At 36.8% G+C, this 144,179-nt stretch overlaps 3 protein-coding genes and 1 pseudogene across 3 annotated transcripts; 2 read left to right on the forward strand and 2 right to left on the reverse strand.

Annotated features, from left to right (window-relative positions):
- Nucleotides 1-16,463: 16,463 nt before the first annotated feature.
- Nucleotides 16,464-47,917, reverse strand: LOC130866887 (zinc finger protein 431-like). Its single transcript, XM_057758479.1, has 5 exons — nt 47,837-47,917; nt 21,941-22,064; nt 21,690-21,750; nt 19,510-19,559; nt 16,464-16,522 (listed from the first exon to the last, which is right to left on the reverse strand). Exons 1-5 carry the CDS (start codon nt 47,915-47,917, stop codon nt 16,464-16,466), a joined length of 375 nt encoding a protein of 124 aa, XP_057614462.1.
- Nucleotides 47,918-54,915: 6,998 nt separating this feature from the next.
- LOC130867085 (protein L-Myc-like) lies at nt 54,916-56,110 on the reverse strand (annotated as a pseudogene).
- A 618-nt stretch (nt 56,111-56,728) lies between these two features.
- Nucleotides 56,729-61,665, forward strand: LOC130866888 (zinc finger protein 120-like). The gene is made up of 4 exons (XM_057758480.1): nt 56,729-56,836; nt 58,830-58,956; nt 59,160-59,220; nt 60,858-61,665. Exons 1-4 carry the CDS (start codon nt 56,729-56,731, stop codon nt 61,663-61,665), a joined length of 1,104 nt encoding a protein of 367 aa, XP_057614463.1.
- Nucleotides 61,666-98,396: 36,731 nt separating this feature from the next.
- LOC130866889 (igE-binding protein-like) lies at nt 98,397-100,341 on the forward strand. The gene has a single exon (XM_057758481.1). It carries the CDS (start codon nt 98,397-98,399, stop codon nt 100,212-100,214), a length of 1,818 nt encoding a protein of 605 aa, XP_057614464.1. The 3' UTR covers nt 100,215-100,341.
- The last annotated feature ends 43,838 nt before the right edge of the window (nt 100,342-144,179 follow it).

A 144,179-nucleotide genomic window follows, 5' to 3' on the forward strand; every position in this document is an offset into this window, starting at 1 on the left:
AAGGGGAAGCCCAACCAATCACCTTGTTTGTAGGGCATGTTCCCCTTAGGCTAATATTTACTTATAAATCTTGGGGGTGTGCTCCTCGCTTCCTCTATGTTTTCCTGCGCTTTGCTGGAACTCTGGCTTTGTAAGATCCCCCACTTTTCCCTTATTAAAGCTGAATATTTTATAGTAAAGCTAGTTTGGTTAATTCTATAGACCACCCGCCAACAGTTTGGCACTGATCATGAGGCTTTTTGAGGCTTTTTGGCTCCCTGGTCGCTGTGCGGCCTGCTGGAGTAGGCGACCTCTCTCAGCAGGGCCTTACCCCTCCTGGCTGGAGGCCTCTCCCCTACACACAGATTGCACCCTCTCAGCGCAGCTCCCTCCCCTGCCAGTCTTTTGTTGTTGTTGTTGTTGTTTTTTGTTTTTGTTTGTTTTTGTTTTTGGAGACAGGGTTTCTCTGTGGTTTTGGAGCCTGTCCTGGAACTAGCTCTTGTAGACCAGGCTGGTCTCGAACTCACAGAGATCCGCCTGCCTCTGCCTCCCAAGTTCTTGGATTAAAGGCGTGTGCCACCACCGCCCAGCTTCTGATCCACGCTGCCCCACTACAGTGGCAGAAGAAGCAGTGAGGCCCATGCTCACAGTGCCATTGTTCCTAGGGTCACTGAGCACCTGCAGCAACTCTTGATCTTTCAGCAAGTCAGCAAATGGAGCTCAGGAAGCGGGACTTGGCCCTGCCTGACCCTACTGCAGGCCATACTCGCCGGCCTAGCCTGCCTGCTAGCACCACACCCCGCCCTGGCCTGCTAGCCCCCCTCAGCTTTCACAGCACACACCCGGCTTGCTTCCCCCTCCCGTACAGGTGCCAGCACCACAGAGCACCCAGTGCGATTTACAGGCATGAGCAAACAGAGCTCAGGCCCCTGCACCATGCGTGCTCTTACACAGGCGGCTGCCCTTGAGGCCCCTTGTGACTCTGGTGGCGTCAGGGTGCCCCCTTTTCTCCGGCATTCCTGCCACCGCCCCCGCGGTCGCTGCAGCAGACTTGGCCTGTCGCTTCTTCTGTCAAAGGCTGAGCAGCCTGCGCACAGCACCGTGGCTTAGAGCGGTTACTGCCACCACCGCAATCCTGGAAGTAAGGCATAAGCGAGCTAGCGAATGGACTGCAGGGCACGTGACTCCACCTGAGCGCGACCCAGTGGTCACTCTATCCCCTCAGCACTGTGAGCTTATATTTTTCAGGATTCTTTTTTGGCTCTGACTTCCTAACCACGTGAAATCAGGTGCACCCCAACACCTAGTGGCAGGCAACGGTCATTACAGGTGAACTTTCTTTTAAGCAATCAATCAATCAATCAATCAGGATAAATAGAAATAAATACAGATTTGACTGAAAATATCTGACAGTATCACTGTTGAAGGCTTCTACAGCCTATTTAATTACACCATGGATGAGAAATTGCAGGATATATATAAGGTTTCCCTTATTGGATATCTATAGGGCTTGCCATCTTTATCCTTTTATATATATATAATATGGTTAGACATTAAAACAATGATAAAGTCTTTACAGGATGAATCCAGGATTCTTAGGGCAGAGGTTGAATTCTTAAAAACAATTCAAACTGACAACAACCTCCTCAAGAAAGAGTTTAAATTTCTCAAGGAAGAGAATAGATCGTTGTCTAATACGACTCTGTCAACTGAGCAAAATTTAGAAAAGGTACATTCTGCCGGGTGGTGGTGGTGCATGCCTTTAATCCCAGCACTTGGGAGGCAGAGACAGGTGGATCTCTGTGAGTTCGAGACCAGCCTGGTCTACAAGAGCTAGTTCCAGGACAGGCCCCCAAACCACAGAGAAACCCTGTCTCAAAAAACGAAAAAAGAAAAGAAAAGAAAATGTACAGTCTGATATTAAGGAGAGATTCACTACTTCTCGAATTTTGCGTGCAAATGGATGGAAATAGAAAACACTATCCTGAGTGAGGTATCCCAGACCCAAAAAGAGGAACATGGGATGTACTCACTCATAATCGGTTTCTAGCCATAAATAAAGGACATTGAGCATATAATTTGTGATCCTAGAGAAGCTAAATAAGAAAGTGAATCCAAGGAAAATCGTCTGCCTGGAGAGGGGAAGTAGACAAAATTGCAGGGCAAAAACTGGGAACTTGTGGGTGAGGTGGCATGGGGCTAAGGGGAAATGGGATGAGAAATGTGAGAAGGGGAGGATGGGAGGAGCTTGGGGGATTGGGATGGTTGGGATATAGGAAGGGTGTATACGGGAGCAGCAAAGTATATATCCTAACTAAGGGAGCCATCTTAGGGTTGGCAAGAGACTTGACTCTAGAGGGGTTCGCAGGTGTCCAGGGAGATGTTCCCAGCTGGTACCTTGGGCAACTGAGGAGAGGGAACCTGATACATGAACTGGCTTTGTGGGAGCTTAGCCTGTTTAGACGCTCACCTTCTTGGACTTAGATAGAAGACCTTCGTCTTCCCGCAGGGCAGGGAATTTGGACTGCTCTTCAGTATCGAGAGGGAGGGGAAATGGTGTGGGGGGAGGAGAAGAGGAGTGGGGATAGGGGGAGGGGAGTGGGGGAGGGGGCAATATTTGGGAGGAGGGGAGGGAAATGGGAAACGGGGAGCAGGTGGAAATTTTAATAAAAAAAGAAAAAAAGGGAAAAAATGAAAAAAAAACCACAGAGAAACCCTGTCTCAAAAAATGAAAAAAGAAAAGAATATGTACAGTCTGATATTAAGGAGAGATTCACTATTGTTGAGGAGGGAACAGCTGATTTGGATCATAAACTTTAGTCCCTGTCTGTAGGAACTGAAACATTATCTGAGAGAATTAAAAGTGCTGAATGTGACAATCGGATTTTGTCTAAAGGATATGACAGATTGCTGACAGATTGTCAATACGAGAAGGCACAATCCATGCCATGAAAATTATATCCAAGTGATGTGGGAGTGTCATATATCAATCTGTTGATTTCATTGGTTAAGTAATAAAGAAAGTGCTTGGTCCTCATAGGTTAAAACATAGGTGGGTGGAGTAAACAGAATAGAATGCTGGGAGGAAGAGGAAGTGAGCTCAGATGCAGGGAAGCTCCTCTGAGAGACAGATGCCATGCTCTCCTCTCCAGAGCAGACGCAATGAAGCTCCGACCCAGGATGGACATAGGCTAGAATCTTCCTGGTAAGTGCACCTTGGGGTGCTACACAAATGAATAGAAATGGGCCAAGCAGTGTTTAAAAGAATAGAGTTTGTGTGTTGTTATTTTGGGGCATAAGCTAGCCAGGCAACCATGAGCCGGGCTATGGGAAGAGGCCCGCAGCTCCTACTACAGAGGCAGTGTTTAAAAGAATACAGTTTGTGTGTCATTATTTTGGGGAATAAGCTAGCCTGGCAGCCATGAGCCGGGCTGTGGGAAGAGGCCCGCAGCTCCTACTACAGATGGCCCCCAACGTGTGGACAACTGAATCCACCAAAAGCCTGAGAAATCTTGGGAAAGAATAGAGTAAAGCATGTTTTCTTGGTAGCAGCAATTTCTTGGGTCTGCTCTTTGCTAGAGGCAAGCAAGTGCTCTCATCTAAGAGAGGCTTCCTGACTCAGCTTCAGCTATGAAACCTTGCAGCTCATTTAAGAGGTCCTGCCACGAAATACTTAAAATGGTGTTGGTGAAAAGCTGAAGGCATGCTTTTCTGTTTTCAGCCGTAGCATGAAAAAAGTTGTGCTGTTTTAAAATGCCAGCTCTCTGGGCTGTCCTGCCAGGGCAAACTCTGACTCTTTGAGGCAGGAGGTCAGCTACAGAGAGAGCATTTGAGTGTTGTAGCTTGTTTGCTGGCAAGGACCTTGAAAAGCCACAGAATTGTGGTGATAAACATGGCTACAGCTGGTACCTCAGCCATGAGGCTGGAAAGCTAAGGAATGGGCTGAATCCAGCCATCAAAGCCACGGCTTTCGTCCTACTGATATTGCTTGGTAAATTAAAGACTCATGTGGTCAGAAAAAGAGAGATATACAGTAAAGAGAGATTCAAAGACAAAGAAAACTTTAAATGATTTACAGTGTGTTTAAAAATATATGCAGGCTGAAAGATAAAGTTCTTAAAAGTAAAAAAAAAAACAAAAATGAGAAAGTAGTTGGGTGTGGTAGTACACACCTTTAATCCCAACACTTGGGAGGCAGAGGGAGATTGACCTCTGAGACTTCAAGGTGTGGTAGCACACACCTTTAATCCCACTGCCTGGGAGGCAGAGACAGACAGATCTCTGTGAGTTCAAGGACAGCCTGGTCTAAAGAGTTATTCCAGGATGAAGATATACAGAAAATATAAAATAAAAGTAAAAGTAAACGAAGTAGAGGTTAAAATAAAGCTGCACAAAGATGGAAAATACACAGATAATCTTGATACTGTATGCTATTATGATCTCTTTGAATTGTTTTAATGCTGAGGAAGGAGCAACAGATGCTATAAGATATTTGTTTATAAATGCTGCTGAACTAATCCAAGATAGATATTTTCAAAATACCTTGACTTCAGAATTTGGATCTAAGGATATGATACTTTGGAAAAGAGTTTCTTCTTTTGTTTTCACAGAGGATGAGACTCTTTGGATTGCTTCTATTTCAATATGGTATGATAGACCACGCCCTCCTGAAGGGCTGCTGTGAACACCTTCAAAAAATTACTTTGCTCAACTGCCGACTGAGAGGAACCTAGCACAAAGGTTATACCATGAAAGACCTGATTAACAGCACCCTCATTCAGCAGGAAGCAGTTTGGATAGAAAAAACTGTGCCCATGTTCCCATATATTGTTTATAAATGTTCTTTTACATTTAAAGGGGGAGATGGTATAGATGTGAGTAATTTGCATTGATATGAATCTTGGTTTACTGATATTAATTTAAGGTCAATTTTATTATATGTATATGTATTTCTGATATTGATTAAGGTATTGTGATTGTGTAGTTCACTGAAAAATGTAATGTATATAGGTTGTTAAGGGATAATTATCAATAATAGTGAAGCTTGTAGTCATGTTAGTTAGATTTCCTAGATGTACATAGATATATTTTAGATAGGCATTCTTCATATCTTTCAAAGATTATAAAATATGGCATTTTAAGTGTTTTAATAACTTAGGGTTTTTCATAACAATGAGACCCGTCTGCTCCTGGCAGCACCAATCTACTTCAAGAAGAAGATGGGCATCGAAGAGGCACCTTATGGAGTTTGATAGCCATTTGGGCAAGAAACTGCTCTTGCCTGGACTGTTGCATCAACTGGACACAGAGAACCCAGAGAGAGAGGACTACTGAACTTGCCTAAGATGAGATGATCTTTCGGGGTTCCTGATTCATGAAAGAGTCTGCAAGACATTCTGCAGGATACAGCAGATAGTGACTGAACTGCCTTTGAAATGTCCTGCTTCATGGAAATGTCTGTTGGACACTATGGACCTGTAAGCCGAAGATGAATGCCCCAACAGTACAGAGGAACTTTGGGTGGCTGTCCAGGCAGCAAGATGTCTCTGTCATTTCTAGAGTTTAGAAGTTGCTTACTTTTTGTTTGCTTAGGTAATATTGTATCTTTCTGGAGTCTTTGATGGAGTTGAAGAATAGTTAGTTATAGTTTTCCTTTGTTATAAAAGATAAAATAGATGTAAATATTGTAACTGTAATTCTTACTTGATAACTGTTTTGTTATATATAATTTTGCTATGTTAAAGTTAAAGCCTTCCTTTTTTTGTTTAAACAGAAAAAGGGGAAGTGATGTGGGAGTGTCATATATCAATCTGTTGATTTCATTGGTTAAGTAATAAAGAAACTGCTTGGCCCTCATAGGTTAAAACATAGGTGGGTGGAGTAAACAGAATAGAATGCTGGGAGGAAGAGGAAGTGAGCTCAGATGCAGGGCATCTCCTCTGAGAGACAGACGCCATGCTCTCCTCTCCAGAGCAGACACAATGAAGCTCCGACCCAGGATGGACATAGGCTAGAATCTTCCTGGTAAGCGCACCTTGGGGTGCTACACACATGAATAGAAATGGGCCAGGCAGTGTTTAAAAGAATACAGTTTGTGTGTCATTATTTTGGGGCATAAGCTAGCCAGGCAGCCATGAGCCAGGCTGTGAGAAGAGGCCCGCAGCTCCTACTACATCCAAGGATGAGATATTATCTCTAATGGACAAACTTCATACCTTAGAATCCTCACTGAAGGCTTTGGAGCATAATTCTGGACAAGAGATTCAGGCCTTGCAGAAGGCAATGGTAAACGATTTGAAAAGATTGAGGAAATTCTAAATTCTGATGAACAGGAGCAAATGGTAGAAAGGCAAATTTTAACTCTATCAGGGAGTAAAACTTTCCAGGATAATTTGCATAAAGCCCTTTCCAGTAATAACAGCAGAGAAGGTGACTGGTTCCAGAAACCCTAGGGTCATCAAGAAACATACATGAGAGTGCATACGTATGAATGATCTGAAAGAAATAAAACAAGCTGTTATAAATTTTGGGCTACATTCCTCCTTTTTAAAAACCTGGTCTATCAGTAACAAGGCCATGCCCTATGATTGGATACAATTGATATAGCAGTTATAGAGAGCAGACCGAAATTGCATCGGAAATGCTTGTTCAGGCAAGAGACTAGACTTTTAGAACAGCAGGAAAGAGCCAAGGGAATTGAGATTTCCTTAGATCAAATTTTAGGTGAAGGACATTTTCCCAATCCTCTCGAACAAGCTAATTATGATGAACACACCTTATCCATATGTACTTCAGCAGCCTTAAAGGCTAGGGACAGGGTTCGAGACCCAGGACAGAGAATGGAATCATATATCAGAGATAAACAGGGTCAGAGAGAACCCTTTAGTGATTTTTTACAAAGACTAACTAAAGCTGTACAAATAGGGATATCTGACCCAGAAGCAAAGCGTATAATAATTGAGTCTTTGGCTTATGAGAGTGCCAATGTGGAGTGCAAAAGGATCCTGGGGCCTTTAAAGATCAGATCAGCGCCCTTGGACAAATGGGTCTTGCATACAATTGAATGTTGATAAATTTGACTATGGCACTGAAGCATGAGTAGAAGAAGCAATTTCCAATGGTAAAAGAAGGCATCAAGATACCAAATGTTTTAATTGTGGCAAAATGTGACATATGAAAAGGACTTGCAAAAAAGTATTTCCAGAAATAATAATAATGTCTCTTCTAGAAATAACAGAAATAGAAAAACTCAGCCTTCAGGTTTATGTAGGAGATATGGGAAAGGCAGACATTGGACGAATGAATGTAGGTCAACAAGAGATAGAAAAGGCAACCTGTTACAATCAGGAAACACAATGGGGGGGCCTCTCACAGGCCCCCATGGCAAATGTGGTTCAGTCATTTCAGGTAACTGCAGAGAATGTACCTCGTCAGGAAAATTAGAAAGCCTTATGCCTGCTGTTAAAAGCAATAATGGCCTGAAGGATGAGTTACGTGTATTTTGGCAGACTTGTATAAGTAAACAAAGACCAAAGCTAAGAGTATGTGTAAATGGCATTTTTATTACTGGTCTACTGGACTCCAGAATTTCGGCATCCGTATTGGCCTCTTCAGGAGGTAGATGTTCAGTTCCTGGGAATTGAAACCCTTTCTTGAATAAGACAAAGCATGAGATGGAAGGACAAATAGGAAAGGTAAGGCCATATGTAGCAAATATTGCAGTGAATTTATGGGGCTGTGACCATTACAGCAATGGAATACCCAAATTAACATTCCTGCTGCTTCTAGAGCCTATATTTCTGAGGAAAATATTAAAAGATATTACAGACAGCGGAAACTGGCCATTCAAACTGTACAAGAACACAAAGCAATTGATGCCCCTTCAGAGATACTAAGAGCCCTGCCCCTAAAATGGTTGACTGAGAAACCAATGTGGAGCAAGCAATGGCCTTTAGCTGGGGAAAAGTTGCAGGCTTTAGAACAGCTGGTACAAGAGCAATTAGATGCTCAACATATAGAAGAATCTACCAGCCCTTGGAATTCTCCCATCTTTGTTGTTAAGAAAAATCCTGGTAAATTGAGAATGGTGACAGATCTCAGAGCTGTCAACAAGGTTATTCAACCTATGGGTCCTCTGAAATCTGGAATTCCTCTGCCCTCTTTATTACCAAAAGGATGGCCTCTCATAGTTATTGATTTAAAGGATTGTTTCTTCACTATACCTGTACAAGAAAATGATAGAGAAAAGTCTGCCTTCACAGTGCCTACTTATAATAACTCTCAACCTACAAGGAGATCCTAATTGACCGTCCTACCACAGGACATGTTGAACAGTCCCACCCTGTGCCAATATTTTGCAAATCAACCATTGGAAATAATACACAAGCAATTTTCCAAGTCTATAATTTATCATTACATGGATGATATTCTGTTATCTGATTCAAACATGAATCCTTGGAAAGACTGAAGAAATGAAGATAGTTTTACCTAAATGGGGATTGCAGATTGCTCCTGAAAAAATTCAGAGAGGAGATTCTGTTATTTATCTAGGTTTTAAAATAGGTTTGCAAAAAATTAAGACACAAAAGGCACAAATTAGGAGAGATCGGCTACAGACACTTAATGACTTTCAAAGACTGTTAGGAGACATTTCCAGCCTATGACCAGCTGTTGGGATAACACCTGGTCTACAATTTCATTTAAACAAAACCTTGGATGGTGATAAAGACTTGAACAGTCCCAGAGAATTAACAGCTGAAGCAGAAAAGGAACTAACAATGATTGAGGAAAAATTACAAGAAGCACATGTGGACAGGGTGAATCCAGAGCTCAGTTGTATTCTCATCATATTACCTTCCAAAATTTCTCCTACAAGTATTTTAATGCAGAGAGATGTATCTTCTTTACCATATAAATCAAGTAAGAAATTAAAAACTTATGTGGAAAAAACTAAGAATTAATTATAAAAGGCAAATTGAGACTTCATCAACTAGCAAGCATAGACCCAGCAGAAATTATACTGCCTTTCACTGCTGATGAACTAAAGAAGTTATGGGAAGATAATGAACCATGGCAAAGAGCTTGTGCTAATTCTTTGGGAGAAATTAATAACAACTATCCAAAATCAAGAGGCTTAACTTTATAAGGAGAATTTCTTTGATTCTTCCTCAAATCATCCATGATGCTCCAATAAGTGGAGCCCATACATTTTATACTGATGTTAATAAATCAGGGAAGGCAGGTTATAAATCAGAAGATTTGAGTAAGGTGGAACAAAGTTCTTATAATTCTATACAGAAGGCAGAATTATATGCCATTCTTATGGTGCTAAGGGATTTTAAAGAACCTCCTAATATAGTTACTGACTCACACTATGCAGAAAGAGTTTTCTTACATATTGAAACTGCTGAATTTATACCTGATGATACAGAATTAACCTCATTGTTTTTCCAGGTACAAGATATGATCAGGAACAGGTTTTGCCCTATGTATATAACACACATTCAATCCCATATGGCTCTGCCAGGTCCTCTAGCACATGGTAATGCAGAAAGTGATCAATTATTGATTGGTAGTGTACTGCAGGCTTCTGAATTTCATAAAAAACATCATGTCAATAGCAAAGGCTTGAAGAAAGAGTTTTCTATTACATGGCAACAAGCTAAGGAGATTGTTAAGAAATGCCCTACTTGCTCTTTCTATAACCAAACACCACTGCCTACAGGGGCTAATCCAAAGGGCACTCAAAGGAATGAAATCTGGCAGATGGATGTGTTCCACTTTGCAGAATTTGGCAAATTAAAATATGTACACCACACCATTGACACTTATTCAGGTTTTCAATGAGCAACTGCTTTAAGCTCAGATAAAGCTGATTCAGTGATTACTCATTTATTAGAAGTTATGGCCATCATGGGTATACCTACACAAATAAAGATGAATAATGGTCCAGCTTATGTCTCTAGGAAAATGAAATGGTTTTTTGCTTATTACAATATCAAGCATGTTACAGGTATACCATACAATCCTACAGGTCAAGCAGTCATAGAAAGATCAAATCGAACTATAAAGGATATGTTAAACAAACAGAAAGGGGTGGAAAATACCCCCAGAAATAGGTTACATAATGCTTTATTAACCTTGAATTTTCTCAATGCTAATGAGAAGGGGACAATGGCTGCAGAAAGACATTGCATAATGGAAAAGTCTGCTGAATTAAATCAACCAGTTTATTTGAAGGATGTGCTGACCTCACAATGGAAGCCAGGAGATGTGCTGTGTTGGGGAAGAGGTATTGCTCTTGTCTCCACAGGAGAGGGGAAATTGTGGATACCATCAAAATTAATAAAGGTTTGGTTTGAAGAGGAGAAGCCCCTTGGAAAAGAAAAATAATAATTCATTCACAAGGATGACAATCATATTGATGGTAAGAAAAAAATACAGGTTGTGGGCAGGGTTCTTTTCTTTCTCCACAGGAAAACACTCATCTTCAAAGAATTTAAGGGACCCTGTATATTTAAATACTGATGGATGGACACTAGTTACAACCCAATATGGATCAACATGAAACCTGAATAGGTTTAGTAATATAAACATTATATATATACATAAATGTACACGTATATATATATACATATACATATATATGTATTACTGTGCTTTAATTTATAAATATGTAGACCTGGTTTTGGAGTTGGACTATGACTCAGTTACTCTTCAATTCCAAGCCTGTTGATAAGAGATATCTCAGAGTTTCTGTCTCAGGTCAGGAGCCATATATATATATGAATATGTCTTTGTAATTAATGTTTAACTTTCTCGTAACAAACAACAAATTTTCCTACAGTAATCTTTGAAGTTTCCAGGATGAAGATGGGGCCCCACAACATCAACTCCACCTGGTTACTATGATGTCATGATTTTGATAGCACTAAAATTAGACCTGTTTTGTCGTACCAACTGCACAAGACAGTTTTGAATGGTGCACATTTTTGATAACACTCTGGACAGACCTCCTCAAAACACTTAGAGGCTAGTTACAATTTTCTCAGACCAAATGTTAATCTTGGAATTTTACCATCATTTGCTTTCTTAGGACCCCCTAAGAAGAACATGGCCCCCATGTCAGCTGGAAGCAATCTTAGAGGACAACATCCTCTTTCCCAACAGAGTTTGTCCTCAGGTTTAGGGACATTATTTAGTGGTTGTTATAGGGTTGAGGGGATTGGGGAGGTATTTTATGGGATTAGGGATGTTTATTAAAAAAAAAAAGAAAAGAAAAAGGGGGGGTTAACTGGTTTGATGGGATGATTGGTATTTGTGAATTATTGTTTTTGGAAAATTGAATTGGTGTTGATTCTTGAATATTGAATACTGTATATGAGTATGCTTCTACCCCTATTTATTATCCACCTCTCTTTAAAACAAGTGTTATATATATATATATATATATATATATATATATATATATATATATATTATTGATATATTTACCATATTGCTATGTACATTTCTACATCTGATATTATTTATGCAATGACTTTGTTTACATTTGGAGATCATTGTCCTCATATATTGCACAGTTGTTTATTCTCTTAGTCCTCAAGTTAGATAGGTATCGAGAATTATAAATCAACAGTCATATGTTTGTCATCTTTATATTTAGGATAATCAGGTTTTTTAGATACATAGAGATTATATTTAGTATAGATAGTATAATCTTCAACCTCTTCAAAGAGCTGCAGAAAATGGCCTTTAATTTAACCTAGAATTCCATTTTAATGAGACGATCACTGCTGCCAACACTGCTCTACATCCGAGAGAAGGTTGAGCACCAAAGACACTCCACTCGGAGCTTGTCTTCTTGGCAGAATTGGCCTTTGGGTAAAGAAAAGCCCATACTTCGACTACTGACAAAGATAGAGAATATCCATGAGTGGATAAAACAGGATTGTCTTATCTTGCCAAGACAGGGTAGGATAGTTCTTTAAAAAGTTCCTTGCCTTTGATAATGGTATGTCAGTTATGTTAGGCCTTAGCCAAAGTTGGTTGACTCAACATTGCAAACAATCTTTGGGTGATTGCCCAGGTAGTCAGCTGTCTCTGTCATTTGTTGCACAGTTTGGAAGTTTCTCATTTGTACTTCCTGGTTGCGTAAGTAATATAACTTCCTTTCTCAGATCTTTGATGGAGTTGAAGATTAGATAATTATAGTTACTCTCTACATTATTTAGACTCTTTGAAATAGAATGTTTAGTAAAACTTTTGTTATGTTTCTGGCTTAATATTATTTGTTATTTGTAATTTTATATTTATTATTTGTTCCTATTGTATATAATTGTATTTGGTTTGGTTATGTCTTATTTTGACAAAAGGGAGAGATGAAGGGGAAGGCCAGCCAATCACCTTGTTTGTAGGGTGTGATCACCTTAGGCTAATATTTACTTATAAAACTTACAGGTGTGCTCCCCACCTCCTCTGGTTTCCTGCATTTTGCTGGAACTCTGGCTTTATAAGCTCCCCCTTTTCCCCTTATTAAAGCGGAATATTTTATATTAAAGCTAGTCTGATTAATTCTATAGACCATCCACCAACACTATGGCATTTGATCCTCGTGCTATCAGTTCACTCAAATTCCACAGCTCTTTGTCGATGCCTGATCACCTTAACCCTATAGTGACTTCAGTTTTATGTCTCTGGAAGTCCTCAGAAACTGGATGTCATCTTGAGTCATTATCGCTTAGAGCTCCTAACTGAATGTTTTTCAGTCACCTGGGAAAGAGAATATGATACCAATCCTACAAGGCAGGCTTCATGCCTACAAGTTATGATTCTCTCTTTTCAAGAGGAATGAACTCCAGCACAGTAACCCCTGGTATGTGAGCTTCTAGGCACCAACTCTAACCAATTGCTTTGATTAAATAGTTAATCACCTTTTTTATTTTGTTTTTATTCTTTTTTAATTAAAATTTCCACCTGCTCCCCGTTTCCCATTTACCTCCCCTCCTCCCAAATATTGCCCCCTCTCCCCACTCCCCTCCCCCTATCCCCACTCCTCTTCTCCTCCCCCCACACCATTCCCCTTCCCTCTCAATACTGAAGAGCAGTCCAAATTCTCTGCCCTGTGGGAAGACGAAGGTCTTCTATCTACGTCCAGGAAGGTGAGAGTCTAAACAGGCTAAGCTCCCACAAAGCCAGTTCATGTATTAGGATCAAAACCTAGTGCCATTGTCCTTGGCTTCTCATCAGCCTTCATTGTCCGCCACGCTCAGAGAGTCCAGTATCAACCCATGCTTATTCAGTCCCAGATCAGCTGGCCTTGGTGGGCTCACAATAAATCAGTTCCACTGTCACAGTGGGTGGGTGCATCCCTCGTGGTCCGGATTTCCTTGCTCATGTTCTCCCTCCTTCTGGTCCTCATTTGGACCTTAAGAGCTCAGACCGATGCTTAAAATTGAGTCTCTGTCTCTACCTCGATCCATCGCCAGATGAAGGTTCTGAACAGAGAATTCTCAACAGAAGAAATTCAAATGGCCAAAAGACACTTAAGATCATGCTCAACCTCCTTAGCGATAAGGGAAATGCAAATTAAAACAACTTTGAGATACCATCTTACACCTGTCAGAATGGCTAAAATCAAAAACACCAATGATAGCCTTTGCTGGAGAGGTTGTGGAGAAAGGGGCACACTCATTCATTGCTGGTGGGAATGCAAACTTGTGCAACCACTTTGGAAATCAGTGTGGCAATTTCTCAGGAAATTTGGGATCAACCTACCCCAAGATCCAGAAATACCACTATTGGGAATATACCCAAGAGATGCCCCATCAAATGACAACAGTATCTGTTCAACTATGTTCATAGCAGCATTGTTTGTAATAGCCAAAACCTGGAAACAACCTAGATGCCCTTCAATGGAGGAATGGATGAAGAAAGTGTGGAATATATATATATATATATATATATATATATATATATATATATATATTAGAGTACTACTCAGTGGTAAAAAACAATGACTTCTCGAATTTTGCGTGCAAATGGATGGAAATAGAAAACACTATCCTGAGTGAGGTATCCCAGACCCAAAAAGAGGAACATGGGATGTACTCACTCATAATCGGTTTCTAGCCATAAATAAAGGACATTGAGCATATAATTTGTGATCCTAGAAAAGCTAAATAAGAAAGTGAATCCAAAGAAAATCGTATAGTCATCTGCCTGGAGAGGGGAAGTAGACAAGATTGCAGAGCAAAAACTGGGAACTTGCGGGTGAGGTGGCATGGGGAAAAGGGGAAATGGGATGAGAAACATGAGAAGGGGAGGATGGGAGGAGCTCGGGGGACTGGGATGGTTGGGATATAGGAAGGCTGTATTCGGGAGCAGCGAAGTATATATCCTAACTAAGGGAGCCATCTTAGGGTTGGCAAGAGACTTGACTCTAGAGGGGTTCGCAGGTGTCCAGGGAGATGTCCCCAGCTGGTACCTTGGGCAACTGAGGAGAGGGAACCTGAAATGACCCTATCCTATACTGATGAATATCTTACATATCACGTTAATCACCTTTAAAGACTTTTACTCTTAGTTTGTATCCTGATTACTTTTTGTACTTTCCCTCATTTGGGGGATACTTGGGTTCTGAAATTCTTTAAGAAGAAAGCCAGTTCAGGCAGCCTCTCCTTCACTGTCAAAGTACCTAGCTGGGGACATCCCCATGGACACCTGGAATCCTCTCCATAACCAAGTCTTCTGCGAATCCCAAAACTGATCCCAAATCAAGATATCTTCTTCCCTGCTCCCATACCCACCCCTCCTCCTTCTCCACCCTCCCACTCCCTCAAGCTATCCCCAATTCTCCCATTCTCCCCTCTCTCTCCCCCTCTTCCCCTCTTTCCAGCCCCATGCTCCCAACACCTGTCCGACAGTCTTGTCTGCTTCCAATTTCCAGGAGGTTTTATATGTCTTTCTTTGGGTTCACCTCATTATCCGGCCTCTCCAGGCTCCTGAACAATAGGCGCAATGTCCTCTGTTTATGGCTTGAATCCACCAATGTGTGAGTACATACTATATTCATCTCTCTTGGTCTGGGTTATCTCACTCAGGACAGTGTCCTCCATTTCAATCCACACACACAAAATTCAAGGTGTTACCATTTTTACCACTGAGCAGCACTCCAAAGTGTACATGTTCCACAACGTTTCTTTTATTTTTTCCATTCAAAAATTTACACTTCCTCCTCTCCTCCCATTCCCCTCCAGCTTCCCCACACACCCTCCTCTCTCCCGCTCCCTCCTTAAGAGAGGGCAAGGAACCCTGATCTGTGGGATGTCCAAGGCCCTCCCCACTACATCCAGGACTAGGAAGCTTTGCATCCAAATAGACTAGGGGCCTAAATAGTCAGTACATGCAGTAGGAACAAGTCCCAGTGCCTTTATCAATGGCTTCTCAGTCAGCCCCCAGTGTCAGCCACATTCAGAGAGTATGGTTTGACTGCATGTTCATTCAGTCCCTGTCCAGCTAGATTTGGTGAGTTCCCATTAGAACAGGCACACTGTCTTGGTGGTGGACTAACCCCTCATGGTCCAGACTTCCTTGCTCATTTTCTCCCTCCTTCTGCTCTTCAATGGGACCTGGGGAGCTCAGTCTGTTGCTCTGATGAGGATCTCTGTCTCTATCTCCATCCATCACTGGACGAAGATTGTATGGTGATATTCGAGATAACCATCAGTGTAGTAGTGGGGCAAGGCCAGTTAAGGCACCCTCTCCTCTGCTGTCCAAGGAGCTAGCTGGGGACATCCCCATAAACACCTGGGATCCTCTCAAGAGCCAAATCTCTTGTCTACCCTAAAATGGCTCCCTTAATATAGATATCTTCTTCCCAGCTCCTATATCTGCCCTTCCTCCATCTCTAACTCCCCACTCCCACAAGCTCTCTCCAGTCTTTCCTTTCTTCCTTCTCTCTTTCCCTTTCCCCTTTCCAGACCCCCACCCCCATGCTCACAACTTTTGCCTGGCAATATTGTTTCCTTCCAATTTCCAGGAGGATCTATTTATGGTTTTCTTTGGGTTCACCTTGTTATTAGGCTTCTCTAGGCTTGCAAACTATAGGCTTAATGTCCTTTGTTTATGGCAAGAATCTACTAATGAGTGAGTATATACCATATTCATCTTTTTGGGTCTGGGTTATCTCACTCAGGATGATGTTTTCTATTTCTATCCATTTGCATGCAAAATTCAAGATGTCATTGTTTTTTACCACTGAGTAGTACTCAAGTGTGTATACATTCCACACCTTCTTTATACTTCCTTCCATTAAAGGGCATCTAGGTGGTTTCAAGGTTCTGCCCATCACAAACAATGCTACTACAATCATTGTTGAACAAATGCCTCTGTAATATGACTGGGCAACTCCTGGGTACATTCCCAAGAGTGGTATTGCTGGACCCTGAGGCAGGCCCGACCCCCAATCCCCTGAGAAACTGCCACTAATTTCCAAAGTGGCTGCACATGCCTGCACTTCCACCAACAATGGCCGAGTGCTCTCCTTTCTCCACATCTTCCTCTGCCTTGGCCCATGGTCACACTGATGAGTATCTCGAGTATCTCCATGGTTCCTTCATCTGGGGATGGAGACAGGGACCCACATCGGAGCACTGGAGTGAGTTCCCAGGGTCCAGTTGAGGGGTGGGGAGAAGGAGAGGATGAGCAAGAAGGTCAAGGCAGAGAGGGGATGGACCACTCACTGAGACAAGGTTTCTGATCTAATGGGAGCTCACCAAATCCATCTGGACTGGGACTGTGTAGTAGGAGCTGTGGGCCTCTTCCCACAGCCCGGCTCATGGCTGCCTGGCTAGCTTATGCCCCAAAATAACGACACACAAACTGTATTCTTTTTAACACTGCTTGGCCCATTAGCTCCAGCCCTTATTGGCTAATTCTCATATCCCGATCAACCCATCTCTAATAATCTGTGTAGCATCAGTCTTACCAGGAAAGATTCAGCATGTCTGACCTGGCGGCTTGCTTCATCGCTTCTGGCTCTGAGAGGAGCTGCCCTGCATCTGAGCTCACTTCCTCTTCCTCCCAGCATTCTATTCTGTTTACTCCACCCACCTAAAGGCTGGCCAATCAAACGGGACAAGGCAGTTTCTTTATTAGCCAATGACCTTCCTCCATCAGGACTGAGCAAGCCTGTGGTCAGGCTGGACTCTCTGGGCATGGCTGATGGAGTGGGCTGGCTGAGAAGCCATTGATACTGTCACTGGGACTTGTTCCTGCTGGATGTACTCGCTTTTTGGGATTCTGGTCTGTTTGGATGCTTGCCTTTTTGGTCCTGAATGGAGGGGGGAGGGCATTGGACTTCCAACATGGCAGGGTATCCTGGGACTGGAGGGGGGAGAAGGATAGCTCAGATAGTAGGGGGAGGGTGGAGGTGGAAATTTTTGAATGGAAAATTTTTTAAAAATAATTAAAAAATATAATAAAAATTTCATAACAGAAAAAAAAGGAAAGTCTATGTTAGTTTCCAATTGTACCACTCTTTTATTTCTGTGGTAAAGAACTTAGATTAGGCATTCATACCACACTGGTACTGACATGTTCATGAAACTCAGCACTTAGAACATTGGTGACTCATCCACAGGGATCAACATTGATACCCAGCACCCACAACTGTGTGTACTTCCAGTCACAGGGAATTAGACATTGTCTTCTTGTCTACATCTAAATTAAACTTCATTCTTTTTGAAAATAACAGGCACATGATGAAAACCGATTATAAATATAAGATCACATACAGACATTTCTGTTCAGCATTTGCATGTCTTGTGCCAAAAGAGGCCAGAACAAAGGACCCGATCTTCAGGATATACAATTACAGGGAGTTCTGACCAATCTGAAGTGTGGGCTAGGAACCAAACTTGGGTACCCAAGAGGACCAGTACTCCTGAGACCACTCTCCAGTTCGCATATATGTCATGATAATGCTGAAGATGAAGGTGTCCCAGTTTCCTTCCATCTCTCATCACTTGAAAGATAGTCACCTCTTGATGATTGTGAAAAGATCTAATGGATAGTCCTTTCACTTCTTTAGTTGGTAATTCCATAATATTTTATATTATTTGCAGCTCCTGTTAAGGGTGATGTTTCCATCATTTATTACTTCAAGCCATCTTTCTTTTTCAGAAAATATTCCTTCTATGTACCTTCCTGATGATCACTCCCAATCTTCTGATAACCATAATTATACCCGCAAGTTCTAAGGATACTTTTTTTTTGTTTGTTTTTTGTTTTCTGTTTTTTCGAGACAGGGTTTCTCTGTAGCTTTGGAGCCTGTCCTGGAACTCCCTTTGTAGGCCAGGAAGGCCTCAAACTTACAGAAATCGGCCTGCCTCTGCCTCCGGAGTGCTGGGTTTAAAGGCGTGTGCCACCAACGCACGGCCTAAGGATATTTTTATACAAAACATACAAGTAAACGTATGAGAGATTTGACTCTTAATGCCTCTCATATTTCAGTTAATTGTATCCTTTGAGCTTAAAAACATTGTTGAAACTTTTAGGATTTCATGGTTCTGGTTTGAGAGCCAAATTGTGTTTCTTTCACTGGGCCTTTAATGTTTTGGCTGTTTTCAGGAAGATGTTGTTTTGTTATCTAGTTCTAGATTCAGAGACAAAGTTCTTTTCTTTGGCTCTGGTTTGAAGACCAAAGTTGGAATACCCTTCCTGTAACCAATAAGGTTTTATCCATTACTTTGCTGGTTCAAACTAAACTAAAGAGAGCTATAATGATGCATAAACAAATTGATAACATTATCAAATATTTTCTACACAATAACTGATTTTGGTTAACTGACTGTAGGTGGTTTAACATCTGAAAGAACAATTTAAAATAAGCCCCCAAAAGATTATAATATGCACAAGCTTTCTCAGATGACTACACACAAAGTCTTACTCTTCTGAGAAGCACAAAACATTATGACACTGAATTAATTTATAGAGTTTCACTACAGTATGATTTTTTTTCTCATGTTTTTGAAAAATACACAAATTAACTTCAGGGTTTCTCTACAGAAGGGCTCATATTATATATTTGGAGATTATTGTGAAAAAGAATTTACAACATTTCTTTCACAGGTATCTCTAGAGTATGTTATATTTTAAGCCTTTTAAGAGTACAGGGGTCGGCAAAGGCCTTATCACACTGATATCATTCATAGGGTTTTTCTCCAGTATGTGTCCTTCTATGCATTTGAAGAGCACCACATTGAGCAAAGGCCTTGCCACACTGATTACATTCATAGGATTTCTCCCCAGTATGTGTTCTTTTATGCCTTTGAAGATTCCTATGGTCTGCAAAGTCCTTACCACACTGAATACATTCATAGGGTTTCTCTCCAGGATGTGTTCTTTTATGTATTTGAAGAGCACCATGTTGAGCAAAGGCCTTACCACACTGATTACATTCATAGGGTTTCTCTCCAGTATGTGTTCTTTTATGCAATTGAAGATGACTGTAACGTGCAAACGCCTTACCACATTGATTACATTCATAGGGTTTCTTTCCGGTATGTGTTCTTTTATGCCTTTGAAGATCACTGAGATATGAAAAGGCCTTACCACACTGATTACATTCATAGGGTTTCTCTCCAGTATGTGTTCTTTTATGCGATTGAAGACAATGGTGTCGTGCAAAGGCTTTACAACACTGATTACATTCATATGGTTATTCTCCAGTATATTTCTTTCATGTATTTGAAGAGTACCCTGTTGAGCAAAGGCTTTACCACAGTGATTACATTCATAGGGTTTCTCTCCACTATGTGTTCTTTTATGCAATTGAAGATTACTGTGGTGTGCAAAGGCTTACCACACTGATTACATTCATATGGTTTCTCTCCAGTATGTGTTCTTTTATGGCTATGAAGATTACTCTGAGCTGCAAAGGCCTTACCACACTGATTACATTCATAGGGTTTCTCTCCAATATGTGTTCTTTTATGATTTTGAAGATTACTCTGAGCTGCAAAGGCCTTACCACATTGATTACATTTATAAGGTTTCTCTCCAGTATGTGTTCTTTTATGGTACTGAAGAGCAATGATCTGTGTAAAGGCCTTACCACACTCATTACATTCATAGGGTTTCTCTCCAGTATGTGTTCTTTTATGCAATTGAAGATGACTGAGATGTGCAAAGGCCTTACCACACTGATTACATTCATGAGGTTTCTCTCCAGTATGTGTTTGTTTATGACTTTGATGAGTTTCATAAAGAAGAAAGTCTTTATCATCTTGACCATATTCATAGGGTTTCTCGCCAGTGTATGTTCTTTTATGCATTTCAAAATGATTGTGATAATAAAAGACTTCATCACGTTGCTTAATTTCACAGCATTTTCCTCCGCTATGTGTTTTTTCATTCCTTAGGAGATAAGAGTTATAAGACCAGACTTTACCACAATGAGAATATACTGAAAACTTTTTTCCACTTTGATTTCTTTCAATCCTGCAAGGATAATTTACACATGTAAAAGCTTTACCACATTCAATGTAGTTGAACCTCAAAGCTTTATGAATTAATTTCACATTTTTTCAAATTGTAAAAAGGAATCAAATATTAAGGTTTTATACCTTTGTTTAAAATTATGTTTTATTCTCTCATTAGGGGTCATTTTACATCTAGAAAAATATTTGTGATGATAAATTCCATTGTGTAATGGTTTATCTTTTCATCTATAGTTATACCTATATTTTTCTAGGATATTTTTCACATTTTTGAAGAGAATTGCACATACTGAGTGCTTTACCAACTTTACTCCATTCATAATTTTACTGTATTGTGAATCATTATATATTTGGTAAGTGAACTAAGACACCCAGAAGTATTTGCATAGACCTAGAGCTCATGTTTGTTTGTTTGTTTTTGTTGTAATGGGAGTTTGTATTTATGTATTAACAATGATGATAGAAAATAAATTAACTTTGTATTTTTGTATCAAATTAAACATGTACATTCTACATAGGAACTACTGTTTATCTTCTTAATTGTTCTTAAGGAGAGGTATGCTAAATTTTTCCATATTCCTATGCTCATACACTTGTGCCAAGAGTGACATATCATATATATGTATATATATATATATATATATATATATATATATATATATATATATATATAAAGAATAGTGTATAAAAGATTTCCAAAATGAATCTACAAGGTTCGACTTTCACAGACTTGTGGTATAGAAATTAAGGTTTCTCCACAACAACTGCCCCGTGACCCTTGACTAATCTGATTTCACTAAACTTAGCACAGTCACAAAAAGTATATGAGTGATACAAGGCTTACCATGGGCTATTGAATTAGTAGAAAGTTTTGCAGCTATACTCATCATCACTGAAATAGGTATACATTTTCTGTCATGAATAGCAAGAAGCAAATGAAGCAGCAGTTCTACAACATAGCTCTCATGGTGCTATGAATCAAATGGTGATATCTGTTTAGGCATTGCTACCTAGACTTTTTCTTAAATGAATGCTTTGCAGATGTAATTCACATACATGAAATTGAGGTATATGGATCTGTGAGAACTTAATAAGCATCAATACATTTAAAGCTGTGCTTATTTACTCTGTTGTTTTTGTTTTAAAGTTCCAGAACACATTACAAACTCATCAGAGGCACATTGTTATGAACTTGCACAAGAAAATTACCTTGCATGTCTTCTAGAACATTGACAATGCTCTTCGGTGTTAAGGTCTTCCCAAATGTATCCTAAAATACAGAACCAGAATATATTATTTAAGAATGTGCAACAATTAGCTTATTATCTTAAGTGCACCTAAGAACTATGACTGTGTTATTCACCTCATTCTTCTTTCTCTAAAACAAATTATAGAACAAAATCATAAACCAAGGAAAAGTTGTTTCCATCTTTTGAAACATGAAAGAAATTCATTTTCACCTATAGTAGTTAGGGTCCTGTAGGTCTCCAGCATCACATCTTTGTAGAGATTCTTCTGGGAAGGATTCAGTAAGTCCCACTCTTCCTTAGTGAAGTTGATGTGCACATCATCATATGTCACTGCCTTCAAAAATATACCATACATGAGTACAATGTAAGTATGACAGGGAAATGCATACTTCTTTGAAAGTATAGTTTTATGATTCTGGTGTTCCCCATTCTTGTTCCATGACAGACAGTCACTTTAGAAGGAAATTGAAAAGGAGAATCAATTCTGTTATTTCTGTGTCCTTTGTATAGGATACCACCTTATAAGAGAAGTATCTACTCACAGGAAGAGAAAAAGAGAAAAGATCAATAGTACGTTGTATGCATGAGAAAATTAATGACTACAGAAAGGAAAAAAAAAGATGGACAAACTGGGAATATTGGTGTATTTTGTCTTTACCACAACACTCAGCAAACAGAGGTGGGTATATTTGTCTCTGAGATGAATGCCAGTCAAGACTTAACAGAACTGCTTGTCCATTTTTAGATACCATGTATTTTGTCAGAGGTTGAGGCATGAGCATGTCTTTGCCCAAAGGCCAGTTTTGACAACAAGAAAGCAAGCTTTGAGTGTCTTTGGAGTTCAACATTCTCTGGAAAATAGATCAATGCTACCAGTAGTAATCGTGTCTCACTTTAACAGTACCCTAGGTTATTTAAATTCCATATTTTACAGCTCTTTGAAGTGGCTGAAGATTACATATCTATGCAAAATATATTGTTTATGTGTGTGAAAAATCTGATTATTCTAACTATAAGTATGACAAACATAGATGACTATTGATCTATAATTCTAATACCTATATAACTTAAAGACTAAGACTTCATATTAGAATATTGTACAATAAACAACTGTACAACAAATGAGGACAATGGGCTCAAAATGTAACCAATGAATAAGTATCTTGATCAGTGGAAGAAATGTACATTGCAATTTGATAAATATATTTATCAATATATCAAATGTTTTAAGCAGAGGTAGAAGCATGAATGCATACAATATTCAATATTGAACAATAGATCAACATACAAAATCTATATCAAAGCAAGTGCCTATAAATTATAACTCACAAGCATTCACTCTATTACTCACTATGATTATTGATGTATGTAAACTCACACTAATCTATTATTCCATCCAATTTTCCCATTTTTTCAAAGAAATCCCTGAGCCCATAAAATTTCCCTTCTATCCTGCAACCCTATACTAATTATAATCAACCCCTAATGATATCCCTAACCCTAGGACAAACTTTGTTGGAAGAGGGGATGTAGTCTTTTAGAATTACTTCCAGCTGTCATGGGGGCAATGTTCTTTCTATGGCATCCTGTGAAATTAAAATGATGGTTAAATTACAAGATTACTGTCTGGTATAATTGCAAATAGTCTCTGAGTATTTTGTAAAGTTTTTCTGAGCTTCCTCTTATAAGGTCTGTCCAGAACGTTGTAAAAAGTGGACCATTTCAGCTAACGAAGTTTGAACCATCTTGAGCAGCTGGTATGCAAAGCAGGTCTGGTAGTAGCACTATCATCATCATGCCATTATATCAACCAGGTTGAGTTGTTGTTGTGGGGCCCCAACTTCTTCCTGGAAACTTCAAAAATTACTGCAGGAAAATTCATTCTTTATTGTGCAAAACTTAAACATTATTTATATATATATTCAAGAACATGTACAACAGAGACAAAAATATAAATGGAGAAAAGTGAAAATTTTTCTAAATTCTTTTTTCTTTCTGTCCCATGCTCCTGTCATGAGAGAGAAACTCTGAATTTTTATTTTAATGACATGGTTGGATTTATAGAAGGACAGAGCCAGTGTCCATCTCCAAAACCAGATCTATATATATATATATATATATACATAAATATACATCCACTTACAAAAGGCACCCAATGAAATGATAGGATAAAAGTCTAGATTACTGAATCTATAAAGAATAAAGGCGCATATATGTGTATGATGTAAAAGTGTAGATCATTAATATTAATTTTAAAAAGTAACTACTTATTTATATATTTTACATTGATATAGATATATATGCTCCCTTTTGATATAAACTTGACAATTTTATTAAAACATACTGTCTATTATTTTTAAAATCTTACTCAAACTATTTTATCTACTTCAACTCACCTAAACATGTAATTGAAATTGTTGCAAGACATTGACCATCTATATCCCACTATTGTGATGGAGGAAGGTCATTGGTTAAATAATAAAGAAACTGCCTAGGTCCATTGGATAGGCCAACCCTTAGGTGGGTGGAGTAAACAGAACAGAATGTTGGGAGAAAGAAGCCGAGTAAGGAGTCGCCATGATTCTCCCACTCCAGACAGACGCAGGTTAAGATCTTTCCTGGTAAGCCAGCTCGTGGTACTACACAGAATATTAGAAATGGGTTAGATCAATATGTAAGAGCTAGCCAATAACAGACTGGAACTAATGGGCCAGGCAGTGATTAAAAGAATACAGTTGGTATGGATTTTAAAGTCAATTTTGTTATATGTATATGTATTTCTGATCTTGATTACTGTATTGTGATTGTATAGTTCATTTAAAATGTAATGTATAATTAAAAAATATAGGTTGCTAATGGATAATCATCAATAATAGTCAAATTTGTAGTCATGTTAGTTAGATTTTCTAGATATATAGAGATATATTTCAGTTAGATAGGCATTCTTCATATCTTTCAAAGACTACAGAATATGGCATTTAAATGTTTTAATAACTTAGGACTTTTCATGACAATGAGACACGTCTGCTCCTGGCAGCACCAATCTACTTCAAGAGGAAGATGGGCATCGAAGAGGCTCCTTATGGAGTTTGATAGCTATTTGGGTAAGAAACTGCTCTTGCCTGGACTGATGAATAAGCTGGACACAGAGAACCCGCAGAGAGAGGACTACTGAACTTGCCTGAAGGTGAAATGGTCTTTCGGGGTTCCTGACTCATGAAAGAGTCTGTGAGACATTCTGCAGGACACAGCAAAAAGTGACTAAACTGTCTTTGGAATTTCCTGCTTCATGGAAGAGTCTGCTGGATACTATGGGCCTGAAGGCCAAAGACGGATGCCCCAATGGTACAAAAGAACTTTGGGTGACTGTCCAGGCAGCGAGATGTCTCTGTCATTTCTAGAGTTTGAAGTATCTTACTTCTTGTTTGCTTAGGTAATATTATATCCTTCTGGAGTCTTTGATGGAGTTAAAGAATGGTTAGTTATAGTTTTCCTTACTTATGATAAAAGATAAAATAGATATAAATATTGTAACTGTAATTCTTGCTTGATAACTGTTTTGCTGTAATCTTACTATGTTAAAATGAAAGCCTTTCTTTTTTGTTTAAACAGAAAAAGGGGAAATGATGGAGGAAGGTCATTGGTTAAATAATAAAGAAACTGCCTAGGTCCATTGGATAGGCCAACCCTTAGGTGGGTGGAGTAAACAGAACAGAATGTTGGGAGAAAGAAGCCGAGTAAGGAGTCGCCATGATTCTCCCACTCCAGACAGACGCAGGTTAAGATCTTTCCTGGTAAGCCAGCTCGTGGTACTACACAGAATATTAGAAATGGGTTAGATCAATATGTAAGAGCTAGCCAATAACAGACTGGAACTAATGGGCCAGGCAGTGATTAAAAGAATACAGTTTCCGTGTAATTATTTCGGGGCATAAGCTAGCCATGCGGGCGGCTGGGTGCCGGGGACGCAGCCCTGCCGCTCGTATTACAACACTATTGGAGTAAAAAATTGAAAACAGTAATTAGAACCAAACCATAAAAGGGGACAAGGATTTAAATAGTCAAAGAGAATTATCATCTAAAGCAGAGAAAAAATGGTTTAGTGAAAATGAAATTATAGGAGGCACTTCTGCATTGTTTGGATGTGAAGTTTGGTTACATTCAGGACTTTTTTTTTGATACAGGTTTCTCTGTAGCTTTGTTATGTGTCCTGGAACTAGCTCTTCTAGACCATGCTGGCCTTGAACTCCACCTGCCTCTGCCTCCCAAGTGCTGGGATTAAAAGCTTGAGCCAGTACCTCCTGGCCTTTATTCTAGACATTTTACGCTCTATGCATTCCCTATAGGAATTTTACTGCAGAGGAAAGATATTATCTTATAATCGATATTTTAAACATATAAACATACTAAAAAACTAAAAAGTTATGTGGAAAAAAATCGGAGTTGTTTTTAAAAAGAAAACTGAAACCATCTATTAGCAAGAATTTACCAAGGTTAAATAGTAGCATGATTTACTAATGTTGATATTGAATCATTATGGACAGGAAGTGAACATTGACAAAGAGCTTACAGTAATTTCTTGGGAGGAATTAACAACAAATATCCCTTTAGCCATAATATTAATTATCATATAGGGAAGTAACTAATTCTAGGGAAAGGTTTCATCTAGTTTCCTGTATTTAATTATGGGTTTGAGTCTCTATCTGATATCTAGGCATACATAACAAATACTCATCCTTTAACCTCTTACAGATCTGCTGCATATGACAATTATAATGCTTACATTTTCTGCAATGAAATATGAGCATGCATTACAGTGACCTTTGAAGTCTCCAAAAGAAGTGTGAGTCACGCAAGGAAGATTTCAACTGTACAATGTAATTGTTTCACCATCTAAACATCAGGTTTGGACTACAAACTGCTCAGGACAATATCAAAATGGTACATTAAGATGATTGACACTGCTGGGAACATATGTTTTAATTAAGTAAGCAGTTCATTTTGGAGGGAAGAGATGATGGGCAAAAACACAGACAGGTTGAATGATAGAATTGAATCAAAGACCCAGATATTAATTGTCACACCTATGAACACCTGATTTTTGACAAATAAGCTAAAATTATACAATGAAAAAAGAAAGCATCTGCAACAAATGGTTATGGCATAACTGGATATCAACATGTAAAGGAATGCAAATAGATCCATATCTATCACCATGCACAATACTCAAGTCTAAAGGGGATAAAGACCTTAATATAAATCTGACCACACTGAAACTGATAGGAGAGAAAGTGAAAAATAGCCTTCCAAGCATGGAACAGAAGACCACTTCCTAAATATAACACCTGTAACACAGAGTCTGAGAGGAAAAATAAATAAATGGGACCTTCTGAATATGAGAAGCTTCTGCAAAGCAAAGGACACAGTCAATAACAGAATAAGGCAGCTTATTGAATGGGAAAATACATTTCCAATCCCATATAAGATAGAGGACTGATCTCCAAAATATATAAATAACTCAAGAAATTAAACATCAAAATTTCAAATAATTCAATTAAAAATGGGGTACAGAACTAAACAGAGAATTTTCTATAGAATAATCTCAAATGGCCAAAAGACACTTAAGGAAATGTTCAACATCCTTAGCCATCAGGGAAATGCAAATCAAAATGACTCTGCAATTGTCAGAATGGCTAAGAACAAAAACACCAATGACTGCTTATGCTGGAGAGGATGTGGGAGTAAGGGGAAGACTTTTGCATTGCTGGTGGAAATGCAAAGTGTACAACCTCTCTGGAAAGCAGTATTGCAGTTTCTCTGAAAATTAGGATTCAACCTACCTCAAGACCCAGCAATACAAATGACAATAGTGTGAACTCTCTTATACATTAATATTGGTTGAAAGTAGAGGATATTCATGCTACAATCCACAGACACAGAGTTAGTTAACAACAAAGGATCAAGGGAGGGATACATTAATCTCCTTGAAAGGGGCACTAGAATAGGTCTTCTGAATTGAATGGGGGTAGTTGGGTATGGGAACAGGAGAAAGCAAGATCAGGGTGCTTGGATATAGGGAGAATGAGGAAAGACTACAGGAATTGAGGAACATTTGGGAGTTGGTACGGTACCTAGTACAGTAAATACTCATTAGATTGTATGAAAATGCCACAAGCAAGGACTTTTAGGAAAGAAGGATAAGAAGCCTGTGGAGTCTTCTCTAACCAGGAAAAGTATTCAATGTTGGGACCGGGACACCATCCAGCAACAGTTACATCTACATCTAGTCCTGCTTGCAAGATATGTTGAGTTATTTGCTCCCCAGAGCTTATAGGAGTACACAACAAATAACTCGTGAAACTTCAGGCCTATTCCATTAGAAGGAGAAAATGTCCATCCTAATTAGATGTCTAAGACCTGAAGCTCACTATACTACAGGTCTATGATAGAACCAAACAAGATAGGAAAAAAGTCCATGAAATGATTTCTCATGATATTCTGTTATTCTCATAGAATGGTGCCTCGGCCAATTGTTATCAAACTGGCCTAATCCAGGAAATCAAAGCAGTAGGAGCAGACACAAGCAGTCAAGCAATAAGAGGAGCTAAGGAGACCCTGCTGGCAATGGGGAGGAAGTACCATAGCAAAAGCCTCCCAACTTGGTTGAGGACAGTAGGTTAACACAGCCCACAGAATCAACTAAGCAGGAGTTATTGATGCTCACAGAGACCCGTGATCCTATAGGGGCCGGTGCTAAATGCTTTGCATATATGTTATCAGTTCATACTTTGGTGTTTTGTGGGACGGCTAAGACTTGGTGCGTGTATATGTGGGTGTACTTTAACTCATTTGACAGCTTTTGAGACCACTTTTCCTCATACTGGGTTTCTATATCCAGGCTTTATATGGATTCTGTATAGTCTTACTTTAACTTGTTGTACCATGTATGTGGGCTGGTTTTACATGTCTACTTGACAATGACCTAGATCATTGATGATATAGACAATTGATGTCTAGATCATTGATGATCTAGACAATGACCTAGATCATCAGAGATTAGGGAGCCTCAGAAAAAAATGCTTCCATGGGATTCAGAAATGAGGCATTCTTTCAATGACTGATCAATGGCAGAGGGTAAAGCTCATTGAGAGTTATGCCATCCCTGGGCTGGTCCTGGGTTCTATAAAAAGAGAGGATGGGTAAGTCCTATGAAATAACAAAGTAAGAAGCACTCCCCCATCACATTTGCATCAATTCTTGACTCAAGGATCCTGCCCTCCTTAAGTTCCTTCCCTGATATTCTTTAATAGTGAACAACAATACAGAAGTATAAGCCAACTAAACCCTTTCCACCCAATTTTGCTTTTTGGTCATGGTGTTTCTTCACAACAGCAGAATCCCCAATTAAAACAAGACACCATGTTTTATTGAAATGTGTGAGATTCTAAAGGTAAACAAAGAAAAGAGACTCCCTGGTAAGGCACCAGCTTGCGGTGCTACACAGATTATTAGAAATGGGCTAATCAAGATGTGAGAATTAGCCAATAAGAGGCTGCAATTACTGGGCCAGGCAGTGTTTAAAAGAATACATTGTCCATGTAATTATTTTGGGTAAAGCTAGGCGGGTGGCGGGAAGTGGCCTGCCGCTTCTCATAATATATCAGCACTATTTGTATTAGCCTGGTAACAACCTAAACACTCCCTGATCAAAGAATGGATGAGGAAAATGTGCTGCATTTACACAATGGAGTACCACACAGCAGAAAAAAAAATGACATCTTGGAATTGCAGGCAAATTTAGGGATCAAGAACACATCATACTGAGTGAGGTAACCCAGACCCAGAAAGACAAATATACAATGTCCTCACTCATAAGTGCCTTTTAGACCTGAAGCAAAGAAAACCAGGCTACAATTCTCAACCCCAGAGAACCTAGATAACAAAGAGGAATCTAAGCGAAACACACATGGATCTAATCTACAAGGGAAGTAGAAAAAAACAGAATCTTCTCAAGTAATTGGCAGCAAGGGGATCATGGGAGAAAGTAGAAGAGGGGAGGTAGGGAGGAGAGCAGAATAAAATATATACCTCAATAAAAACAATTTAAAAAAAACAAGAAATGACATAAACTTCTGACTGCTTGGACAGTCACCCAAGATTCGACTGTACTGTTGGACTTTTAACTTTAGCCTATACACCTAGAAGATCTGACCAAGTTTCTGTGAAGCAGGAATTTTGAAGGATTGTCCTGCTTTGCCATGGCAATGCTCAGCTGTCACTTTCTTTTGTGTCCTGCCTATCTAACTTGGACAGTATACTGTCAGTAGTTAAGTTAAAGGGCAGTTTCTTGCCAGTGCCTAAGTCTTGCCAGCAAGAAAGTTATCTACATTTAGTCATTTCTATGATATCCATCATTTCTCTGAAGTAGATTGGTGTTGTCAGGAACAGACATGTCTTGCCATAAAAGCCTTATATAATCATAACATCTTAAATGCCATGTTTTGAATAGGAAATGTTTGATGACTTATTTAAAATGTATTTTTGGCCAGGGAGTGAGGGGGCATGTCTTTAATCTTAGTACTTGTTTGGCAAAAGCAGGTTGATCTCAGTGTGCTCAGGCCAGTGTACTCTACAAAGTGATTTCCAGGACAACCCGAGTAATACAAAGGAACCCTATCATGAAAAAAATGAAAATGAAATGTCTTTTTGTTTCACCTTGAAAGCCTAAATAACATGAATATAAGTATGAGTACAATATATAACTATTAACTTGTAATTTTATTAATTTAAATAGCTTGTAATAGTAATTTTCAGGACTAGAGATTTATTTTACATCGTAAAGTGACTTGTTGTGCAGAAAACCCTACATAAGAGTAAAAATGTATGTACAGCATGTTTTATCAAAAATAACCTTGAATTTCCAAGAATATACAAAAATATGTTAAATAAGATTAGAAACATCTACAATATAACAAAAATAATCTCAAATATATTAATATACACAAATCCAGACTAATGTAAAATATTTAATAAAAATAGATTTTTCTTTAAAGTCAAATTAGTAATCTATCATTTATCCTATAATTTCTATATCTTCCCTTTTTCTTTTCAGAACAAGATAACTAAATATTATCTCCTTTGTTTTTATTTTTTACCATTACCCATAGTAACTTCTTACCACCTCCACCTCAATGATAACATAAATCATGATCTAATGAATGACCAAACTGCTTACCCCAACTCTTGGGAATATGGGAACCATGCCTTTGAAATTATTTTTTGTTGTCTGTGGGCAATGGCATCTATAAGGGTCCCTGAAATAAAACTAGGATAATTTCAATTCATGGGAGAATTGGCTGTATTATCTCTTGTCCAGTCTTTGTGTAATGGGAAAGTGGAGGAATTATCTCAAGTTCTGGCTAGTGTAGTGCATGAGGATCATCTTAGATAGTAATCTTGGAATTGTCCTGAATAATTTATAGCCCAAAGTTGACCTTTGGAGGAGGGTAGTCAGTTTAGTGGCATTACCACACTCTACAAGGAATCAATGTTGTGGGGCCCTAAGCCCGTCTTTAAGATTTTAATGGTCACTGCTAAGAATGATCGTGGTTTACTGCAGAAAACCTTAAGTGCAATATGTAGTAAAGCTCAAATTGTTTAAAGGAGCACAGTTTTTTATTTATGTACAGAATTTAAAAACTTAATTTTAAGTTACTTGATATAGATTTAGACCCAAAATCATGAACAAGAATTAAAAAGAAGCCTTTAATTTAAATTAGATTTTAGATGTAGTGCAAACTGATCTTATTCATAAATCCTGTAGTAAGATAGTAGGGCTGAAAGCTGAAAGATCAGAGAAGCACAGCATCCAGCCACTAGATCTTAGCTCTATAAAGTTCCCAGTCCAATGTGGGAGCCCATGTGTGACTCAGTTTCCATCTGGAGTCATTTCAGACTTAAAGATTCTATTTGAGTCCACGCATACCTGCTGTTCTTCTTCTAGTAACCTTGAGGGCTGTGAATAACATCTGTGTTAGCCAACAGAAAAAGCATTTTGCCCAGCTCAAAGAGTCCATTTTTTCTATTAAGATTTGGGCTAGTGTAGGCCAGCCAGGGGCACTCCTTGTTAGTGATTAGAACCTGCTTAACTGAATCAGATAATGCACAGGTTAGAGCTGCCTCCAAGCACAGTGCAGGGAGGTGGGGAGCTGACTGTACTGCTTTTTGATCTGCCTTTTGACTGTGTTTAGTATATATGCTGGCTGAGAAATAATCTTGGGCTCTTTTCTATTGACCTTTCATCCTCTCAGTCTAACCTATGATTCTGTCTTCATTTCTCTTAATCTAACTTTTCCTTAGCCTCAGCATTCCCTCCAATGGAAGCCATAGATAAATGTTGGTAGACTCACCAAATGGGGTATCCTGTCTCTACAAGTCCTCAGACTGAATGCTGTTTCTACAAAACACTCAATCCTCAGCTCCTCTCTCCTACCACCTTATACTCATCTCTCTGCCCAAGCATGCCACTTCCTATCTGCAACTCCTTAGTGATAGGAGTAAAGATATGAGACACCAGCATTGACTCTACAACAAACTAGTGTGACTACTGGGATTAAAGGTGTGTGTCAGTATTGCCTGTGGTGTAAGGCAGGCCATGGCATCTATTTTACTTTATGATCTTCGGGAAAGCTTTATTATTAAAATATAAATGAAAAAATAAAATAAAATAATTAAAAGCAAGCATCTGAGATCAAGAAAAGTAAAACTGTTTATCACCAAAGAGTATAAAAAATATTCTGAGTACAAACTTGGGATGGTCCATCATTTTCACAAACAATGAATGATATAATTAAATTATGGTTCACAAAGTCAACAATATGGAAGACACCACAAACAAAACAAGGCAGAAACACAAATCTACACACACACACAACACACACACACACACACACACACATATATATATATACATATATATATATATATATTACTGTTTCTTAAAGAAGAACAACAAGGTTCTAATCAAAATCACTGAATCACTGGCCATCACGCATCCTGTACACTCCGGTTCTCTCCTTTACCAATAATAGAAAATGGGTTTGGTGAGAAGGGCTGTTTCACCAAAATTTACAATATTCGCTTGAAGTCTTCGATGTTTACTGAAAGTATTTGGTTCTCTTTTGATAAAGAAAATGGTGTCTGTTAGGATCACTTACCATGTTGTTACCTACAATTGGTGATGGAATCCAGGTCTGCATCACAGGGAGGAAATGAAATCTTTTTAAATGGAATTTCAAGAGAACAGATTTTTAGAGAATCAGTGTACATGTAAATAAACTTGATTTACTCCAACTACTTGGAGTTCCAAGCACTTTTGAAAGTAAAGTTACTGCTATTTTTTGTGTATGTTTGTGTATTTTTTGTGTATGATATTCTCTGTATGATTGCTAGAAGAGATCAAAGCTTCAGGGAGTCAGGGAGACAGAAGAAGAGGATGAGAATTCAAAGGAGCTACAAAATGAGATAGAGAAGCAGATAAATAAGAGTACAACCCCAGGCAATGCTGGCTCAGTGATCACATCTCTTGAGGGAAAGATGGAGGCTGAGGCCAGTTCCATCTATGTTGGCAATGTGGACCATGGTGCAATAGCAGTAGAGCTGGAAGCTCACTTTCATGGATGTAGTTTCATTCAACTGTGTTATTATAGTCTGTGACAAATTCAGTGGCCTTATCAAAGGGTTTGCATATATAGATTTCTTAGACAAAGAGTCAGTGAGGACTTTCCTGGCTTTAGAAGATTCCCCGTTTAGAGGGAGACAGATCAAGGTGATTCCCATCAGCACAACAGACTGGTTTCCCATGTGCCCAATACTGTGCCTGAACTACCAATTACAAAAGCTCCCAATCTTGATTCTACAGTGGTTTAAAGAGCTAGTCTTTGGATCAAAAAAAGAATTTAAAAAAAAAGAAAGAAAAGCAGAAGGTGGAAATTTATTATTTTCAAAAAGATATACTTGGAAGGGGGAGAATCCCATAACTAACTGAGGAGGGACCTGCTCTGGGCAGTAGGGCAGGTCCAGGGTGTGACATATTCCCTCTGGAGATTCAATATGGACACTTCTCAAATGTAAAACCTGCTTCCAGTTTCCCTGCTCCACTTCACTCTCTTTGGACCTGCTCAAGTGTAGGTGGGCTCAGATGGTAGGAGACCTTTTTTTACCTAGAGCTCTGGAAAAGTACCAATCTGTTCAGCTTGTTTCCTTCCCTCATTTTCTCTCTGCCTTTTGTAGTCCCTGCCTGCTCCTGATTTCCCAAGTCTAGGCACACCCTACCCTTCTTTCCTCAGGGCTCCTGCCTCTCCAGTTTGTCTGGTGAATTTTTTTTGATTCCTTTTTGTTTATTTTTCTGTCTTGAATGTCTTTCTTTGCAGATTTTTGTGGTGGAAAGAAATCACCCAAAGTGGATTCAGTTTAAATTCCACTTACCCCAGGGGAAATACACTACTTTGTTTTGGGAAGTTTTGCACTGTTTTTTTTTTTGTTGTTGTTGTTGTTGTTTATCAGGTGTTCTTTTTTGTTTTATATTTTCTGTATATTTTTCCCTTTTATTTGGAGGGAATGGGAAGAAGTGGGAATAAGGAGGTAGTAGCTGGATTTTGTTTATTTTTTAATCTCAATCAACAAGGGATGGGGTTTTTTAAAATAATGTGTCATGAGGAAACTTGTTTATGAAAAAAAGAAAAATGATTTAAAATTTATTTTCTCCTACATGGATTATGGCTCAAGATGTGGATTATGCTCTATCTACCTGCCTAACACAAGGCACACCTGAGAAATGTCTGCAGATCAGAAACTCATTGGTCCACTGGAACTAAGCTTCACTAGATCACATGATTGCAGCTACTGGCAGCATGACATTAAATGCATTCTAATCATGCATTGCTAGAAGATCAAGATCGTCATTTCCTACCAGTTCCTAAACTATTTGTAATCTTTATAACACAAATATGAAATTGGAATGCAATATTGAGAACTTCTGGAATCCAGACCTTCAGTTTTCTAATCTCTCTTTCCACTTCGCACTAAGAGCAGTGTCCATGTGTGTGCTCTGGAAATCAGCATCATATCCTCCAGTTCCAGAGTCTCTCCTGCCCCAGTAAATTCATACCTAGGGAGACTCAGAGGACAAGGGACACTGCCAATATGAACCACATGGACCAACGCAACTACAGTGTGGCTCATGATCAGTCCAAGTCACAGCAGAAATGACAGATATGAATACCCAACACTCACCAGCTTGTGATCTTTCTTACTTCACTTACAGCAGAGGCAGAATAGAATGATAGGAAGAACCCACAAACTGTCTGCTACTAGTACTCCCCGTGGCTAATCCTTCCCATAATTCCTCACTGGTTAGGGCCACCTAGCTGGGACTCACAATATTAGCAGCTCCTCTATAAGAGGATCAGAGGTCAAATGACTCAGACAGCACAGTCCTTCCAGTTCTGCCCTCCCAACCCAGCAAACAGAGCCATAGTTTAGATAGTTTGTATTTAGTACATATAATTTGACTCTCCTACACCACACCCTGTTTCTCATCCAAAACACAGGGTCCTTGTGTGCACATTGCATTGCACACTCACTTTCCAGTGGAGCCATCCTAATGCCTAAGAGATGGGAAATCCTGAAGACAAACTCAGGTCACATTCATAAAGAAATCACCATTCCTGTGTAACTGTGGTTACTTTGTAACTGTTGTTAAACAAAAACAGACCATGATTTAGAAAAGAATCAGGATCATGTTATGGCTCAGAGGGGGCAAAGACAATGTGATTATGATGTACTTTTAATCTCAAAAATTATTTTGAAAACTTGAAATAAACTTTATGGCCATGTGCTCCAGAGACTAAGGATTTGTATTAGAGCACAATAAATTATGTCATGTATTTTCCTAAAGATGAAGATCTTATTCCAGAAAAGTAACAGTCCTGTTAAGCCGGGACACAATATTTTACCCAGATCATCTATTTTGGATGAACTATTGTAATATCACAATTAGGTTTCAAGATAAGGTCAGTTCCATACCCAGATTGCCATTGTCTGTGGACTGCAAACAATGGTCAATCAGGATAATAATAACAAAACATCACAACTGATCAATCAGGGCTACCTAATTCCATGTAAGTAATCTCAGTTGAAGGAGGAAAGCTCTTACCCTCAGGCTAACCTTTCACTTCCTCCACTGTGTCTCCACCAGCTTCAAAGTTGGTCAATGAGTTCAATTCTAATACCAATCCCTCTTTATTTCTAAGTCCCCAATAAAAGCCAGAATGATTAGCAGACACTCATTAACTGTTCTATTTTTCTTTCTCCCTGACTAGTGAAGGACAAACTTGGAAGGAGTTGCAGGACTGTCTTCCCAGAACTGGGCAGCAGAGGCAGGATTAGGTGTTCAAAATAATTCTCAATTACATAGAGTGAGGCAAGTCTAAGTATAGGAGACATTGCTCTAAATAGCAATCAACATAACTTGAAAGAAATGAAATGAAACTATCAATGACTTAGAAACATTGGAGAACAGAAGCAAATAGAGATAAGTGTAGGGATAAGCCCCAACCATTGGGGGCGTGTCCGCCTCTGGCTAATGTTTACTGATAAATCTGCTGGGTGTGATCCCAGCAGCCCTTTTTTCTCTACTTTCCTGTTCTCTGCGGGAACCTTAGGTCCTGTAAGTCTATTTCTCCATTAAAGCTGTATATATTTTTATAATCTGTTTGCATTCATTTACGTCGTTACATTTTGGCGTCCAATGTCGGGCTATTTTGCCCCCGCCCCCACACAAGGGGGGCGCAAGCTCCATCTTTCCCAGTCTTTGCGAGCAAGTTAGTTACTGCAGCTCAGGAAGTGCGATTGGGTGATCAAGCCTGCTAGCTTTCACAGCACGCTCCCTGCTAGCTTTCCCTTCCCCCACTCCAGGCCACGATACAGTCGCAGAGTGGCGACCCCCACTCGGCCCCTTATACTTAGCCGCTTAGCCAGTGGGCCTGCCCCTTCTTTCAGACTTACTAAGGCCAGAGCAGTTAAAAGCTCCCTGCCTGGCTTGGCTAAGCCACACTGCCTGAATTAACTGAAGCACCTGTGGTTTTGAAGCAAAAGCCACCGCAGCAGCAAAGTGACCCCTTCCACAACCAATCTAACTTCTCAGGGAGTACAATAATTTTCATTTTGAGTTAATTGTTTCAGACCGGCTCTGGCTTAGACGACGTGGACTCAGGTGCATTTCTTTCACCACCACTGGCAGGAAAACGTCATTAGAGGTAAATAATTTTCTTTTATAAATAAGAAAAATGTCTGAAAACATTACCATTCAAGACTTTAACAGCCTTTTCAATTGTACCATGTGGCAGATTTTAAAAGAAGTGTCTGTCAGCCCACAGATATGGATCTTTCTGGGATTCGTAGTTTTCCTTGGTACTATATGGTTTGATAATAGGAATATGATAAAGTCTTTACGAGACGAGATTGAAAGCTTAAAAACAATTGAGAATGACAACAATCTTCTAAAAAATCAGTTTGAAGTTCTCCAAGCAGAGAACAGATCTTTGTTTAACACAACTCGACAACCTGAACAAAATTTAGAAGAGGTACAGGCTGATGATAAGGAGAAATTCATCACTATGAAGGAAGGAACAGCTGATTTGACTCATAAGATTCAGTCCCTTTCAGTAGGAACTGAAACATTAACTGAGAGAATCAAAACTGCTGAATGTGACAATCGGATTTTGTCTAAAGCTTATGACAGATTGACGGAAAGATTGTCAATACAAGAAGGCATGATTTATGCTATAAAAATTATGTCCAAAGATTAGATGTTATCTCTAATGGACAAACTTCATACTTTAGAATCCTCAATGAAGGCCTTAGAACATAATTCTGGACAGGAGATTCAGACATTGCAGAAGGCAATGGTGAATAGAATTGAAAAGATTGAGGAATTTCTAAATTCTGATGAAGAGCAAGAGGTAGAAAGGCAAATTTTAACTACATCTGTGGGTAAATCTCTCCAGGACAATTCCCACAAAGCTCTACCTACAGTTCTACCTGCCTTTCCAGTAGTAACAACAGAGAAAGTGGTTGGTTCCAGAAACCCTAGAGTCATCAAGGAAGATACATGGGAACCTGTCTGTATGAATGATCTCAAAGAAATTAAACAGGCTGTAATGACTTTTGGGATGAATGCCTCTTTTGTTAAAGAGATGCTAAGATCTTGGGCCACAACAAATAAAGTCACGCCCTCTGACTGGTTACAGCTGAGTTCTGCTGTACTTGAGAGTGGACCGCAATTGAAATGGAAATGCTTATTCAGGCAAGAGGTTAGACTTTTAGAACAGCAGGAAAGAGCAAAGGGAATTGAGATTTCCCTAGATCAAATTCTAGGAGAGGGGTTCTTTTCTGACCCTCAGGAACAAGCAAAATTGGATGAAAACATACTCTCCATTTGTATTACAACAGCCTTAAGGGCTTGGGACAGGGTGCAAGACCCAGGAAGAGAATGGAATCATTTGTCAGAGTTAAACAGGGTCAGTGAGAACCCTTTAGTGACGTTTTACAAAGACTAACTAAAGCTGTACAAATAGGGATATCTGACCCAAAGGAAGATGAATAATGATCAAGTCTTTGGCTTATGAAAATGCAAATGTGGAATGCAAAAGGATTTTGGGACCTTTAAAGCTCAGATCAGCACCATTCGAAGAATGGGTCTTGAATACACTGAATGTTGATACATTTGACTATGGCACTGAAGCATGGGTAGAAGAAGCAATTTCCAATGGTAAAAGGAGACATCAGAATAAAAAATGTTTTAATTGTGGCAAAATGGGACATATGAAAATGAATTGTAGACAACAGATTTTCAGAAATAATAATAATGCATCTTCTTTTTTTTGTTTTGTTTTATTTTGTTTTTCGAGACAGGGTTTCTCTGTGGTTTTGGAACCTGTCCTGGAACTAGCTCTTGTAGACCAGGCTGGTCTCGAACTCACAGAGATTCACCTGCCTCTAATAATGCATCTTCTAGAAATAACAGAAATTGGAGGACTCAGCCTTCAGGTTTATGTAGAAGATGTGGAAAAGGCAGACATTGGATGAATGAATGCAGGTCTACGAGAGATAGACAAGGCAATCTGATACAGATGGGAAACGTGAGAGGGGGGAACTCACAGGCCCCCATGGCAAACATGGTTCAGTCATTTCCAGTTACTGCAGAGAACGTGACTCGTGAGGACAATTAGGAAGCCCCATGCCTACTGTTATAAGCAATAATGATCAGAAAGATGAGTTCCGTGTGTTAAGGCAAACTTCTATAAATGATCAAAGAGCAAAGCTGAGAGTGTGTGTAAATGGCATTTTTATTACTGGCCTGCTGGACACAGGTGCGGATGTAAGTATCATTACCCCAGAATCTTGGCATCCGTATTGGCCTCTTTAGCTCCTGGGAATTGGAACCCTATCTCGAGTAAGGCAGAGCACGAGATGGGCTGAATGTATAGGACTAGAGGGACAAATAGGAAAATTAAGGCCATATGTAGCCAATATTGCAATGAATTTATGGGGTCGTGACCTATTACAAAAATGGAATACCCAAATTAACATTCCTGCTACTTCTAGAGCCTATATTTCTGAGAATAATATTAAAAGATATTACAAACAGAGAAAACCGGCCATTCGGGCTGTACAAGAACCAGCAATTGATGTCCCTTCAGAGATACCAACAGCCTTGCCTTTAAAATGGTTGACTGAGAAACCAATATGGACAAAGCAATGGCCTTTAGCTGAGGAAAAGTTACAGGCTTTAGAACAGTTGGTACAAGAGCAATTAGATGCTGGACATATAGAAGAATCTATCAGCCCTTGGAATTCTCCTGTATTTGTGGTTAAGCAAAAGTCAGGTAAATGGAGAATGGTGACAGATCTCAGGGCTATCAACAAGGTTATTCAACTTATGGGCCCTCTGCAATCTGGAATTCCTTTGTCCTCTTTATTGCCAAAAGGATGGCCTCTCATAGTTATTGATTTAAAGGATTGTTTTTTCACTATACCTTTACAAAAAGAAGATAGAGAAAAATTAGCCTTCACAGTGCCTACTTATAATAATTACTTACAATAATTCTCAACCTTCGAAGAGGTACCACTGAGTCGTCCTCCCCCAGGGTATGTTAAATAGCCCCTCCCTGTGCCAATATTTTGTGAATCAACAATTGCAAATAATATGCAAGAAATTTCCAAAATTGATAGTATATCATTATATGGACGACATTTTGTTATCCGATTCAAACATGGATACCTTGAACAGACTGTTTGAAGAAATAAAAATACTTTTACCTAAATGGGGATTACAAATTGTTCCTCAAAAGATTCAGAAGGGAGATTCTGTTAATTATTTAGGTTATAAAATAGGTTTGCAAAAAATTAAGACACAAAAAGCACAAATTCAGAGAGATCGCTTACGGACTCTTAATGACTTTCAAAGACTGTTAGGGGACATTTCCAGTTTACGGCCAGCCATTGGGATAACACCTGATCTAATGATTCATTTGAACAAACCCTTGGATGGTGACAAAGATTTCAACAGTCCCACAGAATTAAAAGCTCAAGCAGAAAAGGAACTGACAAGGGAAAATTACAACAGGCACATGTGGATAGGGTAAATCCAGAGCTCGATTGTATTCTCGTCATACTACCATCAAAAATTTCCCCTACAGGAATTTTAATGCAGAGACATGATATTATCTTGGAATGGATCTTTTTTACCACATAAACTAAGTAAGAAACTGAAAACTTATGTGGAAAAAAGTCTCTGAGTTAATTATAAAAGGCAAGTTGAGACTTCGTCAACTAGCAGGCATAGACCCAGCAGAAATTATAGTGCCTTTTACTGTTGATGAACTAAAGAAATTATGGGAAGATAATAAACCAAGGCAAAGAGGTTGTGCTAATTTTTTGGGAGACATTAATAACAACTATCCAAAAAGCAAGAGGCTTAACTTCATAAAGAGAACTTCTTGGATCCTTCCTCGAATCATCCGTGATACTCCAATAACGAGCCTGTACATTCTATACTGATGCCAATAAATCAGGGAAGGCAGGTTACAAATCAGAAGACTTGGGTAAGGTGGAACAAAGTCCTTATGATTCTGTCCAGAAGGCAGAATTATATGCCATTCTTATGGTGCTAAGGGATTTTAAAGAAACTATTAATATAGTTACTGATTCACAATATGCAGAAAGAGTTATTTTACATACTGAAACTGCTGAATTTATACCTGATGATACAGAACTAACCTCTTTGTTTATCCAGGTGCAAGATTTGATTAGAAACAGGCTTTGCCCTATGTACATAACACACATCCGATCCCATTCGGGTCTGCCAGGTCCTCTAGCACAAGGTAATGCAGAAATTGATCAATTATTGATTGGTAGTGTGCTACAAGCCTCTGAATTTCATAAAAAACATCATGTTAATAGCAAAGGTTTGAAGAAAGAGTTTTCTATTACATGGCAACAAGCTAAGGAGACAGTAAAGAAATGCCCCACTTGCTCTTTCTATAACCAAATACCACTGCCTGCAGGGGCTAATCCAGCGGGCACTCAAAGGAATGAAATCTGGCAGATGGATGTGTTCCACTTTGCAGAATTTGGCAAATTAAAATATGTTCATCACACCATTGACACGTATTCAGGCTTTCAGTGGGCAATGGCTTTAAGTTCAGAAAAAGCTGATTCAGTAATCACTCATTTATTAGAAGTCATGGCTATCATGGGTATAGCTACACAAATAAAGACAGATAATGGTCCTGCTTATGTCTCTAGGAAAATGAAATGGTTTTTTGATTATTACAATATCAAGCATGTTACAGGTATACCATACAATCATTCAGGTCAAGCAGTCATAGAAAGATCAAATCGAACTATAAAGGATATGTTGAACAAACATAAAGGGCTGGAAATCATCCCCAGAAATAGGTTACATAATGCTTTGTTAACCTTGAATTTTCTCAAGGCTAATGAGAAGGGAACATCGGCTGCAGAAAGACATTGGATAACGGAAAATGTGCTGACCTCACAATGGAAGCCAGGAGATGTGCTGCGTTGGGGAAGGGGATTTGCTCTTGTCCGCACAGGTGAGGAAAAATTGTGGATACCGTCAAAATTAAAAAAGGTTCATTTTGATGAAGAGAAGCCACTTGGGAAAGATAAATAACAATTCAATCACATGGAAGACGACCATACTGCTGGTAAGTAATACAGATAAGTTGGAGCCAGGGTTCTCTTCTTATCTCCACAGGAAAATACCCATCTTCAAAGAATTTAAAGGACCCTGAATATTTAATTACTGATGGAGGGACATTTTCTGTAAGTATTAATTATATATATATATATATATATATATATATATATATATATGTCTTAAACTTTCTTTGCCTTTCCTCATATCTGTGTCTTTCTTTATATGTCAGTATATGTCCTTGTTGTTAATGTTTAAATTTCCCATAACAAGCAACAAATTTTCCTACAGTAATCTTTGAAGTTTCCAGCATGAAGATGGGGCCCCACAACATCAAATCAATCTGGTTTTTATGATGTCATGAATTTTTTTTAAAGCGCTAACATTAAACCTGTTTTTTTGGTACCAACTACACGAGACAATTACAAATGGTGCACATTTTTGATAACACTCTGGCCGGACCTTCTCAAAGCGCTCAGAGAGTAGTTACAATTTTCTTAGGTCAAAGGTTAATTTGGGAATTTTACCATCATTTGCTTTCACAGGACCCCCTAAGAAGAACGTCGCCCCCATGTCAGCTAGAAGCAATCTTAGAGGACGACATCCCCTCTCACAACAGAGTTTGCCCTCAGGGTTAGGGACATCCTTTACTGGTTGGTTTAGGGTTGAGGGGATGGTGTGATATTTTTATGGACTTAGGGGTATTTAAAAAAAAAACAAAGAAGAAAAAGAAGAAGAAGAGGGATTAACTGGTTTTTTGGGATGATTGGTATTTGTGAATTACTGTTTATAGAAAGTTGTATTGGTACTGTTTCTTTTATATTGATATATTGAATATTGAATGTGAGTGTTCCTACCTTTATTTTTGTATAAAAGTATGCTTATAACTTTGTCTATATTGCATTGATACATCTACCATACTACAATGTACATTTCTGCCTCTGATACTATGACATTGTTTACAGTTGAAGATCATTGTCTTCATATATTGCACAATTGTTTATTCTTTTAGTCTTCAAGTTAGATAGGTATTGAGAATTATATGTTTGTCATATTTATTTTTAGGTTAATCAGGTCTTTTAGATACATAGAGATTATATTTAGTATAGATAGTATGATCTTCAGCCTCTTTGAAGAGCTGTAGAAAATGGCCTTTAATCTAACCTAAAATTTCTGTGCCAACAAGACACAATTACTCCTGGCAATGCCACTCTACTCCCGAGAGAATGTTGAGCACCAAAGACACTCCACTGGGAGCTTATCTTCTTGGCAGAACTGGCCTTTGGGTTAAGAAAAGCCCATACCTCAACTTCTGACAAAGATACAGAATATCCCTAAGTGGATGAAACAGGATTGTCTTATCCTGCCAAGACAGGGTAGGATAGTTCTAAGAATGGTATGTCAGTTATGTTAGGCCTTAGCCAAAGTTGGTTGACTCAACATTGCAAACGAGACTTTGCAGGATTGCCCAGGTAGTCAGTTGTCTCTGTCAATTGTTGCACATTTTGGATATCTCTCGTTTGTTAAGTAATATTTATTCCCTTCTCAGATCTTTGACGGAGTTGAAGATTATATAATTGTAGTTACTCTCTATGTTATTTAGACTCCTTGAGATAGAATGTTTAGCAAAACTTTTGTTCTCAACATTGTTTGTTATATTTATTATTTTTTATTATTGTATATGGTTGTATTTGGTTTAGTTCTGTCTTATTTAGACAAAAGGGGGAGATGTAGGGATAAGCCCCACCCATTGGGGGCGTGTTCGCCTCGGGCTAATATTTACTGATAAATCTGCCAGGCGTGATCCCAGCAGCCATTTTTTCTGCTTTCCTGTTCTCCCCGGGAACCTGTGGTCCTGTAAGTCTATTTCTCCATTAAAGCTGTATATATTTTTATAATCTGTCTGCATTCATTTACGTCATTACAGATAAGAGCAGCAATACACTTGAAGAAAGTTTTGAAACTAATACCAAAAAGTGATTTTTAAAGTGATGATAATAATGCACTTTTTGCTGGGCAGTGATGGTACATGCTTTTAATACCAGCACTCAGAGGCAGAAGCAGGAGGATCTTTGTGAGTTTGAGGCCGGCCTGGTCTACAAGAGCTAGTTCCAGGACAGGCTCCAAAGCTACAGAGAAACCCTGTTTGAATACACCAAAAATGCACTTTTAAGGTTAAATAAAATTTTCTATATTGACTTTAAAAAGAGTATGTCCTTCCCTACAAAAGGGGATGTCATTAACAAGAGATAGATTGATGGTGCCCATATACATATGTTGACTGCTGAGATCTGTAACTGAACACATAGAGTTATTCAATGGCCTGTTTTTCAAATTTCCGAGCCGACATAACTCTGTCAAGCAAGATTGATCATATTTCTTACCAAAAGCAATCTACAGATTGAAAACAATGCCCACTAAAATCCCAGCAAAATTCTTCAAAGACTTCAAAAGAACAGCACTCAAATTCATATGAAAAACAAGAAACCCAGACTAGCCAAAATAATCCTATAAAATAAAAGAACTTGGCCGGGCGGTGGTGGCGCATGCCTTTAATACCACCACTTGGGAGGCAGAGGCAGGTGGATCTCTGTGAGTTCGAGACCAGCCTGGTCTACAAGAGCTAGTTCCAGGACAGGCTCCAAAGCCACAGAGAAACCCTGTCTCGAAAAAACAAAACAAAAAAATAAATAAATAAAAAATAAAAGAACTTCTGGAAGCATCACAATCTATGACTTCAATCTTTACTACAGAGCTACAGTACTGAAAAAAGCCTGGTATTGTCATAAGAACAGACAGGAAGGGGCTGGAGAGATTGCTCAGGGGTTAAGAACATTGCCTGCTCTTCCAAAGGTCCTGAGTTCAATTCCCAGCAACTACATGGTGGCTCACAACCATCTGAATTGAGATCTGATGCCCTCTTCTGGCCTGTAGGCATACACACAAGACAGAATATTGTATACATAATAAATAAATAAATAAATAAATAAATAAATAAATAAATAAATATTTGAAAAAAAAAAAGAACAGACAGGAGGACCAATGGAGCTGATTAGGTCTGATCTTCAAAATATACAAAGAACTCAAGATATTGGACACCAGAAGAACTCATAATCCAATAAAGAAAATGGAGTAAAGACCTAAACAGAGAACTCTCAACAGAGGAATCTAAAATAGCTGAAAGACACTTAAGGAAATGTTCAATATCCTTAGTCATCAGAGAAATGCAAATCAAAACAACTCTGAGATTCCATCTAACACCTGAAAGAATGGCCAGGATTAAAAACACCAATGACAACTTATGCTGGAGAGGTTATGGGGAAATGGAAATACTTCTGCATTGCTGGTGGGAATGCAAGCTGATACAGTCCCTTTGGATGTCAGTGTGGCAATTTCTCAGAAAATTATGAAAAAACCTTTCTCAAGACCCAGTAATACCACTTTTGGTTATATAATCAAAAGATGCTTAATCGTGTCTCATGGACATGTGCTCAACTATGTTCACAGCAGCTTTGTTTGTCATAGCCAGAATGTGGAAACAACCTAAATGCCCCTCCATAGAAGAATGGATAAGAACAATGTGGTACATTTACACAATGGAGTGCTACACAGCAGAAAAAAATAACGACATTTTGAATTTTGCAGGGAAATAGATGGATCTAAAAAATATTATTTTGAGTGAGGTAACCCAGACATAGATAATTATCACATGTACTCACTCATAGGTGGTTTTCAAGCAGAAAGCAAAGAAAGCCAGCCTACAAACCACAATCTCAGATCTTAGACAAAAATGAGGATGCTAAGAGAGACTTACATACATCTAATCTACATGGGAAGTATAAAGTACAAAAAGACAAGATCTCCTGAGTAACTTGGGTACACGGGGACCTTGGGAGAGGATGAAAGGGGGGGAGTGGAGAGGCAGGGAGTGAAGCAAAGAAAATTGTAGCGCTCAGTAAATATCAATTTAAAAAAGATTGATCATATCTGCAGAGGATAGTTGTCTATTTGCAAATTCAATGTTCCTTGACTCAAGAAAACCTTCCTAATCTGGACACCCACACAATGTGGTCTGTGTTCATTCACATGACATTAATTTACACATGCTGGACAATTACAAACCTTGCCTGCTACCACAGTCAGGCCCTTTTTCATAGTGGTGGCTCCAACAGCTGATTTCCTATGCTGTGCCGCCTGCAGTGGTCTCATGGCAGAAGAAATGCTCCTTTTCCTGTGACTGCATTAGCAGTCAACTACATGGCTCAAATGCATTATTTTATTTTATTTTATTTTATTTTAATGTACTGATTTTGTTTGAGACAGGGTATCTCTGTAGTTTTGGTGCATGTCCAGGAACTAGTTCTTGTAGACTCTGTGTGCACCACCAGTCCCAGGTAAATCATAATTTTAAAACTGTGAATTGGTACAGTCACTTAAGAACTTTGAGGGTGTAATATCGAGGACACTCAAGGTTGCCCAGGAAAGCATCAGACAGGGACCAAAGCCACCTGAGTCAACATAACAGACGTTGTCTCAGAAACAATATTTCTATTGGGATGGAAATGCAGCTCACCTAGAATTAATATGCCTTTCTATTGAGAAATCACAATACACATTTAGAAGATTAATAAAGAAATGTCTCTTCAATGATGTTATGCATTGATCTCTGTCCAATGCTCAAGGGGAACTAGGTTAGACAGATTTTGCATTCAATATATCCTCTTACCCATAAGTATCCCTTAGGATAATGGCCCAGATTATACTTTGAACAATTGAAATAGAAACAGGCAACTTGCAAGTCTAAATATTTAGGCAAAAGTATTCTCAGAATATTCTCTTAAGTACCCCAGTGACCAGTTACAACAGGTCATTCTTTACTGACAGGGTTCTAAGGTGAAGATCACAAGGGAGGAGAAAGACTGGACAGGACATGTAAAAGATAAAAATGATAAGGTGATGAGGTGTTGCAGAAGATACATCCCATACCTAGTAAGATTCTGAAGAAAAATAGCATCTTAGATGGGCAGTGGTGGGCATGCCTGTAATCCCTGCACTGGGGGATTTTTTGAGACGGGGTTTCTCAGTAGCTTTGGAGCCTTTCTTGGAACTCTTGTAGATCAGACTGGCCTTGAACTCAAAGAACTTCACCCTCCTCTGCCTCCAGAGTGCTGGAATTAAAGGCATCCACCACCACCGCCTGGCAGTGACCTTTTATTTTTAAATTAGTGATGGCTTCTTTGAACTGGTTTGGAGTCAAATATCTGGACAATCCTGGTGAACAATGTATACCCAGGCATTCTAATCTCTTCCAGCCCTAATTATCAAATACCTAAAGTCTGGATGTTTTAGATGCAGTTCTCCCTCTGCTAAATTCTACTTTGTGAGACTTAAATATTTTTTAAGCATTGTTCAATCTATTGTATCACCAATTCTACTCTTCTACATTTTGGTACAGTAGTGGAAAGCTACACAACACATGAGATGCCTTTGATAACCTCCACAAATTTAAATATAAATTCAGATTATACTTAAAGCTTAAATGCAAAGTGCTTGATATCGAGAAGATATTGGAAAATCTAGGTTTCTCTGAGTTTGGCAACTTGTTCCACGAATGCATCAACCCTGTTGAAGTTGACTAGGAAAGTGTTTTTACACACAACTTCCTGCTCCCAATACTCTAAGGAGATGAAGCCACAGAGCAAAGTTATTCACAGGCATGCCCCTGGGTTCAGGAGTTATCATGAACCATGTGGAATTTCACATAGAGGGAATATGGTGACCAGACCCATGGAGGTAACACCGTAGTGTTTTCCGCACCTCACCCTCTGCTCCTCCCCATCAGGAGACAGAATTTCCTCACTCACCATGTTGTGCTTCTCCATTTTGCCAAAGTTCTCAGGCATCGTCTCCTTGCAACAGCAACTGAACCCAAGAATAGGAAACCACTGGCGACAGCTCCTCTTCAAAGCCAAGACTGAAGATGGCTGCCCGGAAGAGACCTGCACTGCTTCTCACTGGCAGGTTACCTGGAGTGCATGATTGGCTAGTGAGTCCTGAGTGACAAGAGCACCTCCCATCGGTATATAGTGCGGGTAATGAGACAGAATACCGGTTCCTGTGCAATCCATTCACCCTAATAGAGAACTTCTCCAGATCTGAGACTATATACATTTCAATAGCACTTGGCCCTGGCTACTAAAGCAATCAATGTCATCTTTTTGCACTCCTAGGAACTTTCCCTTTTTCTTCCAGCACACTACATGACTGGTATGGTGCACTGTGCTAGGTGGGTGGAGTAATTTCCTCTCCCACAGAGGTAAGGATGCCTAGAATACTAACAATTAAAGAGAGTTTTAGAGTTACAAAATGAAATATTTGTTCTGTGGCTTCATTCTGAGGTCAGATGAACTGAAGGTACTTTTTACATGGTTTTCACAGGGATTTTATACATCAGGAAAGAGAAAAGCAGGAACCAGATCTCAATCAAGATGATTGGTCTTTCCCCCATCAGAAAGCTGGATGATGACTCCATTACTTTATGTGTTTTATTCCTTAATTCAAAGCAAACTCCAGGCAAATGAATAATAATAAAAAGAGTAGTGTTCATGGAAATTTGAATACATAGAGAATAATGGAGCTAGAAAGAATGTCTTCATAAGCACAATTATTAGTTAGTACATCTCTTTCCATGGTCAGGTGAATAAAACATACAACTGCAGTATTTAAGATTCTCTACATCAACAGGACAGGTAGAATAAATCTCACCATTATGTAAAAAGCGAGCTTATTAAAATGTCTGATAAGTTGTTGTTCAGGTAACTTAAGAACAGCTGCTTACCAATGGAATTGAAGAATCCAATAGCTTGCTTCTCAGCCTTTTGTCTAAGATCAGGTGAAGAATCCAGTCATTGTTCTACCCACAAGGCTCTGTGACTCAGCTGGTTTTAAGTATTCACCAAAATTACAATGAAGTAAGCACTAATGCTAGTAAAGGAATGAGTTTGGTAACCAGAGCTAGAGCACAAAGGCAAAAAAGGACTTTTCTTATTTATTTATTTATTTATTTATTTATTTATTTATTTATTTATTTATTATACAATATTCTGTCTGTATGTCTGCAGGCCAGAAGAGGGCAACAGACATTATTACAGATGGTTGTGAGCCACCATATGGTTGCCGGGAATTGAACTCAGGACCTTTGGAAAAGCTGGCAATGCTCTTAACCACTGCACCATCTCTCCAGCCCAAAAAAGGACTTTTCTTCTTCAAAATACTTTATATGTGTCTGCTGCTACCAGAACGGGAGATGCTGATCAAAATTGGGTCATAGTCTTTGTTTGATTTAGTTTTTGTGTGTGTGTGTGTGATTTCAAGACAGGATTTTTCTGTGTATTTGTAGAACTCATTCTGTAGGCCAGACTGATCTCAAACGAGAAAGTCCCACTACCTCTGCTCATGAGTGATGGTGTTAAAAATGTGCACAGACACAGGCAGGAGAGATGGTTCACTGGTTATGTGTGCACAGACACAAAGCAGCTTAGGGTGGTTCTGATCATTTCAAATTATACAGATTAATGGAGGACTTTCCCATTTCAAGACCTTGAAGTAAAATCTCTCAGGTATAATTAATTCTTTACGTATAAGATGATCACAGGGGTAGTCGGTTTTGACTACCAAAAATAGCCATTTCAACAGCCAAGACAGAAGAAATGAGAAAAAAAATTCTTGCCTGCAGGAGGCACAAAGAGCTTGGGAGTTGTTTTCAAAACAGTGTTTTTCCTCAACAAATGAAGCATGGGGATTTTACATAGGGAGTCGGAACATGCTCATGCAATGTTCTCCCTTTCCTGAAGCATGCTCAGTTACCAAATCCATTTCTAACCATAATCACAATGTAAAAGCAGAGACATTTAAGGACATTATCCAACTTAACCAAAAAGCAGAGAGAGAACATCCAAATTAACAAAATCATAAATGAAAAGGTGGGCATAGCAACAGACACTGAGAAAATCCAGAGGATCATTTCATCATACCTCAAATCCTGTATTCCACAAAACTGGTAAATATAAGGTAAATGGATAATTTTCTGAATAGGTACCACATACCAAAATTAAATCAAAAGCCAGGCGGTGGTGGCACACATCTTTAATCCCAGCATTCGGGAGGCAGAGGCAAGGGAGATCTCTGTGAGTTCGAGGCCAATCTGGTCTACAAGAGCTAGTACCAGGACAGGAACCAAAAGCTACAAAGAAACCCTGTCTCAAAAATCCAAAAAAAAAAAATTAAATCAAGACCTGGTGAACAATTCAAACAGACCTATAACCTTCAAGTAAATAGAAACAGACATCAAAAGCCTCCCTTTACCTAAAAAAAAGCCAAGGACTGGATGGTTTCAGTGAAAAATTCTACTAGAACTTCAAAGAAGAGGTAACAACTATATTCCTCAAATAGTTACACAAAATAAAAACAGAGGAACATTTCCATATAAACATTGCCATTTTATGATGGTACAGTTACCCTGATACTAATTCCACACAAAGAATCAAAAAGGAGAATTATATGTCAATCACCCTCATGATCACTAATGCAAAAATACTCAATAAAATACTGACAAACTGAATCAAAGAACACACCAAAAAAATTATTCACTATGATGAAATTAGTTTCATCCTAGGGATGCAGAATGGCTTAACATATGAAGAATATATGGTCTGTCAATGTAATCCACCATATAAATAAATTGAAAGAAAAATCATAATCCTCTCATTAGATGCTGAAAAAACATTTGACAAAATCCAACACCCCTTCACGATAAAGGTCTTGGAGACATCAGGGATACAAGGAAGATATCTTAACATAATAAAAGAAATATACAGAAAACATAGAGCAAATTAAATGGAGAGAAACTCAAAATGATCCCACTAAAATTAGAAACAATTCAAGGCTGTCCTCTCTCACCATATCTAGTAAACATAGTTCTTGAAATTCTAGCTAGAGAAAAAAGAAAACAAAAGAAGATCATGGGGATCCAAACTGGAAAGGAAGAAGTTAAGCTTTTGCTACTCACAGATGATATGATAGTATAAATAAGTGAGCCCACAAACTCTATCAGGGAACTCCTACAGCCCCCAAAACCTTCAGTAATTTGTCAGGAAACAAGATCAGCTCAAAAAAATCAGTAGCCCTCCTATATAGAAATAAAAAAGAAGCTAAGAAAGAAATCAGAGGAGCATTACCACTTATAATAGCCACAAATAATTTAAAATATCTTCAGGTAACAATAACCAAAGAAGTGAAAAACCTGTTATTTCATAACTTTAAGTCTTTAAAGAAAGAAATTGAAGAAAATACAAGAAAATGGAAAGATGCTCTTGCATAGGTAGAATCAACCTAATAAAAATGGCAACCCTACCAAAAGAAATTAATATATTTAATGTAATCTCCATCAACATACCAAACTCTTCTTCCCAGACCTTGAAAGAACACTACTCAAATTCATAGCAGAAAACAAAACACACACAATAGCCAGTCTTGTGGACTGAATAATTACTGAATTCTTTACTTCATCTTAGACAAAACATTGAGAAGTGATGTCCTGGATTTTTCCAATTACCATTGGTAGGCAGCTACTTTTAAGTTACCTGGACCACAGCTTGTGAGACATTCTAATAAGCCCACTTCTTACAATCATGGTGAGATTCATTCTACCTGTTCTGCTCATGTAGAGAATCTTGAATACTGCAGTTGTATATTTTATTTACCTGACCAAGGAAAGAGATGTGCTAGCTAAGAAGAATTCTCAAGAGACATCTTTCCTAGCTCCATTATTATCTATGTATTCAAATTTTCATGAACACTACATTTTTTTATTATTATTCATTTGCCTAGAATTTGCTTTGAATTTCAGGAATAGAATCCATAAAGCAATGGAGCCATCATCCAGCCATCAGTTGGGGAAAGACTAATCATCTTGTTTAAGATCTGGTTCCTTCTTTTCTTTTTTCCTGTTGTGTGAAATCCCTGTGAAAACCATGAAAAAAGTACCTTATATTCATGTGACCTCAGCAGGAAGCCTGAGAATAATCATCTTTTGTGACCTTAAAGTTATCTTTAGCTGTTAATATTCTGTGCACCCGTCCCCCTGTAGGACAAGAAATCACTGCACACACCTAGCACTGTACAGTGACAGTACAAGCTAGCTAGCCACATTGTGTCCTGGAGGAAAAAGGAAAAGTTCCTATGGAGTTCAAGATTGTGAAAGTGTCTCCTTTTGGAGCAAGGGGTAAGTGCTATTGAAATGCAAAGCTTGGTCAATCTAGAAAAGATCTTTGACTCAGTTGGAAGGAATGGCCAGGAACTACTGTACTGTGTCTTTAAGCACACTGTAGCCCTGTGGAGAGTGTTCTTGCCACTCATACTGCACCAGCCAATCAGGTCCTCCAGGTGACCTGCCAGTCAGAAACAGTGCAGGGCTCTTCCAGGCACCGCCTGCAGACTCGACTTTGTGGAGGAGTTTGTGCCAGTTGTTTCCTGTGCTGTGATGAAGTTGCTGCTGCAGGGAGAGGACAATCTGAGAGCTTTGGCGATCTGGGGAACCACAACATGGTGAGCGAGGGAATGCTGTCTCCAGATGGGGAGGAGCAGAGGGTGAAGTGCGGCAAACAGCATGGTGCATCCTTGCGGGATCTCTGTGGGAATCTTCCGCCATATTCTCTGCATCGTGAATTCCCATGTGGTCCTGTTAATTCGTAGACCTGGTGCTGTGGGCTTAATCTGCTTAGAGAATTGGGAGCAGGGTGTTGTCTGTACAAAAATCTTTCTTCTCAACTTCAATATGCCGTACTTGAGAGGCCTTGTTTCTCCAGTATCTTCTCAAAATTGAGCACTTTGCATTTAACTTTACATACAATCTCCATTTGTGTTTAACTATGTGCACGGTCTCAAGGCAGCTCACCTGTTGGGTAGCGCTGCACTTCTAAGCTGCCATGTAGAAGAGTTGAATTGCTGATATAAAGGATTTGCCGATGCTTTGGAAATAGTTCAGTCTCACAAAGTAGAATTAGCTGAGAGAGGACTGCCTCTAAATCACCCAGAAGATAAATGTATTTTATTTTATTTTTTTGTGTTTTTTTCTTGTACAAAAACAGTTAACACCACTTTGCAAAAAACATACGAAAATACAGTATTAAAAAAAAAACTCGCGAAGCACGTAACCCAGCAGCAGCTTATAAAAAGCAAGCTGTTCAGATGAGCCTTCAGTAGCCTGCTTCCCACTTACCCTTCCAGCAGAGTCCCAGCAGCCCCTTGGTGCCTGAAAGTCCTGCCCCAGCAGGCAGAATGGCTACTTCCAAAGCTTTCTCTGAGGGCAGGAAGCAATGCCAAGCCATCGTGATGGGCAGATCTGGAAGTGGCAGCTGGTCTTTGAGAGGCACAGGTAGTATTTACAATCTGTCTGCCCCCCACACTGTTCCCCTACTTCCAAACGCAGGGCCAGCAGGAAGGAATTGGCCTTTCTGGGCAGAGTTCCGAAAAGGTTGACTCTTCGTCAGGCAAAGTTTAGGATCTCCCGAGGACGCCCACATGACCACCGCTAGCTTGGGAAACTTTCCCTATTGAGGGCTGTACCTAGATTCCACCTGGTGCTGCAGAAAACAACCGGAGCAAAACCTTTTGGGGTTGGCTGAGCTCTGCTCCTAGGGCACCTTGACAACACACATGTACCTTCTGGGGCACCCGATGAATCTCAGCAGCTCTCCCCAGAGTATCTATCAGGTCCAGATTCGGGGAGAAGGAGGTGACCCAGAGAACCAGGATGGTGGCTTCAGAGTCAGCAAACTCCTTGAAGTTGCTTCAGAAGGACAGGTTTACTCTGTTCCTGCAGAATTTCGACAAAAATCAAGAACTAACTTGAGAGGCTGGAGGGAAAGAGGAAGTGGTCGGGCACTTTCTCCTGGTTTCTTTGTGTCTGCCTTGAGAGAAGGTTCCAAGCTGGGCTTCAAATGGCACTGCAGAAAACACCCGGGCAAGGAAGATGTTCATGAGCCAGGATGCCAAGGCTTTCCCATGAGTCATTTTCCCACGTCCTGCAGAAATATTTCTGATCTGTGTGAAAGGGAGCTGTGGTGCCAATTGCATAACAGAGGCAGAAACAAACAAACAAACAAAATACCTTGTAAGGATAGGCAGGTCTCTCTCTGAGAAGGCTCAGAGAGCTCTGAGACAAAGACTCTATAGGCCGAGCCCTTTAAATGTTTTCAAAGTCATAGCGTTGAGAGTGGAGGGAAGGGTGTGGCCTAATGTCCTAATGTATCTTAAAGGTTTCCACTCGTAAGCTACTGTAAAGTGTCTGACATTGAGGTAATGGTCCATGCTGATCAAGACTGCAAGCTTGTCTTCATCCAGGACAGCTCTCTTGTGTCCTGGAAAACAGGGCCTCAGGGACAGTATCCAGGCCCAGGTGTCCTTGTGTCATCCCCAGAGACACCAATGGGAGCAGCATCCTTTCCTAGCCTAAAGCTCTAACACAGTAAGATTTCACGCAGGCTGCAGCCCCTGGCATCGTCCACCACCTGTTGCATAGCATCCATTGGCCTTTCCTCTGAAGCCAGTGAGCTAGGCAGACCCCGAGTCTCCTCAGTCAGCCACCAGCTGAGAAGCCAAAGGTGCCAGAGAAGACAGCACTCCCATGAGTCAGGCAAGAGGGCGAGTTGAGTTTCTAGGTTTCCAAGAATGCAAGCCCTTATTGTGTGTGCACTGGCTGCAATGCATTCTGGGATCGACTGTCCAGCCTGCCCCGCTGTAACCAAAATGTGCAAATTACTAAAAGGGAGAGAGAAGATAGAAAATAAACGTGTGCGTGCGTGCATGCATGTGTGTGACAGAAGTCAGGCTTTTTGGTGGGTTAGTAGCCACTGAGGTACGCGATTCTTTTCTGCAGCTGCTGCTGCCGACACCGGAGCTGCCTTTTCTGTAGCCATCTTCTTTTCAGCCCCCACCAGAGCTTGCAAGTATTCTAAGGCCTTGCTTAGGATCACGACTTTGGGGGCCTTAGAGCAGCTGGCCAGGGTGGGCACTTGGTCCCTCAGGGCCAGGAACCGTGAACAGAGGTCATTCCTCCTTTTTCGTTCTAAGAAGTTATGGTTCTTCCTCTTGGTCACGTCCTCAGTGTCAGAACTGACAGGTTTTAGGTGGCAGGACTAGGGAGTCTCGCTTTCTACAGGCGGGGGGCTCACAATCTCTTCCTCCTCCTCTTTCCCCTTGGGAGCTTCTACCTCTGGAGCCTCTGGTTCCTGGGGACCCCTCTCTGGAGCCCCCTCCTGAGAGCAACTTTCTGGAGGAAAGTGGGCAGCATAGTTATGCTGATGTTGGTGGATAGAGATGTGGAAATGTTTCATGCAGGGGTCCAGGGGGTCTGCTCGCACCGTGATGGTGACTGGATTTCGGATGTCCAGAGAGCGCCTCTTCTCCACCTTTAACACGTCGATTTCTTCGCCCTCAGAGTCGCTGGGGCTCTTCGACCCGGAGCAGTCCTGAGTCTTGGGTTTGCCCAGCTGACACGGGGTGGCAGGCGCCGGGTTACTACTGGCTTCCAGGCTGGGAGTGCAGTCCGGGGTGGCGGGCGCTTTGGGCAAGTTCTGCTGGTTCACGCCTGGGGTGAGTCGGTTGCTCACTACTCTCTCCAGCTGTCAGGACTTTCCGGGCAGAGAAACCGCTCCACATGCAGTCACAGGGGATGATGGAAGCAAAATTCCTGCCCCAAGCTTTCGAATGGCCCTGAGATTCCAGCTCGACCCAGGCACCCCCTCCGGGCCAAGGCTCCCCGGGACTAATCCCAGAGGCTGGGTCCCTGACGCCAGGACCCGAGCCTCAGGGTGGGAACGTGGGGGCCACGACACCAGCTCAAATTTCTTCCAGATGTCCTCGCTGGGCACCATGGAGCGGTAGAACTCCTCCCCGCAGTCATAGTCGTAGAAATAGTGCTGCTACCAGTCGAAATCCATGTCTGCTCCCTCGCTCCTGCGGCCTGCCACCTGGAGTAGAGCAGCTCCCTGCTGGCTCAGGGAAGCCCAGCAGCCCCCCCCTCCACACACACACATGCGCGCCACTGAGCGCGCGGCCCCCGCACTCACGAGCGCGCCCCCTGCTCGTGCTCCCCCCACCTTGCTCGCACACTGCAGCCAGGACGCTCCCGGGATCGATGCTAGAGTGCCATCTGCCAATAAATTTATTTTAATCAGGGCTGTTAGAATTTAGGATGCTAGGGCACACTTTGTTGAGCTGGATTGTCCAGATATTTAACTCCAAACTACTACAGAGAAGCCACCACTGATTTAAAACCAGACATCAGGCACATCCTCATATAAGAAAAAAACCTCTAGCAAGCTTTTCAAGGAGGCATTACAGGTTCCTAAACAACCTCAAGGCCTGATGTGGCTCAAAGTTCCAGTTTTCTTCTTTAGAAAAGCACAGTTCTTCCAGATGGGCAATAGGACACCAGGAGACATATATTTGAAATGCAAAACATTGTTGGGCAGAGGAATTACCTGATCAATCAAGGGTTTTATTTATTCCCTCAGGCAAGGATCAGGGACATTCCTAGGAGATGTAGTAACAGCCTGGGGGCTAATCCTTATGAGTTTCCAGAAGACCTGATGTAGTGATAATAAAATGGAGCTCCATCTCTAAAACCAGGAATATGCTTTGGAGAGCTGGTAATGGTCTGGTGCCAAGGCCTTTGTGGAGGGGTTCCTTTGGGTCCTAAGAACCCAACCATTTCATCATATGGAGCTATGGTTATCAGTCCCCAGACCACTGTGCTCTTAGTAAAGTTCTTCAGATAACCTTGTTCCAATTGAGTGGAATTGTCTGACCTCCTCCCAAATTCATATGATATTGTTTATTGACTTCTTAAAATTCTCCCATTTACCCTCTGGAAGTATCCAAGATGCTATTCTTCTTTTACTCCTTTTATTAAAATTTTTTGAAACAGTGTTTCTCTGTAGAACTTGTCCTACATTACACCTTTAAAATCTTAAATTAAATAATTCTACCACCAGTTTCGAAGTTATAAATTTGAGTTATGAAACTGAATATCCATTGCAGGTAAAGGAAAAGGAAAAGGATTTGCATGTGGAGAGTGGTTTCTACCTCAGTTCAGAATAGAAGCAACAGATAGGATAGACTTCACCTTAATTTGCCAGTTTTTTCCTTTTCATTTATCTAGTTTTTTATCTCCAGAATTCCTTCGGCTTGCTTTTTTCTTTTTTTTTACTTGCTTCTATTTCAATTTTCAGTTCTTGAACTGATCTATTCATTTATGTCAACTGTTTGCTTGTTTGACTTTCTTTAAGGGGTTTATAATTATTATCCAAGATTTCATTTATCTTTCCCTTGCTTATTTTAAAGAATTCATTCACTTCCTTCATAAGGACATATAACATCTTCATAGTTGATCTAACTTAATTGTACTTTGGCTGTGTTGGAATACTCAGGGTGTGCTGTAGTAGGAGAGTGTGAATATGGCAGTGACACATTGCTCTGTCTGTTGTTGATCATGCTGTGCTCTTGTCAGCTTTCTGGGTTTGAGGTGAACTATAATAGAAGTAGAATTTTTTTCCCCATTTTGGGGTCTGGAAGACTTTCAGCAGGCATGACTTTAGTACTGCCTAAGCTTTCGGAGTCATTGAATTGTAGGTGCATGAACTTCTTCCTGTTTGTTATGCTTACTTTACATTTTTAAAATTAATATAACTATTTTATGTATCGGCATGACTATGCGCCACATGGGTACCTGGTCCTCAACATGATCAAAGAATCTCAGAATTTGTGAACTTGGAATAATGGATAGTTATGATTCCCAAATAAGTACTGGCAATTCTGCCACATCTATTCAAGACCATCAAAAGCTAGGTACTACTCAGTCATCTCTCTCCCAGCCTGGGTTTATTATTTATGCCCAATATATATATATTGCTAATGTTTTCATCTGTCCATTTGTAACTGTTTTAAACATAAAGCTATGTTTGTAAAATGTTATTGGTATTACAGTTTAAATAGGGCACTTCAGATGTTCGGAAGATAAATAGAGAAGTGGAGTGAATGCATACTTCTTTGTAGCAACTTCAGTAAAAACCTCTGAATTCTTCTATTCTTCTTGCTTGATTCACTGATTTTTGCAATGGAGACAGTGCCTTTCTATTTATTTGTTGTTTTTTTATTGTTTATTTGATTTTTGAGACAGGGTTTCTCTGTAGCTTTGGAGGCTGTACTGGAACTAGCTCTCATAGAACAGACTGGCCTCAAACTCAGAGAGACCCACCTGCCTCTGCCTCCTGATTGCTGGGATTAAAGGCATGCATCACCACTTCTTGGATGATAAGGTCTTACTATGTACTTACACCTGTCCTGGGCCTCATTGCATAGACATGTCTGGCATTTAACTCAGAGAAAAGTATACCTGCCTCTGCTTTTGAAGGTCTGACCTTAAAGGCATGAGTCAATACACCCAGTTTGTCCAACTTATTTTTCTATTTGTAGTTAGTTAATCTTCATAAAAATTTCTCATTTGTACTCTGAACTGTTGATCTGTTTCCTTGTTTCTCTCTGCTAATAGATATTTCTCTTGTAAAGTGATATCTCATTCAAAGAGTACAGAAATGACAGAGAAGACTCTCCTATTCAATTTCCTTGTAAAATGACTGTCTATGTCTTGTAATATGATTAGGGAACACCAGAATTATATGACTATACTATCAAAGAAATATACATTTACAATGTTGTCACTATCATGTCACTATCATATATGGCATATTTTAGAAGGCAGTGACTTATGATGATGTGCATATCAACTTCACTGAGGAAGAGTGGAATTTGCTGGATCCTTCCCAGAAGAATCTCTACAAAGATGTGATGCTGGAGACCTACAGGAACCTCACTACTATAGGTAAAAATTAAGTTCCTTCATGTTTCAAAATAAAGGGACAACTTTTCCTTGGTTAATGATATTCTTCAATAATTTGATTTAGAGAGGAGAAGAAGAATGAGGTGAATAAAGCAGGCATGGTTCTAAAGTTTACTTAAAATAGCTACTTAAATGTTGCACAGTATTCAATATTATAACATACCTTTTCTGGTACTATATTTTAGGATACATTTGGGAGGAACATAATAGTAAAGAACATTGTCAATGTTCTAGAAGACATGAAAGGTAATTTTCTTGTGCATGCTGAAAATAATGATCCTCTGATGAAATGATAATGCATCCTAGAAGATTAAAGGCAACAGTGTGAATAAGCACAGCTTTAAGTGCATTTATGATTATTAACTTCTGAAAAATCTTTATAAAATTTCATGTAGGTGAATTGCATTTTCAAGGCATTCTTTTAATTAAAAAGACAAGTGAGAAATGGCTAAACAGACATCACCATTTGAATCACAGAACCATGAAATCTATGGTGTAGATCTGCCAGTCAATTTATTTCTTGCTACTCATAATACAAAATGTGTACACATTGAAATGATGATAAGTATATCTGCAAGACTTTTTACTAAACCGAGAGCACATCGTAAATCTTGTATTACTCATATACTTCTTATTACTATATTAAGATTGGTGACAGAAGCAGTTAGAGTTAAGTGGCAGTTATTGTGAAGAAACTTTAATACCTCTATCACACATCTACGAGAAATAGAAAGTCACACCGTGATAATTCAGTGTGGAAATTTTTTGTTTGTGATTCTTCCTTTACTGTGTACACCACATATTACTCTCGATACAAGCCTATGAGCATAGGAATATGGGAAAATGCTGCATACCTCTCTCTAAAAACAATTAGAAGATAAGCATTAGTCCCCATGTTGAGTACCCTTGCTGAAATTGATTCAACTATATAAATAATTGATTTTCACATATCACTGTTAATACATAAACAAACTCAGAGTGCAGAGAAGCCACATGAGTTCTAGAATTGTGCAAATACTTCTGATTGTCCTAGTTCAGTTAGCAAATGTAGTATGATTCACAGTATAGGACAGTTTATGAATGTAATAAAGTTGTTCTGAGGTTATCCAATTCTCTTCAAATATAAGAAATATGTCAAATAGAAAAATGTTTCTGTAAAGGTGAAAAGTTAAATCACGTAATAAAGGAATTTACCATGACAGGTGTCTTCAAAAATGCAAAACAACCCTTAAATACAGAAGAAAGCATAAGTTAAAACACAGTTATAAAACCTTAATATCTGATTTCTTTTTACAATTGGACTCAATTACAAAAGTAATACATGGAGATATGTAGGTTCAATTCAGTATTGAATGTGGTAAGGCTTTTATATGTTCCAATTATGCTTGCAGGATTGATAGAAACAATTCTGGAAAGAAAGTTTCAGTGCATCTTCAATGTGTTAAAGCCTTGGTATATGACAGTCATCTTCAGAGGAATAAAAAAACACATGATAGTAAGAAACCCTATGAATCTAATCAGTGTCATAAAGCATTTGCTCATCACAATTCTCTTCAAATGCACAAAAGGACACATACCGAAGAGAAATCTTGTGAATGTAATCAGTGTTGTAAAGCCTTTGCACAGCCCTGTAATGTTCTATTGCATAAAATAACACATACTGGAGAGAAAGCCTATGCATGTAATCAGTGTGGTAAAGCCTTTGGAGGGCCCCATACCCTTCAATTGCATAAAAGAACAAATACTGGAGAGAAACCGTATGAATGTAATCAGTGTGGTAAGGCCTTTGGAGGGCCCCATATACTTCAAATGCATAAAAGAACACATACTGGAGAGAAACCCTATGAATGTAATCAGTGTGGTAAGGCCTTTGCTCATTACAGTGCTCTTCAACGGCATAAAAGATCACATATTGGAGAAAAACCCTATGAATGTAATCAGTGTGGTAAGGCCTTTGCTGAAAACAGCAATCTTAAATTGCATAAAAGAACACACACTGGAGAGAAACCCTATGAATGTAATCTGTGTGGTAAGTCATTTGCTCAACACATTAATCTTCAAAGCCATAAAAGATCCCATACTGGAGAGAAACCTTATGAATGTCATCAGTGTGGTAAGGCCTTTGCACATCACAGCAATTTTCAAATGCATAAAAGAACACACACTGGAGAGAAACCCTATGAATGTAATCAGTGTGGTAAGGCTTTTGCAGAACACAGCAATCTTAAATTGCATAAAAGAACACACACTGGAGAGAAACCCTATGAATGTAATCTGTGTGGTAAGTCATTTGCTCAACACATTAATCTTCAAAGCCATAAAAGATCCCATACTGGAGAGAAACCTTATGAATGTCATCAGTGTGGTAAGGCCTTTGCACATCACAGCAATTTTCAAACGCATAAAAGAACACACACTGGAGAGAAACCCTATGAATGTAATCAGTGTGGTAAGGCCTTTGCACATCATAGTCAACTTCAAAGGCATAAAAGGACACATACTGGAGAGAAACCCTATGAATGTAATCAGTGTGGTAAGGCCTTTGCACATCACAGTCATCTGCAATTGCATAAAAGAACACATACTGGAGAGAAACCCTATGAATGCAATCAGTGTGGTATGGCCTTTGTTCAACACAGTGCTCTTCAAAGGCATCAAAGAACACACACGGTTGCAAAACAGTATGCGTGAAATGAGTTTGGAAAAGTCTTTTCATGTCTTATTCATCTTCAAATGCAGAAGAGAACACAGATTGGAGAGAAACTTGTGAATGGGATTTGTTTGCAAATCCTTTGTAATAATAATCTCCAAATACACGAAACAAACCATCCTGGTGAGAAACTAAACTTAAGCAGTGTAGTCTTCAAAAACATGAGAATAATCATACTGTAGTGAAAAAAATAAACTTAGTGTGGTATATGTTTTGCAGTTGTTATAGTAGTAAAACTCTTTGCGTGTAATCAATATGATAGTTTTTAGGTACCTGAAGCCATTACACTTACAGTCTATTAACCAACAGTGTTTATTCTGTAAGAAAAAATGATAGTGTCAACAATCTGTTCAAGCATTATGATACCAGCTTTTATTTTATTTGCACCAAGAAACTGATGGACAAAACCTAATCTGTGATTTTTATGAAGTCTTATGGGAAGGAGATAGAGCCATATTAAGAATCACAACCTGGTACTGAAATGAGATACAAAGGAAAACACTTTGACCCTAACTCCAGAACTAGTGAAAGGTACATCATCACCCTGAAAATGCAGTCAATAATCAAAAACAGACAGTGAAAGAATTCTGCTTTGGCTCTCAAACCAGTACCAAAGAAATACAATCTACTCTTGTCTCTCTGAGTTCAAAACCAACCAATCCTGGAGCACAAAATCCAGCCCATCTCTGAGCTTCTTCAGCCAAGGCATTTAAATCTAACCAATTCCCACCTTCTAAATCTCCTTAGAAGTGCTCTGGCTCCAAGAAGCCCTATATGAGTCATCTGCTCCTTCGGTTGGTAGCTGCCCCTTTCCAGCCTTGCAGAGGAAGTCACAGTCTAGATTCTTCTCTCCCAAATAATTCTCTTGGAGTTGAATTGAGATACAGTTGACACCATTGTTTGGAAACTCACTTAACCCAGAAGAGCACAGCAGCAATGGACACCTCTTATGGGAGACTCCCTTAGGAGAGTGGAGCATATCTACAACAGACATTTCTGCTGGGAAGCTTTCATAGAAGAGTGGAGCTGTAATGAATGTCTCTCCGAGAGGAAGAGAATTGCTATATCTAGTGGGGCAAACTTCTTTTCATAGCTATTGGTATTGCTAAATTTTTGGTAATCAGCGTATCCTTCCTTCCAGAGTTTTAAGACTTGCAAGATGAATTTGAACAATAATGTAACCCTTTTAGATTTTATACTTCTCTTCAACTGCATGGAATATGTAATTCAGGTGCAAATATTTATGGATGTATACTACCTCCTTTTTGCTTGTGATATGATGTCTATTTCATAATATAAAAGCATTTTATTCAGGCCATGGTTCTATTAGATAACAGCATCATCATGAAAGAACCATGACAAAAATTGTCAGACATGGCACTGAAGCTGGAACTTAAGAACTCCCAGCTGTAATCTTCCACATGAAGTAGTGTTGGAACTGCAACTGGTGTATGGATGTAAATTCTCATAGCCTAAATCTTCCCACATGATACCATCAACTTACAAGTATTAATTTCTCTTACTTCAAGTTTAAATTTGCTCTCTCTTTACATGAACCAATTATTCATGAAGAAAAACTCTGGGGGCTAGAGAGATGGTTCAACTGTTAAGAGCACTACCTGGTTTTCCAAAGGTCCTGAGTTCAATTCCCAGCAACCACATGGTGGCTCACAACCATCTGTAATAAGGTCTGGTGCCCTCTTCTGGCCTGCAGGCATAAACACAGAATATTGAATACATAACAAATAAATAAATAAATAAATAAATAAATAAATATTTTTAAAAAACAACAAAAAAAGAAAAACTCTGTAAGTGAGCTGTAAGATGTCTGGACTCCTATTTTACATTAATAAATGCTTACAGGAGAAAAATTTTCGTGAGTGAAAAATTGTTTAAAATTTTGCTTTTATTGTAATTGTGTGATGTGTGTGTGTGGGGGGGATGTAATTGTGCATTCTGTATCCTGGAAAAGTTAAACACTTTAGAATTTGTAGTAGAAATTACAGAAAGCTGTTAAAAAATCTGACCTGAGTCCTTGGAATGAAGATTTCTTAGTCACCCTGCCATGACTCTAGTGCTATAAATATTTTAATGTCTATTTATATCTCATTGAATTTTGGAAATAGGAACAAACTCATAAAGCAGTAAGCCCTATTCATGAAAACAAATTTTAGTGACTTTAGCCATCAAAGTTGTCTTCAGCTTGAAGAAAAAGTATTTTTTATCATAGCTTTGAAGGAAGTAAATTATGTAACACATTCACTCAAGACTGATGCTGGAAATCATTGCATTTTGGTTTCTATTTTGAAACATTTGAGGTAGGTACTAAAGTGTTGTATATTGTGGCAACTCCATTTACTAAAATTTATTTTGTAGTCATTTTATTCTTTCTATGACTTTAGTTCAGCTTCTATTGTGCCTTTATCTAGTAATAGGTATTTTTGTGATGTAATATATAGAATGGCCTTCCCACCATTGAAGTGTCCTATTGGTTATTAAAATATTAGAACATGTCTGATCATACTTTTCAAGTAAGTGTGTCAGTGGAAGGGTGACTACAAGACAGTGTCTAATCCCTTCTGACTGGAAGTACACAGAGTTGTGGGTGCTGGGTATCAATTTTAGTCCCTGTGGATGAGTTACCAATTTTTTAAGTGCTGAGTCTCATGGACATGTCATTAGTAACAGTGTGGTATAAATGGCTGATCTAAATCCATCTTTATCACAGCCTTGTTGACCCAGGAGAAATAAAAGAGTGATAGCATGGGAAACTAACTTAGTCTTGCTTCTTAAAGAATTTCTGAGCTCAAGTCTCCCCAAAATGAGGGTAAAGTATAAAAAGTAATCAGGATGCAAACTGACAGTCTTAAAAGGTGATTAACTATTTAATCAAAGCAATTGGCCACAATTGGAGCCTTGAAGCTCACATACCAGGTGTAACACTGCTTGAGTTCATTCCTCTTGTAAAGAGAAAATAATAATTTGCAGGCATGAAGGCTGACTTGTAGAAATGGTACCATATTCTGTTTCCCAGGTGCTTGAAAAACATTCAGTTAGGAGCTCTAAGTAGTGATGACTCAAGATAACATCCAGGTTGTGAGGGCTTCCAGAGACAAAACACTGAAGTCACTATTAGGTTCAGGTGATGAGGCATCCACAAAGAGCTGTGAAATTTGAGTGAACTGATAGGAATGGAGGTTTGTGAAAGCCCAAGGATCAAATGCCAGAGAGCAGTGTTTAAGGTGCACCTGAGGACAAGCTGGCATGTACTGTTCTCTTCCTCCACTCAGCTGTGCTGGGTCTTCCCCCTGTGGCTGGCCTGGAACTCACTGTATAGACTTGCATTTCTACAAGATCAGAGAGATTTGTCCACCTTGTTCCCAGTGTACCTGAAATATAGGAGGGTTCATAACAGACAACTAATTTGTAATTTTTTTTTTAGGTTTTCATTACAGATTATTTTTTAGCCTTGACATTTCTGAAACTAGTTATCTAGACCAGGATTGCCTTGGGTTTACAGAGATCTACCTGTCTGTGCCTCCCAAGTGTTACGATCAAAGGCATACACCACCACCATGCAGTGTAGGTTTGTTCTTTTAGTTGACTTAATAAATATAAACTGCTAAGCCTGCTGGTTATGGTATCCAGGAAACAGGATGTGTCCTCACTTCAGTAACAGAAGAAGGCTCCCATCAAATGCTGCCCTCTTGCCACAAAGTCCCTTGATTTTCAAGTCTGAGCAATATTGCTTTTCTTTATCTTTGAGTGTGCTATAATTCATCAAGGGACTAGGGCAGTGTGCTGTCCTTTTGCTACAGATGGTCAAATGCAGGCACACAGAGATAAGTGATTTTGATATTCTTAGTATAACCAATCATCTTAGCCATTCCAAAATTCAAATGATTCACTAAATAAAGTTGAGGTCAGCTATGCTGGGCATAATAGGATAGGCATATAACCATGATACTTAGAAAGTTGGAGGGACTTTCATAATTTCAAAGTCATCTGAGGTGGGAATGGTCAATGGGGTATGTATGTTTGGAGACCATTGGGGCATGGGGATACTGTGATTGATGGAGAACAGTGGTCCATAGTCTTCTCTGAAGCTGTACAACTTCAAGGGCATGGCAAGTGTTGGCTTAGATAATCAAACTTCCAAGTTTCCTATTCTTACTAATGTTTTCTGTCAAAGGCAGTCTAGATAACATAAAGCTCAAACTCATGTTGCTCAATAAAGATAAGAATTCTACTACAAGTGGTTGATTTAGCCACATGCATGGATGATCTCCTTAATTGTGTATTCAAAACAGCCTGTTCAGTCTTGAAACTATAACACACAGCCAACAGAAATGGTCCCAGCAGATTTTACTCACTATTCACTCACACTTAACAAGCAAGAAATTGAAAGAATTTGGAAAGGCATATAGATAGGACAAGAAAGGGGGTAAAGTAATGGAATATATTTTACATAAAATGTATAAGAATAATTTTTTAATAAAAATGTGGCTTGAGATAGCTTAGCAATTATGAGCAATGGGTGTTTTTTGAAGAAGACAGGTTGTAATTGTATAACTTTAGCTACTTTGTTAAAAATCTGGTGTCCGTTCTCTTTGGATGGATGCCTTGCTGAGCCTTGATATAGTAGGGAGGGCCTTGAACCTTCTACAAAGCAATGTGCCTACTCTCTCTGTGGAATGAATATGGGATTGGGTGGGAGGCTAACTGGAGAAAATGAGAGGAGGGGAGGGAGTGGAAACTTGGATTGATATGTATAATGGATAAAGATAGTTTGTTTTCTTTTAAAAATTAAAAGTAAAGAAATAATTATTCAAATAAATTAGAGTGTGATTCTAATTAGTATTATTAATAAAATCCCAGAGTCGGATTTTCGGGTAAACATGACAGAAGAGATAAGCAACAGAGCAGCCACATTCACTTCTTACCTCCCCAAATCCAAACCAAATGGGGGGATTAGATTCTTTTTTCAACTCCCAAATGCTGGGATTAAAGTCATGATCCACTTCCTGCCAGGTCCTATTTTCCACTAGTGGTTGCTACCTCTTTTCTCTAATATCCAGGCAAGATTTATTTGTCCGAACAAGAACAAAATATCATATTAAAAATTGGTAAGCATAGTTATGAACATTTGTAGCATCAACAAACTAGGGACTCAAGAATTGGGAGAAAAATAACTTATTATGGAACCAAAATAGGACTGTGAAGACCATGTTAGAGATATAGCCCTTTGTGTTCATGGGTTTCATGTACATGAACATGATGATACTATAGAAAAATAGGACCAGAGCAAGGTGCACCAAGCAGGTGAAAAGCATTTGCAGGGCCTGCTGGCTGAGGGCACGTTTAGGAAGGTGACCAGGATTGGCATGTCAGAAAGGCAAGTGAGGAACTTGAGTAGATGCACCAGAAGGATGGCATCCATAAGGACAAAGTCATTGCTGACTGATGTGTCACCACAGGCCAGCTTCAGCACTTCCAGGACCTTACAAGTGAAGTGTCTGAATACTTTTTGGCCATAAAATGGCAGTGTCATGGCAATGACTGTTTTTGTCAACAACCCGAAGAGGTAGAGTACCCAGAAGACTCTTGGAGGCATGAAGAAAAAGCTGTGGCTCATGTGCACAGGTACCTAAGTTGCTGACAAATAGCAAGGTAGTGATCATAGGCCATGATGACAAGCAGCAGGTACTCTGTGGAGCCTGTGGAATGTCTCAGATGTATCTGGATGTCACAGTCATTAGAGAAGATGGTGGTCTTCTGGGATTAGAGAAGGTGGAACAGCATCAGAGGCACAAAGGAGATGTGTAGCAGATTCTCTAAATGGAAATATTACTCAGAAATTGGATATGGGTGTGTGTAGGCAGAGATCCAACATGCACACGGCCATGAAGGCAGTGTTCCAAGCAGGGTCACCAGGTGCATAACTGAGCACAGAGGAAAGTGTATGTGCTCCAGGGATGAGTAGTCCGAAAATTCCTTCAAGATAAATGCAGAGACTTTTGTCCTGCTTCTGAGGTACATAACACAGAGTTATACCTGGATACACAGTAGAGTAAAAGGACAAAGGATGCAGGTTATTGAGAACAGAAAAATTGTTAAGGTCTTTTCCAACATGGAAACAAACTCTGTGACTTGGGGACAGTCTCTTCATCTTCAGTAGGTTACAGCGCATCCATGTGAATGGTGAGGATGATATCCCTAAGAGGGTATTTATGGAAGTATGAATAGGCAGACTGAAGAATCATACAGAGCCAATCCTGAATGAGAAATAAAGGTCTTTACTGTGGGAATTCTTGAAACCTTTAAATGGCTAATGTTTATCGGTGGCTCTCCAAAAGAAATGTAGACTATGCACTTGCAAACATATCTGAACTTACGTCCACTTCACCTCTTTTCCTATCCCCAAGAAGAGACCTGCAAACAGCATTTGAGAGTTGATAGCCTAGATCAGAGGTCCTAAAACTTACACACATACTGGAATTATTTGGAAGCCTGTCAAAATACAGTGTGGTTTTCATAGTTTCTGGCTTAGGACAGATATATGCCATTGTTGATCTACTGGGACAGGGATGAATGTCTCTAAGATCCTGCTGACTTTGCCACAGCCTCTAAGCCATGGCTTGCACTGTTCTCACTGTCTGGTATAGTAGCTTATCTGTCTCTTGGTTCTGCTTGCCACACTGTTTGCTTTGTGTCTCAGGAAGAGGGCAGCTACTGACCTGTAAACCTGTGCGGAGGCAAACCCCAGAGAGATAATCTGTTAGGTGCTTTGTATGGGCTACAGCTTTAGAAGATGTCTCCTTTGTATTTACATCTCTACTTCAGAATCAGAAATGGTTTTAGATTTAGACTATGACTATCCTTCTCTAAATTCAAGCATGATGTTAAAAGAAATTCACAATTTCTGTCTCATGTCAATAGCTTTCTGGTATGGGACATAAAGAAGATACATTTTAAAGGAATATTTTACTTTCCTTCATGCCCATTTTCTATATATCTTATATTTAACTGAAAATATGTCTACATGAACAATGTTTACATTTTCAACAATGAATAGCTTCCAAGAGGAAGATATTGGAGCCCCACAATGTCTCTACCTGGTTGATATGATGGCATGATGCTGATAGCACTACTCTGAGACCGATTTATGGGTACAAGCTGCAGATATGGTGCACCTTCTTACAACGTTCTGGCCAGAACTCCAAATAAGAACTTCAGAATAACCCTATCGAATACTCAGAAACCATTTGCAATTATCCAAAACAACAATCTTGAAATTTAACCATCACTTTACTTTATAATATCTTGTAGAAAGAACATCACCCCCATGACATCTGGAAGCAATTCTAGAAGACGCCATCCCCTCTTCAAACAAAGTTTGTTTTCATGGTCGGGGACAACATTTAAGACTTTATTATTACTCATATAGGGTTGGGGGTTGGGTGAAATTATGTATATCCAGAGATCTCAAAAAAGAGGAAAAATTGAATGGGATAATAGGTAGATTACTTATTCGCACTAATAGTAGTGAGCAAAAGAATAATTGTGAGCTATTGTTTATGAATAATTTACATTGGTATAAATTTTGTATATTGATACAAATTCAAATTAAACTTATATAGAATATGTGCCTATTTTTGTTTAGAATATTTGTAATACCTATGCAAAGTTATTTTGTCAGACTTCATTACCCACCTACTCAAGTAATATTATTGTTCTTCTCAGGCCTTTGATGGGGTTGAAGATGAGATAATCATAGTGACCATCCTCTTACGGTCTAATCAAGCCAATCCTACTACAAGTCTTAGACTCCTTAGGATAGAATGTTAATAAAACATTAGAATGTATTCCTTGTTTAATATGGTTTATGCTGGTTGTCATTCTAACTTTATACTTGATATCTGTTTCTTGTATACATAGTTTTGTATTGAGTTTGGAATCTCTTATTTAAGCAAAAGGGGTACGTGCTGTTAGAGCTCCTTTAGGCAAAAGCCTTTAAGATACCAATTCACTTGGGCATGTCTCTTATATTATAAATGATTCTGTAAAGTGTGTGGTCACTTTCTTGATTCCAGCTCTTGATTCTGACTGCTAGATTTATTGTATACATGATCCATTCATTTGTAGGTGCTCATCGGACCAATAAAAGCCCAAGATATTCTTACACTCTAACTTGGTATTTTCAAAAGTTAAAGATTCAATTAGTACTCACATAGTTCAGGGTTTGTCACTCTGACTTGTACAGCCTTCAAAATACAACATAAAAACATTAACTCGGTGTTTAATGCTGAACTTAGAATGAATGCAGCTATGTTAAGTAAAATCAAATGCTTCTCATGTGTTTGTGTGTATGTATGATTATAGATTTAGGAACACGGGGAGATATGGTACAAATCTTTAATTTTCTTTTGGAAAATATGTGTGGATTGTTTTTAATGAAATATCATAAATCAGTTTGGCTTAGCAAGAGGAATTATTTTATTCAGGTACAAAATTAAGCAAGTTCCAAATTACAGCTATTCATTTTTTATGATCGCTTTATTTCACCCAATAACTACTGTGTACCAAGAGTTTAACTGTTTTTATATTCAACTATACATCATCCACTACTCTCCCTTTCTCTCCCCTCCCCTTCTCCCATGATCCATATGCTCCAAATTTACTAAGATCTTGTCTTTCCCTATGTCCTATATAGAATAGATTCATGTATGTCTCTCTTTGTTTCCTCTTTGTTGTCTATGTTCTCTGGCATTGTGAATTGTAGGCTGGCTGTCCTCTATTACATCTAAAAGTCACTTAGGAGTGAGTACATATTATATTTTTCTTTCTGGGTCTGAGTTAACTCACTCTTTTATGATGTTTTCTAGATCCATATATTTGCACAGGAATTTCACGATGTAATTGTTTTTATCTACTGTGTAGTACTCCACTGTGTAAATATACCACCATTTCTTTGTCCATTCTTCACTGGAGGGGATGTTTTCAGGTCTTGGCTCTGAACAAATAATGTTTCTGTGAACACAGCTGAGCACTTGTCCTTGTGGTATGATTGAGCATCCATTGGGTACTTATGCAAAGTGGTATTGCTGGGTTTTAAGATAAGTTGTTTCCTAATTTTCTTTCATTCTTTTTGTTTTAATTTTTGGTTTTCAAAGACACAGTTTCTCTTTAGCTTTGGAGCCTGTCTTGGAACCAGCTCTTGTAGACCAGGCTGACCTTGAAGTCACAGAGATCTATCTCTGCTTCCCAAGTGCAGAGATTAAAGGCATGCCTCACAACCAGGCAGTTGGCTTTCTAATTTTCTGAGGAATAACCATACTGATATCCAATGTATCTGACTCAGTTTGTAACCCCACCAACAATTGAGCAGCCATATCTCCTCCAGCTTAAGTTGTCATCTGTGTTTTGATCTTGCCTATTGTTACAGATGTAAGAGGGAATCTCAGACTTGTTTTGGTTTTCATTTCTTTAATGAGTAAGGAGTTTGGAAATTTCCTTAATTGTCTATCAGCCATTTTAGATTCATATGTTGAAAGTTTTTTTATTTAGGTCTATACTCCATTTTTTTATTATATTATTTGTTCTTTTGATGACCAAGTTTTTTACTTATTTGTATGTTTTGAAGATCAGTCCTCTGTCCAATGTGTGGTAGGTGAATCTCTTTTCCCATACTATAGACTGCCTGTTTTGTATTGTTGATCCTGTCCTTTGGTTTACAGAAACTTTTGTTTCAGGACATCTCATTTATCATTTTCTCAGTGTCTGTCCTTCTGAGATTATAATTTGAAAGTAGTCTTCTTTACCAATGTGTTCACGTGTACTTCTGATATGCTGTTTTATGTGGTTCAGTGTGTTTTTCTTTATGTTATGGTCTTTGATCCATTTGGGCTTGAGTTTTGTTCATGATGATAGATGTGAATCTACTTTCATTCTTCCCCACATTGATATTCAGTTATGCCAGCACCATTTCTTAAATATGCTTTCTTTCTCCATTTTATATTTTTGGTGCTTTGTCAAAAATCAGGTGTAGTGGGTGAGTGGATTGTTATCTGGGTCTTAGAATCAGTTCCATTGGTCGTCCTATCTGTTTTTGGGCAAACACCAGGCTCTAATCAGTACTGGAGCTCTATAGTAGACTGAAGTCAGGCAATGTGATGCCTTTAGAAATTACTTTTTATATATGATTGTTTTGGCTATCCTGCATTTTTTGGCTTTTCTATATGAAGTTGAGTGTTTTTATTTTGAGGTCTGTGAAGAATTTTTCTGATATTACATAGGGATGGTATTGAGCCTGTAGATGGTTTTTCGAAAGGTTTTCATTTTTACTATGATGATTTCTACATAACAAGAGCAAGGGCCATCTTCCCATGCTCTGGTGTCTTCTTCAAAGATTTAATGTTCTTTTCCTACAGTCCTTTCACTTCTTTATTTATTGCATAATATTTTATATTATTTGTGGCTATTGCTAGGGGTGACGTTTCCATCATATTAATTCTAGCCATCTTTCTTTTTAAAAAAATATTCCTTATAACCACCTTCTATCTACCTTCCTGATGACCACTCCCAATCTCCTGATAACCATAATTATACCGCAACTTCTAAGGGCACTTTTATACAAAGCATAAAAGTAAATGTATGAGAGATTTGACTATTCATGCCTTACATATTTCACTTTATGTTATCCTTGGAGCTTAAACACATTGTTGAAACTGTTAGTAGTTTATGGTTTTGGTTTGAGAGCCAAATTGTGTTTCTTTCACTGGGCCTTTTTAATGTTTTGGCTGTTTTCAGGGATGTTGTTTCTCTATCTACTTCTAGATTCAGAGACAAAGTTTTTTCCTTTGGCTCTGGTTTGAGAACCAAAGTTGGAATACTGTTTCTGTAACCAATAAGGTTTTATCCATTACTTTGCTGTTCAAACTAAATTAAAAAGAGGTGTCCTAATGCTTAAAAAGATTGTTGACACTATCAAACTTTTTTCTACATAATAACTGATTTTGGTTAACTGACTGTAAGTGGCTTAACATATTAAAGAACAATTTAAAATAAGCTCCCAGTTTTTTCTTCAGGTCCAAAAGATTATGATAATATGCACAAGCTTTCTCAGATGATTACACACAAAGCCTTACTCCTATCTGAATCACAAAACATTGTGACACTGAATTAATTTATAGAGTTTCACTACTGTTGAGGGAGTGCGGGCCACATTCCTGCCATCCAACTACTGGCCGTCTGGCTATCTTATGCCCCAAAATAACAACACACAAACTGTATTCATATAAATACTGCCTGGCCCATTATATATAGCCTCTTCTCTTGAAGTCTCACATCTTGCCTAAACCCATATTTAGTAGTCTGTGTAGCACCAGTCTTACCGGGAAAGATTCAGCATGTCTGACCTGGCGGCTTGCATCATCGTGTCTGCTCTGGAGAGCAGCGGAATGGCACCTGAGCTCACTTCCCTTCTTCCCAGTATTCTCTTCTGTCTACTCCACCTACCTAATTTTCTGTCCTATCAGGGCCAAGGCAGTTTCTTTATTTAACCATTGACCTTGTTCCGTCACACTACAGTATGATTTTTTTCTCATGTTTTGGAAGAATATACAAATTAACTTCAGAATTTCTCTACAGGAGGGCTCATATTGTGTATTTGGAGATGATTGTAAAAAAGGATTTACCACAGATTCCACTCACAGGTATCTCTAAAGTATGTTTCCTTTTAAGCCTTTTAAGAGTACGTGGGTCTTTAAAGGCCTTATCACACTGATTTCGTTCATATGGTTTCTTTCAAGTATGTGTTCTTCTATATATTTGAAGAGAACCATGTTGTGCAAAGGCCTTACCACACTGAATACATTCATGGGGTTTCTCTCCAGTATGTGTTCTTTTATGATTTTGAAGATGACTGTGATGAGCAAAGGCTTTACCACACTGATTACATTCATAGGGTTTCTCTCCAGTATGTGTTCCTATATGGGACTGAAGGTGACTATGATGTGCAATGCCCTTATCACACTGTTTTCCCTCCAGTATGTGTTCTTTTTTGTTTTTTGAAGATTATTCTGAGATACAAAGTCCTTACCACAGTGATTACATTCATAGGGTTTCTCTCCGGTATGTGTTCTTTTATGCAATTAAAAATAATCCTGACAAGTGAAGGCCTTACCACACTGATTACATTCATAAGGTTTCTCTCCAGAATGTGTTCCTTTATGGTTTTGAAGGGTACCTAGTAGAGCAAATGCTTTACCACACTGATTACATTCATAGGATTTCTCTCCAGTATGTGTTCTTTTATGGTTTTGAAGAGTACCTTGTAGAGCAGATGCATTACCACACTGATTACATTCATAGGGTTTCCTTCTCTCCAGTATTTGTTCTTTTATGCCAGAGAAGACTATTTTGATATGCAAAGGCCTTACCACATTGATTACATTCATAGTTTCTCTACAGTATGTGTTCTCTTATGGCTTTGAAGAGTACTGTGTTGTGCAAAGGCCTTACCACACTGAATACATTCATAAGGTTTCTCTCCAGTATGTGTTCTTTTACGGTTTTGAAGGGTACCTTGTAGAGCAAATGCTTTACCACACTGATTACATTCATAGGGTTTCTCTCCAGTATGTTCTTTTATGGTATTGAAGGTGACTATTACGTGCAAAGGCCTTACCACACTGGTTACATTCATAGGGTTTCTCTCCAGTATGTGTTCTCTTATGATTATGAAGAGCACTGTGTCGAGCAAAGGATTTACCACAGTGATTAAATTCATAGGGTTTCTCTCCAGTATGTGTTCTTTTATGGTATTGAAGAGCAATGTTCTGTGCAAAGGCCTTACCACACTGATTACATTCATAGGGTTTCTCTCCAGTATGTGTTCTTTTATGGTTTTGAAGAGTACCTTGTAGAGCAGATGCATTACCACACTGATTACATTCATAGGGTTTCCTTTTCTCCAGTATTTGTTCTTTTATGCCTTTGAAGATCACTGTGACATGCAAAGGCCTTACCACACTGGTTGCATTCATAGGGTTTCTCTACAGTATGTGTTCTCTTCTGGCTTTGAAGAGTACTGTGTTGTGCAAAGGCCTTACCACACTGATTACATTCATAAGGTTTCTCTCCAGTATGTGTTCTTTTATGGTTTTGAAGAGTACCTTGTAGAGCAAATGATTTACCACACTGATTACATTCATAGGGTTTCTCTCCAGTATGTGTTCTTTTATGGTATTGAAGAGTACTTATAGAGCAAATGCTTTACCACCCTGATTACATTCATAGGGTTTCTCTCCAGTATGTGTTTTTTTATGCACTTTAAGACAATCATGACGTGCAAAGTCCTTACCACACTGATTACATTCATAGGGTTTCTCTCCAGTATGTGTTCTTTTATGCTTTTGAAGAGTACTGTTTTCAGCAAAGACCTTACCACACAGATTACATTCCCCAGTATGTGTTCTTTTATGTATTTGAAGGGTACTGGGTCAAGCAAAGGCCTTACAACACTGATTACATTCACAGAGTTTCTCTCCAGTATGTGTTATTTTATGCATTTCAAGATGATTGTAATAAGAAAAGACTTCATTCCATTGCTTAATTTCACAGCATTTTTCTCCGCTATGTGTTTCTTCATTCCTTAGAAGATGAATGTTATAAGACAAGGCTTAGCACATTGAGAATATTCTGAAAACTTCTCTGCAGTTTGATTTCTTTGAATCCTGCAAGAATAATTTATACATGTAAAATCTTTACCACATTCAATACACTGTTGAACCTCATATCTATATGAATTAATTTTATATTTTTTCCAATTGTAAAAAGAATCAAATATCAAGGTTTTATAACTTTGTTTAAAATCATGTTTTGTTCTCTCATTAGGAGTCATTTTGTGTCAAGACAAATATTTGTGATGATAAATTCCATTGTGCCATGGTTTATCTTTTCATCTATAACTATACCTATATTTCTTCTAGGATATTTTTTACATTTTTGAAGAGAACTGCATACACTGAGTGCTTTACCAACTTTACTGCTTCATAATTCTACTATACTATGAATCATTGTACATATGGTAAGTGAACTGAGACATCTGGAAATATTTGCATAGACCTAGAACTCATTTTTTTTTTGTAATGTAAGTTTGTATTTATGTCATATTTATGACATATCAAAGTACTATTAGAACTGACATAAGTATTCCTTTTCTCTGTAGAAGCCATATTTTGAAAGAAAATCACGATCTTTTGAATGTATATTCATTTCATAAAGAGCTTTAGTAAGAAAAGCACATGAGTTTCTTTGTAAAGAGTAGTAGTTGTTTGAGACACATCAAAGTTTGTTAATAGAGCAGTGTTCCCTTTCTCTGTACAAGCTTTACTTTGAAAGATAATCACGTTCTTTTGAAAGTGTGTTAATTTCATGTAAAGTTTCAGTGAGAAACACATTTGTGTTTCTCTGAAAGTAGAACCAATTCTGTGAGACATGTCAAAGCATTGGTAGAACTGAGGTCAGTGTTCCTTTTCTTTGTACAAGGTTTACTTTGAAAGATAATCATGTCATTTTGAAAGTGTATTAATTTCATGAAAAGCTTTTGTAAGAAACGCACATGTGTTACTTTGTAAAGAGAAGCAGTTTTTTGGACATGTCAAAGTATTGCTAGAAGTGAGATAAGTGTTCCTTTTTCTGTACAACCTTTACTTTGAAAGATAATCATGTTCTTTTGAAAGTGGATTCATTTCATGAAAAGCTTTAGTAAGAAACACACATGTGTTTCCTTGTAAAGAGAAGCCATGTGTGGGACCTGTCAAAGTATTGTTATAAGTGAGATCAGTTTTACATTTCTCAGTAAAAGCTTTATTTGGAAAGATAATCATGTTCTTTTGAAAGTGTTAATATCATGAATAGTTTAGTAAGAAAGGCACATGTGTTTCTCTGTAAAGAGAAGCAGTTGTTTGAGACAGGTCAAAGTATTGTTAGAAGTGAGATCAGTGTTCCTTTTCTCAGTAAAAGCTTTACTTTGAAAGATAATAATGTTCTTTTGAAATTGAATTCCTTTCATGAAAAGCTTTAGTAAGAAACACACATATGTTTCTTTGTAAAGAGAAGCAGTTGTTTGTGACATGTCAAAGTATTGTTATAAGTGAGATCTGTGTTCCTTTTCTCTGTACAAGCTTTACTTTGAAATATAATCAAGTTCTTTTGACAGTGTATTAATTTAATGAAATGCTTTAGTAAGAAATGCACATGTGTTTCCTTGTAAAGGGAAGCACTTGTTTGCGACATGTAAAATTATTTTTAGAAGTGAGATCATTGTTCCTTTTGTCTGTACAAGCTTTACTTTGAAGGATAATCACATTCTTTTGAAAGTTTATTCATTTCATGATAAGAGGTTGTAAGAAAGGCACATGTGTTTCTTTCTCAAGAGAAGCAGTTGTTTGCGACATGTCAAAGTATTTTTCGATATGAGATCAGTGTTCCTTTTCTCTGTACAAGCTTTACTTTGAAAGATAATAATGTTCTTTTAAAAGTGGATTCATTTCATGAAAAGTTTTTATTATAAATGCACATGTCATTCTTTGTAAAGAGAAGTTATTTGCAACATGTCAAAGTATTGTTAGAAGTGAGATGAGTGTCCCTTTTCTCTGTACAAGCTTTATTTGGAAGACAATCACGTTCTTTTGAAAGTCTATTCATCTCATGAAAACCTTGAGTAAGAAACGACCATGTGTATCTTTGTAAAGAGAAGCAGTTGTTTGAGACAGGTCAAAGTATTGTTAGAAGTGAGATCATCGTTTTTTTTTTTTCTCAGTAGAAGCTTTACTTGGAAAAATAATCAAGTTCTTTTGAAAGTGTTAATATCATGAATAGCTTCAATAAGAAAGGCACATGTGTTTCTTTGTAAAGAGAAGCAGTGTTTGCGACAGGTCAAAGTATTGTTTGGAATGAAATCAGTGTTCCTTTTCTCAGTAAAAGCTTTAATTTGAAAGATAATCACATTCTTTTGAAAGTGTATTCATTCCATGAAAAGCTTTAGTAAGAAACACCCATGTGTTTCCTTGTAAAGAGAAGCTGTGTGTGGGACAGGTCAAAGTATTGTTAGAAGTGAGATCAGTGTTCCTTTTCTCTGCACAAGCTTTATTTTGAAAGTTATTCACGTTCTTTTGAAATTGTATTAATTTCATGAAAAGCCTTAGTAAGAAACACGCATGTGTTTTCTTGTAAAGAGAAGCAGTCATTTGTGCCATGTCAAAGTATTGTTAGAAATGAGATCAGTGTTACTTTTCTCTGTATTAGCTTTATTTGAAAGATAATCACGTTCTTTTGAAAGTATATTAATTTCATCAAATGAGTTAGTAAGAAATGCAGATGTGTTTCTTTGTAAAGAGAAGCAGTTGTTTGCCACATGTCATAATACTGTTAGAAGTGAGATCATTGTTCCTTTTCTCTGTACAAGCTTTATTTGAAAGATAATAACGCTCTTTTGAAAGTGTATTAATTTCAAGAAATGTTTAGTAAGAAAAACACATGTGTCTCTTTGCAAAGAGAAGCAGTTGTTTGCAACATGTCAAAGTATTTTTCGAAGTGAGATCAGTGTTCCTTTCCTCTGTACAAGCTTTACTTTCGAAGACAATCATGCTCTTTTAAAACTGTATTCATTTTATTAAAACCTTCAGTAAGAAATGTACATGTGTTTTTTTGTAAAGAGATGCAGTTGTTTGCGACATGTCATAGTACTGTTAGAAGTGAGATCATTGTTCCTTTTCTCTGTACAAGCTTTACTTTGAAAGAGAATCACGTTCCTTGAGTGTATTCATTTCATGAAAAGATTTAGTAAGAAACACACATCTGTTTCTTTGTAAAGAGATGCAGTTGCTTGTGACATGTCAAGGTAGTGTTAGAACTGAGATCAGTGTTCCTTTTCTCTGTACAAGAGTTCCTTTGAAAGATAATCACGTTCTTTTGAAAGTGTATTAATTTCATGAAAAGCTTTATTTAGAAATGTACATGTGTTTCTTGGTAAAGAGTAGCAGTTGTTTGCAGAATGTCAAAGTATTGTTAGAACTGAGATTAGTGTTCCTTTTCTCTGTACAAGCTTAGTTTGAAAGATAATCATGTTCTTTTTAAAATATATTAATTTCAAGACAAGTTTACTAAGAAACAAACATGTGTTTCTTTGTAAAGAGAAGCAGTTGTTTGTGACGGGTCAAAATATTGTTAGAAGTGAGATCAGTGTTACTTTTCTCTGTATAAACTTTAATTTTGAAAGACAGTCACGTTCTTTTGAAAGTGTGTTAATTTCATGAAAAGCTTTATTAAGAAATACACACTTTTCTCTCTCCATCTCCCCTTACCCCCATCCCACCCTACCCCCAAGATTCCAATTATTTGCCTGGCAATCTTGTCTATTTCCCATAGCCAGGAGGATAACTATATGTTTTTCCTTGGGTTTGCCCTCTTGTTTAGCTTCTTTAGGACCACAGATTATAGACTCAGTGGCCCCCTATCCATGTCTAGAAACCAATTATGAGTGAGTACATCCCACGATCTTCCTTTTGGGTCTGGGTTACCTCACTCAGGATCGTATTTTCTATTTCCATCCATTTGCATGCAAAATTCGAGAAGTCATTGTTTTTTACCGCAGAGTAGTACTCTAATGTGTATATATTCCACACTTTCTTCATCCATTCTTCCATTGAAGGACACCTAGGATGCTTCCACGTTCTGGCTATTACAAATAATGCTGCTATGAACATAATTGAACAAATGCTTTTGTCATATGATAAGGTATCTCTTGGGTATATTCCCAAGAGTGGTATTGCTGGGTCCAGGGGTAGGTTGATCCCAATTTTTCTGAGAAACCACCACACTGATTTCCAAAGTGGTTGCACAAGTTTGCAGTCCCACCAGCAATGGATGAGGGTACCCCTTTCTCCACAACCTCTCAAGCAAAGGCTATCCTTGGTGTTTTTGATTTTAGCCATTCTGACAGGTGTAAGATGATATCTAAAAGTTGTTTTGATTTGTATTTCTCTGATCGCTAAGGAGGTTGAGCATGACCTTAAGTATCTTTTGACCATTTGAACTTCTTCTGTTGAGAATTCTCTGTTCAGTTCAGTGCCCCATTTCTTAATTGGGTTAATTATCATTTTAACGTCTAGTTTCTTGAGTTCTTTATATATTTTGGAGATCAGACCTTTGTCTGTTGCAGGGTTGGTGAAGATCTTCTCCCAGTCAGTATGGTGCCTTTTTGTCTTAGTGACAGTGTCCTTTGCTTTACAGAAGCTTCTCAGTTTCAGGAGGTCCCATTTATTCAATGTTGCCCTTAATGTCTGTGCTGCTGGGGTTATACATAGAAAGCGATCTCCTGTGCCCATATGTTGTAGGGTACTTCCCATTTTCTCTTCTATCAGGTTGAGTGTGTTCAGATTGATATTGAGGTCTTAGATCCATTGGACTTGAGTTTTGTGCATGGTGATAGATATGGGTCTATTTTCATTCTTCTACAGGTTGACATCCAGTTGTGCCAGCACCATTTGTTGAAGGTACTTTCTTTCTTCCATTGTACACTTTTAGCTCCTTTATCGAAAATGAGGTGTTCATAGGTTTGTGGGTTAAAATCTGGGTCTTCTATATGATTCCATTGGTTGACAACAGGCACATGTGGATAGGGTAAATCCAGAGCTCGACTGTATTCTCGTCATACTACCATCAAAAATTTCCCCTACAGGAATTTTAATGCAGAGAGATGATATTATCTTGGAATGGATCTTTTTACCACATAAACCAAGTAAGAAACTGAAAACTTATGTAGAAAAAGTCTCTGAGTTAATTATAAAAGGCAAGTTGAGACTTCGTCAACTAGCAGGCATAGACCCAGCAGAAATTATAGTGCCTTTCACTGCTGATGAACTAAAGAAATTATGGGAAGATAATGAACCATGGCAAAGAGCTTGTGCTAATTTCTTGGGAGACATTAATAACAACTATCCAAAAAGCAAGAGGCTTAACTTCATAAAGAGAACTTCTTGGATCCTTCCTCGAATCGTCCATGATACTCCAATAACTGGAGCCCGTACGTTCTATACTGATGCCAATAAATCAGGGAAGGCAGGTTACAAATCAGAAGACTTGGGTAAGGTGGAACAAAGTCCTTATGATTCTGTCCAGAAGGCAGAATTATATGCCATTCTTATGGTGCTAAGGGATTTTAAAGAACCTATTAATATAGTTACTGATTCACAATATGCAGAAAGAGTTATTTTACATATTGAAACTGCTGAATTTATACCTGATGATACAGAACTAACCTCTTTGTTTATCCAGGTGCAAGATTTGATTAGGAACAGGCTTTGCCCTATGTACATAACACACATCCGATCCCATACGGGTCTGCCAGGTCCTCTAGCACAAGGTAATGCAGAAATTGATCAATTATTGATTGGTAAGGTGCTACAAGCCTCTGAATTTCATAAAAAACATCATGTTAATAGCAAAGGTTTGAAGAAAGAGTTTTCTATTACATGGCAACAAGCTAGGGAGATTGTAAAGAAATGCCCTACTTGCTCTTTCTATAACCAAACACCACTGCCTGCAGGGGCTAATCCAAAGGGCACCCAAAGGAATGAAATCTGGCAGATGGATGTGTTCCACTTTGCAGAATTTGGCAAATTAAAATATGTTCATCACACCATTGACACGTATTCAGGCTTTCAGTGGGCAATGGCTTTAAGTTCAGAAAAAGCTGATTCAGTTATCACTCATTTATTAGAAGTCATGGCTATCATGGGTATACCTACACAAATAAAGACAGATAATGGTCCTACTTATGTCTCTAGGAAAATGAAACGGTTTTTTGATTATTACAATATCAAGCATGTTACAGGTATACCATACAATCAAGCAGTCATAGAAAGATCAAATCGAACTATAAAGGATATGTTGAACAAACAGAAAGGGCTGGAAATCACCCCCAGAAATAGGTTACATAATGCTTTGTTAACCTTGAATTTTCTCAAGGCTAATGAGAAGGGAACATCGGCTGCAGAAAGACATTGGATAATGGAAAAGTCTACTGAACTAAATCAACCAGTTTATTTCAAGGATGTGCTGACCTCACAATGGAAGCCAGGAGATGTGCTGCATTGGGGAAAGGGATTTGCTCTTGTCTCCACAGGTGAGGAAAAATTGTGGATTCCATCAAAATTGATAAAGGTTCGTTTTGATGAAGAGAAGCCAGTTGGGAAAGATAAATAACAATTCAATCACATGGATGGCAATCATACTGATGGTAAGTAATACAAATAGGTTGGTGGCAGGGTTATCTTCTTATCTCCACAGGAAAATACCCATCTTCAAAGAATTTAAGGGACCCCTAATATTTAATTACTGATGGAGGGACTTGTTCTGTAAGTATTAATTTATATATATATGTCTTAAACTTTCTTTGCTTTTCCTCATATCTGTGTCTTTCTTTATATGTCAGTATATGTCCATGTTCTTAATGTTTAAATTTCCCGTAACAAGCAACAAATTTTCCTACAGTAATCTTTGAAGTTTCCAGGATGAAGATGGGGCCCCACGACATCAACTCCATCTGGTTTTTATGACGTCATGAATTTTTTTTTAAAGTGCTAATATTAGACCTGTTTTTTGGTACCAACTACAAGAGACAATTTCGAATGGTGCACATTTTTGACAACTCTCTGGTCGGACCTTCTCAAAACGCTCTGAGACTAGTTACAATTTTCTTAGGTCAAAGGTTAATTTGGGAATTTTACCATCATTTGCTTTCACAGGACCCCCTAAGAAGAAGGTCACCCCCATGTCAGCTAGAAGCAATCTTAGAGGACGACCTCCCCTCTCCCAACAGAGTTTGCCCTCATGGTTGGGGACATCTTTTCATGGTTGGTTTAGGGTTGAGGGGATGGAGTGATATTATTTTGAAAAAAAAAAGAAGAAGAAGAGGAAGAAGAAGGGGGTAACAGGTTTTTTGGGATGATTGGTATTTGTGAATTACTGTTTATAGAAAATTGTACTGGTACTGTTTCTTGTATATTGATATGTTGAATATTGAATGTGACTGTTCTTACCTCTATTTTTGTATGAGTATGCTTATAACTTTGTCTATATTGTATTGATATATCTACCATATTACATTGTACATTTCTACCTCTGATACTATGACATTGTTTACAGTTGAAGATTATTGTCTTCATATATTGCACAGTTGTTTATTCTTTTAGTCTTCAAAGTTAGATAGGTATTGAGAATTATATGTTTGTCATATTTATTTTTAAGTTAATCAGGTCTTTTAGTTACATAGAGATTATATTTAGTATAGATAGTATGATCTTCAGCCTCTTCCAAGAGCTGTAGAAAATGGCCTTTAATCTAACCTAAAATTTCTGTGCCAAAGAGACACAATTACTCCTGGCAACACCACTCTAATCCCAAGAAAACGTTGAGCACCAAAGACACTCCACTGGGAGCTTGTCTTCTTGGCAGAACTGGCCTTTGGGTTAAGAAAAGCCCATACCTCAACTTCTGACAAAGATACAGAATATCCCTAAGTGGATGAAACAGGATTGTCTTATCTTGCCAAGACAGGGTAGGATAGTCCTAAGAAAGTTCCTTGCCTTTAATAATGGTATGCCAGTTATGTTAGGCCTTAGCCAAATTTGGTTGACTCAACATTGCAAACAAGACTTTGGGTGATTGCCCAGGTAGTCAGTTGTCTCTGTCAATTGTTGCACATTTTGGATATCTCTTGATTTTTAAGTAATATTAATTCCCTTCTCAGATCTTTGACAGAGTTGAAGATTTTATAATTGTAGTTACTCTCTATGTTACTTAGACTCCTTGAGATAGAATGTTTAGCAAAAGTTTTGTTCTCAATATTATTTGTTATTTTTATTATTTTTTATTATTGTATATAGTTGTATTTGGTTTAGTTCTATCTTATTTAGACAAAAGGGGGAGATGTAGGGATATAGCCCCACCCATTGGGGGCGTGTTCGCCTCGGGCTAATGTTTACAGATAAATCTGCCAGGCGTGAACCCAGCAGCCCTTTTTTCTTTTGCTCCGCCAAGGGAAGCTGTGGTCCTGTAAGTCTATTTCCTTATTAAAGCTATATATATCTATATAATCTGTCTGCATTCATTCACGCCGACACAATCAGCGTTCCTTTTCTCAGTACAACCTTTACTTAAAAGATGATCACCTTCCTTTGAAAGATTATTAATTTAATGAAAGCTTAATTAATAAATGAACACATGTTTCTTTGTAAAGCTAAGCCGATATGTCCTATGTGACAAAGAATGGTTTGTACTGAGATAAGTGTTCCTTTTCTCAGTACAAGCTTTACTTTGAAAAATAATCACATTCTTTTGAAAGTTTATTAATTTCACGAAAGCTTTAGTAAGAAATGCACATGTGTTTCTTTGTAAAGCCAAGCAGTTGTTTGCTAAGTGGGAAAGCATTCTTAGAACTGAGATCACTGTTCCTTTTCTCAGTACAAGCTTTACTTTGAAAGATAATCACGTTCTTTTGGAAGTTTATTAATTTCACGAAAGCTTTAGTAAAACGCACATGTGTTTCTTGATCAAGACAAGCAGTTGTTTGCTACGTGTGAAAGCATTGTTAGAACCGAAATCAGTGTTCCTTTTCTCAGTACAAGCATTACTTTGAAAGATAATGACGTTCTTTTGAAAGTTTATTAATTTCACGAAAGCTTTAGTAAGAAACGTTCATGTGTTTCTTTGTAAAGAAAAGCAGTTGATTGCTACATGTGAATGCATTGTTGGAACTGACATTAGTGTTCCTTTTTTCAGTACAAGCTTAACTTTGAAAGATAATCGCGTTCTTTTGAAAGTTTATTAATTTCACGAAAGCTTTAGTAAGAAACGTTCATGTGTTACTTTGTAAAGAAAAGCAGTTGATTGCTACATGTGAAAGCATTGTTCGAAATGACATCAGTGTTCCTTTTCTCAGTACAAGCTTTAATTTGAAAGAGTATCACGTTCCTTTGAAAGATTATAAATTTCACGAATGCTTTAGTAAGAAACGCACATATGTTTCTTTGTAAAGACATGCAGTTGTTTGCTACCTGTGAAAGCATTCTTAGAACTGAGTACAGTGTTCCTTTTCTCAGAACAAGCTTTACTTTGGAAGATAATCACTTTGTTTTAAAAGTTTATTAGTGTTATTCAAAGCTTTAGTAAGAATCGCACATGTGTTTGTTTGTAAAGACAAGCAGTTGTTTCCTACATGTGAAAGCATTGTTAAAACTGAAATCAGTGTTCCTTTTCTCAGTACAAGCTTTACTTTGAAATATAATCACGTTCTTTTGAAATTTTATTAATTTCACAAAAGCTTAGTTACAAACGCACTGGTTTCTTTTTAAAAACAAGCAGGTGTTTGCTACGTGTGAAAGCATTGTTAGAACTGATATCAGTGTTACTGATGTCAGTACAAGCATTTCTTTAAAAATAATCACGTTCATATGAAAGTTTATTAATTTCTGGAAAGTTTTAGTAAGAAACGCATATGTGTTTGTTTGTAATGACAAGCAGTTTTTTGTTACCTGTGAAAGCATTTTTAGAACTGAGATCAGTGTTCCTTTTTTTCAGTACAACTTTACATTGAAAGATAATCAAGTTATTTTGAAATTATATTTATTTTGCCAAAGCTTTAGTTACAAACGCAATTCTTTCTTGTAAAGACAAGGGGTTGTTTGCTATGTGTGAAATTGTTAGAACTAAGATCAGTTTTCCTTTTTTCAGTACAAGTTTTACTTTGAAAGATAATCAGGTTCTTTTGAAAGTTTATTAATTTCACGAAAGATTTAGTAAGAAACGCACATGTGTTTCTTTGTAAAGACAAGCAGTTGTTACGTGTCAAAGCATTGTTTGTACTGAGATCAGTGTTCCTTTTCTCAGTAGAAGCTTTAGGTTGAAAGATAATCATGTGCTTTTGAGAGTTTATTAATTTTAAGAAAGCTTTAGTAAGAAACGCACATGTGTTTCTTTGTAAAGACAAGCAGTTTTTTGCTACGTGTGAAAGCATTGTTAGAAATGAGATCAGTGTTCCTTTTCTCAGTACAAGCTTTATTTGAAAGATAATCACATTCTTTTGAAAGTTTATTGAGTTCACGAAAGCTTTAGTTACAAATGTACTTGTTCTTTGTATAGACAAGCATTTGTTTGCTCTGTGTTAAAGAATTGTTAGAACTGAGATCATTGTTCATTTTCTCATTACAAGCTTCACTTTGAAAGATAATCTCGTTCTTTTGAAAGTTTTTTAATTTCACAAAAGTTTTAGTAAGAAACACACATGTGTTTCTTTGTAAAGACAAGCAGTTGTTTGCTATGTGTGAAAGCATTGTTAGAACTGAGATCAGGGTTCCTGATCTCAGTACAAGCTTTACTTTAAAGATAATCACGTTCTTTTGAAAGTTTATTAATTTCCCGAAAGCTTTACTTAGAAATGCACATGTGTTTCTTTGTAAAGACAAGCAATTATTTGCTACGTGTAAAAGCATTGTTAGAACTGAGATCAGTCTTCCTTTTCTCAGTACAAGCTTTACTTTGAAAGACAATCACGTTCCCTTGAAATTTTTTAATTTCACAAAAACTTTAGTTACAAATGCACTGCTTTATTTGTAAAGACAAGCAGTTGTTTGCTACATGTGAAAGTATTGTTAGAACTGAGATCAGTGTTCCAATTCTCAGTACAAGCTTTACTTTGAAAGATAATCACGTTCATTTGAAAGTTTATTAATTTCAGGAAAGCTTTAGTAAGAAACGCATATATGTTTGTTTGTAATGACAAGCAGTTGTTTGTTACCTGTGAAAGCATTTTAAGTACTGAGATCAGTCTTCCTCTTCCCAGTACAAGCTTTACTTTGAAAGGTAATCACGTTCTTTTGAAAGTTTATTAATTTCACAAAAGCTTTAATAAGAAAAGCACATGTGTTTCTTTGTAAAGACAAGCAGTTTTTTGCTACGTGTGAAAGCATTGTTAGAACTGAGATCAGTGTTCGTTTTCTCAGTACAAGCTTTATTTGAAAGATAATCACGTTCTTTTGAAAGTTTATTAATTTCCCGAAAGCTTTACTTAGAAACGCATATGTGTTTCTTTGTAAGACAAGCAGTTATTTGCTATGTGTAAAAGCATTGTTAGAACTGAGATCAGCGTTCCTTTTCTCAGTAGCAGCTTTACTTTGAAAGATAATCACATTGTTTTGAAAGTTTATTAATTTTTATCAAAGCTTTAGTAAGAAACGCACATGTGTTACTTTGTAAAGACAAGCACTTGTTTGCTACGTGTGAAAGCATTGTTACAACAGAGATCAGTGTTTCTATTCTCAGTACAAGCTTTATTTGAAAGATTATCACGTTCTTTTGAAAGTTTATTAATTTCACGAAAGCATTAGTAACAAATGCAGTTGTTTTTTGTAAAGACAAGCACTTGTTTGCTATGTGTTACAGCATTTTAGAGCTGAGATCATTTTTCATTTTCTCAGTACAAGCTTTACTTTGAAAGATAATCTTGTTCTTGTGAAAGTTTATTAATTTCAAGAAAGTTTTAGTAAGAAATGCACATGTGTTTCTTTGTAAAGACAACCAGTTGTTTGCTATGAGTGAAAGCATTGTTAGAACTGAGATCAGTGTTCTTTTCTCAGTACAAGCTTTACTTTGAAAGATAATCACGTGCTTTTGAAAGTTTTTTAATTTCACGAAAGCTTTAGTAAGAATCTCACATGTGTTTCTTTGTAAATACAAGCAGTTGTTTGCCTTGTGTGAAAGCATTGTTAGAACTGAGATCAGTGTTCCTCATCTCAGTACAAGCTTTACTTTAAAGATAATCACGTTCTTTTGAAAGTTTTTTAATTTCCCGAAAGTTTTACTTAGAAACGCACATGTGTTTCTTTGTAAAGACAAGCAGTTATTTGCTACGTGTAAAAGAATTGTTAGAACTGAGATCAGTGTTCCTTTTCTCAGTACAAGCTTTACATTGAAAGATAATCACTTTCTTTTGAAAGTTTATTAATTTTTATCAAAGCTTTAGTAAACGCACATGTGTTTCTTTGTAAAGACAAGCAGTTGTTTGCTACGTGTGAAAGCTTTGTTAGAACTGAGATCAGTGTTACTTTCCTCAGTACAAGCTTTATTTCAAAGATTATCACGTTCTTTTGAAATTTTATTAATTTCACGAAAGTTTTAGTAACAAATGCACTTGTTCTTTGTAAAGACAAGCACTTGTTTGCTATGTGTTATAGCATTTTAGAGCTGAGATCATTTTTCATTTTCTCAGTACAAGCTTTAGTTTGAAAGATAATCACGTTCTTTTGAAAGTTTTTTAATTTCACGAAATCTTTAGTAAGAAACGCACATGTGTTTCTTTGTAAAGACAAGCATTTGTTTGCTACGTGTGAAAGCATTGTTAGAATGGAGATCAGTGTTCCTTTTCTCAGAACAAGCTTTACTTTGAAAGATAATCACTTTCTTTTGAAAATTTATTAATTTCACGAAAGCTTTAGTAAGATACGTACATGTATTTCTTTGTAAAGACAAGCTTTTGTTTGCTACATGTGAAAGCACTGTTAGAACTGAGATCTGTATTCTTTTTCTCAGTACAAGCTTTATTTCAAAGATTATCACGTTCTTTTCAAAGTTTATTAATTACACGAAAGTTTGAGTAAGAAACGCACATGTGTTTTTGTAAAGACAAGCAGTTTTTTGCTACGTGTGAAAGCATTGTTAGAACTGAGATAAGTGTTCCTTTTCGAGTACAAGCTTTACTTCTGAAGATAATCACGTTCATTTGAAAGTTCATTAATTTCACAAAAGGTTTAGTAAGAAACGCACGTGTTTCTTCCTAAAGAAAAGCAGTTGTTTGCTACGTGTGAATAGTTTGTAAGAACTTAGATCAGTGTTTCTTTTCTCAGTACAAGCTTTATTTTGAAAGATAATCACGTTCTTTGAAAGTTTATTAATTTCAGGAATGCTTTAGTAAGAAACACACATGGCTTCTTTGTAAAGACAAGCAGTTGTTTGCTACGTGTGAAAGCATTCTTAGAACTGAGATCAGTGTTCCTTTTCTCAGTAGAAGCTTTACTTTTAAAGATGATCATGTTCTTTTGAAAATTTTTTAATTTCACGAAATTTTTAGTAAGAAACACACATGTGTTTCTTTTTAATGACAAGCAGTTTTTTGCTACATGTGAAAGCATTGTTAGAACGGAGATCAGTGTTCCTTTTCTCAGTACAAGCTTTACTTTGAAAGATAATCACTTTGTTTTGAAAGTTTATTAATATTTATCAAAGCTTTAGTAAGAAAGGCATATGCGTTTCTCTGTAAAGACAAGCAGTTGTTTTCTACGTTTGAAAGCATTGTTAGAATTGAGATCAGTGTTCCTTTTCTCAGTACAAGTTTACTTTGAAAGATAATCACATTCTTTAGAAAGTATATTAATTTCACGAAAGCTTTAGTAACCAACGCACTTGTTCTTTGTAAAGACAAGATGTTGATTGCTATGTGTTAAAGCTTTGTTAGAACTGAGATCCTTGTTCATTTTCTCAGTTCAAGCTTTACTTTGAAAGATAATGACATTCTTTTGAAAGTTTATTAATTTCACGAAAGCATTAGTAACAAACGCACTTGTTCTTTGTAAAGACAAGCAGTTGTTTGCTATGTATTAAAGCATTGTAATAACTGGTATCATTGTAGATTTTCTCAGTACAAGTTTTATTTTGAGAGATAATCACATTCTTTTGAAAGTTTATTAATTTCATGAAAGCTTAGGTAAGAAGCACACATGTGTTTCTTTTTGAAGACAAGCACTGGTATGTTATTCTTGAAAGCATTGTTAGAACTGAGATCAGTGTTCCTCTTCTCAGTACCAGCTTTACTTTGAAAGATAATCGTGTTCTTTTGAAAGTTTATTAATTTCACGAAAGCTATAATAAGAAACGCACATGTGTTTCTTTGTAAAGACAAGTAGTTGTTTGCTACGTGTGAAAGCATTGTTAGAACTTAGATCAGTGTTGCTTTTATCAGTACAAGCTTTACTTTGAAAGATAGGCACGTTCTTTTGAAAATTTATTAATTTCACCAAAGCTTTAGTAAGAAACGCACATGTGTTTCTCTGTAAAGACAACCAGTTGTTTTCTACGTGTGAAAGCATTGTTAGAACTGAGATCAGTGTTCCTTTTCTCACTACAAGCTTTACTTTGAAAGATAATCACATTCTTTTGAAAGTTTATTAATTTCAGGGAAGCTTTAGTAAGAAACTCACATGTGTTTTTTGTAAAGACAAACAGTTTTTTGCTACGTGTGAAAGCATTGTTAGAACAGAGATCAGTGTTCCTTTACTTTGAAAGATAATCACTTTGTTTTTAAAGTTCATTAATTTTTATCAAAGCTTTAGGAAGAAACGAACATGTGTTTCTTTGTAAAAACAAGCAGTTGTTTTCTATGTGTGAAGGCATTGTTAGAACTAGGATCAGTGTTCCTTTTCTCAGTACAAGCTTTACTTTGAAAGATAATCAGGTTTTTTTGAAAGTTTATTAATTTCAGGAAAGCTTTAGTAAGAAACGCACATATATTTCTTTGTAAAAACAAGCAGTTGTTTTCTATGTGTGAAGGCATTGTTAGAACTAGGATCAGTGTTCCTTTTCTCTGTAAAAGCTTTTCTTTGAAAGATAATCACATTCTTTTGAAAGTTTCTTAATTTCAGGGAAGCTTTAGTATGAAAAACACATGTGTTTCTTTGGAAAGAAAAGCAGTTGTTTGCTTTGTGTGAAAGCATTGTTAGAACTGAGTCAGGGTTCCTGATCTCAGTACAAGCTTTACTTGAAATATAATCACGTTCTTTTGAACGTTTAATAATTTTCCGAAAGCTTTACTTAGAAATGCACATGTGTTTCTTTGTAAAGACAAGCAATTATTTGCTACGTGTAAAAGCATAGTTAGAACTGAGATCAGCGTTCCTTTTCTCAGTACAAGGTTTACTTTGAAAGATAATCACGTTCTATTGAAATTTTTTTAATTTCACAAAAGCATTAGTTACAAATGCACAGCTTTATATGTAAAGACAAGCAGTTGTTTGCTACATGTGAAAGGATTGTTAGAACCGAGATCAGTGTTCCGATTCTCAGTACAAGCTTTACTTTGAAAGATAATCACGTTCATTTGAAAGTTTATTAATTTCAGGAAAGCTTTAGTAAGAAATGCATATGTGTTTGTTTGTAATGACAAGCAGTTGTTTGTTACCTCTGAAAACATTTTTAGTACTGAGATCAGTCTTCCTCTTCCCATTACAAGCTTTACTTTGAAAGATAATCACGTTCTTTTGAAAGTTTATTAATTTCACAAAAGCTTTAATAAGAAAAGCACATGTGTTTCTTTGTAAATACAAACTGTTGTTCGCTCCATGGCAAAGCATTGTTTGTAATGAGATCAGTGATTTTTTTCTGAGTACAAGCTTTAATCACGTTCTTTTGAAAGCTTATTAATTGCACGGTAGCTTAGTAAGAAATCCACATTCGTTTCTTTGTAAAAACTTGCAGTTGTTTGCTACCTGTGAAAGCATTCTTAGAACTGAGTACAGTGTTCCTTTTCTCAGTACCAGCTTTACTTTGAAAGATAATCACTTTGTTTTGAAAGTTTATTAATGTTTATCAAAGCTTTAGTAAGAATCGCACATGTGTTTCTTTGTAAAGACAAGCAGTTGTTTGCTACGTGTGAAAGCATTGTTAAAACTGAAATCAGTGTTCCTTTTCTCAGTACAAGCTTTACTTTGAAATATAATCACGTTCTTTTGAAATTTTATTAATTTCACAAAAGCTTAGTTACAAACGCACTGGTTTCTTTTTAAAAACAAGCAGGTGTTTGCTACATGTGAAAGTATTGTAAGAACTGATATCAGTGTTCCTGATGTCAGTACAAGCTTTATTTTAAAAATAATCAGGTTCATTTGAAAGTTTATTAATTTCAGGAAAGCTTAGTAAGAAAAGCATATGTGTTTGTTTGTAATGACAAGCAGTTTTTTGTTACCTGTGAAAGCATTTTTAGAACTGAGATCAATGTTCCTTTTTTTCAGTACAAGCTTTACTTTGAAAGAAAATAACGTTATTTTGATATTTTATTAATTTCGCAAAAGGTTTAGTTACAAACGCACTTCTTTCTTGTAAAGATAAGGGGTTGTTTGCTACGAGTGAAATTGTTAGAACTAAGATCAGTGTTCCTTTTTTTAGTACAAGTTTTACTTAGAAAGATAATCAGGTTCTTTTGAAAGTTTATTAATTTCATGAAAGATTTAGGAAGACACGCACATGTGTTTCTTTGTAAAGACAAGCAGTTGTTACGTGTCAAAGCATTGTTTGTACTGAGATCAGTGTTCCTTTTCTCAGTAGAAGCTTTAGGTTGAAAGATAATCATGTGCTTTTGAAAGTTTCTTAATTTCAAGAAAGCTTTAGTAAGAAACGGACATGTGTTTCTTTGTAAAGACAAGGAGTTTTTGCTACGTGTGAAAGCATTGTTAGAACTGAGATCAGTGTTCCTTTTCTCAGTACAAGCTTTACTTTGAAAGATAATCACTTTGTTTTGAAAGTTCATTAATTTTTATCAAAGCTTTAGTAAGAAACGCTCATGTGTGTCTTTGTAGAGAGAAACAGTTGTTTGCTACGTGTGAAAGCATTGTTAGAACTGAGATTAGTGTTCCTTTTCTCAGTACAAGCTTTACTTTTAAAGGTAATCACGTTCCTTTGAAAGTTTATTAATCTCATGAAAGCTTTAGTGAGAAACGCATATGTGTTCCTTTGTAAAGACAAGCAGTTGTTTGCTACGTGTGAAAGCATTGTTAGAAATGAGTACAGTGTTCCTTTTCTCAGTACAAGCTTTACTTTGAAAGATAATCACATTTTTAGAAAATTTATTAATTTCACAAATGCTTTAGGAAGAAAGGTACAAGTGTTTCTTTGTAAAGACAAGCTGTTGTTTGCTACGTGTGATAGTATTGTAAGCACTGAGATCAGTGTTCCTTTTCTCAGTACAAGCTTTATTTGAAAGATTATCATGTTCTTTTCAAAGTTTATTAATTTCACGAAAGCTTGAGTAAGAAATGTACATGTGATTTTGTCAAGACAAGCAGTTGTTTGCTACATGTGAAAGCATTGTTAGAACTGAGATCAGTGTTCCTTTTCTCAGTACAAGCTTTACCTCTGAAGATAATCACATTCTTTTGAAAATTTATTAATTTTACAAAAGCTTTAATAAGAATCGCACATGTGTTTCCTTATAAAGACAAGCAGTTTTTTGCTATGTTTCAAAGCATTGTTAGAACTGAGATCAGTGTTCCTTTTCTCAGTACAAGCTTTACTTTGAGAGATAAGCACGTTCTTTTGAAAGTTTATTAATTTCACGAAAGCTTTAGAAAGAAACGCACATGTGTTTCTTTGTAAAGGCAAGAAGGTGTTTGCTACGTGTGAAAGCATTTTTAGAACTGAGATCAGTGTTCCTTTTCTCAGTACAAGCTTCACTTTGAACGATAATCTCGTTTTTTGAAAGTTTATTAATTTCACAAAAGCTTTAGTAAGAAACGCACATGTGTTGTTTTGAAAAGACAAGCAGTTGTTTGCTACGCGTGAAAGCACTGTTACAACAGAGATCAATGTTCATTTTGTCAGTATAAGCTTTACTTTGAAAGATAATCACTTTGGTTGAAAGTTTCTTAATTTTTATAAAAGCTTTAGTAAGAAACGAACATGTGTTTCTTTGTAAAGGCAAGCAGTTGTTTGCTATGTGTGAAAGCATCGTTAGAACTGAGATCAGTGTTCCTTTTTTCAATACAAGCTTTCCTTGGAAAGATAATCACGTTTTTGAAAGTTTATCAATTTCACGAAAGCTTTAGTAAGAAACGCACATGCGTTCCTTTGTAAAGACAAGCAGTTTTTTGCTACGTGTGAAAGCATTGTTAGAACTGAGATCAGTGTTGCTTTTCTCAGTACTAGCTTTACTTTCAAAGATAATCATGTTCTTTTGAAAGTTTATTAATTTCACGAAAGCTTTTGTAAGAAACGCACATGTGTTTCTTTGTAAAAACAAGCAGTTGTTTTCTATGTGTGAAGGCATTGTTAGAACTAGGATCAGTGTTCCTTTTCTCAGTACAAGCTTTACTTTTAAGATAATCACGTTCTTTTGAAAGTTTATTAATTTCCCGAAAGCTTTACTTAGAAATGCACATGTGTTTCTTTGTAAAGACAAGCAATTATTTGCTACGTGTAAAAGCATTGTTAGAACTGAGATCAGCGTTCCTTTTCTCAGTACAAGCTTTACTTTGAAAGATAATCACGTTCTCTTGAAATTTTTTTAATTTCACAAAACCTTTAGTTACAAATGCACTGCTTTATTAGTAAAGACAAGCAGTTGTTTGCTACATGTGAAAGGATTGTTAGAACCGAGATCAGTGTTCCGATTCTCAGTACAAGCTTTACTTTGAAAGATAATCACGTTCATTTGAAAGTTTATTAATTTCAGGAAAGCTTTAGTAAGAAACGCATATGTGTTTGTTTGTAATGACAAGCAGTTATTTGTTACCTGTGAAAGCATTTTTAGTACTGAGATCAGTCTTCCTCTTCCCAGTACAAGCTTTACTTTGAAAGATAATCACGTTCTTTTGAAAGTTTATTAATTTCACAAAAGCTTTAATAAGAAAAGCACATGTGTTTCTTTGTAAAGACAAACAGTTGTTCGCTACATGGCAAAGCATTGTTTGTAATGAGATCAGTGATTTTATTCTGAGTACAAGCTTTAATCACGTTCTTTTGAAAGCTTATTAATTTCACGAATGCTTTAGTAAGAAACGCACATGCATTTCTTTGTAAAGACATGCAGTTGTTTGCTACCTGTGAAAGCATTCTTAGAACTGAGTACAGTGTTTCTTTTCTCAGTACAAGCTTTACTTTAAAAGATAATCAGTTTGTTTTGAAAATTTATTAATGTTTATCAAAGCTTTAGTAAGAATCGCACATGTGTGTCTTTGTAAAGACAAGCAGTTGTTTGCTACGTGTGAAAGCATTGTTGAAACTGAAATCAGTGTTCCTTTTCTCAGTACAAGCTTTACTTTGAAATATAATCACGTTCTTTTGAAATTTTATTAATTTCAGAAAAGCTTAGTTACAAACGCACTGGTTTCCTTTTGAAAACAAGCAGGTGTTTGCTACGTGTGAAAGCATTGTAAGAACTGATATCAGTATTCCTGATGTCAGTACAAGCTTTACTTTAAAAATAAACAGGTTCATTTGAAAGTTTATTAATTTCAGGAAAGCTTAGTAAGAAAAGCATACGTGTTTGTTTGTAATGACAAGCAGTTTTTTGTTACCTGTGAAATAATTTTTAGAACTGAGATCAATGTTCCTTTTTTTCAGTACAAGCTTTACTTTGAAAGATAATAACGTTATTTTGAAATTTTATTACTTTCGCAAAAGCTTTAGTTACAAATGCACTTCTCTCTTCTAAAGACAATGGGTTGTTTGCTACGTGTGAAATTGTTAGAACTAAGATCAGTGTTCCTTTTTTCAGTACAAGTTTTACTTTGAAAGATAATCAGGTTCTTTTGAAAGTTTATTAATTTCACGAAAGATTTAGGAAGAAACGCACATGTGTTTCTTTGTAAAGACAAGCAGTTGTTACATGTCAAAGCATTGTTTGTACTGAGATCAGTGTTCCTTTTCTCAGTAGAAGATTTATTTTGAAAGATAATCATGTGCTTTTGAAAGTTTCTTAATTTCAAGAAAGCTTTAGTAAGAAACGCACATGTGTTTCTCTGTAAAGACAAGCAGTTTTTTGCTACATGTGAAAGCATTGTTAGAACTGAGATCAGTATTCGTTTTCTCAGTACAAGCTTTATTTGAAAGATAATCACTTTCTTTTGAAAATTTATTAATTTCACGAAAGCTTTAGTTACAAATGCACTTGTTCTTTGTATAGACAAGCATTTGTTTGCTATGTGTTAAAGCATTGTTAGAACTGAGAACATTGTTCATTTTCTCAGTACAAGCTTTACTTTGAAAGATAATCTTGTTCTTTTGAAATTTTTTTATTTTCACGAAAGTTTTAGTACGAAACACACATGTGTTTCTTTGTAAAGACAAGCAGTTGTTTGCTATGTGTGAAAGCATTGTTAGAACTGAGATCAGGGTTCCTGATCTCAGTACAAGCTTTATTTGAAAGATTATCACGTTCTTTTGAAAGTTTATTAATTTTACGAAAGTTTTAGTAACAAATGCACTTGTTCTTTGTAAAGACAAGCACTTGTTTGCTATGTGTTATAGCATTTTAGAGCTGAGATTATTTTTCATTTTCTCAGTACAATCTTTACTTTGAAAGATAATCTTGTCCTTGTGAAAGTTTATTAATTTCAAGAAAGTTTTAGTATGAAACGCACATGTGTTTCTTTGTAAAGACATACAGTTTTTTGCTACGTGTGAAAGAATTGTTAGAACTGAGATCAGTGTTCCTTTTCTCAGTACAAGCTTTACTTTGAAAGATAATCACGTTCTTTGAAAGTTTTTTAATTTCATGAAAGCTTTGTTAAGAAACGCACATGTGTTTCTTTGTAAAGACAAGCAGTTATTTGCTACGTGTAAAAGCATTGTTAGAACTGAGATCAGTGTTCCTTTTCTCAGTACAAGCTTTACCTTGAAAGATAATCACTTTGTTTTGAAAGTTTATTAATTTTTATCAAAGCTTTAGTAAGAAGCGCACATGTGTTACTTTAAAGACAAGCAGTTGTTTGCTACGTGTGAAAGCATTGTTAGAACAGAGATCAGTGTTCCTTTTCTCAGTACAAGCTTTACTTTGAAAGATAATCACATACTTTTGAAAGTTTATTATTTTCACGAAGGCTTTAGTAACAAACACACTTGTTCTTTTTAAAGGCAAGCGGTTGTTTGCTTCTGTTCAATCATTGTAAGAACTGAGATCAGTGTTCCTTTTCTCAGTACAAGCTATACTTGAAAGATAATCACGTTCTTTTGAAAGTTTAATAATTTCAACAAAGCTTTAGTAAGAAACGCACATGTGTTTCTTTGTAAATACAAGCAGTGGTATGCTACATGTGAAAGAATTGTTAGAACTGAGATCAGTGTTTCTTTTCTCAGTGCAAGCTTTACTTTAAAAGATAATCACATTCGTTGAAAGTTTATTAATTTTACGAAAGCTTTATTAAGAAACGCACATGTGTTTCTTTGTAAAGACAAGCAGTTGTTTGCTATGTGTCAAAGCATTGTTAGAACTGAGATCAGTATACCCTTTCTCAGTACAAGATTTACTTTGAAAGATAATCACGTTCTTTTGAAAGTTTATTAATTTCATGAAAGCTTTAATAACAAACGCACATGTGCTTATTTTAAAGACAACAGTTGTTTGCTACGTGTGAAAGCATTGTTAGAACTGAGATCAGTGTGCCTTCACTCAGTACAAGCTTTACTTTGAACTATAATCACATTCTTTTGAAAGTTGATTAATTTCAGGAAAGCTTTAGTAAGAAACGCATATGTGCTTCTTTATAAAAACAAGCAGTTGTTGCTACCTGTCAAAGCATTGTTTGTACTGAGATCAGTGTTCCTTTTCTCAGTACAAGCTTTATTTTGAGAGATAATCACTTTCTTTTGAAAATTTATTAATTTCATGAAAGCTTAGGTAAGAAGCACACATGTGTTTCTTTGTAAATACAAGCACTTGTATGTTATTCTTGAAAACATTGTTAGAACTGATATCAGTGTTCCTTTTCCCAGTACCAGCTTTACTTTGAAAGATAATCATGTTCTTTTCAAAGTTTATTAATTTCACGAATGCTTTAGTAAGAAATGCACATTTGTTTCTCTGTAAAGACAAGCAGTTGTTTGCTATGTTTGAAAGCATTGATAGAACTGAGATCAGTTTTCCTTTACTCACTAAAAGCTTTACTTTGAACGATAATCACGTTCATTTGAAAGTTGGTTATTTTCATGAAAGCTTTACTGTGGGGAGCCACCCCTATACTCCATTACAAGATGGCGCCTGCATTCGGCAGCACCAACTGAAATTTCCATTCCTTGTTCTCTGCCTCTCCCGTGGCGTCATATGGGCTGACGAGCTGCAACCAGTCAGAGCGTGACACGTCGGAGGCGAGGACTATTAACCTATAAAAGGATTGGGCTTTGGTCCTCTGGGGTCTCCGCTCTGTAAGCTTATGCTCTCCCTCTCAAGATGCGTTAAAGCTTTCTGCAGAAGGATCCTGTGTGTGCCGCGTCGTTCTTGCTGGCGAGACGGTTGCGCGGGACAACTGGTGCCGAAATCCCGGGAACCTCAACATCGTCAGCACCATCGGAGATCCCTTGGATTCAAGGAGGATTCAGAACTGCAGGTGGATACGCTCAGAGAGGTTTGTCTTTTCTGGATTTTGGCTTGGACCTCTCGCCGCCTTAGGAAGATAGTGTTGAAGACATAGTGATTGTCCTGGGAGTGCTACTATGCTCTGCTTTCACCGTTATGATTGTTAGGTGCATTAAGTCCGACGTAGATAAGCAGCAGCACTCTGTTGCGTGCCTCAGTCTCTTGTAGATAAAAGAGCCGTACGCGGAGTTTACTTTCATTTTCTTCGCACTTGTAAGACGGACGTAGATAAGCCGCGGGTGTTTGCTCGTTATCATGGGCTCCTCTCAGTCTATCGTTACAGCGCTAGAAACGGTGTTAAAGCAACGAGCCATAAAAGTTGCCAATCGGACACTTAAAAATTTTGTCAAAGAAATTGATCGGGTGGCTCCCTGGTATGTTTGCTCCGGGTCCTTGACTCTTGCCTCATGGAATAAATTAGGTAAAGATCTTGATAAAAAACTGGCAGAAGGGGAATTGAGACAGGGGACAAGGGCCATTTGGAAACTTATTAAGAACTGTTTAGAGGATGAAGCCTGTCGGGCTGTTGTAGCGGAGGGACGAAATGTCCTTGAAGAAGTCCAGGATAGCATGTCAGAAACTGAGCGTAGTGAGAGGTTGGGCGCGCGCAAGAAAAAACCAGTCCCAATTAAGGAAAATGGCCCCCCCGGTGCGTCTAATGACAAGGGGGTGTATACATCGGACCCTAGAGGTCCCTCGCCTATTGTAAGAAAGAAAGGGAGTACTAGTCTATACCCTTTACAAGAGCTTGAAGCTTTAATTGCCGATAGCTCCGATGATTCTAAAAGTTCAGAAGAAGAAGACTTAGACCCTGAGGAAGAAGCTGAACTAGAGGAGGAAGAAGCCAGATATGAGGAGGAGAGGTATCATCCTGATGATCACTTGCGGAGTAAGAGAGAGCCCCGAAAGCGGCAGCCTTATGCAGCCTCCCCGCAGGTAGTCCCTTCAGCGCCCCCTCCTTATGAAATGCGCCGGAAGTCCTTCTCCTTCCTCCCGGAGAAAGTAAAAAGAAAACTACGCCTTGCTTATCCTGTTTTTGAAGGCGCAGAGGGAGGACGGGTGCATGCACCCATAGAGTATAATCAACTTAAAGAATTGGCAGAGTCGGTCAGAAAATATGGAGTAACAGCCAACTTTACTCTAGCACAATTGGACAGGCTGGCCATGGCCGCCATGACCCCAGCTGACTGGCAGACGGTGGCGAAAGCATCGCTTGTCAGCATGGGCCAATATTTGGAATGGAAAGCTCTCTGGCATGAAGCTGCACAGGAGCAAGCCAGGGCCAATGCTATGGCTCTGACTCCGGAACAGCAACAATGGACGTTCGACCTCCTGACAGGTCAAGGGCGTTTTGCAGCTAATCAAACAGATTATCACTGGGGTGCATATCTGCAAATCGCTGATAAGGCCATTAGGGCCTGGAAGGCACTCTCCAAAAAGGGGGAAGTGAATAATCAGCTCACTAAGATTATTCAAGGGACCCAGGAGCCTTTTTCAGATTTTGTGGCACGAATGACAGAGGCAGCAGGGTGCATCTTTGGTGATCCTGAAACAGCCGCGCCTCTTACTGAACAGCTTATCTTTGAGAACGCCACTCAGGAATGTCGCGCGGCCATAGCCCCAAGAAAGAATAAAGGATTACAAGATTGGCTCAGGATTTGTAGAGAACTTGGTGGTCCCCTTACTAATGTAGGATTGGCTGCTGCCATTTTACAGTCTCAAAAGCGCCCCCTTAAAGGGCCTGACAAAAGAGTTTGCTTTAAATGTGGAAAGCCGGGGCATTTTAAAAAGGACTGTAGAGCATCAGAAAGAGAAAGGGCTCCACCTACCCTCTGTACCCGCTGTGGTAAGGGCTACCACAAAGCTGAGCTATGTCGCTCAGTAAGGGATATAAAGGGCAGAGTTCTCCCTCCTATGGAGACATTTGTGAATAAGAATCCAAAAAACGGGGCAGTGGGCCCTCGATCCCAGGGCCCACAAAAATATGGGAACAGGTTTATCAAGGCAACAGACGAGGCTCCCCCGGAAACGGAACAAGAGTGGACTTGTGCGCCTCCTCCGACTTCTTACTAATGCCCCAGATGGGGGTGCAGCCTGTCCCTGTTCAGATGCCTACACCGTTGCCACAAGGGAGCGTAGGTCTCCTTTTAGGCCGAGGATCGTTCACCCTGCAGGGACTAATTGTCCATCCTGGTATAATTGATAATCAACATGTCCCTGAGATTCAAGTATTATGTTCCAGTCCTAATGGGGTTTTTTCTATTAGTAAAGGAGATAGAATAGCTCAGCTGCTGCTCCTCCCAGGTGATGCTCATCAGAAAACAGAAGACAGACAGATGGGATCCTCAGGCCAGGATTCAGCTTACTTAGTTGTTAGCCTCCAGGATAGGCCAAAGTTGTCCCTCTGGGTTAATGGTAAGCGTTTTGAAGGCATTTTGGACACCGGAGCGGACAAAAGCATAATTTCCTCCCACTGGTGGCCCAAATCTTGGCCAACTACTGAAGCGTCACATTCTTTACAAGGACTGGGATATAATGCTCACCCAACTATCAGCTCCTCGGTCCTTATTTGGAGGACCATGGAAGGACAGGAGGGACGGTTCACCCCGTATGTACTAGCCTTGCCTGTTAACTTATGGGGACGGGATGTTATGCAAGCCATGGGACTTACTTTATCTAATGAATATTCACCACAAGCAATCAATATTATGAGAAAGATAGGGTACGAGGTGGGAAAAGGACTAGGGCGCCTAGGACAAGGGCGGACAGAACCTGTGGCGCCCGACCCCAACCAAGGAAGACAGGGCCTGGGTTTTTCCTAGGCACCACTGGGGCAGCACGACCCATACCATGGAAAACAGAGACCCCGGTGTGGGTTCCCCAGTGGCCACTGACCTCTGAAAAATTGAAGGCGGTAACCAGCCTTATTTCTGAACAGCTAGCCTTGGGACACATTGAACCATCAACCTCCCCTTGGAATACCCCGATTTTTGTCATCAAAAAGAAGTCAGGAAAATGGCGCTTGCTACATGATCTAAGAGCCATTAATGAACAAATGCACCCCCTAGGGGCTGTGCAGCGGGGGCTCCCGGTGCTTTCCACCTTGCCCAAAGATTGGAACTTAATTATATTAGACATCAAAGATTGTTTTTTCTCCATCCCTTTGTATCCTCCTGATAGACCACGTTTTGCATTTACTGTCCCCTCTATTAATCATATGGAACCTGATAAGAGATTCCAATGGAAGGTATTGCCCCAGGGCATGGCAAATAGTCCGACTATGTGTCAATTGTATGTACAAGAGGCCCTAAGGCCAATAAGAGAACAATTTCCAATGCTAATAGTTATTCACTATATGGATGATGTGCTTATATGTCATAAAGATCAAAAACTTCTTCAAGAAGCCTATCCTTTATTACTTAAGACCTTACAGTTTTGGGGCCTCCAAATTGCTACCGAAAAGGTCCAAGTTGCTAATTCTGGGCATTTTTTAGGTTCCTTAATTTTTCCAGATAAGATTCTTCCACAAAAACTTAAAATTTACAGAAATGATTTATGTACTTTAAATGATTTTCAAAGGCTGTTAGGAGATATTAATTGGCTTCGCCCATTTTTAAAGATTCCCTCTGCTGACCTAAAGCCCTTATTTGATATTTTAGAGGGAGATGCCCACATTACCTCCCCCAGATCTTTAACCCCTGCAGCCGAAGCTGCCCTCCTTTTAGTGGAAAGGGCCATTGAAGGGGCACAATTATGCCGTATAGATTCATCCCAACCCTTTTCCCTATGCGTGTTCAAAACAAGGAAGTTGCCCACTGCAGTGCTTTGGCAAAATGGGCCGCTTTTATGGGTCCATCCACATGCTTCCCCTCAAAAAATAATTGATTGGTACCCTGCAGCCATAGCTCAAATTGCCCTTAAAGGCTTGAAGGCAGCTGTTGGCCATTTTGGCAAGCACCACATTTCCATTATAGTTCCTTATAACTCCCACCAAGTACAAACATTGGCTGCCACTTCTGATGATTGGGCCATTTTGGTCACCACCTTTTTAGGAAAGATTAATAATCATTATCCTAAACATCCTTTGATACGATTTGCTGCGGAACACCCTATAGTTTTTCCCCGAGTGACTTCACCCACCCCATTGAAGGATGGGCTGGTGGTGTATACAGATGGTTCAAAGGGCTGTCTTGGAGCCTACGTTGTAGGCTCCAGGGTGTTTTCACGATCCTATACAGAGACCTCCCCTCAAATAGTGGAGTGCCTGGTGGTGTTGGAAGTTTTTCAAAAATTTTTGGGCCCTCTCAATATTGTTTCTGATTCCTTTTATGTAGTCAATGCTGTTAACTTGCTTGAAACTGATGGGATTATAAAATCTACAAGCAAAGTGGTACTTCTTTTTCAAAAATTACAGGATTGTCTACTGCATAGGAAAGCTCCTTTTTTCATCACTCACATTAGGGCCCATTCGGGCCTCCCTGGACCAATGAGCCTTGGCAATGATTTGGCAGACAAAGCCACGTGACTGGCTGCAGCCACATTTGCTTCACCATTACAAGCTGCCAAGGCTTTTCATAATAACTTCCACGTCACCTCTGAGACTTTACGCAGACGCTTCTCTTTAACCAGAAAAGAAGCCCGTGATATTGTTACCCAATGTCACAATTGCTGTCAGTTTCTTCCTATTCGTCATACAGGTATCAACCCCAGAGGAATTTTACCGCTACAGGTGTGGCAAATGGATGTTACTCATGTCCCCTCATTTGGAAAGTTACAATACGTTCATGTGTCAATAGACACCTGTTCTGGTGTTCTCCATGCAACGCCACTTACAGGGGAAAAAACTTGCCATGTTATTCAACATTGCCTCGAGGCATGGAGTGCCTGGGGAAAGCCCAGATGCCTCAAGACTGATAATGGACCTGCTTATACTTCTCAAAAATTTAAACAATTTTGTGCACAGATGCAAGTCACACATGTTACAGGCTTGCCTTACAACCCTCAGGGACAAGGTATTATTGAGCGCGCACATCGTACGCTTAAATCTTATCTCATAAAACAAAAAGGGGGAATTGTACAGGACTTACCCCCAGTACCGAGGGTTGCTATTGCTGTAGCACTTTTTACTGTGAATTTTTTAAATTCGGATGAAAATGATCAAACCGCAGCACAGAGACATTGCTCGGACCCACAGCGGCCTAAGGAATTAGTAAAATGGAAAGATGTGCTGACTAATGAATGGAAAGGCCCGGATCCTATTTTAATAAGATCCAGGGGAGCTGTTTGTGTTTTTCCACAGGATGAAGAAAATCCCTTTTGGGTCCCTGAGAGACTCACCAGAACTGTCTTGGAGCAGGAAAATGAAACCGACCAGCAACATAAAGAAAAAGAACAGGGCGCTTCTTGTGATGCTGTTGATGATTAAGATTCTGGTAATTCAAGGGGAGCCACGTTGGGGAATAATGTCGACATTCCCATTGCCAATGCCGGTAATGTATAATGCACAAGTTTTCCCCCGATTTTTTGCCACTAATAAAGAACTGGGACTTGCCTTTCTGCCCAAAGATGAACAAATTCAAGAACTTAAAGAAAACAGGACTATCTCCCTTAAAGGGAGCCTTTGCTTCCTGGTGAAAGAACAAAATAATAGTGATTCCTGTAACCAATCCTCAGCCTGGCTAAAAGAGGCTAGATGGGGATCTAACAGTAATATTGTAATCAATGCTACAGTCATCTATGGCAGATGGCACAATTGGGCTGCGAGCAGAAGCTCCCTGGCCTATGTGTTACTTCCATTCAGTATGAAAATTTTACCAGAGCAGCTAATTTGTCTATAAGTCTTTTGCAGTTCATTTTGCAGAACTGGACCGTTGAATTTGAACAGACGCTTCGCGAGTTGAGAGCCGCCATTGTCTAGATCAACTCTACCCGCCTTGATCTGTCCTTCATGGAGGGGCTGTCTTCCTAGATTTCCTCGACTGTTTCTTATTTCAAAGGATGGGTGGGGGTGGGGTTGTTTGGTGTGATTGTTTGCTGCAGAATGGTGTTTCTCCTCTGGCTGGTTTGCAGGCTCAGAACCCAAAACAAAAGAGACAAGGTGGTGATTGCACAGGCTCTTGTCGCCCTAGAACAGGGGGCTCCCACTGACATCTGGCTAACTATGCTCAAGCAATAGGCTATTCACTGGACAGCTCTTGCACACCCGGAACTTAGGTTCATTGCACAGGGTAGAGTGTCTGGCATTTCATCCCAAGAGGGGTGTTGAGCGAAGCGCATCGCACAGAGAGTTGCTGCTATAACACCCTCTCTGAGAGACATGTTGTACTGCATAAGGGTTGCCTGCCTTAATCTCCCTTTCCCAGAGAAACGGCAGAGGACAGGTCGAGAGCATCTCAGGTCTCGATAAACCTAGGGATGACTTTCGTACAAGTCCTGTATGTTTGCTTGTGGGAAGTATGACCACTGTCTCTACCCTCAATAATCTGGGAAGCCTATTTGCCTTAATATATTAGAAAGGGGGAGATGTGGGAAGCCACCCCTGCATACTCCATTACAAGATGGCGCCTGCATTCGGCAGCACCAACTGAAATTTCCATCCCTTGTTCTCTGCCTCTCCCGTGGCGTCATATGGGCTGACGAGCTGCAACCAGTCAGAGCGTGACACGTCGGAGGCAAGGACTATTAACCTATAAAAGGATTGGGCTTTGGTCCTCTGGGGTCTCCGCTCTGTAAGCTTATGCTCTCCCTCTCAAGATGCATTAAAGCTTTCTGCAGAAGGATCCTGTGTGTGCCGCGTCGTTCTTGCTGGCGAGACGGTTGCGCGGGACACTTTACTAAGAAATGCACATGTGTTTCTTTGTAAAGATGAGCAGTTCTTTTTTACGTGTGAAAGCATTTTGAGAACTGCTATCAGTGTTCCTTTTCTCAATACTTTCTTTACTTTGAAAGATAATCACATTCATTTGAAAGTATATTAATTTCACGAAAGCTTTAGTAACAAACCCACTTGTTCTTTGTAAAGACAAGCAGATGTTTGCTATGTGTTAAAGCAATGCAAGAACTGATATCAGTGTTCCTTTACTCAGTACAAGCTTTACTTTGAGCGAAATCACTTTCTTTTGAAAGTTTATTAATTTCACAAAGCTTTCGTAAGAACGCACATGTGTTTCTTTGTAAAGACAAGCTGTTGTTTGCTACGTGTGAAAGTTTTGTTAGAACTGAGATCAGTGTTCCTTTTCTCAGTACAAGCTTTACTTTGAAAGATAATAACGTTCTTTTGATAGTTTATCAATTTCACGAAAGCTTTAGTAAGAAACGTATATGTGTTTCCTGTAAAGAGAAGCAGTTGTTTGCTATGTGTGAAAGAAATTGTTATAACCGAGATCAGTGTTCCTTTTCTCAGTACAAGCTTTACTTTGAAAGATAATCACGTTGTTTTGAAAGTTTATTAATTTCACGAAAGCTTTAGTAAGAAACACACATGTGTTTCTTTGTGAAGGCAAACAGTTGTTTGCTACATGTGAAAGCATGGTTAGAACTGAGATCAGTGTTCCTTTTCTCAGTACAAGCTTTATTTTGACAGATAATCAAATTCTTTGAAAGTTTATTAATTTCATGAAACCTTAGGTAAGAAGAACACATGTGTTTCTTTTTGTAGACAAGCACTTGTATGTTATTCTAGAAAGCATTGTTAGAACTGAGATCAGTGTTCCTTTTCTCAATACCAGCTTTACTTTGAAAGATAATCACATTCTTTTGAAAGTTTCTTAATTTCAGGGAAGCTTTAGTATGAAAAACACACGTGTTTCTTTGTAAAGACAAGCAGTTGTTTGCTATGTGTGAAAGCATTGTTAGAACTAAGATCAGGGTTCCTGATCTTAGTACAAGCTTTACTTGAAAGATAATCACGTTCTTTTGAACGTTTAATAATTTTCCGAAAGCTTTACTTAGAAATGCACAAGTGTTTCTTTGTAAAGACAAGCAATTATTTGCTACGTGTAAAAGCATTGTTAGAACTGAGATCAGAGTTCCTTTTCTCAGTACAAGCTTTACTTTGAAAGATAATCACGTTCTGTGGAAAGTTTATTAATTTAACAAAAGCTTTAATAAGAAAAGCACATGTGTTTCTTTGTAAATACAAACAGTTGTTCCTACATGGCAAAGCATTGGTTGTAATGAGATCAGTGATTTTTTTCTGAGTACAAGCTTTAATCACGTTCTTTTGAAAGCTTATTAATTTCACGAATGCTTTACTAAGAAACGCACATGCGTTTCTTTGTAAAGACATGCAGTTGTTTGCTACCTGTGAAAGCATTCTTAGAACTGAGTACAGTGTTCCTTTTCTCAGTACAAGCTTTACTTTGAAAGATAATCAGTTTGTTTTGAAAGTTTATTAATGTTTATCAAAGCTTTAGTAAGAATCGCACATGTGTTTCTTTGTAATGAGAAGCAGTTGTTTGCTACGTGTGAAAGCATTGTTTGTACTGAGGTCAGTGTTCCTTTTCTCAGTACTAGCTTCTCTTTGAAAGATAATCACATCCTTTTGAAAGTTTATTAATTTCACCAAAGCTTTAGTAAGAAACGCATATGTGTTGCTTTGTGAAGGCAAACAGTTGTTTGCTACGTGTCAAAGCATCTTTGTACTCAAAACAGTGTTCCTTTTCTCAGTACAAGCTTTACCTTGAATGATAATCACGTACTTTTGAAAGTTTATTAATTTGACGAAAGCTTTACTAAGAAACGCACATGTGTTTCTTTGTAAAGACAAGCAGTTGTTTGCTACGTATGAAAGCATTGTTAGAACTGAGATCAGTGTTCCTTTTCTCAGTACAAGCTTTATTTTGAGAGATAATCACATTCTTTGAAAGTTTATTAATTTCATGAAAGCATAGGTAAGAAGCACACATGTGTTTCTTTTTGAAGACAAGCAATTGTATGTTATTCTTGAAAGCATTGTTATAACTGAGATCAGTGTTCCTTTTCTCAGTACCAGCTTTACTTTGAAAGATAATCATGTTCTTTTGAAAGTTTATTAATTTCACGAAAGCTTTAGTAAGAAACGCACATGTGTTTCTTTGTAAGGACAAGCAGTTGTTTGTTATGTTTGAAAGCATTGTTAGAACTGAGATCAGTGTTCCTTTACTCACTAAAAGCTTTACTTTGAACGATAATCACGTTCATTTGAAAGTTGGTTAATTTCTCGAAAGCTTTACTAAGAAACTCACATGGGTTTCTTTGTAAAGACGAGCAGTTGTTTTTTAGGTGTGAAAGCATTTTGAGAACTGCTATCAGTGTTCCTTTTCTCAATACTAGCTATATTTGAAAGATAATCACGTTCATTTGAAAGTATATTATTTTCACGAAAGCTTTAGTAACAAACGCACTTGTGCTTTGTAAAGACAAGCAGATGTTTGCTATGTGTTAAAGCATTGTAAGAACTGATATCAGTCTTCATTTACTCAGTACAAGCTTTACTTTCAGTGATAATCACATTCTTTGAAAGTTTATTAATTTCACAAAGCTTTAGTAAGAACGCACATGTGTTTCTTTGTAAAGACAAGCTGTTGTTTGCTACGTGTCAAAGCATTGTTTGAACTGAGATCAGTGTTCCTTTTCTCAGTACCAGCTTTCCCTTGAAGATATTCACTTTCTTTTGAAAGTTTATTAATTTCACGAAAGTTTAAGTAAGAAACAGACATGTCTTTCTTTGTAAAGACAAACAGCTGTTTTCTACGTGTGAAAGCATTGTTAGAACTGATATCAGTGTTCCTTTTCTCAGTACAAGCTTTACTTTGAAAGATAATCCCATTCTTTTGAAAATTATTAATTTCACGAAAGTTTTGTAAGAAATGCACATGTGTTTCTTTTAAAGACAAGCAGTTGTTTGCTACATGTGAAAGCATGGTTAGAACTGAGATCAGTGTTCCTTTTCTCAGTACAAGCTTTATTTGAAAATAATAGCGTTCTTTTCAAAGTTTATTAATTTCACGAAAGCTTTAGTAAGAAAAGCACATGTTTTAATGTGTAAAGTCGAGCAGTTGTTTGCTACGTGTGATAACATTGTTAGAACTGATATCAGTGTTCCTTTTCTTAATACAAGCTTTACTTTGAAAGATAATCACATTCTTTTGAAAGTTTATTATTTTCACGAAAGCTTTAGTAACAAACACACTTGTTCTTTTTAAGACAAGCAGTTGTTTGCTTGTGTTAAAGCATTGTAAGAACTGAGATCAGTGTTCCTTTTCTTAGTACAAGCTATACTTTGAAAGATATTCACGTTCTTTTGAAAGTTTTTTAATTTCATGAATGCGTTAGTAAGAAACGCACATGGGTTTTTTGTGAAGACAAGCAGTTGTTTGCTCCATGAGAAAGAATTTTTTGATCTGAGATCAGTCTACCTTTTCTCAGTACAAGCTTTACTTTGAAAGATAATCACGTTCTTTTGAAAGTTTATTAATTTCACGAAAGTTATGTAAGTAACGTACATGTGTTTCTTTATAAACACAAGCAGTTGTTTGCTACGTTTGAAAGCATTGTTAGAACTGAAATCAGTGTTACTTTTCTCAGTACAACATTTACTTTGAAAGATAATAACGTTCTTTTTTTTTTTTTTAATTTCTCATTGCATTTTATTTTCACACATGCATTTTTATTTATAGGAAATCAGGTACATTTATTCGAGGAAATTTGATGTTAAAACATAGGAAGCACAGTATTTAAATGAGATAGTGAGTAAATACCTATTAATGCATGACAAGAAAATAGACACTTGAGGATTAAAAGAGTTTAAGATATTTAACTTTCAGTAATTCTCAATAAAACTTTCTCTCCAATTAAATATGTTTGCTTTCATTCATTGTCAATTATTACTACGACAGTATATAACTATGTACTTTATGTGTATGGGTGTTCTTTTTTTTTTCTTTTATTTATTTTTTATTCTTTTTTAATTAAAATTTCCACCTGCTCCCCGTTTCCCATTTCCCTCCCCTCCTCCCAAATATTGCCCCCTCCCCCCAGTCCCCTCCCCCTATCCCCACTCCTCTTCTCCTCCCCCCACTCCATTCCCCCTCCCTCTCGATACTGAAGAGCAGTCCAAATTCTCTGCCCTGCGGGAAGACGAAGGTCTTCTATCTACGTCCAGGAAGGTGAGCTTCTAAACAGGCTACGCTCCCACAAAGCCAGTTCATGTATTAGGATTGAAACCTAGTGCCATTTTCCTTGGCTTCTCATCAGTCTTCATTGACCGCCATGCTCAGAGACGATAATAACGTTCTTTTGATAGTTTATTAGTTTCACGAAAGATTTAGTAAGAAACGCACATGTGTTTCTTTGTAAAGACAAGCACTTGTTTGTTACGTGTGAAAGCATTTTAGAACTGAAATCAGTGTTCCTTTACTCACTACAAGCTTCACTTTGAACGATAATCATGTTCTTTGAAAATTTAATGATTTCAACAAAGCTTTAGTAAGAAACGCACATGTGTTGCTTTGTGAAGGCAAGCAGTTGTTTGCTCGTGTCAAAGCATTGTTTGTACTGAGATCAGTGTTTCTTTTCTCAGTACAAGCTTTACTTTGAACGATAATCACGTACTTTTGAAAGTTTATTAATTTCACGAAAGCTTTAGTAAGAAACGCTCATGTGTTTCTTTGTAAAGGCAAGCAGTTGGTTGCTATGTGTGAAAGGATTGTTAGAACTGAGATCAGTGTTCCTTTTCTCAGTACAAGCTTTACTTTGAAAGATAATCACGTTGTTTTGAAAGTTTATTAATTTCACGAAAGCTTTAGTAAGAAACGAACATGTGTTTCTTTGTAAAGGCAAACAGTTGTTTTCTACATGTGAAAGCATGGTCCGAAGTGAGATCAGTGTTCGTTTTATCAGTACAAGCTTTATTTTGAGAGATAATCACATTCTTTTGATAGTTTATTAATTTCATGAAAGCTTAGGTAAGAAGCACACATGTGCTTCTTTGTGAAGACAAGCACTTGTATGTTATTCTTGAAAGCATTGTTAGAACTGAGATCAGTGTTCCTTTTCTCAGTACCAGCTTTACTTTGAAAGTTAATCATGTTCTTTTGAAAGTTTATTAATTTCCTGAAAGCTTTAGTAAGAAACGCACATGTGTTTCTCTCTAAAGACAAGCAGTTGTTTGCTGTGTTTGAAAGCATTGTTAGAACTGAGATCAGTGTTCCTTTATTCACTAAAAGCTTTACTTTGAATGATAAACACGTTCATTTGAAAGTGGGTTAATTTCACGAAAGCTTTACTAAGAAATGCACTTGTGTTTCTTTGTAAAGACGAGCAGTTGTTTTTTACGTGTGAAAGCATTTTGAGAACTGCTATCAGTGTTCCTTATCTCAATACTAGCTTTACTTTGAAAGATAATCACGTTCATTTGAAAGTATATTAATTTCACAAAAGCTTTAGTAACAAACCCACTTGTTCTTTGTAAAGGCAAGCAGATGTTTGCTATGTGTTAAAGCAATGCAATAACTGATATCAGTGTTCCTTTACTCAGTACAAGCTTTACTTTGAGCGTAATCACGTTCTTTTGAAAGTTTATTAATTTCACGAAAGCTTTAGTTAGAAACGCACATGTGTTTCTTTGTAAAGACAAGCAGTTGTTTGCTACGTGTTAAAGTTTTGTTAGAACTGAGATCAGTGTTCCTTTACTCAGTACAAGCTTTACTTTGAACGATAATCACGTTTTTTTGAAAGTTGATTAATTTTAGGAAAACTTTAGTAAGAAACGCACATGTGTTTCTTTGTAAAGATAAGCAGTTGTTTGCTACGTGTCAAAGCATTGTTTGAACTGAGATCAGTGTTCCTTTTCTCAGTACCAGCTTTCCCTTGAAGATATTCACATTCTTTTGAAAGTTTATTAATTTCACGAAAGTTTTAGTAAGAAACAGACATGTGTTCCTTTGTAAAGAGAAACAGTTGTTTTCTACGTGTGAAAGCACTTTTAGAACTGAGTTCTGTGTTCCTTTTCTCAGTACAAGCTTTACTTTGAAAGATAATCACATTCTTTTGAAAGTTATTAATTTCACGAAAGTTTTACAAGAAATGCACATGTGTTTCTTTATCAAGACAAGCAGTTGTTTGCTATGTTTGAAAGCATTGTTAGAACTGAGGTCAGTGTTCCTTTTCTCAGTACAAGCTTTGCTTTGAAAGATAATAACGTTCTTTTGAAAGTTTATCAATTTCACGGAAGCTTTAGTAAGAAACGTATATGTGTTTCCTGTAAAGACAAGCAGTTGTTTGCTACATGTGAAAGAAATTGTTATAATTGAGATCAGTGTTCCTTTTCTCAGTACAAGCTTTATTTTGAAGGATAATAAAGATCTTTTGAAAGTTTATTAATATCACCAAAGCTTTAGTAAGAATCCCACATGTGTTTCTTTGTAAAGGCAAGCAGTTGTTTGCTACGTGTGAAAGTTTTGTTAGAAGTGAGATCAGTGTTCCTTTTCTCAGACAAGCTTTACCTTGAGAGATAATCATGTTCTGTTGAAAGTTTATTAATTTTACAAAAGCTTTAGTAAGAGACGCACATGTGTTTCTTTGTAATGACAAGCATTTTTTTGCTACGTGGCAAAGCATTGTTTATACTGAGGTCAATGTTCCTTTCCTCAGTACAAGCTTCTCTTTGAAAGATAATCACGTCCTTTTGAAAGTTTATTAATTTCACCAAAGCTTTAGTAAGAAACGCACATGTGTTTCTTTGTGAAGGAAAGCAGTTGTTTGCTACGTGTCAAAGCATCTTTGTTCTCAAAACAGTGTTCCTTTTCTCAGTACAATCTTTACTTTGAACGATAATCATTACTTTTGAAAGTTTATTAATTTCACGAAAGCTTTACTAAGAAACGCAGATGTGTTTCTTTGTAAAGACAAGCAGTTGTTTTCTACGTATGAAAGCATTGTTAGAACTGAGATCAGTTTTCCTTTTCTCAGTACAAGCTTTACTTTGAAAGACAGTGATGTTCTTCTGAAAGTTTATTAATTTCACGAAAGCTTTAGTGAGAAATACATTGTGTATCTTTGTAAAGACAAGCAGTTGTTTGCTACATGTGAAAGCATGGTTAGAAATGAGATCAATGTTCCTTTTCAGTACAAGCTTTATTTGAAAGATAATAGCGTTCTTTTGAAAGTTTATTAATTTCACGAAAGCTTTAGTAAGAAACGCACATGTGTTTCTCTGTAAAGACAAGCAGTTCGTTGCTACGTGTGAAACCATTGTTAGAACTGAGATCAGTGTTCCTTTTCTCTGTACAAGCTTTACTTTGAAAGATAATCACGTTATTTTGAAAGTTTATTAATTTCACGAAAGCTTTAGTAAGAAACGCACATGTGTTTCTTTGTAAAGGCAAACAGTTGTTTCCTACATGTGAAAGCATGGTTAGAACTGAGATCAGTGTTCGTTTTATCAGTACAAGCTTTATTTTGAGAGATAATCACATTTTTTTGAAAGTTTATTAATTTCATGAAACTTAGGTAAGAAGCACACATGTGTTTCTTTGTGAAGACAAGCACTTGTATGTTATTCTTGAAAGCATTGTTAGAACTGAGATCAGTGTTCCTATACTCACTAAAAGCTTTACTTTGAATGATAAACACGTTCATTTGGAAGTTGGTTAATTTCACGAAAGCTTTACTAAGAAACGCACTTGTGTTTCTTTGTAAAGACGAGCAGTTGTTTTTTACGTGTGAAAGCATTTTGAGAACTGCTATCAGTGTTCCTTTTCTCAATACTAGCTTACTTTGAAAGATAACCACATTCATTTGAAAGTATATTAATTTCACGAGAGCTTTAGTAACAAACCCACTTGTTCTTTGTAAAGGCAAGCAGATGTTTGCTATGTGTTAAAGCAATGCAAGAACTGATATCAGTGTTCCTTTACTCAGTACAAGCTTTACTTTGAGCGAAATCACGTTCTTTTGAAAGTTTATTAATTTCACGAAAGCTTTAGTTAGAAACGCACATGTGTTTCTTTGTAAAGACAAGCAGTTGTTTGTTATGTGTGAAAGTTTTGTTAGAACTGAGATCTGTGTTCCTTTACTCAGTACAAGCTTTACTTTGAATGATAATCACGTTTTTTTGAAAGTTGATTAATATTAGGAAAACTTTAGAAAGAAACGCACATGTGTTGCTTTGTAAAGATAAGCAGTTGTTTGCTACGTGTCAAAGCATTTTTTGAACTGACATCAGTGTTCCTTTTCTCAGTATCAGCTTTCCCTTGAAGATATTCCCGTTCTTTTGAAAGTTTATTAATTTCACGAAAGTTTTAGTAAGAAACAGACATGTGTTCCTTTGTAAAGACAAACAGTTGTTTTCTACGTGTGAAAGCATTGTTAGAACTGAGATCTGTGTTCCTTTTCTCAGTACAAGCTTTAATTTGAAAGATAATCACATTCTTTTGAAAGTTATTAATTTCACGAAAGTTTTGTAAGAAATGCACATGTGTTTCTTTATAAAGACAAGCAGTTGTTTGCTACGTGTGAAAGCACTGTTAGAACTGAGATCAGTGTTCCTTTTCTCAGTACAAGCTTTAGTTTAAAAGATAATCCCATTCTTTTAAAAGTTTATTAATTTCACGAAAGCTTTAGTAAGAATCCCACATGTGATTGTTTGTAAAGACAAGCAGTTGTTTGCTACGTGTGAAAGCTTTGTTAGAAGTGAGATCAGTGTTCCTTTTCTCAGACGAGCTTTACTTTGAGAGATAATCAGGTAAGAAGCACACATGTGTTTCTTTCCAAAGACTAGCCCTTGTTTGTTATGCTTGAAAGCATTGTTAGAACTGAGATCAGTGTTCCTTTTCTCAGTACCTGCATTTTCTTGAAGATTCACATTCTTTTGAAAGTTCATTAATTTCATGAAAGCTTTAGTAAGAAACAGACATGTGTTTCTTTGTAAAGACTAACAGTTGTTTTCTATGTGTGAAAGCATTGTTCGAACTGATATCAGTGTTCCTTTTCTCAGTACATGCTTTACTTTGAAAGATAGTCATGTTCTTTTGAAAGTTAATTAGTTTCACCAAAGCTTTAGTAACAAACGTACTTGTTCTTTGTAAAGACAAGCAGTTGTTTGCTATGTGTTAAAGCATTGTAAGAACTGAGATCAGTGTTTCTTTTCTCAGTACAGTTTTACTTTGAAAGATAATCACGTTCTTTTCAATGTATATTAATTTAACGAAAGCTTTTGAAAATAACGCACATGTGTTTCTTTATAAAGACTAGCAGGTGTTTGCTACATTTGGAAGCATTGTTAGAACTGAGATCAGTGTTCCTTTTCTCAGTACAAGCTATTCTTTGAAAGATAATCATGTTCTTTGAAAATTTATTAATTTCATGAAAGCTTTAGTAAGAATCCCACATGTGTTTCTTTTTAAAGACAAGCATTTGTTTGCTACATGTGAAAGCTTTTTTAGAAGTGAGATCAGTGTTCCTTTTCTCAGACAAGCTTTACTTTGAGAGATAATCACATTCTTTTGAAAGTTTATTTTTTCATGAAAGCTTAGGTAAGAAGCACACATGTGTTTCTTTCCAAAGACAAGCACTTGTTTGTTATGCTTGAAAGCATTGTTAGAACTGAGATCAGTGTTCCTTTTCTCAGTACCTGCTTTACTTCTAAAGATAATCACATTCTTTTGAAAGTTTATTAATTTTTTGAAAGGTTTAGTAAGAGAAGCACATGTGTTTCTTTGTAAAGTTAAGCAGTTGTTTGCTACATGTGAAAGCATTGCTTGTACTGAGATTAGTGTTCCTTTAATCAGTACAAGCTTTATTTTGAATGATAATCACGTTCTTTTGAAAGTTCATTAATTTCACAAAATCTATAGTAAGAAACGCACATGTGTTGCTTTGTAAAGACAAGCAGTTGTTTGCTACGTTAAAGCATTTTTAGAACTGAGATCTGTGATCCGTTTTTTAGTACAAACTTTACTTTGAAAGATAATCAAATTCTTTTGAAAGTTTATTAATTTCACGAAATCTTTAGTAAGAAACGCATTGTGTTTCTTTGTAAATAGTAGCAGGTGTTTGCAACGTGTGAAAGCATTTTTAGAACTGAGATCAGTGTTCCTTTTCTCAGTACCAGCTTTCCTTTGAGGATATTCACGTTCTTTTGAAAGTTTCTAATTTCACGAAAGCTTTAGTAAGAAATGCACATGTGTTTCTTTGTAAAGTCAAACAGTTGTTTTCTACGTGTGAAAGCATTGTTAGAAATGATATCATTGTTCCTTTTTTCAGTACAAGCTTTACTTTGAAAGATAATCACGTTCTTTTGAAAGTTAATTAATTTCCCGAAAGCTTTAGTTACAAATGTACTTGTTTTTGGAAAGACAAGCAGTTGTTTGCTATGTGTGTAAACTTTGTTAGAAGTGAGATCAGTGTTCCTTTTCTCAGACTAGCTTTACTTTGAGGGATAATCACATTCTTTTGAAAGTTTATTTTTTCATAAAAGCTTAGGTAAGAAGCACACACGTGTTTCTTTCCAAAGACAAGCACTTGTTTGTTATGCATGAAAGCATTGTTAGAACTGGGATCAGTGTTCCTTTTCTCAGTACCAGCTTTACTTTGAAAGATAATCACGTTCTTTTGAAAGTTTATTAATTTTTTGAAAGCTTTAGTAAGAAAAGCACATGTGTTTTTGTAAAGATAAGCAGTTGTTTGCTACGTGTGAAAGCATTGTTTGTACTGAGATTAGTGTTCCTTTATTCAGTACAAGATTTACTTTGAAATATAATCACGTTCTTTTGAAATTTTATTAATTTCACGAAAGCGTTAGTAAGAAACGCTCATGCATTTCTTTGTAAGACAATCAGTTGTTTGCTACTGAGAAAGCATTCCTAGAACTGAGTTCAGAGTTCCATTTCTCAGTACAAGCTTTTCTTTGAAAGATAATCATGTTCTTTGAAAGTTTATTAATTTCACGAAAGCTTTAGTAAGAAACGCACATGCGTTTCTTTGTAAATACTAGCAGGTGTTTGCAACGTGTGAAAGCATTTTTAGAACTGAGATCAGTGTTCCTTTCCTCAGTACCAGCTTCATTTTGAAAGATAATCACGTTCTATTGAAAGTTTATTAATTTCAACACAGTTTTAGTAGGAAATGCACATGTGTTTCTTTGTAAAGAAAGCATTTGTTTCCTACGTGTGAAAGCATTATTAGAACTAAGATCAGTGTTCCTTTTCTCAGTACAAGATTTACTTTGAAAGATAATCATGTTCTTTGGAATGTTTATTAATTTCAAGAAAGCTTTAGTAAGAAACACACATGTGTTTTTTGTAAAGAGAAGCAGTTGTTTGCTACGCGTGAAATCTTGATTAGAACTGCGATCAGTGTTCCTTTTCTCAGTACAAGCTTTATTGTGAATGATAATTACGTTCTTTTGAAAATTTAATTTCACGTAAGCTTCAGTAAGAAACGCACATGTGTTACTTTGTAAAGACAAGCAGTTGTTTGCTATGTGTGAAAGCATTGTTAAAACTGATATCAGTGTTCCTTTTCTCAGTACAAGCTTTACTTTGAAAGATCATCATGTTCTTTTGAAAGTTTATTAATTTCACGAAAGCTTTAGTAAGAAACGCATTGTGTTTCTTTGTAAATACTAGTAGGTGTTTGCTACATGTGAAAGCATTCTTAGAACTGAGATCAGTGTTCCTTTTCTCAGTACCAGCTTTCCTTTGAAGATATTGACATTATTTTGAAAGTTTATCATTTTCACGAAAGCTTTAGTAAGAAACGCACATGTGTTTCTTTGTAAAGACATACAGTTGTTTTCTACGTGTGAAAGTATAGTTAGAACTGAGATCAGTGTTCTTTTTCTCAGTACCAGCTTTATTTTGAAAGATAATCACGTTCGTTGAAAGTTTATTAATTTCAACAAAGCTTTAGTAATAAATGCACATGTGTTTCTTTGTAAAGAAAAGCAGTTGTTAGCTATGTGTGAAAGCATTGTTAGAACTGAGATCAGTGTTCCTTTTCTCAGTATAAGCTTTACTTTGAAAGATAATCGTGTTCTATTGAAAGTTTATTAATTTCACGAAAGCTTTAGTAAGAAATGCGCCTGTGTTTTTTTGTAAACCAAGCTGTTGTCTGCTACATGTGAAAGCATTGTTAGAACTTACATCAGTGTTCCTATTCACAGTAAAAGCTTTACTTTGAAAGATAATCGCGTTCTTTTGAAAGTTTAATAATTTCACAATACATTTAGTAAGAAATGCACATTTGTATCTTTGTAAAACAAGCAGTTGTTTGCTACGTGGTAAAGCATTGTTAGAACGGAGATCAGTGTTCCTTTTCTCATTACAATCTTTATTTTGAAAGATAATCGCCTTCATTTGAAAGTTTATTAATTTCACGAATGCTTTAGTATGAAACTCACATGTGTTTCTTTGTAAAGACAAGCAGTTACTTGGTACGTGTGAAAGCATTGTTAGAACTGAGATCAGTGTTTCTTTTGTCAGTACAAGCTTTACGTTGAAAGATAATCGTGTTCTTTTGAAATTTTATTTATTTCAAGAAAGCTCCATTACGAAACGCACATGTGTGTCTCTGTAAAGGCAAGCAGTTGTTTGCTATGTGTGAAAGCATTTGTTAGAACTGAGATCAGTACAAGCTTTACTTTGAAAGATTATCGCGTACAAGATTTACTTTGAAAGATAATTGCGTTCTTTTGAAAGTTTATTAATTTCACGAAAGCTTTAGTAAGAAAAGCACATGTGTTTCTTTTTAAAGGTAAGAGTTGAATGCTAGGTGTGAAAGCAATATTAGAACTGAGGTCAGTGTTCCTTTTCTCAGTACAACTTTACTTTGAAAGATAATCGCATTCTTTTGATAGTTTATTAATTTCACGAAAGCTTTAGTAAGAAAAGCACACGTGTTTCTTTGTAAATACAAGCAGTTGTTTGCTACATGTGAAAGCATTGTTAGAACTGAGATCAGGGTTCCTTTTCTCAGTACAAGATTTGGTTTCAAAGATAACCGTGTTCTTTTGAAATATTATTAATTTCACGAAAGCTTTAGAAAGAAACGCACATGTAGTTATTAGAAAAGGCAGGCAGTTGTTTGCTATTGTGAAAGCATTGTTAGAACTGAGATCAGTGTTCCTTTACTCAGTACAAGCTTTATTTGAAAGATAATAGCATTCTTTTGAAAGTTTAATAATTTCACGAAAGCTTTTGTAAGAAACCCACATGTGTTTCTTTGTAAGACAAGCAGTTGTTTGCTACATTTGAATGCATTGTTAGAACTGAGATCAGTGTTCCTTTTCTCAGTACAAGCTTTACTTTCAAAGATAATCACGTTCTTTTAAAAGTTCATTAATTTCACGTAAGCTTTTGTAAGAAACGCACATGTGTTTCTTTTTAAAGACAAGCAGTTGTTTGCTACGTGCGAAAACATTGTAAGAAATGAGATCAGAGTTCCTTTTCTCAGTACAAGCTTTGCTTTCAATGATAATCGTGTTCTTTTGAAATTTTATTAATTTCACGAAAGCTTTAATAATAAACATACATGTGGTTTTTGTAAAGACAAGTAGTTGTTTGCTACGTGTGAAAGCATTGTTAGTACTGAGATCAGTGTTCCTTTTCTCAGTACAAGAGTTATTTTGAAATATCATCATGTTCTTTTGAAAGTTTATTAATTTCAGGAAAGCTTTAGTAAGAAACGCACGTGTGTTTCTTTGTAAAGTCAAGCAGTTGTTTTCTACGGGTCAAAGCATTGTTAGAACTGAGATCAGTGTTCCTTTTCAAAGTACAAGGTTTACTTTGAAAGATAATCATGTTCTTTTGAAAGTTTATTAGTTTCACGAAAGCTTTAGTTAGAAACGAACTTATGTTTCTTTGTAAAGACAAGCAGTTGTTTGCTACTTGTCAAAGCATTGATAGAACTGAGATCAGTGTTCCTTTTATCTGTACAGGCTCTACTTTTAAAGATATTATCATTGTTTTGAAAGTTTATTAATTTCACGAATCTTTAGTAAGAAGCACACACGTGTTTCTTTTTAAAGACAAGCATGTGTTTGCTACATGTGAAAGCATTGTTAGCACTGAGATCAGTGTTCCTTTTCTCAGTACAAGTTTTACTTGGAAAGATAATCACGTTCTTTTGAAAGTTTATTAATTTCACAAAAGCTTTAGTAAGAAACGCACATGTGTTTCTTTGTAAAGAGAAGCAGTTGTTTACTACGTGTGAAAGCATTGTTAGTATCGAGATCAGTGTTTCTTTTCCCAGTACAAGCTTTACTTTGAAAGATAATCACGTTTTTTGAAAGTTTATTAATTTCAAGAAAGCGTTATCAGAAACGCACATGTGTTCCTTTGTAAAGACAGGCAGTTGTTTGCTACGTGTGAAAACATTGTTAGAACTGAGATAAGTGTTCCTTTTCTCAGTACAGGCTTTACTTTGAAAGATAATCACGTTCTTTTAAAGTTTATTAATTTCAAGAAAGCTTTAGTAAGAAACGCACATGTGTTACTTTGTAAAGAAAAGCAGGTATTTTGCTTCGTGTCGAAGCATTGTTAGAACTGAGATCAGTGTTCCTTTTCTCAGTACAAGCTTTACTTTGAAAGATAATCACTTTCTATTGAAAATTTATTAATTTCACGAAAGCTTAGGTAAGAAGCACACATGTGTTTTCTGTAAAGACAAGCAGTTGTTTGCTACATGTGAAAGCATTGTTAGAACTGAGATCAGTATTCCTTTTTATCAGGACAAGATTTACTTTGAAAGATAATCGCGTTCTTTGAAAGTTATTAATTTCACGAAAGCTTTAGTAAGAAACGCACATGTGTTTCTTTGTAAAGACAAGCAGTTTTTTGCTACGTGTGAAAGCATTGTCAGAACTGAGATCAGTGTTCCTTTTCTCACTAAAATTTTTATTTTGAAAGATAATTGCCTTCTTTTGAAAGTTTATGAATTTCACGAAAGCTTTAGTAAGAAACGCACATGTGTTTCGTTGTAAAGACAAGCACTTGTTTGCTACATGTGAAAGCATTGTTAGAACTGAGATCAGTGTTCCTTTTCTCAGGACAAGCTTTACTTTGAATGATAATCGCGTTCTTTTGAAAGTTTATTAATTTCACGAAAGCTTTAGTAAGAAACGCACATGTGTTACTTAGTATAGGCAAGCAGTTGTTTGCTACATGTGAAAGGTTGTTAGAACTGAGATCAGTGTTCCTTTTCACAGTACAAGCTTTTCTTTGTAAGATAATCGCGTTCTATTGCAAGTTTATTAATTTCACGAAAGCTTTAGTAAGAAACGCTCATGTGTTTCTTTGTAAAGACAAGCAGTTTTTCGCTACGTGTGAAAGAATTGTTAGAACTGAGTTCAGTGTTCCGTTTCTCAGTACAAGCTTTACTTTGAAAGATAATCACATTCTTTGAAAGTTTATTAATTTCAAGAAACCTCCAGTACCAAATGCACATGTGCTTCTTTGTAAATTCAAGCAGTTGTTTGCTACATGTGACAGCCTTGTTATAACTGAGATCAGTGTCCCTTTTCTCAGTAAGCTTTACTTTGAAAGGTAATCGCGTTGTTTTGAATGTTTATTAATTTCACGAAAGCTTTAGTAAAAACGCACATGTGTTTCTTTGTTAAGACAAGCAGTTGTTTGCTAAGTGTGAAATCATTGTAAGAACAGAGATCAGTGTTCCCTTTCTCAGAACAAGCTTTACGTTGAAAGACAATCACATTCTTTTGAAAGTTTATTAATTTTACGAATGCTTTAGTAAGAAATGCACATGTTTGTCTTTGTAAAGGTAAGAGTTGTATACTACATGTGAAAGCATTTTTAGAACTGAGGTCAGTGTTCCTTATATCAGTACAAGCCTTACTTTGAAAGATAATCACGTTCTTTTGAAGGGTTAATAATTTCAAGTGACCTCCAGTACCAAACGCAAATGTTTTTTCTTTGTAAAGATAAGCAGTTGTTTGCTACGTGTGAATGGATTTGTTAGAATTGAGATAGGTGTTCTTTTTCTCAGTACAAGCTTTACTTTGAAAGATAATCACGTTCTTTTGAAAGTTTATTAATTTCACGAAAGCTTTAGTAAGAAACGCACATGTGTTTCTTTGTAAAGACAAGCAGATGTTTACTACGTGTGAAAGCATTGTTAGAACTGAGATCAGTGTTCCTTTTCTCATTACAACATTTAGTTTGAAAGATAATCGCGTTCTTTTGAAAATTTATTTATTACAAGAAATTTCCAGTACCAAACGCACATGTGTTTTGTTGTAAAGGCAAGCAGTTGTTTGCTATGTGTGAAAGCATTGTTAGAGCTGAGATCAGTGTTCCTTTTCTCAGTACAAGCTTTACTTTGAAAGATAATTGCTTTCTTTTGAAAGTTTATTAATTTCAAGAAAGCTCCAGCAACAAACGCACATGTGTTTCTATGTAAAGGCAATCCGTTTTTACTACGTGTGAAGGCATTGTTAGAATTGAGATCAGTGTTCCTTTTCTCAATACCAGCTTTACTTTGAAAGATAATCACCTACTTTTGAAGGTTTCTTAATTTCAAGAGATTTCCAGTACCAAACGCACCTGTGTTTCTTTGTAAAGAAAAGCAGTTGTTTGCAACGTGTGAAAGCAATTGTTAGACCTGAGAACAGTGTTCATTTTCTCAGTACAAGCTTTACTTTGAGAGATAATCGCGTTCTTTTGAAAGTTTATTAATTTCATGAAAGCTTCAGTAAGAAACGCACATGCCTTTCTTTGTAATGACAACCAGTTGTTTGCTACGTGTGAAAGCACTGTTAGAACTGAGATCAGTGTTCCTTTTCTCAGGACAAGGTTTACTTTGAAAGATAATCGCGTTCTTTGGAAGTTGATTAATTTCACGAAAGCTTTAGTAAGAAACGCACATGTGTTACTTAGTATAGGCAAGCAGTTGTTTGCTACATGTGAAAGGTTGTTAGAACTGAGATCAGTGTTCCTTTTCACAGTACAAGCTTTTCTTTGTAAGATAATCGCGTTCTATTGCAAGTTTATTAATTTCCCGAAAGCTTTAGTAAGAAACACACATGTGTTTCTTTGTAAGACAAGCAGTTTTTCGCTATGTGTGTAAGCATTGTTAGAACTGAGATCAGTGTTCCTTTTCTTAGTACAAGCTTTACTTTGAAAGATAATCGCGTTCTTTTAAAAGATTATTAATTTCACGAAAGCTTTAGTAAGAAACCCACATGTGTTTCTTTGTAAAGACAAGCAGTTTTGCGCTACGTGTGAAAGAATTGTTAGAACTGAGTTCAGTGTTCCGTTTCTCAGTACAAGCTTTTCTTTGAAAGATAATCACGTTCTTTGAAAGTTTATTAATTTCAAGAAACCTCCAGTACCAAATGCACATGTGTTTCTTTGTAAATTCAAGCAGTTGTTTGCTACATGTGACAGCCTTGTTATAACTGAGATCAGTGTCCCTTTTCTCAGTAAGCTTTACTTTGAAAGGTAATCGCGTTGTTTTGAATGTTTATTAATTTCACGAAAGCTTTAGTAAAAACGCACATGTGTTTCTTTGTTAAGACAAGCAGTTGTTTGCTAAGTGTGAAATCATTGTTAGAACAGAGATCAGTGTTCCCTTTCTCAGTACAAGCTTTACGTTGAAAGACAATCACATTCTTTTGAAAGTTTATTAATTTTACGAATGCTTTAGTAAGAAATGCACATGTTTGTCTTTGTAAAGGTAAGAGTTGTATACTACATGTGAAAGCATTTTTAGAACTGAGGTCTGTGTTCCTTATCTCAGTACAAGCCTTACTTTGAAAGATAATCACGTTCTTTTGAAGGGTTAATAATTTCAAGTGACCTCCAGTACCAAACGCAAATGTTTTTTCATTGTAAAGATAAGCAGTTGTTTGCTACGTGTGAAAGGATTTGTTAGAATTGAGATAGGTGTTCTTATTCTCAGTACAAGCTTTACTTTGAAAGATAATCGCGTTCTTTTGAAAGTTTATTAATTTCACGAAAGCTTTAGTAAGAAACGCACATGTGTTTCTTTGTAAAGACAAGCAGATGTTTACTACGTGTGAAAGCATTGTTAGAACTGAGATCAGTGTTCCTTTTCTCATTACAACATTTAGTTTGAAAGATAATCGCGTTCTTTTGAAAATTTATTTATTACAAGAAAGTTCCAGTACCAAACGCACATGTGTTTTGTTGTAAAGGCAAGCAGTTGTTTGCTATGTGTGAAAGCATTGTTAGAGCTGAGATCAGTGTTCCTTTTCTCAGTACAAGCTTTACTTTCAAAGATAATTGCTTTCTTTTGAAAGTTTATTAATTTCAAGAAAGCTCCAGCAACAAACGCACATGTGTTTCTATGTAAAGGCAATCCGTTTTTACTACGTGTGAAGGCATTGTTAGAATTGAGATCAGTGTTCCTTTTCTCAATACCAGCTTTACTTTGAAAGATAATCACCAACTTTTGAAGGTTTCTTAATTTCAAGAGACTTCCAGTACCAAACGCACCTGTGTTTCTTTGTAAAGAAAAGCAGTTGTTTGCTACGTGTGAAAGCAATTGTTAGACCTGAGAACAGTGTTCATTTTCTCAGTACAAGCTTTACTTTGAGAGATAATCGCGTTCTTTTGAACGTTTATTAATTTCATGAAAGCTTCAGTAAGAAACGCACATGCCTTTCTTTGTAATGACAACCAGTTGTTTGCTACGTGTGAAAGCACTGTTAGAACTGAGATCAGTGTTCCTTTTCACAGTACAAGCTTTTCTTTGTAAGATAATCGCGTTCTATTGCAAGTTTATTAATTTCCCGAAAGCTTTAGTAAGAAACACACATGTGTTTCTTTGTAAGACAAGCAGTTTTTCGCTATGTGTGTAAGCATTGTTAGAACTGAGATCAGTGTTCCTTTTCTTAGTACAAGCTTTACTTTGAAAGATAATCGCGTTCTTTTGCAAGTTTATTAATTTCACGAAAGCTTTAGTAAGAAACCCACATGTGTTTCTTTGTAAAGACAAGCAGTTTTGCGCTACGTGTGAAAGAATTGTTAGAACTGAGTTCAGTGTTCCGTTTCTCAGTACAAGCTTTTCTTTGAAAGATAATCACGTTCTTTGAAAGTTTATTAATTTCAAGAAACCTCCAGTACCAAATGCACATGTGTTTCTTTGTAAATTCAAGCAGTTGTTTGCTACATGTGACAGCCTTGTTATAACTGAGATCAGTGTCCCTTTTCTCAGTAAGCTTTACTTTGAAAGGTAATCGCGTTGTTTTGAATGTTTATTAATTTCACGAAAGCTTTAGTAAAAACGCACATGTGTTTCTTTGTTAAGACAAGCAGTTGTTTGCTAAGTGTGAAATCATTGTTAGAACAGAGATCAGTGTTCCCTTTCTCAGTACAAGCTTTACGTTGAAAGACAATCACATTCTTTTGAAAGTTTATTAATTTTACGAATGCTTTAGTAAGAAATGCACATGTTTGTCTTTGTAAAGGTAAGAGTTGTATACTACATGTGAAAGCATTTTTAGAACTGAGGTCAGTGTTCCTTATCTCAGTACAAGCCTTACTTTGAAAGATAATCACGTTCTTTTGAAGGGTTAATAATTTCAAGTGACCTCCAGTACCAAACGCAAATGTTTTTCTTTGTAAAGATAAACTGTTGTTTGCTACGTGTGAAAGGATTTGTTAGAATTGAGATAGGTGTTCTTTTTCTCAGTACAAGCTTTACTTTGAAAGATAATCGCGTTCTTTTGAAAGTTTATTAATTTCACGAAAGCTTTAGTAAGAAACGCACATGCATTTCTTTTTAAAGACAAGCAGTTGTTTGCTACGTGTGAAAGCATTGTTAGAACTGAGATCAGTGTTCCTGTTCTCACTAAAATTTTTATTTTAAAGATAATCGCGTTCTTTTGAAAATTTATTTATTACAAGAAAATTCCAGTACCAAACGCACATGTGTTTTGTTGTAAAGGCAAGCAGTTGTTTGCTATGTGTGAAAGCATTGTTAGAGCTGAGATCAGTGTTCCTTTTCTCAGTACAATCTTTACTTTCAAAGATAATTTCTTTCTTTTGAAAGTTTATTAATTTCAAGAAAGCTCCAGCAACAAACGCACATGTGTTTCTATGTAAAGGCAATCCATTTTTACTACGTGTGAAGGCATTGTTAGAATTGAGATCAATGTTCCTTTTCTCAATACCAGCTTTACTTTGAAAGATAATCACCTACTTTTGAAGGTTTATTAATTTCAAGAAACTTCCAGTACCAAACGCTCCTGTGTTTCTTTGTAAAGAAAAGCAGGTGTTTGCTACGTGTGAAAGCAATTGTTAGACCTGAGAACAGTGTTCATTTTCTCAGTACAAGCTTTACTTTAAGAGATAATCGCGTTCTTTTGAAAGTTTATTAATTTCACGAAAGCTTTAGTAAGAAACACACTTGTGTTTCTTTGTAAAGACAAGCAGTTGTTTTATACGTGTGAAAGCATTGTTAGTAGTGAGATCAGTGTTCTTTTTCTCAGGACAAGCATTACTTTGAAAGATAATCGCGTTCTTTTGAAAGTTTATTAATTTCACGAATGTTTTAGTTAGAAATGCACATGTGTTTCTTTGTAAATTTAAGAGTTGTATGCTACGTGTGAAAGCATTGTTAGAACTGAGATCAGTGTTCCTTTTCTCAGTACAAGCTGTACTTTGAAAGATAATCGCGTTCTTTTGAAAGTTTATTAATTTCACGGAAGCTTTAGTAAGAAACACTCATGTGTTTCTTTATGAAGACAAGCAGTTGTTTGCTACGTGTGAAAGCATTGTTAGAACTGAGATCAGTGTTCCTTTTCTCACTAAAATTTTTATTTTGAAAGATAATCGCCTTCTTTTGAAAGTTTAAAAATTTCTCGAAAGCTTTAGAAAGAAACGAACATGTGTTTCGTTGAAAAGACAAGCAGTGGTTTCCTAAGTGTGAAAGCATTGTTTGAACTGAGATCAGTGTTCCTTTTATCAATACAAGCTTTAATTTTAAAGATAATGGCGTAGTTTTGAAAGTTTATTAATTTCACGAAAGCATTAGTAAGAAACTCCCATGTGTTTCTTAGTATAGGCAAGCAGTTGTTTGCTACATGTGAATGGTTGTTAAAACTGAGATCAGTGTTCCTTTTCTCAGTACAAGCTTTATTTTGAAAGATAATCGCGTTCTTTTGAAAGTTTGTTAATTTCCCGAAAGCTTTAGTAAGAAACACACATGTGTTTCTTTGTAAGACAAGCAGTTTTTCGCTACGTGTGTAAGCATTGTTAGAACTGAGTTCAGTGTTCCGTTTCTCAGTACAAGCTTTTCTTTGAAAGATAATCACGTTCTTTGAAAGTTTATTAATTTCAAGAAACCTCCAGTACCAAATGCACATGTGTTTCTTTGTAAAGGCAAGCAGTTTTTTGCTACGTTTGAAAGCATTGTTAGAACTAAGGTCAGTGTTCCTTCTCTCAGTAAGCTTTACTTTGAAAGGTAATCGCGATGTTTTGAAAGTTTATTAATTTCACGAAAGCTTTAGTAAGAAACGCACATGTGTTTCTTTGTAAAGGCACGCATTTGTTTGCTACATGTGAAAGCATTTTTAGAACTGATATCAGTGTTCCTTTTCTCAGTACAGGATTAACTTTTAAAGATAATAGCTTTCTTTTGAAAGTTTAATAAATTCACGATAACTTTAGTAAGAAATGCAATTGTGTTTCTTTGTAAAGAGAAGCAGCTGTTTGCTACATGTGAAAGCATTGTTAGAACTGACCTCAGTGTTCCTTTTCTCAGTACAAGCTTTACTTTGAAAGATAATCACGTTCTTTTGAAAGTTTATTAATTTTACGAAACCTTTAGTAAGAAACTCACTAGTGTTTCTTTGTAAAGACAAGCAACTGTTTGCTACATGTGAAAGCATTGTTAGAACTGAGATCAGTGTTACTTTTCTCAGTACAAGATTACTTTGAAATATAATCCCGTTGTTTTGAAAGTTTATTAATTTCACGATAACTTTAGTAAGAAATGCACATGTGTTTCTTTGTAAAGACAAGAAATTGTTTGCTACGTGTGAAAGCATTCTTAGAACTGAGATCATGTTCCTTTTCTCAGTACAAGCTTTACTTTGAAAGATAATCGCGTTCTTTTGAAAGTTTATTAATTTCAAGAAAGCTTTAGTAAGAAATGCACATGTGTTTCTTCGTAAAACAAGCAGTTTTTGGCTACGTGTGAAAGCATGGCTAGGGCTGAAATCAGTGTTCCTCTTCTCAGTACAAGCTTTACTTTGAAAGATTATTGCGTTCTTTTGAAAGTTTTTTAATTTCAAGAAAGCTCCAGTACCAAAAGCATATGTGTTTATTTGTAAAGGCAAGCAGTTGTTTGCTACGTGTGAAACCATTGTTAGAACTGAGATCAGTGTTTCTTTTCTCACTACAAGCTTTATTTTGAAAGATAATCACCTTCTTTTGAAAGTTATTTTAATTCAACCAAAGCTGTAGTAAGAAATGCACATGGCTTTCGTTGTAAAGACAAGCAGTTGTTTGCTACATGTGAAAGCATTGTCATATCTGAGATCAGTGTTCCTTTTCTCAGTACAAGCTCTACTTCGAAAGATATTCGCTTTCTTTTTAAAGTTTAATAATTTCACGAAAGCTTTAGCAAGAAACGCTCATATGTTTCTTTGTATAGGCAAGCAGTTGTTTGCTACATGTGAAAGCATTGTTAGAACTGAGATCAGTGTTCCTTTTCTCAGTACTTGCTTTATTTTGAAAGAACATCGCGTTCGTTTTAAAGTTTATTAATTTCGCGATAGCTTTAGTAAGAAATGCACATGTGTTTCTTTGTAAAGGCAAGCAGTTGTTTGCTACATGAGAAAGCATTGTTAGAACTGAGATCAGTGTTCCTTTTGCCACTACAAGCTTTACTTTGAAAGATAATCACGTTCTTTTGAAAGTTTATTAATTTCAACAAACCTCCAGTACCAAAAGCACATGTGTTTCTTTGTAAAGACAAGCAGTTGTTTGCTATGTGTGAAAGCATTGTTAGAACTGAGATCAGTGTTCCTTTTCTCAGTAAAAGCTTTAGTTGAAAGATAATTGCGTTATTTTGAAAGTTTATTAATTTCAAGGAAGCTCCAGTACCAATCGCACATGTGTTTCTTTGTAAAGGGAAGCAGTATTTGTTACTTGAGAAAGCATTGTTAGAACTGAGATCAGTGTTCCTTTTCTCAGTATAAGCTTTACTTTGAAAGATAATCGTGTTCTTTTGAAAGTTTATTAATTTCACGAAAGCTTTAGTAAGAAATGCGCCTGTGTGTTTTTGTAAACCAAGCTGTTGTCTGCTACATGTGAAAGCATTGTTAGAACTTACATCAGTGTTCCTATTCACAGTAAAAGCTTTACTTGAAAGATAATCGCGTTCTTTTGAAAGTTTAATAATTTCACAATACATTTAGTAAGAAATGCACATTTGTATCTTTGTAAAACAAGCAGTTGTTTGATACGTGTTAAAGCATTGTTAGAACGGAGATCAGTGTTCCTTTTCTCATTACAATCTTTAATTTGAAAGATAATCGCCTTCATTTGAAAGTTTATTAATTTCACGAAAGCTTTAGTAAGAAACGCACATGTGTTTCTTTGTAAAGACAAGCAGTTGTTTGCTAAGTGAGAAAGCATTGTTAGAACAGATTCAGTGTTCCCTTTCTCAGTACAAGCTTTACATTGGAAGACAATCACATACTTTTGAAAGTTTATTAATTTCACGAATGCTTTAGTAAGAAACTCACATGTGTTACTTTGTAAAGACAAGCAGTTACTTGGTACGTGTGAAAGCATTGTTAGAACTGAGATCAGTGTTCCTTTTGTCAGTACAAGCTTTACGTTGAAAGATAATCGTGTTCTTTTGAAATTTTATTTATTTCAAGAAAGCTCCATTACGAAACGCACATGTGTGTCTTTGTAAAGGCAAGCAGTTGTTTGCTACGTGTGAAAGCATTTGTTAGAACTGAGATCAGTACAAGCTTTACTTTGAAAGATAATCGCGTACAAGATTTACTTTGAAAGATAATTGCGTTCTTTTGAAAGTTTATTAATTTCACGAAAGCTTTAGTAAGACACGCACATGTGTTTCTTTTTAAAGGTAAGAATTGAATGCTAGGTGTGAAAGCAATATTAGAACTGAGGTCAGTGTTCCTTTTCTCAGTACAACTTTACTTTGATAGATAATCGCGTTCTTTTGATTGTTTATTAATTTCACGAAAGCTTTAGTAAGAAAAGCACACGTGTTTCTTTGTAAATACAAGCAGTTGTTTGCTACATGTGAAAGCATTGTTAGAACTGAGATCAGGGTTCCTTTTCTCAGTACAAGATTTCGTTTCAAAGATAACCGTGTTCTTTTGAAATATTATTAATTTCACGAAAGCTTTAGAAAGAAACGAACATGTAGTTATTAGAAAAGGCAGGCAGTTGTTTGCTATATGTGAAAGCATTGTTAGAACTGAGATCAGTGTTCCTTTACTCAGTACAAGCTTTATTTGAAAGATAATAGCATTCTTTTGAAAGTTTAATAATTTCACGAAAGCTTTTGTAAGAAACCCACATGTGTTTCTTTGTAAGACAAGCAGTTGTTTGCTACATTTGAATGCATTGTTAGAACTGAGATCAGTGTTCCTTTTCTCAGTACAAGCTTTACTTTCAAAGATAATCACGTTCTTTTAAATGTTCATTAATTTCACGTAAGCTTTTGTAAGAAACGCACATGTGTTTCTTTTTAAAGACCAGCAGTTGTTTGCTATGTGCGAAAACATTGTAAGAAATGAGATCAGAGTTCCTTTTCTCAGTACAAGCTTTGCTTTCAATGATAATCGTGTTCTTTTGAAATTTTATTAATTTGACGAAAGCTTTAGTAAGAAACGCACATGTGGTTCTTAGTAAAGGCAGGCAGTTGTTTGCTACATGTGAAAGCATTGTTAGAACTGAGATCAGTGTTCCATTTCTCAGTACAAGCTTTATTTGAAAGATAATAGTGTTCTTTTGAAAGTTTATTAATTTCACGAAAGCTTTAGTAAGAAACGCACATGTGTTTCTTTGTAAAATAAGCAGTTGTTCGGTACGTGTGAAATCATTGTTAGAATGGAGATCAGTGTTCCTTTTTTCAGTACAAGCTTTACTTTGAAAGATAATCGCGTGTTTTGAAAGTTTATTAAGTACAAGAAAGCTTTAGTAAGAAACGCATATTTGTTTCTTTGTTAAGGTAAGACTTGTATGCTACCTGTTAAAGCATTGTTAGAACTGAGATGAGTGTTCCTTTTCTCAGTACAAGCTTTACTTTGAAAGATAATCGCCTTCTTTTGAAAGTTTATTATTTTCACGAAAGCTTTAGTAAGAAATGCACATGTGTTTCTTTGTAAGACAAGCAGTTGTTTGCTACATTAGAAAGCATTGTTAGAACTGAGATCAGTGTTCCTTTTCTCAGTACAAGCTTTACTTTAAAAGATAATCGCATTGTTTTTAAAGGTTATTCATTTCACGAAAGCTTTAGTAAGAAACGCACATGTGTTCCTTTCTAAAGACAAGCAGTTGTTTGCTACGTGTGAAAGCATTGTTAGAACTGAGATCAGTGTTCCTTCTCTCAGTACAAGCTTTACTTTGAAAGATAATCGCGTTATTTTGAAAGTTTATTACTTACACGAAAGCTTTAGTAAGAAACGCACATATGTTTCTTTGTAAAGACAAGCAGTTGTTTGCTATGTGTGAAAGCATTGTTATAACTTAGATCAGAGTTCCTTTTCTCAGTACAAGCTTTGGTTTCAAAGATAATCTCGTTCTTTTGAAATTTTATTAATTTCACGAAAGGTTTAGTAAGAAACGCACATGTCTTTCTTTGTAAAGGCAGGCAGTTGTTCAGTACATGTGAAAGCATTGTTAGAACTGAGATCAGTGTTCCCTTTCTCAGTACAACCTTTATTTTGAAAGATTGTCACGTTGTTTTGAAAGTTTATTAATTACAAGAAACCTTTAGTAAGAAATGCACATGTGTTTCTTTGTAAAAGTAAGAGTTGTATGCTACCTGTACAAGCTTAACTTTGAAAGATAATCACCTTCCTTTGATAGTTTATTAATTTCACGAAAGCTTGAGAAAAAAACGCACATGTGTTTCTTTGTAAAGACAAGCAGTTGTTTGCTACGTTGGAAGCATTGTTAGAACTAAGATCAGTGATCCTTTTCTCAGTACAAGCTTTACTTTGAAAGATAATCGCGTTGTGTTGAAAGTTTATTAATTTCACGAAAGCTTTAGTAAGAAACGCACATGTGTTTCTTTGTAACACAAGCAGTTGTTCGCTACGTATGAAAGCATTGTATGAACTGAGATCAGTGTTTCCTTTCTCAGTACAAGCTTTATTTTGAAAGATAATCGCGTTGTTTTGAAAGTTTATTAATTACACGAATGCTTTAGTAAGAAACGCACATGTGTTTCTTTGTAAAGGTAAGAGTTGTATGCTACGTGTGAAAGCAATATTAGAACAGAGGTCAGTGTTCCTTTTCTCAGTACAAGGTTTACTTTGAAAGATAATCGCGTTGTTTTGAAAGTTTATTAATTACACGACAGCTTTAGTAAGAAACGCACATGTGTTTCTTTGTAAAGGCAAGCAGTCGTTTGCTACATGTAAAAGCATTGTTAGAACTGAGATCAGTGTTCCTTTTCTCAGTACAAGCTTTACTTTGATAGATAATCGTGTTCTTTTGAAATTTATTAATTTGACGAATGCTTTCGTAACAAAAGCACCTGTGGTTCTTTGTAAAAACAAGCAGTTGTTTACTACGTGTGAAAGCATTGTTAGAACTGAGATCAGAGTTCCTTTTCTCAGTACAAGCTTTGGTTTAAAAGATAATCGTGTTCTTATCAAATTTTATTAATTTCACGAAATCTTTAGTAAGAAACGCACATGTATTACTTTGTAAAGTCAGGCAGTTGTTTAGTACATGTGAAATCATTGTTAGAACAGAGATCAGTGTTTCTTTTCTCAGTACAAGCTTTATTTGAAAGATAATAGCATTGTTTTGAAAGTTTATTAATTTCACGAAACCTTTAATAAGAAACGCACATGTGTTTCTTTGTAAGACAAGCATTTGTTTGCTAAGTGTGCAAGCATTGTTAGAACTGAGATTAGTGGTCCTTTTCTCAGTAAAAGCTTTACTTTGAAAGATAATCGCGTTCTTTTGAAAGTTTATTAATTTCACGAAAGCTTTAGTACCAAACGCACATGTGTTTCTTTGTAAAGACAAAGAGTTGTTTGCTATGTGAGAAAACAGTGTTAGAAATGACATCAAAGTTCCTTTCTCAGTACAAGTTTACTTTGAAAGATAATTGCGTTCTTTTGAAAGTTTATTAATTTCAAGAAGTCTTTAGTTCGAAACGCACATGTGTTTCTTTGTAAAGGTAAGAGTTGTATGCTAGGTGTGAAAGCAATATTATAACTGAGGGCAGTGTTCCTTTTCTCAGTACAACTTTTTGAAAGATAATCGCGTTCTTTTGAATGTGTATTTATTTCATGAAAGCTTTAGTACCAAACGCACATGTGTTTCTTTGTATGACAAGCAGTTGTTTGCTACGTTCGAAAACATTGTAAGAAATGAGATCTGAGTTCCTTTTCTCAGTACAAGCTTTGCTTTCAATGATAATCGTGTTCTTTTGAAATTTTATTATTTTCACGATAGCTTTAGTAAGAAACGCACATGTGGTTCTTAGTAAAGGCAGGCAGTTGTTTGCTACATGTGCAAGCATTGTTAGAACTGAGATCAGTGTTCCATTTCTCAGTACAAGCTTTATTTGAAAGATAATAGTGTTCTTTTGAAAGTTTATTAATTTCACGAAAGCTTTAGTAAGAAACGCACATGTGTTTCTTTGTAAAATAAGCAGTTGTTCGGTACGTGTGAAATCATTGTTAGAATGGAGATCAGTGTTCCTTTTTTCAGTACAAGCTTTACTTTGAAAGATAATCGCGTGTTTTGAAAGTTTATTAAGTACAAGAAAGCTTTAGTAAGAAACGCATATTTGTTTCTTTGTTAAGGTAAGACTTGTATGCTACCTGTTAAAGCATTGTTAGAACTGAGATGAGTGTTCCTTTTCTCAGTACAAGCTTTACTTTGAAAGATAATCGCCTTCTTTTGAAAGTTTATTATTTTCACGAAAGCTTTAGTAAGAAATGCACATGTGTTTCTTTGTAAGACAAGCAGTTGTTTGCTACATTAGAGCATTGTTAGAACTCAGATCAGTGTTCCTTTTCTCAGTACAAGCTTTACTTTAAAAGATAATCGCATTGTTTTTAAAGGTTATTCATTTCACGAAAGCTTTAGTAAGAAACGCACATGTGTTCCTTTCTAAAGACAAGCAGTTGTTTGCTACGTGTGAAAGCATTGTTAGAACTGAGATCAGTGTTCCTTCTCTCAGTACAAGCTTTACTTTGAAAGATAATCGCGTTATTTTGAAAGTTTATTACTTACACGAAGGCTTTAGTAAGAAACGCACATATGTTTCTTTGTAAAGACAAGCAGTTGTTTGCTATGTGTGAAAGCATTGTTATAACTTAGATCAGAGTTCCTTTTCTCAGTACAAGCTTTGGTTTCAAAGATAATCTCGTTCTTTTGAAATTTTATTAATTTCACGAAAGGTTTAGTAAGAAACGCACATGTCTTTCTTTGTAAAGGCAGGCAGTTGTTCAGTACATGTGAAAGCATTGTTAGAACTGAGATCAGTGTTCCCTTTCTCAGTACAACCTTTATTTTGAAAGATTGTCGCGTTGTTTTGAAAGTTTATTAATTACAAGAAACCTTTAGTAAGAAATGCACATGTGTTTCTTTGTAAAAGTAAGAGTTGTATGCTACCTGTACAAGCTTAACTTTGAAAGATAATCACCTTCCTTTGATAGTTTATTAATTTCACGAAAGCTTGAGTAAAAAACGCACATGTGTTTCTTTGTAAAGACAAGCAGTTGTTTGCTACGTTGGAAGCATTGTTAGAACTAAGATCAGTGATCCTTTTCTCAGTACAAGCTTTACTTTGAAAGATAATCGCGTTGTGTTGAAAGTTTATTAATTTCACGAAAGCTTTAGTAAGAAACGCACATGTGTTTCTTTGTAACACAAGCAGTTGTTCGCTACGTATGAAAGCATTGTATGAACTGAGATCAGTGTTTCCTTTCTCAGTACAAGCTTTATTTTGAAAGATAATCGCGTTGTTTTGAAAGTTTATTAATTACACGAATGCTTTAGTAAGAAACGCACATGTGTTTCTTTGTAAAGGTAAGAGTTGTATGCTACGTGTGAAAGCAATATTAGAACTGAGGTCAGTGTTCCTTTTCTCAGTACAAGGTTTACTTTGAAATATAATCGCGTTGTTTTGAAAGTTTATTAATTACACGACAGCTTTAGTAAGAAACGCACATGTGTTTCTTTGTAAAGGCAAGCAGTCATTTGCTACATGTAAAAGCATTGTTAGAACTGAGATCAGTGTTCCTTTTCTCAGTACAAGCTTTACTTTGATAGATAATCGTGTTCTTTTGAAATTTATTAATTTGACGAATGCTTTCGTAACAAAAGCACCTGTGTTTCTTTGTAAAAACAAGCAGTTGTTTACTACGTGTGAAAGCATTGTTAGAACTGAGATCAGAGTTCCTTTTCTCAGTACAAGCTTTGGTTTAAAAGATAATCGTGTTCTTATCAAATTTTATTAATTTCACGAAATCTTTAGTAAGAAACGCACATGTATTTCTTTGTAAAGTCAGGCAGTTGTTTAGTACATGTGAAATCATTGTTAGAACTGAGATCAGTGTTTCTTTTCTCAGTACAAGCTTTATTTGAAAGATAATAGCATTGTTTTGAAAGTTTATTAATTTCACGAAACCTTTAATAAGAAACGCACATGTGTTTCTTTGTAAGACAAGCATTTGTTTGCTAAGTGTGCAAGCATTGTTAGAACTGAGATTAGTGGTCCTTTTCTCAGTAAAAGCTTTACTTTGAAAGATAATCACGTTCTTTTGAAAGTTTATTAATTTCACGAAAGCTTTAGTACCAAACGCACATGTGTTTCTTTGTAAAGACAAAGAGTTGTTTGCTATGTGAGAAAACAGTGTTAGAAATGACATCAAAGTTCCTTTCTCAGTACAAGTTTACTTTGAAAGATAATTGCGTTCTTTTGAAAGTTTATTAATTTCAAGAAGTCTTTAGTTCGAAACGCACATGTGTTTCTTTGTAAAGGTAAGAGTTGTATGCTAGGTGTGAAAGCAATATTATAACTGAGGGCAGTGTTCCTTTTCTCAGTACAACTTTTTGAAAGATAATCGCGTTCTTTTGAATGTGTATTTATTTCATGAAAGCTTTAGTACCAAACGCACATGTGTTTCTTTGTATGACAAGCAGTTCCTTGTTATGTGTGAAAGCATTGTTAGAACTGAGATCAGTGTTCCTTTTCAGTACAAGCTTTACTTTGAAAGATAATCATGTTCTTTTGAAAGTTTATTAATTTGACGAATGCTTTAGTAACAAAAGCACCTGTGTTTCTTTGTAAAGACAAGCAGTTGTTTGCTACATGTGAAAGCATTTTTAGAACTGAGATCAGTGTTCCTTTTCTCAGTACAAGCTTTATTTGAAAGATAATAGGATTCTTTTGAAAGTTTAATAATTTCACGAAAGCTTTTGTAAGAAACCCACATGTGTTTCTTTGTAAGACAAGCAGTTGTTTGCTACATTTGAATGCATTGTTAGAACTGAGATCAGTGTTCCTTTTCTCAGTACAAGCTTTACTTTGAAAGATAATTGCATTCTTTTGAAATTTATTAATTTCACCAAAGCCTCAGTACCAAACGCACATGTGTTTCTTTTTAAAGACAAGCAGGTGTTTGCTATGTGGGAAAGAATTTTTAGAAATGACATCAGTGTTCCTTTTCTCAGTAGAAGCATTACTTTGAAAGGTAATCGCGTTCTTTTGAAAGTTTATTAATTTCAAGAATGCTTTAGTTATAAACGCACATGTGTTTCTTTGTAAAGACAAGCAGTTGTTTGCTACATGTAAAGCATTGTTAGTACAGAAATCAGTGTTCCTTTTCTCAGTACAAGCTTTACTTTGAAAGATAATAGTGTTCCTTTGAAAGTTTATTAATTTGACGAATGCTTTAGTAAAAAGGCACCTGTGTTTCTTTGTAAAAACAAGCAGTTGTTTGCTACGTGTGAAAGCATTGTTAGAACTGAGATCAGAGTTTCTTTTCTCAGTACAAGCTTTGGTTTCAAAGATAATCGTGTTCTTTTGAAATTTTATTAATTTCACCAAAGCTTTAGTAAGAAACGCACATGTGTTTCATTGTAAAGGCAAGCAGATGTATGCTACATGTGAAAGCATGGTTAGAACTGAGATCAGTGTTCCTTTCTCAGTCCAAGCTTTACTTTGAAGGATAATTGCGTTCCTTTGAAAGTTTATTTTTTCAAGAATGCTTTAGTTAGAAACGCACATGGGTTTCTTTGTAAAGGAAAGAGTTGCAAGCTAGGTGTGAAAGCAATATGAGAATTGAGGTCAGTGTTCCTTGTCTCAGTACAACTTTACTTTGAAAGATACTCGCGTTCTTTTGAAAGTTTATTAATTTCACAAAAGCTTTAGTAAGAAACGCACATGTGTTTCTTTGTAAAGGCAGGCAGTTATTTAATACATGTGAAAACATTCTTAGAACTGAGATCAGTGTTCCTTTTCTCAGTACAAGCTTTATTTGGAAGATAATAGCGTTCTTTTGAAAGTTTATTAATTACACGAAACCTTTGTAAGAAATGCACATGTGTTTCTTAGTAAGAGAAGCAGTTGTTTGCTACGTGCAAAAGCATTTTTAGAACTGTGATCAGTGTTCCTTTTCTCCGTACAAGCTTTATTTTGAAAGATAATCGCGTTGTTTGAAAGTTAATTAATTACACGAAAGCTTTAGTTAGAAACGCACATGTGTTTTTTTGGAACACAAGCAGTTGTTCGCTACGTGTGAAAGCATTGTTAGAACTGAGAACAGTGTTCCCTTTCTCAGTACAAGCTTTACTTTAAAAGATAATCTCGTTGTTTTGAAAGTTTATTAATTACAAGAAAGCTTCAGTAAGAAACGCATGTGTTTCTTTGTAAATATAAGAGTTGTATGCTACTTGTTAAAGAATTGTTAGAACTGAGATCAGTGTTCCTTTTCTCAGTACAAGCTTTATTTGAAAGATAATAGCGTTCTTTTGAAAGTTTATTAATTTCACGAAACCTTTGTAAGAAATGCACTTGTGTTTCTTTGTAAGAGAAGCAGTTGTTTGCTACGTGTGAAAGCATTGTTCGTAATGAGATGAGTGTTCCTTTTTCATTACAAGCTTTACTTTGAAAGATAATCACGTTCTTTTGCAAGTTTATTAATTTCACGTAAGCTTTAGTAAAGAACGCACATGTGTTTTTTGTAAAAACAAGTAGTTTTTTGCTATGTGCGAAAGAATTGTTAGAGGTGAGATCAGTGTTCCTTTTCTCAGTACAAGCTTTACTTTGAAAGATAATGACGTTGGTTGGAAAGTTTATTAATTTCACGAAAACTTTAGTAAGAAACGCACATGTGTTTCTTTGTAAAGACAAGCAGTTGTTTGCTGCATGTGAAAGCATTGTTAGAACTGAGATCAGTGTTCCTTTTCTCAGTACAAGCTTTACGTTGAAATATAATCATGTTCTTTTGAAAGTTTATTAATTTGACGAATGCTTTTGTCACAAAAGCACCTGTGTTTCTTTGTAAAGACAAGCAGTTTTTGCTATGTGTGAAAGCATTGTTAGAACTGAGATCAGTGTTCCTTTTCTCAATACAAGCTTTACTTTGAAAGATAATCGCGTTCTTTTGAAAGTTTATTAATTTCTCGAAAGCTTGAGTACCAAACGCACATGTGTTTCTTTGTAAAGACAAGCAGTTTTTTGCTATGTGGGAAAGCATAGTTAGAACTGAGATCAGTGCCCTTCTCTCAGTACAAGCTTTAATTTGAAAGATAATTGCGTTCTTTTGAAAGTTTATTGATTTCAAGAAAGCTCCAGTACCAAATGTAAATGCCTTTTTTTTTTATGGCAAGCAGGTGTTTGCTACGTGTGAAAGCATTGTTAGAACTGAGATCAGTGTTCCTTTTCTCAGTACAAGCTTTACTTTGAAAGATAATCATCTTCTTTTGAAAGTTTATTGATTTCAAGAAAGCTTGAGTAAGAAACACTCATGTGTTTCTTTGTAAAGAGAAGCAGTTGATGGTACATGTGAAAGCATTGTTAGAACTTAGATCAGTTTTCCTTTTCTCAGTACAAGCTTTACTTTGATAGATAATCGTGTTCTTTTGAAAGTTTATTAATTTGACGAATGCTTTAGTAAAAAAGCCCCTGAGTTTCTTTGTAAAAACAAGCAGTTGTTTACTACGTGTGAGAGCATTGTTAGAACTGAGATCAGAGTTCCTTTTCTCAGTACAAAATTTGGTTTAAAAGATAATCGTGTTCTTTTGAAATATTATTAATTTCACGATAGCTTTAGTCAGAAACGCACATGTGTTTCTTTGTAAAGTCAGGCAGTTGTTTAGTACATGTGAAATCATTGTTAGAACTGAGATCAGTGTTCCTTTTCTCAGTACAAGCTTTATTGGAGAGATAATAACGTTCTTTTGAATGTTTATTAATTTCACGAAACCTTTAATAAGAAACGCACATGTGTTTCTTTGTAAGACAAGCAGTTGTTTGATAAGTGTGCAAGCATTGTTAGAACTGAGATCAGTGGTCCTTTTCTCAGTACAAGCTTTACTTTGAAAGATAATCGCGCTCTTTTAAGTTTATTAATTTCATGTAAGCTTTAGCAAGAAACGCACATGTGTTACTTTCTGAAAACAAGCAGTTTTTCGCTACGTGTGAAAGCCTTTTTAGAACTGAGATCAGTGTTCCTTTTCTCAGTAAAAGCTTTACTTTGAAAGATAATCGCGTTCCTTTGAAAGTTTATTAATTTCACGAAAGCTTTAGTACCAAACACACATGTGTTTCTTTCTAAAGACAAACAGTTGTTTGCTATGTGGGAAAGCAATGTTAGAAATGACATCAAAGTTCCTTTCTCAGTACAACCTTTACTTTGAAAGATAATCGCGTTCTTTTGAAAGTTTATTAATTTCAAGAAGTCTTTAGTTAAAAACGCACATGTGTTTCTTTGTAAAGGTAAGAGTTGTATGCTAGGTGTGAAAGCAATATTATAAATGAGGGTAGTGTTCCTTTTCTCAGTACAACTTTTTGAAAGATAATCGCATTCTTTTGAATGTTTATTAATTTCACGAAAGCTTTAGTACCAAACGCACATGTGTTTCTTCGTAAGACAAGCAGTTGATTGCTACGTGTGAAAGCATTGTTAGAACTGAGATCAATGTTCTCTTTCTCAGTACAAGCTTTACTTTGAAAGATAATCGCGTTGATTTGAAAGTTTATTAATTACATGAAAGCTTCAGTAAGAAACGCACATGTGTTTCTTAGTAAATGTAAGAGTTGCATGCTACTTGTTAAAGCATTGTTAGAACTGAGATCAGTGTTCCTTTTCTCAGTACAAGCCTTACATTGAAAGATAATCATTTTCTTTTGAAAGTTTATTGATTTCATGTAAGCTTGAGTAAGAAACGCTCATGTGTTTCTTTGTAAAGAGAAGCAGTTGTTTGCTACGTGTGAAAGCATTGTTAGAACTGAGATCTGAGTTCCTTTTCACAGTACAAGATTTACTTTGAAAGATAATCGCGTTCTTTAGAAAGTTTATTAATTTGAAAAATGCTTTAGTTAGAAATGCACATGTGTATCTTTGTAAAGGTAAGAGTTGTAGGCTAGGGTTGAAAGCAATATTAGAACTGAGGTGAGCGTTCCTTTTTAGTGCAACTTTACTTTGAAAGATAATCGTGTTCTTTTTAAAGTATATTAATTTCACGAAAGCTTTAGTAAGAAACGCACATGTGTTTCTTTGTAAAGACAAGCAGTTGTTTGCTACGTGGGAAAGCATTGGTAGAACTGAGATAGTGTTCCTTTTCTCAGTACAAGCTTTACTTTGAAAGATAATGACGTTGTTTTGAAAGTTTATTAATTTCATGAAAGCTTTAGTAAGGAACGCACATGTGTTTCTTTGTAAAGGCAAGCAGTTTTTTGCTATGTGCGAAAGCATTGTTAGAACTGAGATCAGTGTTCCTTTTCTCAGTACAAGATTTACTTTGAAAGATAATGACGTTGTTTTGAAAGTATATTAATTTCACGAATGCTTTAGTTAGAAACGCACATAGGTTTCTTTGTAAAGTAAAGAGTTGTATGCTAGGTGTGAAAGCAATATTAGAATTGAGGTCCGTATTCCTTTTCTCAGTACAACTTTACTTTGAAAGATATTCACGTAGTTTTGAAAGTTTATTAATTTCACAAAAGCTTTAGTAAGAAACGCACATGTGTTTCTTTGTAAAGACAAGCAGTTGTTTGCTACATGTAAAAGCATTGTTAGAACTGAGATCTGAGTTGCTTTTCTCAGTACAAGCTTTGGTTTCAAAGATAATCATGTTCTTTTGAAATTTTATTAATTTCACAAACCTTTAGTAAAAAACGCACATGTCTTACTTTGTAAAGGCAGGCAGTTTTTTAGTACATGTGAAAGCATTGTTAGAACTAATATCAGTGTTCCTTTTCTCAGTACAAGCTTTATTTGAAAGATAATCGCGTTCTTTTGAATGTTTATTAATTTCACATAAGCTTTAGTAAGGAACGCACATGTTTTTCTTTGTAAAGACAAGCAGTTGTTTGCTACATGGGAAAGCATTGGTAGAAGTGACATAGTGTTCCTTTTCTCAGTACAACCTTTACTTTGAAAGATAATGACGTTGATTTGAAAGTTTATTAATTTCATGAAAGCTTTAGTAAAAAACGCACATGTGTTTCTTTGTAAAGGCAAGCAGATGTTTGCTACGTTTGAAAGCATGGTTAGAACTCAGATCAGTGTTCCTTTTCTCAGTACAAGCTTTATTTTTAAAGATAATCGCGTTCTTTTGAAAGTTTATTAATTTCAAGAAAGCTTTAGTTAGAAACGCATATGTGTTTCTTTGTAACACAAGCAGTAGTTTGCTACGTGTGAAAGCATTGGTAGAACTGAGATCAGTGTTCCTTTTCTCAGTACAAGCTTTACTTTGAAAGATAATCGAATACATTTGAAAGTTTATTAATTTTACGAATGCTTTAGTTAGAAACACACATGTGTTTCTTTGTAAAGGTAAGAGTTGATGCTACTTGTGAAAGAAATATTAGACTGAGGTCAATGTTCCTTTTCTCAGTACAACTTTACTTTGAAAGATAATCACGGTCTTTTGAAAGTTTATTCATTTCACGAAAGCTTTAGTAAGAAACGCACATGTGTTTCTTTGTAAAGACAAGCAGTTGTTTGCTAAATATGAAAGCATTTTTAGAACTGAGATCAGAGTTCCTTTTCTCAGTACAAGCTTTGTTTTCAAAGATAATCATGCTCTTTTGAAATTTTATTAATTTCACGAATGCTTTAGTAAGAAACGCACATGTGTTTCTTTGTAAAGGCAGGCAGTTGTTTACTACATGTGAAAGCATTGTTAGAACTGAGATCAGTGTTCCTTTTCTCAGAACAAGATTCATTTGAAAGATAATAGCGTCCTTTTGAATATTTATTAATTTCACAAAACCATTAGTAATAAACGCACATGTGTTTCTTTGTAAGACAAGCAGTTGTTTGCTACGTGAGAAAGCATTGTTCGAAATGAGATGAGTGTTCCTTTTCTCAGTACAAGCTTTACTTTGAAAGATAATCACGTTCTTTTGCAAGTTTATTAATTTCACGTAAGCTTTTGTAAAAACGCACATGTGTTTTTTGTAAAAACAAGTAGTTTTTTGCTATGTGCGAAAGCATTGTTAGAAGTGAGATCAGTGTTCCTTTTCTCAGTACAAGCTTTACTTTGAAAGATAATGACGTTGTTTGGAACGTTTATTAATTTCACGAAAACTTTAGTAAGAAACGCACATGTGTTTCTTTGTAAAGACAAGCAGTTGTTTGCTACATGTGAAAGCACTGTTAGAACTGAGATCAGTGTTGCTTTTCTCCGTACAAGCTTTACTTTGAAAGGTAATCATGTTCTTTTGAAAGTTTATTAATTTGACGAATGCTTTTGTAACCAAAGCACCTGTGTTTCTTTGTAAAGACAAGCAGTTTTTTGCTATGTGTGAAAGCATTGTTAAAACTGAGATCAGTGTTCCTTTTCTCAGTACAAGCTTTACTTTGAAAGATAATGACAATGTTTTGAAAGTATATTAATTTCACATAAACTTTAGCAAGAAACGCACATGTATTTCTTTGTAAAGGCAAGCAGATGTGTGCTACATGTGAAAGCATTGTTAGAACTGAGATCTGAGTTCCTTTTCTCAGTACAAGCTTTGGTTTCAAAGATAATCGTGTTCTTTTGAAATTTTATTAATTTCACGAAACCTTTAGTAAGAAACGCAAAAGTTTACTTTGTAGAGGCAGGCATTTTTTAGTACATGTGAAAGCATTGTTAGAACTGAGATCAGTGTTCCTTTTCACAGTACAAGCTTTACTTTGAAAGATAATCTCGTTCTTTTGAAAGTTTATTAATTTCACGAAAGCTTTAGTAAGAAACGCACATGCGTTTCTTTGTAAAGACAAGAAGTTGTTTGCTACGTGTGAAAGCCCTGTTAGAACTGAGATCAGGTTTAATTTCCTCAGTACAAGCTTTACTTTGAAAGATAATCGCGTTCTTTTGAAAGTTTATTAATTTCACGAAAGCTTAGGTTAGAAACGCATATGTGTTTCTTCGTAACACAAGCAGTTGTTTGCTACGTGTGAAAGCATTGGTAGAACTGAGATCAGTGTTCCTTTTCTCAGTACAAGCTTTACTTTGAAAGATAATCGAATTCATTTGAAAGCTTATTAATTTTACGAATGCTTTAGTTAGAAACGCACATGTGTTTCTTTGTAAAGGTCAGAGTTGATGCTACTTGTGAAAGAAATATTAGACTGAGGTCAGTGTTCCTTTTCTCAGTACAAGCCTTAATTTGAAAGATAATCACCTTCTTTTGAAAGTTTATTAATTTCACGAAAGCATGAGTAAGAAACGCACATGTGTTACTTTGTAAAGACAAGCAGTTGTTTGCTACATGTGAAAGCATTGTTAGAACTGATATCAGTGTTCCTTTTCTCAGTACAAGCATTACTTTGAAAGATAATCGCGTTCTTTGGAAGTTTATTAATTTCAGGAAAGCTTTAGTACCAAACGCACATGTGTTTCTTTGTAACACAAGCAGTTGTTTGCTACATGTGAAAGCATTGTTAGAACTGATATCAGTGTTCCTTTTCTCAGTACAAGCTTTACTTTGAAAGATAATCGTGTTCTTTTGAAAGTTTATTAATTTGACGAATTCTTTAGTATCAAAAGCACCTTTGTTTCTTTGTAAAAACAAGAAGTAATTTGATACGTGTGAAAGCATTGTTAGAACTGAGATCAGTGCTTCTTTTCTCAGTACAAGATTTACTTTGATAGATAATCGTGTTCTTTTGAATGTTTATTAATTTGACGAATGCTTTAGTAAAAAAAGCACATGAGTTTCCTTGTAAAAACAAGCAGTTGATAGCTACGTGTGAAAGCACTGTTAGAACTGAGATCAGAGTTCCTTTTCTCAGTACCAGCTTTGGTTTCAAAGATAATCGTGTCTTTTGAAATTTTATTAATTTCACGAAAGCTTTAGTAAGAAACACACATGTGTTTCTTTGTAAAGGCAGGCAGTTGTTTAGTACATGTGAAAGCATTGTGAGAACTGAGGTCAGTGTTCCCTTTCTCAGTACAAGCTTTATTTTGAAATAATCGTGTTGTTTTGAAAGTTTATTACTTACAAGAAAGCTTTAGTATGAAATGCACATGTGTTTCTTTGTAAAGGTAAGAGTTGTATGCTACCTGTTAAAGCATTGTTAGAACTCAGATCAGTGTTGCTTTTCTCAGTACAAGCTTTACTTTGAAAGATAATCGCGTTCTTTTGAAAGTTTATTAGTTTGACGAATGCTTTAGT

The sequence above is a fragment of the Chionomys nivalis genome, chromosome 26 (assembly GCF_950005125.1).
Source record: "Chionomys nivalis chromosome 26, mChiNiv1.1, whole genome shotgun sequence".
NCBI classification, from domain to species: domain Eukaryota; kingdom Metazoa; phylum Chordata; class Mammalia; order Rodentia; family Cricetidae; genus Chionomys; species Chionomys nivalis.

Coding starts and splice junctions, on each gene's coding strand:
- LOC130866887 (XM_057758479.1), bottom strand. CDS start 47,917: ATGCCTGAGAACTTTGGCAAAATGGAGAAGCACAACATGGTGAGTGAG. Junction 21,751..21,940: donor CAGGACCCTAACTACTATAG/GTGAAAATGAAT, acceptor TCTGTATTTTAG/GATACATTTGGGAAGACCTT. Junction 19,560..21,689: donor TGTTCTAGAAGACATGCAAG/GTAATTTTCTTG, acceptor TGATCTTCAAAG/GCATAAAAGAACACATACCG.
- LOC130866888 (XM_057758480.1), top strand. CDS start 56,729: ATGGTCTGGTGCCAAGGCCTTTGTGGAGGGGTTCCTTTGGGTCCTAAG. Junction 56,837..58,829: donor CCCAGACCACTGTGCTCTTA/GTAAAGTTCTTC, acceptor GGCATATTTTAG/AAGGCAGTGACTTATGATGA. Junction 59,221..60,857: donor TGTTCTAGAAGACATGAAAG/GTAATTTTCTTG, acceptor TGCTCATTACAG/TGCTCTTCAACGGCATAAAA.
- LOC130866889 (XM_057758481.1), top strand. CDS start 98,397: ATGGGCTCCTCTCAGTCTATCGTTACAGCGCTAGAAACGGTGTTAAAG.